The 144,179-nt window shown below is 38.2% G+C and overlaps 5 protein-coding genes and 1 long non-coding RNA gene across 13 annotated transcripts in view; 3 read left to right on the forward strand and 3 right to left on the reverse strand.

Annotated features, from left to right (window-relative positions):
• Positions 1–705: 705 nt before the first annotated feature.
• LOC124131488 (probable maltase-glucoamylase 2) lies at positions 706–6,018 on the reverse strand. Of its 2 annotated transcripts, none has more exons than XM_048397997.1 (2): positions 5,797–6,018; positions 706–4,994 (listed from the first exon to the last, which is right to left on the reverse strand). In XM_048397997.1, the coding sequence occupies exon 2, from the start codon at positions 4,778–4,780 to the stop codon at positions 3,872–3,874; it is 909 nt and encodes a 302-aa protein (XP_048253954.1). In that variant the 5' UTR covers positions 4,781–4,994; positions 5,797–6,018; the 3' UTR covers positions 706–3,871. The 2 variants fall into 2 exon arrangements, with proteins under 2 accessions (XP_048253954.1, XP_048253961.1); XM_048398004.1 differs by lacking the exon at positions 5,797–6,018 and having other exon boundaries at positions 706–4,714; positions 4,915–5,659.
• Positions 6,019–13,605: 7,587 nt separating this feature from the next.
• Positions 13,606–33,094, reverse strand: LOC124131549. 2 transcript variants are annotated; one of them, XM_048398017.1, is made up of 8 exons: positions 32,953–33,094; positions 31,454–31,687; positions 31,163–31,270; positions 30,829–30,956; positions 28,853–28,938; positions 24,865–24,945; positions 22,327–23,610; positions 13,606–13,867 (listed from the first exon to the last, which is right to left on the reverse strand). In XM_048398017.1, the coding sequence occupies exons 2-8, from the start codon at positions 31,656–31,658 to the stop codon at positions 13,837–13,839; spliced, it is 1,923 nt and encodes a 640-aa protein (XP_048253974.1). In that variant the 5' UTR covers positions 31,659–31,687; positions 32,953–33,094; the 3' UTR covers positions 13,606–13,836. The 2 variants fall into 2 exon arrangements, with proteins under 2 accessions (XP_048253974.1, XP_046350828.2); XM_046494872.2 differs by lacking the exon at positions 13,606–13,867 and having other exon boundaries at positions 21,710–23,610.
• LOC125381470 lies at positions 15,366–18,125 on the forward strand. The gene is made up of 3 exons (XR_007221788.1): positions 15,366–15,610; positions 16,437–16,516; positions 17,278–18,125. It is a non-coding gene; the product is annotated as an uncharacterized LOC125381470 (long non-coding RNA).
• A 56-nt stretch (positions 33,095–33,150) lies between the features above and the next one.
• LOC124131548 (DNA-directed RNA polymerase III subunit RPC3-like) lies at positions 33,151–47,586 on the forward strand. Its single transcript, XM_046494868.2, has 15 exons — positions 33,151–33,386; positions 34,170–34,431; positions 36,398–36,568; positions 36,796–36,872; positions 37,348–37,452; positions 38,661–38,753; positions 39,391–39,471; positions 40,362–40,413; positions 41,424–41,484; positions 41,763–41,829; positions 42,423–42,506; positions 43,544–43,645; positions 44,395–44,444; positions 45,592–45,741; positions 47,437–47,586. Exons 1-15 carry the CDS (start codon positions 33,240–33,242, stop codon positions 47,543–47,545), a joined length of 1,611 nt encoding a protein of 536 aa, XP_046350824.1. The 5' UTR covers positions 33,151–33,239; the 3' UTR covers positions 47,546–47,586.
• Positions 47,587–49,784: 2,198 nt separating this feature from the next.
• On the reverse strand, positions 49,785–59,580 carry LOC124131547 (molybdopterin synthase catalytic subunit-like). Of its 2 annotated transcripts, XR_006860670.2 has the most exons (6): positions 59,442–59,580; positions 54,425–54,544; positions 53,741–53,891; positions 52,666–52,789; positions 50,513–50,685; positions 49,785–50,416 (listed from the first exon to the last, which is right to left on the reverse strand). XR_006860670.2 is itself a non-coding variant. In XM_046494867.2 (5 exons), exons 2-5 carry the CDS (start codon positions 54,519–54,521, stop codon positions 50,608–50,610), a joined length of 450 nt encoding a protein of 149 aa, XP_046350823.2. In that variant the 5' UTR covers positions 54,522–54,544; positions 59,442–59,580; the 3' UTR covers positions 49,785–50,607. The 2 variants fall into 2 exon arrangements, 1 of the variants encoding a protein (XP_046350823.2); XM_046494867.2 differs by having other exon boundaries at positions 49,785–50,685.
• Positions 59,581–79,800: 20,220 nt separating this feature from the next.
• LOC124131545 (sodium channel protein 1 brain-like) overlaps positions 79,801–144,179 on the forward strand; it is a 78,302-nt gene continuing 13,923 nt past the window's right edge. The window contains exons 1-22 of one of the 5 annotated variants that reach the window (XM_048398036.1): positions 79,801–80,125; positions 87,488–88,115; positions 113,736–113,950; positions 116,066–116,194; positions 119,020–119,132; positions 119,848–120,057; positions 120,851–120,911; positions 121,674–121,818; positions 122,380–122,514; positions 123,627–124,052; positions 125,302–125,313; positions 130,962–131,058; positions 132,527–132,774; positions 133,410–133,580; positions 134,084–134,274; positions 134,727–134,880; positions 135,624–135,864; positions 136,214–136,323; positions 137,059–137,252; positions 139,488–139,620; positions 140,135–140,308; positions 142,449–142,571. In XM_048398036.1, coding sequence (XP_048253993.1) covers positions 87,645–88,115; positions 113,736–113,950; positions 116,066–116,194; positions 119,020–119,132; positions 119,848–120,057; positions 120,851–120,911; positions 121,674–121,818; positions 122,380–122,514; positions 123,627–124,052; positions 125,302–125,313; positions 130,962–131,058; positions 132,527–132,774; positions 133,410–133,580; positions 134,084–134,274; positions 134,727–134,880; positions 135,624–135,864; positions 136,214–136,323; positions 137,059–137,252; positions 139,488–139,620; positions 140,135–140,308; positions 142,449–142,571 — 3,753 coding nt within the window. In that variant the 5' untranslated portion in view covers positions 79,801–80,125; positions 87,488–87,644. Of the gene's footprint in view, positions 80,126–85,292; positions 85,667–87,487; positions 88,116–113,735; positions 113,951–116,065; positions 116,195–119,019; positions 119,133–119,847; positions 120,058–120,850; positions 120,912–121,673; positions 121,819–122,379; positions 122,515–123,626; positions 124,053–125,301; positions 125,314–130,961; positions 131,059–132,526; positions 132,775–133,409; positions 133,581–134,083; positions 134,275–134,726; positions 134,881–135,623; positions 135,865–136,213; positions 136,324–137,058; positions 137,253–139,487; positions 139,621–140,134; positions 140,309–142,448; positions 142,572–144,179 lie in introns of those variants that run through there. The other 4 variants (XM_048398033.1, XM_046494862.2, XM_048398040.1 and 1 more) reach the window with 4 other exon arrangements.

Genomic DNA, 144,179 nt, shown 5'->3' on the forward strand with positions numbered 1-144,179 from the left:
ATGGGTGATCTCAATATGCAAGGTTGGTATAATGCTTAGCATGTACAGCAAAGGTTTACACTGAAAATAGTTATAATCGGTAACTCAAACTTTTTCATCTAGATTAATCTTTTTGATAGGTTTATGTTCTTGTCAGAAAGGTATGTCATGATGTACTTATTCTCCATTCGTCTGGATGGTCTCTAGTGGACAGCCGTGATTAGCGTAGATCCCCAGCAACCTTTGCACCAGGGGACTTCTTGTATCAGGTGGCCAGCTTCAGTGACTTTATTTTCTTTATTGTGTTTATTGCGTGGCATCGAACTCCAACTATCGTTACTCATAACATCAATCACTCGATTGTCTGTCGCTGACCCAATTATTTACAGGCAACCAAGATATACCTTAACTGATACAGTGGCTATACAACAAACAAACAAACAAACAAACAAACAAACGAGAAACGTCAGTTCTTGTGAATAAATGGTCAAAGAGACCAGTTTCACTCCAGAGCACATGTTTGTGATATGCCACCACATTTCCACTGTCTCATCCCACATCTGCCTTGGATAAGGACAGTGAGGTAGCCTGGTGGGGGAAAGCATTCGCTCTTCATGCCGAGGACTGTGGTTCGATTCCCTACATAGGTACAAAGTGTGAAGCCCATTTCTGGTGTCACCTGCTGGGATATTGCCTTGGGTATGAATGACAACAAAAGACACAGACTTTAGATATTAAGATTTATTTTTCTGAACAGATTATGTTTGTGAAGAGTGAATGAACAAAGGAGAAAGATAAAAGTAAACTTAAGATACTTTGATTTTTTTCTCTGAAACAGATTTATATTTTTAAAGCATAAATCAACAGAAAGACGCAAATATATTTTTATTCAACAATTATGATTCCACCTTTATTGATGTTTTGATTTTATAATCATGTTTCTAATTTATTTGACGCAGTTCATGTTTACCGATCTTCAGCTTCTTTATACACTGTATACAAACTACCAGCCTAACTAAACAGTGGCCTCCACCTCCCCTTCTAGCCACGCCTACACCACCTGTACTAACCCTGACTTTAATATACTATGAACGGATACCTTTACTGGTGTTTTAACAATCATAAGAAAATACATCAAGTAGGCAATTCATATGACACAGTTAATGTTTTAATACCGACCTTCAGCTTATTTACACACTATATACAAACTAACTACTAGCCTAACTAAACAGTGGCCTCCACCTCCTCTTCTAGCCACACCCACACCACATTATATGAAAACTACATCATATAGGCAATTAATGTTTACCGATCTTCAGCTATTTTACACACTGTATACAAACTACTAGCCTAACTAAACAGGGGCCCTGACTATAACATTATATGAATGGATACATTTACTGATGTTTTAACAATCATAAGAAAATACATCATGTAGGCAATTCATCTGAGACAGTTAATGTTTACTGATTTTCAGCTTATTTACACACTATATACAAACTACTAACCTAACTAAACAGTGGCCTCCACCTCCCCTTCTAGCCACGCCCACACCACCTGTACTAGCCCTGACTTTAACATTATATCTTATAAGTGGTTGATAGAAAATATATCAGATGTCAAACAGAATTTAGTCTATGATTTTGAGCCCAAATAAATATTGCCATAGTTTTATCTGCACAGATTATGTTTTAATACAAAGTTTGGACTAATGTCCAGTCAGTTCTGGATAATACATGCACTTCATTTTTTAACACTGACTTATTACTACCTGTCTTACTTTTTCATGTACATAGCTTACCAGATATTCTTTGAGGCAACATTGATTGTACTATTCATATCATTTGGTATCATTAGATCTGAGCTTACATGTATCATTAACCAGGTAATGTTAGCTTGAGCAAGGGTCAGGAATGCAAGTTGCCAGTACCTCTGAAAGGGGCAGGAGTAGGGGATATACGTACTGACAGAACTAAGGACGACAACCACTAGCCAGGCGTGAACCACTGGCTGGAACATCAATAGGAGCTACAACTACTGACAGGGACAGGAATAGGAGTTACAGACACTGACATGGACAGGAATAGGAACTACAACTACTGGCAGGGACAGGAATAGGAGCTACAACTAGTGGCAGGGACAGGAATAGGAGCTACAACTACTGGCAGGGACAAGAATTGGAGCTACAACTACTGGCAGGGACATCAATAGGAGCTACAACTACTGACAGGGACAGGAATAGGAGCTACAACTACTGACAGGGACAGGAATAGGGGCTACAACTACTTACAGGGACAGGAATAGGAGCTACAACTACTGACAGGGACTGGAATAGGAGCTACAGCTACTGACAGGGACAGGAATAGGAGCTACAACTACTGACAGGGACTGGAATAGGAGCTACAGCCACTGACAGGGACAGGAATAGGAGCTACAACTACTGACAGGGACTGGAATAGGAGCTACAGCCACTGACAGGGACAGGAATAGGAGGTACAACTACTGGCAAGGACAGGAATGGGAGCTACAACGTCTGACAGGGACAGGAACAACAGCTACAACCACTGGCACAGACAGGAACAGGAGTTACAACCACTGGCAGGGACAGGAATAGGAGCTACAACTACTGGCAGGGACAGGAATAGGAGCTACAACTACTGGCAGGGGCAGGAATTGGAGCTACAACTACTGGCAGGGACATCAATAGGAGCTACAACTACTGACAGGGACAGGAATAGGGGCTACAACTACTAACAGGGACAGGAATAGGAGCTACAACTACTGACAGGGACTGGAATAGGAGCTACAGCTACTGACAGGGACAGGAATAGGAGCTACAACTACTGACAGGGACTGGAATAGGAGCTACAGCCACTGACAGGGACAGGAATAGGAGCTACAACTACTGACAGGGACTGGAATAGGAGCTATAGCCACTGACAGGGACAGGAATAGGAGGTACAACTACTGGCAAGGACAGGAATGGGAGCTACAACGTCTGACAGGGACAGGAACAACAGCTACAACCACTGGCACAGACAGGAAGAGGAGTTACAACCACTGGCAGGGACAGGAATAGGAGCTACAACTACTGGCAGGGACAGGAATATGAGCTACAACTACTGGCAGGGGCAGGAATTGGAGCTACAACTACTGGCAGGGACATCAATAGGAGCTACAACTACTGACAGGGACAGGAATAGAGGCTACAACTACTTACAGGGACAGGAATAGGAGCTACAACTACTGGCAGGGACTGGAATAGGAGCTACAACTACTGACAGGGACAGGAATAGGAGCTACAACTACTTACAGGGACAGGAATAGGAGCTACAACTACTGACAGGGACAGGAATCGGAGCTACAACTACTGACAGGAACAGGAATAGGAGCTACAACTACTGACAGGGACATGAATTGGAGCTACAACCACTGGCAGGGACCGTCACAAGAGCTGCAACTACTGACAGGGACAGGAGCAGGAGGTACAACCACTAGCAGGGACAGGAATAGGATCTGCAACCACTGGCAGGAATAGGAGCTACAACCACTTGTAGGGACAGGGAAAGGAGACACAACCAAGGAAGGAATTAGAGTAGGGCCCAGAATCAGGCTGGAACACAAGTGGAAAATGTTTAATGACAGTGATAAGGAATAGGGCTATAAGTGATTACAAACTGGTATAGTAACTTACAATGAAGCAATAACAGCGGAAGGACACAACTATTTTAAATATGGATATAATATAGATAGGACAATAAAATATAGTGTGACTAGAATAATAGCAGAATTTAAAAACATTTCTACTCCGAGTAAAACATGAAACAGTGTTGTCTAAAATAGATGCTTCAGACATACATTAACAATGTACATCTGACTATACCTACCATACCTACAGCCTGGCCCTCTTACAAACCTTCACCTCTACCTCATCATCCTCATCTCTCTTTCTCTTCCTGTCCACCATCTTGTTCAGGGGTCCAGGTCTCCTGCTAGGGACTGGACGTGGCACTCCTTGGTGGCTTAGGCTGGTCAGACTGCAGGACACATCACACTGGCTCAGGTTGGTGAAGCTGCTCACTGGGCTGACAGGGAGAGATGTGGTGCTTGAGGTCAGTCTTGGTCCATACTGAACAGGGTCAGAGATGTTACAGAGCCAGAAGTCTTTGTAAACTGTAGCTGAGATGGTGATGCCGTCTGGGAAACCTGACATGACTGATTCCATGGATCTGCTAGGTTTGGGCCCATAGTTCAAGCAGGTGGTGCTGGAAGATGGGGAGGGAAGAAGATCATTGTGGAATTCCTCAGAATTCTTGAAAAGGGTAGAAGAGCTGGGGAAGGGGTCAGTAAGACTGATGGAACTCAGGCTGGTCAGACTGGAGCTGGTGCTGGCTGGGAGAGACTCATCACTTGGACTGACAGGCCAGATATCTGAAGTGGCTGATAGAAATGTTGATGTTAGATCAGGGGTGTCAAAGAATGAAGTAAATCTGGGACATTCTGGATAAAGGAAGGAGTCATGGTTTTCTTGTAACTTGCCGATGGGGCTGTTGGGGGTGTTACTGCAAAACATGGATGATCTAGGGGTAGGGTTAGTGGGGCTGATGGACCTTCTTGTGGCAATGGAGGGGATGACAGCATCAGTCCAAGTTGTGTGGGGGTAGAGACAGGTACAGCGAGGCTGAAAGTCATCCAGGCTCACCCAACTCTCATTGGGACACAACATCTTGTGGTCCTGAAGTGTGTTAATGATTAATTTGATTAATTGTAAGTACATTTTACATGAAAAATCAAGAGACATGTATTTAAAGATAATACGCTTTTAATGTAATTGGTTTATTTTAAAAGAAACTTCAAGTGATGTGTTATTGTCTACACATTTGAAATTTCAAGAAGGGCAATGTCTAATACTAATGCCTAAACCACTTGAATTACCTTCACAGTTGAACTCTCTTGCACCAACTCAAGTTTATACTAGAGTACTCAACTCCAGACTCAAGTCTCACAAGAGAAATCTGTAAAATACATGCATGTATGAACATGTGACTGTGTGAAATAAATTAATGAGTGAATGACTGAATGATTTTTCAGTAACTGTTTTATTCCAACCTCAAACCTTTTAAAAGGGCCTCATTCTCACATTAGGTGTTTGTCACTATAATGCCAAGGTAGCTCCAGCACTGATGCACTAACCGGGCCTTGTGTTAATAAATAGTATTAAATACATGACAAAACATGAGATGGCAGGCTAGATAAAAAGCCATGTGAATGACCAAATTAAAACCCGAATCTAGCCTTTTATTAATTAATTACTGATATGACATAGGACAGTCGGCCAACCAAATGGAATGGGGAAGACATACACTGGTGCTACAAAGATAGATGTAGGGCCAAGTATCGCTGTCAACATTGTTGTAACATGTTACAAAAGAACCGTCAAAATACATGTTATCTAGCTAGAAGCCCTGGGCTTTTCTTATGTGCAGTCGGGATTACTAATTGTCTGTTTTGAATACTGCATGTTTAGCCCCAAGATTCATATTTCTATCATGTAGATTCAAACATCCGGGTATAGGCCTAGAGATGATGTCACCACCCCATTCGGCCTGTTGGCCTGTGTCTTACGGTAAAAATGTATGTAGAAGTTAACAGTACATGGACATTCAGTCATTACAATGTACAGTTCTGGTGGGTCAAGAAAGGACATTTTGGTTGTTGTCAAGGATGACATGTTACGTTTAAATTGACAACAAAAGTAAATCTGGGAGCATTGGAGAAACAGAAAACTATATCTATACAGGAAATACGTTTAATTACCTTACTGTGGTAAGAAGAAAGTACAGGAACTCAAATATATCGACTAAACTTTCAAAATAGCAGAGGTGTGATAGCAATGATACGCTTCGGTAAACGAAGATTCGTAAGAGCCGGGCTTGAACTTGGCAACCGTTACCCTAGCAACACCGGAACTGACATTTATTTTTAAAAATATATATTAAGTGAATGAAGGAAATATTCAGAATAACAACAAAGTGAAATTCCCCGAAAATACAAATGTCAAATATAGAAAACTTACCCTTTCCTAAATATAATTCCTAAAAGGGAGCCTACTCTGAAAGTTATAAAAAGTTATCTCCCTTTGCAAAACCGCTAAAAAATAAATACACGATTAGCTATATAAAACCAAGAAACTATATTTAGAGCTAAATGTTTCGAAAGTCAGTGTTACCAAGAAAATGGGCTCCATTTGGCTTGTCTGTTCTCACACCCCTAAAATGTACTTACATGTAATAGTGGTACTTTATTTTAGGTCACGCAATAATATGATTATTACCTTCCTATGTGTAGATAAGACAAGTATTTATCTCCAAATGAAAAACTTAATAAATACAACAAATACAAATAAATGATCTTTCAAGGGTACACACTACATTGTTATTTGGTTATTACGTCAGATTTTTCTCATGATTGATGAAAATCTGAACATCTTTAATATATTTTCATGAAAGATTGTGCAACATTGCTGATGCATATAAGAGAATAGTTATGTAAGTGACGTTGTGCAAAGACTTGAAATATCTATCTATACGTCTATGGTCTATTGAAAATAGGATGAGATGTACAATGACATCAAATGTGGACTAATTACACAAATAGGACATCGCCCATTATGAGTCCCCTACTTAAAATACATCCCTACTTTTACTTTTTAAGTGCGGGAATTATTTTATATTGCCCCAGCTATGTTTACCTGATTTTTCTCTCGACAAAGGTCTATCTAATGACGTTATAATATGAAAATTGTTATAGGTAACCAAATGTAGCGCAACATTATACACATTTGATGCTTTTAGATTTAAAGATTATGCAAATATTTGAAAATATTTAAAAGTTAATTTCAGACAGTACTGCCATGTGCAAATCAAATAGTGCAGGTTCGAACCCGGCTGGCGACACATGTTTTCCGACAAAAAAAGTAGTTCTGTCTATTCCAAGAGTAAATCAATTGAAACGTTGGTTCATGATAATGTATAATTGACAACCAACTCTCTTTTCCTAAAAAATAATGGAGCGTTTAAACAATAGAATGACGTCACAAGTGTGTTTTAATTAGATTGTAGGACGCGAATAAAAGTGCACTTTAAACTGACACGAAGTTGTAAAAATGATTATAGTTTGTTGTTTAAAGCCGCACTCAGCAATATTACAGCTAAATGACGGCGGTCTGTACATAATCGAGACTGGACCAGAAAATCCAGTAATTGACATCTTGAGCGTCATTCGGCGCAATTGGGATACGATGACATGCATCAACCAAGTCAGGGAGCCTGACCACCCGATCCTGTTAGTCGCTTTTTTAAAACGGCAAGCATGGGTTGCTGAAGAACTATTCTATCCCGGATCTTCACGGGTTTCAAAGTGGTTTTAAACCTCCCTCTCACTCACTCACTGTAACTTAGCCCATGCTTCAGAACGACTTAATTAGACCACAATACCTGACATATTGATTCCCTGGATTTCTTTGGATCAAAAGTAAGTGCGATTGTAACAAAATGAACAAAATAACGCATCGCAGTGTTAAAGGAATTGCAATTACAGTGTAGATACAATTCTTTCGCCAGAGGTAGTTTCGTCAACTCGAGCCAACTATATAGTTCCTCCAAGTCGAGTTCACTAAGAGTTTGCTTTCCGTCAGGTTGCACAGGTTGAGGTGCTCACAGACTCACTCGCATCAAGGTCACAGTTCACACAACTTGACCTTGACCTCCAATACAGCACACCATCCAACAGATCAAGTTGTCAGTCTGGGGTCAGGGATGCCTGGATTTCGCAACAGTCAGGATGACGAGTTTCACCGATGAACAAACATGTTCTGTACTATGGTTTACTCTTATGGTTTATGATTTTCTTTGCAGTAAATCAGTTTGCCCTGCTGTATCCGTTCTTATTTCACAAAGCCATCATAGCACCGTGGCTGTAGTAATCCCTCGGTAATAAAAGTCGAACTGCTATATCCCTTTGTGGACCTTGTAAGACCCTGCAAAAATGGGGATCTGTGGTCAGGCTTTGTGATCCTTGATCATGCTTTCCGAAACTAGTTTGCCTGCTCCAGACTTGTTTTTTGTACATGATATGGCTGGAATATTATGGACTACATGGGCGGATACACATGCACCATGCACCGCCTCCGTGGTCTAGTGGTAGAGCATCCGCCCGGAGAGCGGAAGGTCCGGGTTTCGATCCCCGGCCGCGTCATACCAAAAGACGTTAAAAGATGGTACTTGTTGTTACCCTGTCTGGCGCTCGACATTAAAGGGCTAAAACAAGGACTGGTCGGCTCGGAGTCAGTATACTGTGTCTGAGTGGGTTATTCATGTTAAACTGCGGCATGGTATCTCAGTGTGCTAGCACTATAAATCGGCATCAGTCCGGACTAGTACAAGCAGCCACAAACACACGTGCATGCACGTCGCCATATAAGTGCAATAATCTTGGACGCGACGTTGAACCCAATTTCACCTCACCTCACCTCACCATTCACCATGCTGGTCATGTTTTCGTGCCAGATTCATTCTGGTTATACGGTCAAATCATATCCATGTAGGATATATGTTGTTGGGTGGCCGAGTGTTGTGATATTTCTACACTTTGATATGTATCAAGTTATCTTTATCGATCGAAATTCTTGAAACTTCTAGTGTTATTAATTTTGATGACTTGGAAGATAAAAGAAAAGAATTGGAGGAAATTAGGAAACACAAGATGGCTGGAATTGCCATAAGATCTAGAACTAAGTGGATTATGGATGGTGAAAGAGTTAGCAGCTATTTCTGTAACCTTGAGAACAGGAATTTTGTCAGCAAGTCTATGACTCATTTGGAGTTAAACGATGGCACCACATTGCTAAATTCAAGTGACATTATTGCTGAAGCTGCCAATTTCTATGAGAATTTATACAGTAGCAAAGAACACATGGTGCAAGATTGTGATTTGAATACCCTGTTGGACAGAGATTCTCTCCCCTTTTTAAATAAAAGTGATGTGGACGAGATGGAAGATCTATTAACTCTTGATGAGCTGGCAAAAGCTTTGAAAAATATGCAAAATAACAAAAGCCCAGGCTCAGATGGCTTTCCCACTGAATTTTATAAATTCTTTTGGAAAGATATTGGACAATTTTTATTGCGATCATTGAATTGTGGTTTAATATCTGGTGAACTCTCTGTTACCCAGAAACAAGGGGTTATTGTCTGTATTCCAAAGGGGGACAAGCCTAAACGCTTCATAACTAACTGGAGGCCCATATCACTATTGAATGTTTCATATAAGCTGGCATCTTCATGCATAGCAAATAGAATCAAGTCAAGATTGCCATTTATCATTAATGAAGATCAGACTGGCTTTATGACAGGTCGCTACATTGGTGACAATATTCGCTTAATCTATGATGCCATCTCATGCACAGAAAAATCAAACATTCCTGGTATGCTTCTTCTTATAGGCTTTGAGAAGGCATTTGATTCCATTGCTTGGTCATTTATAGACAAATCTTTATCCTTTTGGGGATTTGGTGAAAATTTAAGAAAATATATATCGGTATTTTACAATGATATAAAAAGCTGTATGTCCATCAATGGTCAGTTGTCATCTTGGTTTAATATCAGACGCGGTTGCCGACAGGGTGACCCATTGTCACCGTATATATTTATTCTCTGTGCAGAAATACTAGCCAATATGATCCGCTCTAATAGAGATGTCAAAGGTATCCTGGTGGACGGTAGTGAGTATCTTCTTAGTCAGTATGCTGATGATATGGAAATATTACTTGATGGTAGTCAGTCCTCCTTTGTATCATGTATTAACTCTCTTGATTGTTTTGCCAAAATATCTGGTCTTAAGATTAACTATAATAAAACTCAAGTTATCTGGCTTGGCTCCAAGAGAGGTTGTAAGGAAAAGTTCAAAGATGATTTGCCTGTTGGTTGGAATCCAGAAGAGTTTAGAATTCTAGGAGTCAAATTTTGCACAAATCTGAAAAAAATGGTTCAGTTGAACTTTAAAGACAAATTATTTGAGTTAAAACAGATTATGAATAGGTGGATGAAACGGATAGTTACACCAATTGGTAGGGTGGCAATCATTAAATCCTTGTTGATTTCAAAACTCAATTATCTATTGTTATCACTGCCTGATCCCCCAAATGATTTTCTTGTAACTTTAAATGCTATGCTTTTTAAATTTCTTTGGAGTGATAAACGAGACAAAGTAAAGAGGATTAAAGTTTGTCAACCTGTTAAGCAAGGGGGCTTAGGTATGGTGAATATCTTTTCATATGTAACATCTCTTAAGGCCACATGGATAAGGAGACTTGTGTCCTCAGGTGATTCAAAATGGAAGCACCTATTTAAATCTACATATCCTTATTTGTGTAAACTTGGTGAGTTTGGTGTGACGTTTTTTGAAAGAAAATTATTTTTGATAAGTAATGAGTTTTGGAAAAGTTGTTTTCAGTCATTTATAGTGCTTGATAAGAAAATCAAGCCAGAATCTTTCAGTAGTTTTTTAACTGAACCAATTTTTTATAACCCTAATATTAAAATTAATAGGAAATCATTTTTCTTGAAATGCTGGTTTGAGAAGGGCATCTCCCAAATTATAGACTTGGTCAAGGCCAATAAGGAGTTTCTGTCATATGAGGAATTTAATGATATGTATGGTATTTGTTCATCCTATTTGGAGTTTTATGGTGTTGTTAGCAGCGTTAAACAATACCTTGGAGCTCTAAAGTTAGTTAGAGTTCCAACTGATTCTGTGGAGGATCAGCGCTGTGTGGTAAAAACTATTTGTAGTTCCAAGTCCGGTTCAAAACATATTTATTTTTCATTGGTTTCTAGAGAAGTGAAAACTAAAGGGCAGGAAAAGTGGGAATTACAATTTGAAAACTTAAATTGGAACAATATTTATAATAAAATTTTCAGTACTAGACAGGATGTCAAACTGCGATGGTTTCAATACAAAATTACCCACAGAATTCTCACCACTAATACTTTTCTGTATTTACGCAATTATGCTCAGAATGATTTGTGCTCCTTCTGTCACAATGAAAAGGAAACAATTACTCACTTGTTTTGGGAATGTGATGTAATAAAACAATTTTGGGATGAAGTGTCATTGTGGATCGACCAGTGCTTTCATGTTTATAATATGACATTTTGTGCAGAATTGATACTTTTTGGAGTTAAAGAGAACATAAAAACAGATAAAGTGTTTGATTTACTTTTACTAATTGCAAAATACTATATTTATAGATGCAAATTCCAAAATACAAAACCTTATTTTCATGTTTATAAAAAGGAAGCTTTTTCACGATACAACATTGAAAAAGATATTGCTTTAAAGACAGGTAATCAACAGAAATTCTATGGTGCTTGGATGCTGTATCATCAACTTTTCGAAAATGAGGAGCAGCTTTCAATTTAATTTTAGTTTTGTACTTAAGATTTTAATGTTTGAGACCATGTACTTTCCTAAACTGCAATATGATATATAAACAAGAGTGAATGTGTGAGTGAGAATTATGTTATTTTCTGTATAAAAAACAACAAAGTAAGATGTACTGATAAGTTGTGCTTTATGTCATGGGCTTTCCGCTACCCTGGGCGGAAGCCCATTTATGTAACAGGTGCGTCTTTCTAAAAACAATAAAAGAAAAAAAAAAAAAAAAAAAAAAAAAGAAGTTATCTTTATCAGACCATCCAATATGTCCAGTTGAGTTTGAAGTGTTTAGTGTGGCTATGTTATCACATAGTGTGGACATCCCATCTGATGCAGCCTAGGGTGGAAACTGGACTTTTATAGTCAGTTAACTCACATGCCTCGGGAAGTTGTTGCTGTACATGCTAAGCAACATTGCATATTGAGATCACCCATTCATACAATTTCTAAAAATTTAATACAATTAAGAAATGTTAGATCGGACTTACATAAGGCGTTTTGCACCCAGAATGCTATCGTTCCATCCTTCTCATATGTAGTGCCTGAATTTGGAAGACGTCCATTATTTGTTTGTTTGTTGTTAATGGCCACGCAATGTTGTATTCCAGCTAAATGACTGTGACCTGTAAATAATTGAGTCTGCACCAGGCAAACCAGTATTTGACATCATGAACAATCTTTATGTTGAGTAATCAGCAGGCTTAGAGGAGAATTCTTTTTTTTGTCTTATTCCACATTTGGCCAGTTCTTGTTTTATCCTCTTAATGCTGAGCAGTAACAACAAGCACCATCGTCCAACAGCCCTTGGTTTGAACGGCCAGGGCATTGAAACGCTAATGAGTGAGTGAGTGAGTGAGTGAGTGCCTGCGTGCTTGGGGAATGTTATTTTATGGTACATTTCACAATATATTACATCATTACGGACTACAAAAGGTTAGCCATATCAGTTATAATTGTATGAAGCAGTAATGGTGATGTGGCTGGAATAATGCTAATAGTGGCTTGAAACCATCGCCACACTCTGGTATGTCTACTCCTAATTCATTTACTTCCAGTGATAAAGTATTATACAGCTTTTAGCAATATTCCTGTCATATCATGGTGGACACTAGGAATGGGCTTCACAGATAGTGAGTGAGTTGTGACTAATGCCGTTTTAACAGTACTCCAGTTATATCAAGTGTCAGCTTAAGGTGGGAGGAAAGCCTGAGGTGATGTAGATCTAAGACGTTTTCCACAAACCTGGAAACATATCATTAGGAGCGAACAATGATTCAAACTCTTTTGATAGGTTCCTCGTGTGCAACTCTGTACAGCGGATTGCGGTGCCATAGATGATTGTGCGAGTCGTGCTCACACATAGTACCCATATGGACAAACAAACCGAATATGGCCTGGGCTACAGTTCATAGCTGCAATCAAATAAATAATAACACTGTGTACGTAGATCACAGTAAAACGTGTACTGTACAAAACATATGAAGTGAATGCTCCATTGTTACAAAAACATACAAATTCATTAAGAATATTTCATTGTTTACCATGTTTACATTAATCATACAATTATGCATTCAGTCCAGATTACAGGATAACGTCTGGTGTGGTATTCCCTTGGCTGCATTATGATTCTAAACACTTCAAACACAACTGGACATATTGGATGGTCTGATAAAGATAACTTCAAACATATTGCAGTGTAGAAATATCCCAACACTCGGCCCCCCAACAACATACATCCTACATGGATATGATTTGACCTTATAACAACCAGAATGAACCGGCACGAAAACATGACCAGCATGGTGAATGAGTGATGTGAGAATAGTTTTACGCCGCTTTTAGCAATATTCCAGCAATATGACAGCGGGGCGGGGCGTGACGAGTGAACGCTTTAGCCACTAGACTACCCGACCGCCCTGACCAGCATGGTTGGACTCCCAGGGCCGCTGCATTACCTCAAGTCGTCTCTAAGCATGCCATGATGACTTCAGTGCTAACCAGCTCACCGATATTGAGTGAATGAATGTTGCTTTGCGCTCGTCTACAATATTCCAGCCATGTCATGTAAAAACTACAAGCCTGGTGCTGGCAAACTAGTTTCTGAAAGCAAGAACAAGGATCACATATCAACGGATACAGCAGGGGAAACTGATTTACCGCAAAGAAAATCCATGTACATTGTAACAAACTGAGGGCCAACAAAACATCTTATTCAACAGTATGTATCAACATTTCCGCAGTGACACAAATCTATATCTCAACAAAGTAAACCATAGTAGATAGCAGTTTAGTATATATGGTACACATGGTGTACTTCAGATCAGTTTGTCATGTGATGTGTGGATCAGAAGGTGCCATCAGCTAGAGGCTGATATAAGTCTTTTCATTCATCCTGCGAGTCATTCATCCTGCAACTGCTGCCTGAAACTAAGCATCCTGACTGTTGTGGAATCCAGGCAACCCTGGCCCCAGACTGACAATTTGATCCAGAGGATGGTGTGCTGTATTGGAGGTCAATGTCAAGTTGTGTGAACTGTGACGATGATGCGACTCAGTCTGTGAGTTGAGCACCTCAACCTGTGCAACCTGATGGAAAGCGAACTCTTAGCGAACTCTACATGGAGGCATTTTTAGGAATGGAGTGAGTGAGTGAGTATGGTTCTACGCCGCTTTTAGCAATATTCCAGCAATATCACGTCGGGGGTCACCAGAAATGGGCTTCACACATTGTACCCATGTCGGGAATCAAACCCGGGTCTTCGGCGTGACGAGCGAACGCTTTAACCACTAGGCTACCCGACCGCCCCTTTTAGGAAAGGAGAGTTGGTTGTCAATTATACATTATCTGGCACCAGCGTTTCAGTTGATTTACACTTGGAATAGACAGAGCTATTTTTTGTCGGAAAACATATGTCGCCAGCTGGGTTCAAACCTGCATTATTTGATTTGAGGACGTCCAATTGTCGTCCTGAGCTGCGGCGACACTGACAGACAGTACGGTCTGAAATTAACTTTTAAATATTTTGAAATATTTGCATAATCCTTAAATCTAAAAAAAACATAATATGTCTATAATGTTGCGTTACAGTGGGTTACCTATAACAATGTTCATATTTAAAGCAATTTGATAAACCTTTGACGAGAGAAAAATCATGTCAACATAGCTGAGGCAATGTAGAATCATTCTAGACTTGAGTTGGACTTTTTAAAATTTATTCTCTAGGGTCTGGGAGACTATGTGAAAGTGTGAAAGTAGGGGATGTGTTTTCCGTAGGGGAATGTTCTCGTAACTCTCCTATAAATAATGAGCGATATCCTGTTTGTGTAAGTTGATGCACATTTGATGTCATTGTGTATCTCATCCTATTTTCAATAGCCCATAGACGTATAGATAGATATTTCACCATCTTTGGAAAACGTCTCTTACTTAACTATTAACTTAGATGCATCAGTATTGTTGCACAATCTTTCATGAGAATATATTAAAGATGTTTACATTTACGTCAATAACGAGACAATCCCTGACGAAATAACTAAATAACACTGTAGTGTGTACCCTTACAAGATCATTTAGTCGTTGTTGTTTTTAATGAGGTTTTTCATTTGGAAAAAGGAATGTAATATTATCATATTATTGCGTGACTTAAAATAAAGTATCACTATTACATCTAAGTGCATCTTATAGGTATGAAAACGGACAAGCCAACTGGAGCCTTTTTTCTTGGTAAAACTGACTTTCGAAACATTCTTAACATATAGTTTCTTGGTTTTATATATCTACGCGTTTATTTTATTTTTTAGCGGATTTTGCAAAGGGAGATAACTTTTTATAACTTTCAGAGTAGGCTCCCTTTTAGGAATTATATTTAGGAAAGGGTAAATTTTCTGTATTTTATATTTGTATTTTCGGGGAATTTCACTTTGTTGTTATCCTAAATATTTCGCTCATTCTCTTGGGTTATACCTAAAAAAATAAATGTCAATTCCGGTGTTGCTAGGGTAACGGTTGCCAAGTTCAAGCCCGGCTCTTACGAATCTTCGTTTACCGAAGCGTATCATTGCTATCACACCTGTGCTCTTTTGAAAGTTTCGTCGATATATTTGAGTTCCTGTACTTTCTTCTTACCACAGTAAGGTAATTAAACATATTTCCTGTATAGATATAGTCTTCTGTTGCTCCAATGTTCCCAGATTTACCTTTGTTGTCAATTTAAACGTAACAAGTCATCCTTGACAACAGCCAAAATGTCCTTTCTAGACCAACCAGAACTCCACATTGTAATGACTAAATGTCCATACATCCTTTACCGTAAGACACAGGCCAACAGGCTGTGTGGGTTTATAACACTATCTGTAGGCCTATAAACCTACCCAGATGTTTGAGTCTACATGATAGACATATGAATGAATCTAGGGGCTAAACATGCAGTAACGAAAAGAGACATTTAGGGGCCTAGTAATCCCGGTTTCCAGTTGGATAAAATGTAGTTTGACAGTCCCTATCTTTGTGTATGGGAGGGAAGAATAAAATGTTATTCTTTTCCAATTGACCTGTTACTACATGTTGACAGCAATACTTGGCCCTACAACTGTGTATGTCTTACCCAATTTCTTTTGGTTGGCGGACAGTCCTATGTTAGTAATTAATTTATTAATGAAAGACTAGATTCGGGTTTAAATTTGATTCATCTAGACCTTCCCTGACCAACGCCTAATGTGAGAATGAGGCCCTTTTTAAAAGGTTTGAGGTTGGAATAAATCAATTACTGAAACATACCCAGTGATGAATATGTCACTTTATCATCTCCTTGTACATTAGTGACAATTTTGCACCAGGATAATTTTGTCCCAAATCTCCTTGTTCTTATTGAACATCCGGTCATTTACTGATTAATTTATTTCACAAATTCATTGGAAATACAAGCATACCATTTCATACATGCATGGATTATATTTTACAGATTTCTCTTGTGAGACTTGGTTCTTGAGTTGACTACTCTAGCATAATCTTGAGTTGGCGCAAGAGAGAAAAACTGTGAAGGTAACTCAAGTCATTTAGGCATTAGTATTCAACATTGTCTTTCTTAAAATTTCAAAGGCCTAGACAATATCACATCACTTGAAGTTTCTTTTCTCTTGATTGTGTCTTGTAAAATTTACTTATAATTTATAAACTTTATCTTCAACACACTTCAGAACCACAAGATGTTGTGTCCCAATGAGAGTTGGGTGAGCCTGGATGACTTTCAGCCTCACTGTACCTGTCTCTACCCCCACACAACTTGGACTGATGCTGCCATCCCCTCCATTGCCACAAGAAGGTCCACTAGCCCCACTACCCCTACCCCTAGATCATCCATGTTTGACAGTAACAGCCCCAACAGCCCCAGCGGCAAGTTTCTAGAAAACCATGACTCCCCGCTTTATCCAGAATGTCCCAGATTTACTTCATTCTTTGACACCCCTGATCTAACATCAACATTTCTATCAGCCACTTCAGATATCTGGCCTGTCAGTCCAAGTGATGAGTCTCTCCCAGCCAGCACCAGCTCCAGCCTGACCAGCCTGAGTTCCATCAGTCTTACTGACCCCTTCCCCAGCTCTTCTACCCTTTTCAAGAATTCTGAGGAATTCCACAATGATCTTCTTCCCTCTCCATCTTCCAGCACCACCTGCTTGAACTATGGGCCCAAACCTAGCAGATCCCTGGAATCAGTCATGTCAGGTTTCCCAGGCGGCATCACCATCTCAGCTACAGTTTACAAAGACTTCTGGCTCTGTAACATCGCTGACCCTTTTCAGTATGGACCAAGACTGACCTCAAGCACCACATCTCTCCCTGTCAGCCCAGTGAGCAGCTTCACCAACCTGAGCCAGTGTGATGTGTCCTGCAGTCTGACCAGCCTAAGCCACCAAGGAGTGCCACTTCCAGTCCCTAGCAGGAGACCTGGACCCCTGAACAAGATGGTGGACAGGAAGAGAAAGAGAGATGAGGATGATGAGGTAGAGGTGAAGGTTTGTAAGAGGGCCAGGCTATAGGTATGGTAGGTATAGTCAGATTTACATTGTTAATGTATGTCTGAAGCATCTATTTCAGTAAAATTAATTGCTATATTTTCAGTTTTTTATATTTAGCTTGCTTTGAATGGAAATAACTTTACTTGCTGCTATTATTCTTGTCATTTTGTGTGATATTGTAATACTTGGTCATGCTACGTTTCATCTTTACTTCACTTTTCAAAATAGGTGCATGCTTCCTCTATAATTGCCAATGTGAATGTCACTACTCTAGTTTGTAATAACTAAAGCCCTATAAACTGTGTTCCAATCAGCAATTGCTTCCTCTCATTGTTATTCTTCAGATCACGTCATTAACAGTCCTGCTGTTTCTCCCACTGTTCACAACATAGTGAACCTACATTGTTGTCACTTTCCCTGCCACTGATTCTAACCCTATTCCTGACCCTGATTCTAGCCCCCCTTCATTTATTCATGCCCCTGCCAGTGGTTGTAGCGCCGGATCCTACCTGCCAGTGGTTCTAGTGCCTGATCCTACCCTGCCAGTGGTTCTACCACCTGATCCTGCCCCTGCCAGTGGTTGTAGCGCCAGATCCTACCCTGCCAGTGGTTCTACCACCTGATCCTCCCCCTGCCAGTGGTTCTACCACCTGATCCTGCCCCTGCCAGTGGTTGTAGCGCCGGATCCTACCCTGCCAGTGGTTCTACCACCTGATCCTGCCCCTATCAGTGGTTCTAGTGCCTGATCCTTCCCCTGTCAGTGGTTCTAGTGCCTGATCCTTCCCCTGCCAGTGGTTCTAGTGCCTGATCCTTCCCCTGTCAGTGGTTCTAGCGCCTGATCCTGCCACTACCAGTGGCTCTAGCAGCTCCTGACCCTAGTTCTAGCTCCTATTACCATGGTTACCTTGTTAATGATACACATGATAAAACATGTACGCTAAATGGTACTAAATGATAAGAATAATACAATCAACAATGCTTAATAATCTCATATCTGGTGAGGTGAATCTGGCATTTGCTTCAGGCCAGAAGATTCGTCCAGTACTATATGTGCAGGTAACAGATAGGTAAATACAGATAGTAATAAATCAGTGTTAAAAAATAAAGTACACAATATGTTGTTCAAAACTGACTGGTTGGAAATAAGTAAAAAAGGCTCAAATAAATAAAAAAAGGCTCACGTTTCATTTGTCTCAAATTCATAGACCAATTTCTGAATCAGATATAATTATCTATCATCCACTTATAAGATATAATGTTAAAGTCAGGGCTAGTACAGGTGGTGTAGGCGTGGCTAGAAGGGGAGGTGGAGGCCACTGTTTAGTAAGGCTAGTGGTTTGTAAACAGTGTGTAAATAAGCTGAAGATCGGTAAACATTAAAATGAATTGCCTACATGATGTATTTTCTTATGATTATTAAAACATCAGTAAAGGTATTTCTTCAAATTATGTTAAAGTCAGGACTAGTACAGGAGGTGTAGGCGTGGCTAGAAGGGGAGGTGGAGGCCACTGTTTAGTTAGGCTAGTAGTTTGTAAACAGTGTGTAAATAAGCTGAAGATCAGTTAACATTAAAATGAATTGCCTCCTCTTATGATTATTAAAACACCACTAAAGGTTAATTCGTATAATGTGGTGTGGGCGTGGCTAGAAGGGGATGTATAGGCCACTGTTTGGCTAGGCTAGTAGTTTGTATACAGTGTATAAAATAGCTGAAAATCGGTAAACATTAACTGTGTCAAATAAATGGAAATTATGATGTATTTTTATTATGAATATCAAAACATCAATAAAGGTGGAATCATAATTGTTGAATAAAAATATAGTTGCATCTTTCTGTTGATTTATTCTTTAAAAATATAAATCTGTTTTAGAGAAATAAATAATAATATCTTAAGTTTATTTATATCTTTCTCCTTTGTTCATTCATGCTTCACAAACGTAATCTGTTCAGGAAAATAAATCTTAATATCTAAAGTCTGTGTTTTTGTTGTCATTCATACCAAAGGCATTAGCATGGCAGGTGACACCAAAAATGGGCTTCAAACTTTGTACCTGTGTAAGGAATCGAACCACGGTCCTCGGCATGACCAAGAAATGCTTTTCCCCCACCAGGCTACCTCACCGCCCTCACCCAAGGCAGATGTTGGCTGAGACAGTGGAAAATGTGGTGGCATATCACAAACATGTGCTCTGGAGTGAAACTGGTCTCTCTGACCATTTATTCACAAAAAATGACGTTTCTCGTTTGTTTGTTTGTTTGTTTATTTGTTTGTTTGTTGTATAACCACTGTATTAGTTAAGGTATATCTTGGTTGCCTGTAAATAATTGGGTCAGGGACGGATAATCGAGTGATTGATGTTATGAGCAACGATAGTTGGAGTACGATGCCATGCAATAAACACAATAAACAAAATAAGGTTACTGAATCTGGCCACCCGATACAAGAAGTCCCCTCGTGCATAGGTCACTGGGGATCTATGCTAACCAGGGCTGTCCACTGGTGTCTGGAGACCATCCAGACAAATGGAGAATAAATACATCATGACATACTTTTCTGACAAGACCATAAACCTATCAAAAAGATTAATCAAGATGAAAAAATTATAGTTACCGAGATTTTTTCAGTGTAAACCTTTGCAGTACATGCTAAGCATTATTCCAACCTCACATATTGATATCACCCATTTTAACAATTTATAGGCGTTTATTATAATTAAATAATGCTAGACTGGACTATGGCGTTAAGCCATTGATGTTTGGGGTCGTTTTTATGCAGTACGCTATTGTTCTATCATTCTCAGAGGTGATGGATTTTGTTCAAGCTATCAACAGTCTATTTGTTTGTTTGTTGTTTACGGCCACACTCAGTAGTATTCCAGCTATATGACTCTGGCTTGTAATTATCGAGTCTTGACCAGGCAAACCAGTAAACCAGTATCCATTTAGTCACATAATACGACAAAGTTATGCTGCTGGGGACCTATTCTGAAGGGTAAGAAGTCCATTTAAACATATCCCGTAATGTCAACAATCTTTATGTTGAGTAATCAGAAGACTCAGAGGAGAGAAACAAATAGTTTTCAAAAATTTGTTTTATTCCACAACTGTGTAATTTAAAGGCCATCAGACCCATAGAGTATCCATAAAAAAAATCATAAAAAGAAAATACGCAAAAACTGTTTCTGTCAAATGAGAGCCAGGTGAGTCGGGCTTTAAAGTTTTTCCCTCTCATAGTGACCGTGTGTGTGTCTGCTTATACTGAGAAACCATGATGCAGTTTAACATGGGATTCCCAACTCACACACATTATACTGACTCCCACCCGGCCAGTTCTTGTTTTATCTTCTTAATGCTGAGCAGTAACAACAAGCACCACCACCGTCCAACATCTCTTGGTATGAAGCAGCCAGGGCGTTGAAACACTAATGAGTGAGTGAGTGTATCAGTGAGTGGGTGCCTGCGTGCGTGGGGAATGTTATTTTTTGGTACATTTCACAATATATTACATCATTACGGACTACAAAAGGTTAGCCATATCAGTTATAATTGTATGAAGCAGTAATGGTGATGTGGCTGGAATAATGCTAATAGTGGCTTGAAACCATCGCCACACTCTGGTATGTCTACTCCTAATTCATTTACTTCCAGTGATAAAGTATTATACAGCTTTTAGCAATATTCCTGTCATATCATGGTGGACACTAGGAATGGGCTTCACAGATAGTGAGTGAGTTGTGACTAATGCCGTTTTAACAGTACTCCAGTTATATCAAGTGTCAGCTTAATGTGGGAGGAAAGCCTGGAGTGATGTAGATCTAAGACGTTTTCCACTTTGGTAAAACCCACGATCATGGGTATGGTGCTGCCAACCTAGAAACATATCATTAGGAGCGAACCATGATTCAAACCCCTTGTGATAAGTTCCTCGTGTGCAACTCTGTACAGCGAATTGCGGCGCCATAGAAGATTAGGCCACTCGTGCTCACACATAGTAAGCATGTGGGCAAACAAACCAACTATGGCCTAGACTACCCCACAGGCCCTCAAATACAAACAGGCTGCCATGATAAATATGCTGTAATATTATTGATTACAGCATAAAGCTACAATCAATTAAATAACAACACTGTGTACGCAGATCACAGTAAAACGTATACTGTACAAAACACATAAAGTCAATGCTCCATGACTACAAAAACAACAAATTCATTGAGAATATTTCCTTGTTTACCATGTTTACAGTAATCATACAATTATGCATTCAGTCCAGATTACAGGATAACATCTGGTGTGGTATTCCCTAGGCTGCATCAGATGGGATGTCCCCACTATGTGATAACATAGCAACACTAAACACTTCAAACTCAACTGGACACATTGGATGGTCTGATAAAGATAACTTGATACTAATCGAAGTGTAGAAATATCACAACACTCGGCCACCAAACATACACCCTACATGGATATGATTTGACAGGCTTGCAAGCTTCTTCAGAGTCCACAAAGGGATATAGCAGTACCGAGGGGTTACTACAGCCATGGTTCTATGATGGCTTTGTGAAATATCAACAGATACAGCAGGGGAAACTGATTTACCGCAAAGAAAATCCATGTACATTGTAACAAACTGAAGGCCAACAAAACATCTTATTCAACAGTATGTATCAACATTTCCTCGGTGACACAAATCTATATCTCAACAAAGTAAACCATAGTAGATAGCAGTTTAGTATATATGGTGCACATGGTGTACTTCAGATCAGTTTGTCATGTGATGTGTGGATCAGAAGGTGCCATCAGCTAGAGGCTGATATAAGTCTTTTCATTCATCCTGCGAGTCTTGGCACTAGGTTCCCCTGCAACTGCTTCCTGAAACTCAGCATCCTGACTGTTGTGGAATCCAGGCAACCCTGACCCCATACTGACAGCTTGATCCAGAGGATGGTGTGCTGTATTGGAGGTCAAGGTCAAGTTGTGTGAACTGTGACCTTGATGTGAGTGAGTCTGTGAGTTGAGCACCTCAACATGTGCAGGCTGCACCTCAGACACTGAGTGTGTCCCGTGCAGCTGTCCCTGACCGCCCTGTGTCTGTACAGCAGGGAGCGACGTGGGAACCTGCATGTGTGTCTGCAGATGGGGCGGCTGTGGTGGCATCTGCAGCTGAGCCTGTTGTGTGGTGTGCACCAGAGGCTGGTGAACTCCCTGTAAGGTTTGTGTGGCCTGCATTGATGGATGGACCGTTGGTACGGTGATGGTACTCTGTCCATAACCCAAAGGCACTGCTTGTTGATACTGTACACTGTCCAGTGGTAACTCTCCAAACCGTTTGTGGGTGTATGTCATTTCAGGTTGAACTGGTGGTGGAGGATTAGTCCAGTTCTGAGTCACAGGAGGGTAAACCACTTGTTGATTGGGTAACGAGTTGGGGCCCTGTTGTAACACCTGTCCTGATTGGTCAACTACAGCTATAGTCTGCTGTGAAGTTCCTTCATCCAATATCTGCTGTTCAATCAGTTTCTGTACAACTCGTTCACGACTGAAATCTTTGAGAGGTTGTGGATCCTGACATGGTTTTGTTGTAGAAGGCTTGGGAGGAGAAATTTCAGGCCGAACAGTTAGTTTAGTAGCTGACGGTTTAAAATCCTTCAGCTCACTGTCCTTGCCAGTCAAATCAGACAGAGTTGATGATTTGGACTCACTTTTCACTGATTTCATATTCTTATTCTCAGCCACCTCTGTTTGTGCCTTGTTTTCAATATCATTCTCTTGTTCTGAACCTTGACTTGACCACCCTTTGATGTAACCTTTGTAATCTGGAAACAATTCTTTGTCCAGTATCACATAGTTTGATATTTTCTTGTTTACCGAGTGTTCTGAACTTATTGTAACCACTGGACGTTCAAAATCTGGAATATCCACATTGAGAATCTTGCACACCCTTGTCATGACTTCATCCACATATGCCCATATTCTTAGTTTTGCATACTTGTCGTGCTTTGTGGGCTGAAGATTGACGATAGCTAGCTTCCCTCCACTACCCACTGTCATCATAGGCAGGTTCCCACTCGGAACAATCTGTAACGATGTGCCTAAACACAAGCTGAGGTCCGCTTTCCTATGATGAAAAACATAATTGACATAAAGGACCGGTCATTTTATTACCAAGAATACTGGGAATGCTCTGGAGATCAGTTCTAAGTTATAAAGCTTGTGATTTTGTGCCAACCCAACATCTGTAATTACTAGACAATTTCTTTCATGACACTTTGATGCATAAGAGTGAGTGTTCGCTTGTTGTCAAATGCAGCTGTCAGCAATATGCCAGCTGTATATGATCTGCTAATAGTTGAGTCTGGAGTAGACAAACCAGTGACCGATATTATGAACAACAAACAATGACATGCAATCATAGCGCCTGACCAGCCGATCCATACAGTCGCCTGTTACAACAAGCATAGATACTGGAGAACTATTCTAACCTGGGGTCCCCAAAGGATGAGTACTTTAGCGAATGATGTTTTATAACTTGCCCGTGAAGAGATCATTCCTTTAATAAACATACAGCTGTATTACACTTTGAGTAATAACAAAGCGTGTACTTATGTACTGCAAGAATTGTTTCTCTGTTGGATCTTGCAACAAAATTCCACATATTACGTCATAGGGTATTGTGACGTGAGTGTAAACGTTGTGATGTAGGGTCCCGTTCCACAAGGTGATTGTAGCGCAATGACAGTCGTAAATCAATGTAAAAGTATGGGAGTCATGAAAACCTTAGCGCTATGATAGCTTTGAAGAAGGGACCCCTGAATTCTAAAGGTAGGCAGCTGTTCGGTATTAAACTGGATTATGATGTGGATCACATAAATGTCTGCCTATTCATACACAAAAGTGAAATATTAAGAAAAATTAATAAATAAAATACAAAACTCGCTCCTGTTGTAATACCGATTTATGAAACTCATGAATAGTTCTGGTATCTGACTTGCTTTGTCTCGTCTGACATCAGAGTTTCATAAAATTGGTATTACATGGGAGCTCATTTAGTATTCTATATTTACACCACACTCAGCCAAAAGCTGCCCCTTATGACAAACATTGGATGCTTGGTACTTATTATTTACCGGACCCCATGCAAAGAATCTGAAGATGATTACTATCGGTATCACACAAGCATTATGATTATATATATGTCGGCTGTAATTGAGTCAGAGAAAATGAGGGAAGAGCAGTTCTGGACATGTTGGAGGGTGTTGAGAACACATGTCATAAAATGTTGGACACCTGTGTACCTTGGAGGAGTGTCGCATACATTAAGGAAGGATATCTAAACATACACAGATATGTGTACAAACTGTTGACAGCTTACTTGGATTCTATCTCTGCCTGTTTGAGGTCCTGTTCAGGAAGTGAATCCTCCCAATCCAAGATGGTGTCCGTCAGCTTACCTCTACACAGAAAAGTGAAATATTGAAAATTTAAAAATATATTATGTATATATATAAACTTCTCCTATCACATACTATGCATTTCTTCCTTCTTCTTTTGATCCTGGTGTGGAAATGTCCTAAAACCAAGTTTCCAGCTTCACAAACCCTACAATCCAATACATCCGAGCATCACCACTTAAACAATGGGTCATGCACCACAGTGTGCGACCTGACCCCAAGCGACCTGATCATCTAACATACCCTGCCACATCATTCTCTTTCTTAGAGTGGACAGGCTGGTGTTACTGTGATGTGGGGATGTTTGGGTGGGCACATAGTGTGGGAAATAGGATGAGAATATAAATATATATACAATTCATTTATAATTTTTTAAAACTTATCCTATCTCACACTATGCATTTATCCCATGGTTGGATGGTGGGGCGCAGAATCCCTAGCCTGTAGAGACTACAACCATGCAATGTACACAAGGAGGCCGGTGCTAAACTCTGTTACAATCAGAAACATTCTTATCAAGTTTAGTGTCGCAAAGACAAGAGCTCGTGAATGGGGGAAACAAACCCCTTTGTGTTACTAGGACACAGTGATCATGATAGTCGGTAACTCATGCGTTATGTGTCTTCAGGCAGGACGTCAACCCATGAGAAAATAGAATGACTGCATAACTCTGAACTAGGGAAACCTATTCAGCTAGGAATTGTAACCACTTCCATCCAGAAAGGTTAAACACAATTTATCTGGCCAATTGGTTCTACAAGACATGCCTCACACGTCATTTCTGACAGACAGTCTTACTTAGGCATGTCCCTGTTGCTAGGGCTGGTAGAAACACTGTCTTGAGTGTGATGTGTTCTAAATCTTTATCTACAAAAAGTTCATTGTCCTCTGAAGTTAAAAGGCGTAGGATGACGAAACCGGGAAGGTTGATCAGCCAGCTTGTAAGATCGAGTGAGACTTGGATTGAGGAAAGGTTGAAGAAGTAGTGGGATTGATGGTCTCCACTTCATGTTGATCACACTAGTGAGAAACGGGGGATGATAATCCACTCTCTAGAGAAGTTCGGGACACATTAAGTGTTGAAATCTCCCCAGTCAACTTCTCTCTAGTTTCCACCGTACGTCGATCCATGGCTGGCAGGGAGGCAGTAACTGGGTGTGGTCACAGAATTGGTGGAAAGATCCTCTGTCAGAAAACTATCTGAGACTAAATCCTCCTCAACAGATAGTGACTAGGGATGGGACGACTCAGGTACTCGTGTCGGGTGGGTACTGAATAGGACCTGGGTACCCACAGGACTACCAGGACCCATGATCAGTCACATGATATATTGTTTATTTGCTAAATTTACCCATAACTCCATGGTTACACTGCAAGTCACTATTCTTTGCATTTCTTTCTGACTATACATGCATTCATTCTGACATTCATATGTTTGAAAAAAGACAAAACTTTAATCAACATCAGTGTATGCATGACCAGAACATTCTATATATAAGTGTATCTAAATACTTTTGCCAGGGCTGCGGGCAAAGAATTCCCATCTGGAAATTTTGTACCAACTCTAGAGACCTACGACGGGTACCTGGGTAGGATCAGGTCATCGGGTGTTTTGTACCCGGGTAGGGTCAGGTCATTGAGTATTTGGTACCGGGGTAGGGTCAGGTTATTGGGTGTTTGGTACCCGGGTAGGGTCAGGCCATTGGGTGTTTGTTACCCGGGTAGGGTCAGGTCATCGTGTGTTTGGTACCGGGGTAGGGGCAGGTTATCGGGTGTTTGGTACCCGGGTAGGGTCAGGCCATCAGGTGTTTGGTACCGGGGTAGGGTCAGGTCATCGGGTGTTTGGTACCGGGGTAGGGTCAGGTTATCGGGTGTTTTGTACCCGGGTAGGGTCAGGTCATCGGGTGTTTGGTACCGGGGTAGGGTCAGGTTATCGGGTGTTTGGTACCGGAGTAGGGTCAGGTCATTGGGTGTTTGTTACCCGGTTAGGGTCAGGTCATCGGGTGTTTGGTACCGGGGTAGGGTCAGGTTATCGGGTGTTTTGTACCCGGGTAGGGTCAGGTCATCAGGTGTTTGGTACCGGGGTAGGGGCAGGTTATCGGGTGTTTGGTACCGGGGTAGGGTCAGGTGATCGGGTGTTTGGTACCGGGGTGGGGTCAGGTCATCGGGTGTTTGGTACCTGGGTAGGGTCAGGTTATCGAGTGTTTGGTACCGGGGTGGGGTCAGGTCATCGGGTGTTTGGTACCTGGGTAGGGTCAGGTTATCGAGTGTTTGGTACCCGGGTAGGGTCAGGTCATCGGGTGTTTGGTACCGGGGTAGGGTCAGGTCATCAGGTGTTTGTTACCGGGGTAGGGGTAGGTTATCAGGGGTTTGGTACCAGGGTAGGGTCAGGTCATCGGGTGTTTGGTACCCGGGTAGTAAATATGGACTCATCCCAGCCTTAATAGTGACATGACAGTTGCTGTTTCGGCAGGCTTGACCTCTGGAACAAATGATCTGACAGTTACTTGAGTGACATGTTTAGGTTTCTTGGCAGTGGAAGGTCCATGCTCCGTGTTCTTCGGTACAGATCATTGATCGTTGGTCAATAATGCGTTTGCGACATTTGCGAATATCACAAAAATCTTTCCACTGTAGTTGTCTGCATTGTGAACATCTGGAAGACAACTGCATTGTCCACGACAATCACAGCAGTTGGAGTGAGGGTCTACTGACAAAAAAATATGATTACTTTTTGCACATGGGCGTTTCTCCATGTTAAACCAATCTCATTAAAATCAGACCTTAGTTCTTGCTACTGCTAGACAAAGATCTGCAGACATCCCATTAGGGGTCATGTCAGAACGAACTTTCATACAACCAATCAGTGCGTCGCTTACCAGATTATGAAAGTGACAGTCGGAATGTGATTTCTAATCATGCAATCTCGAAAACTTTAACATGGGCTATTCCGAACGATAGTTACAAGTTTAACAACTGAATCCTTACAATCTAGACCATCTATTAGTCATTCCAGAATGTTTTTTTCATTCAGGTTTCAAATTTGTAATCAAGAATTTGTCAAAGCATGTTTCGAAGCGTAGTCGCCAATTTGAAATTTGTGCCGTAAAGCACGAGAAAGCTGCCTTCTGATTGGTAATTCCATTGGTTGGTCAAAGTGACCCGTAATGGATGTCCTCAGATCTTTGTTTAGCGGTAGTGAGAACTAAGATCTGATTTTAATGAGATTGATGTTAAACTGATTGATATGTTGCAGCTGTCTGAGGAAGATTCACAAGAAAACAAAAAACCAAATATACTTCTCCATTAATTCAAAACACGTCCCCACACTGTGGCTATAAGAAAGAGAATGATGTGGCAGGGTATGTCAGGTGATTAGGTTGCATGGGGTTGCAGTGGTTGATGACCCATTGTTTAGGTGGTGACAATGGTGATGCTAGGATGTGTTCGGGTGTAGTGTTTTTTTAAGCTGGAATCTCGGTTTTAGGACATTTCCACACCAGGATCAAAAGAAGAAAGAAGAAATGCATTGTGGGAGATAGGAAAGTTTACAAATTTAACATTACCATCAAACATACACATGAAATTCAACAATTTTAATCTAAGTGCCCGAGCTTTGTTAAACTGTTTACTATTTAGAAATCCATGGTACATGGTATTAATAAGAATGTCTCAAGATCCAAAACGAGAACCTTATTCTAGTTCAGACACCTTATCAAGCACAAGCACCTGAAATTGTACACTTGAGTTTACGAAAGAGAATAGATAGAGACTGTTCACCACTTTTAGTAATCAGCAATAATGGGCTGCACACATTGTCCCATATGAGGAAATAAACCCCAGGGCTTTGATGTGATGAGTGACCACTTAGCCTTAGGGGGGACCCCCATGAGAATGTTTCGTGTTTACCTGCAGCGCCCCCTGGATTTAGACTGAGTACAACTCCTCCCAGTCAGCTTCAGACCCATGGTCGGGGTGCAGGTGCTCAGTATGTACTGTAAACAATGGGGGTTAGATATGTCAACATGGTAACATCAATAATAACTTTAAAAGGTGATGTGGTGGAAAGAAAATATCACCAGAATACCAGACATTTTTTCATTCAATCAACACATGTTTTTGTTTGTTGTTTTATGCCAAACTCAGCAATATTCAGCTATATGAAGACCATCTGTAAATAATGGAGTCTGGACCTGACAATATGTGATTGACATCATGTGCATCAATCTAATCAATTGGGATACGATGACATGCATCAACCAAGTCAGCCAGCCTGAACGCACGTTAGTCACCTGTTATGCCAAGCATGGGTTGCTGAGTACCACTTCTAACCCAAATCTTTGGGGAAATTATGTTTACGATGGGGATTATCCCTTGGCCAGCTGCTGGACAAGTAGGAATTCACCGTTTATAGTACCCATACAAGATGATAGTCATACAAAGAACTAGTTACAGATACTAATTGTTATTTTAATTATTCAAAATGCCAGGATCTCATGTTGTTTTGTACACTCAGCAATGTCATCTTTCCAAGGCAAGAGAGTTAACTGACTTTAAAAGTCCAGGCCGAACTAGGCTGGAATTCCTGGGCTCTATCGTAGCGCCTCCAGTGGCTATCGTGAGTTATGCCCTTTCTAAGCATTTCCTATGGACCAATCATATTTCACCTTTCATATCATTTCCATTTGTTTCAAACAAAATGGCGGCGCCCAGTCAAGACAATCTGATCGATAATCAAGATCTATATTGTGATAAAACGGGTCTTACATGCATCAAATCATACGAGCACCTTGATTAAAAACATGAAAGAATTTGGAAAATATTGGTTGACAATGAGTTGGCGGTGCACATGCTTTGCAAATCCTGCAACCGACCAGAATCTGCACAACAACTGGATTTCGATTTCGTTGCGCGTTTTTAATTGGACTATGCATAGACTCGTTAGTCCAGCCAAAATGTAACTCCATTATACCGGCCTAGTTTGGCAAGGGTGGAAACTGGAGTTTTATAGTCAGTTAACTCTCTTGCCTCGGGAAGATGCAGCAATGTATGCAATGTTATTTTTGTAGGATTACCAGAAATAGAACCAGTTAGACTGACCACTTCCTGATGTATCTGTTTAGCTGCTAAGCATTACAAAAAAAAACAGTAAATAGACTCTGCAACCCAGTCTAAATATCAGCCAATGAAAACCTGTGTCATGCACTGCTGCACCATTGCAACAGTGGCTTCAGGCCACACAGAATCCGATCAGTGTGTGATCTTTTCAGCACTTTCATTTGGTCATTTAAATACTTTCTACGAATGTTATGATATTTTTCCTCTCGGAATTGACTTAAGTATCTAGGAAAATTGTTATTTGCAACAAAATCACAATCAATGTTTTCATTTTACTTGCCCTTTAAAGAGCCATATATTTCATGAATCCCTTTCATAGGCTGATGATCACTACCACTAAATCCATGAGAATTGTACTCAACAGAAATAAAATTACTGAATGCTCATTTGGCAATAACAACACCATAACAAAATATTTCGAAGGAAAATGAATTAATTTAAACAATGGTAAACAGGCTGTTTAAAAAAACACAGAGCAAAAGAGCATCTGATAACATGATTTGTTTGCATATTGATTTACGTTGCAGTCAATAATATTCTATGAAAATAAACAATTAATGCAATTTGATCAAGGACACTTGTACTATAACAGTGACAGCAACATCTTTATAGTGAGTGAGTATGGTTTTACGCCGCTTTTAGCAATATTCCAGCAATATCACACCAGAAATGGGCTTCACACATTGTACCCAACATCTTTATATGACAGAGATGTGTGTCGGTGACACAGACTGCAAGAAGGGAAGGATGTTATATTGTATAGTCACCTGGGTGCCACATTTATTACACTCTTCCACAAACATGTTGCCATGGAGTTCGGAGAGTCGACTGACTGGATACCCGGAGCGGATGTGAAGTCCATCCACGTTCTGGCTCACTGTGTACTTCAGCATATCTATAGGAAATATCAACAAAGGAAATAACAACAAAAACAAAACAGGACTTTCTTCAAAAACAAATTATTATTTTTCTCTATTTTTCAGTTTAACATTCATGTATGGCAGGTATAGTAATGTTACAGTATGGATTCTCAGATGTATCTTCTATTGATTTTCTTTCTAAACTTTACTTGTTACTTAAGGGAAAGATGTCTTGTCTCACTCTTTTTCTCCAATCCAACAAGTGCCATATGTGTACTGGTGGGACGAGCTGATTCAAATGTCACATTAAAGTGTGGTTGTTCGCCTTTCTTCTCCAGGGTCCACACACCTGCAATCAAACATAATGATAAGATTAAAATAATTAACTAAACACAAACTGAAACTGAAACTGAAACTGCCCACATGGAAAATCTGGATTATATAAAAGTATAACTGAGCACATGTAGTTGGTTAAATTGGCAAGTCATTCAACATTCATACAGAAGATTTTGAACAAAAAACAAATTCTTACCTTTGGGGCCTCTAAAGTCTGGGATTCCAGCTGAAGTGCTAATACCAGCTCCTGTGTGAACGACAAAATGGCGACTTATCCTAATCATGTCAGCCAACTCTCTGATTTTCGATTCCAAGATGTCCGGCGGGTCATATTTCTCTGGCATCCCACACTTGCCCTTATTGTCGTACGGGGACAAGCCAGCAGCATAGTTTACAGACATTCCTCTCTCGTACTTTTCTCGAAAAAGATCTGCAAGAAATTTTATTCAACATTTGTTCAAAGAGGTCAAATATTGTGGATTTTTGTTTGTTTTATGGTTCAGACAGGAATATTCCAACTATATCATATCATTAAGACTGGACCAGACAAACCAGTGGTTGATATTATGATCAGCTTGCCACACTGTGGGTGTAAGATGACAAGTCATCAAGTGATCAAATTAGCAGCCTCTTACAACAAGAAGTGCTGGCCAGCTATTCAAACCTGGGACCCCTTGGGAGTCATGGCAAAGGAAATAGAGAAATTGGTTCTTAATACTGTACCTTGATCTAGTCAGTCAGTAAGGTTGACAGCATGTGTTGTTGGGGACCAATTCTAACAAGGGATCCCCTCTGGAGAGCTAATAATCATGATAATGGTCAGCAAATTCAGATAAGAAATTACTGAAATTGAAGTTTGATCTATTAACACCCCAAACATTTAATTTGGCACCACCAATGTGAACTGGCATTGTCATGTATAAGTATATTTGTATTCTCAAGATCCCGTTAAACATGTTGAACAATCTTAGAGCTATGAATAGGAGTGCAGTAAGCATGTTAATAATCAAGCATTAAAGAATATAACCAATGGCTGACAGCATGAGCATGGAACATGATGGGCCAAGTCACACATTGATGATTGAGCTGAGGATGTATTCTGACCCTGATTTGGATAAGTACAAATATGAAGCTTAGTTGGCACTTACAACTTGTTAAAAAAAGGAAATAGCACCTGTACCAAAATGTTGCAATGAAAATAAAGAAGTTGAAATCCATGTCAACCTCGTCTTCATTGATACCACAGCTTCTAAAAAGCCACTCATACAAGCGAAAGATTGCGGGGATCCTATTCTGATGTGGCATCTGATCCCTGCTGGGGCTTAGCACCAAGACTATGTTATGTGTTATCAAGTTTAGGAGTTAAACCAGTTGTAGCACCATATCACTTTGTGAAATTGGCAAAGACATTTAAAACAATTCCTTTCTAATGATTGACTTAATCAAATAATCTCTAAATGACTGAGCTCCAAAGGCAATATATGCCTTCATTCAATTCAGTTTATTCGTTGTATGTTATACCATCGTCCAAATAGACATTGTATGAATTTAATGTGTTGGTTGCTAGTATGCCAAGAATGAATGGAATGAGTACCATAGTCAATAGAATCTACACTCAGTCGTTTGTGTACAAAAAGCTTCACCGGATCGCGCGTTGAAACGCCATGGGCAAAGTCAAAATATTAAAATACTTACTGCAAGTGTGATTAATATTATCGTTCAAAGCTTCTTAATTACTGTATAGAGAAACACGCACGAAATAATGCCCATTTAGAACAATACAGTACATTGTCGGAAGTTCCAAGCGTCTAACGCGAGTATCGCAAACTCTTCTTCTATGCACCTTCGTGATGCGGTAGAGAGGGTACGGTATAGGAGGCATCGCTACATAACTGTTAGGAGTTCTATCAAGACGAAAACTTCCGGTTCCAAATTGCACGGTGTGGCGTGAGACAACCGAGACACCGGTGGTAGCTGGCAAAATGTCTCGCAGTAAAAATGATTTATGCGCTCGCATCTTGAAAGACCTTTATGGAGAACTTCCTTACAAAATAGGAAAATATCTTATGGCCAAGGGAGCATGCCCTCTCCGTTTAATAACCACAGACACAAAAATTCCTCATAACAGTGTAAGTGCACGTCATGATCGGTGGTATAGTTACAGGGACATGTGGAGAAGAACGATGTACCTGTTTGTGCTTAAACGAAGCAAATCTAGGTTTTCCACAGGTTCTGAAATTATCATCTCATTGGGGCTTTTAACTTCAACGAAACTGCTTATTTCTATCAAAATTATGGGAGCACGAGTGGCCCAGTCGTCTAAGGCGCCGCGATCCGGTGTGCAGAGTCGCGTCCCTTGGGCATGCCCGAAACCTATGATTGTGGGTTCGAAACCCTGGTTTCTCCCCGATTATGTTTCTGTGTTTGTCAGCACCATACCCGTGCTCGTGGGTTTCACCGAAGTGGTAAACGTCTGAGACCTGCATCACTTTGGGCTTTCCTCCCACATTAAGCTGACACGCCGTGATATAACTTGAATACTGTTAAAAGCGGTGTTAAACCCAACTCACTCACTCATTCACTATCAAAATTACGTATTTTCAGAGGTTGGGCGTTATAAGCAAAACAGTATTTTAAGCACATAGAAAGCGTTGCATTAATCCCGTCTGTCTACTAACAAAAGTCTGGTCATGTGACAAGGCTACGCCCGTGGAGTGATCACTGGAGCAGGACATTCTGTTGCCGAATAAGGCGAGCAGAGCCGAGTTAGATCAGGGGTTATCGGCTAATGTTACCAAATAAAGCTTCAGAACAGTCAACATCCTCTCCTTTTAAGAATTTTTTTTTTTATGAATTTATTAAGAGATACTAATTCAGAGTTGTAGTAATGATTTGTATTGTTTCTACTGCAGGTGAAAAGAGCCCTGTGGGTGCTGAGTCATCAAAATATAGTTCTCTTTGAGCAAAACAAAAAATCTTTCATTGAATATGGGATATCTTGTGATAGAATTTTGTGGCATGTCAGATACCCTAAGTACATATACTGTGCAAAGACTCTGTATGGAGATGCTGCTGAACTCATGGTAGAAGAACTACTTCAGGGAGGTCAAGGTCTCATGAGTGGGGTTGTTTCCAAGGTAACAGAACGTCTCAATGAAGCACTGGAAGCATCAGGTGCGTAGAAACATTTGTCTTATAGAGTATGTTAACATGATCATGTGTAACTACCGTATTGGACGTAACAAGCGCCCCGCTCTAATAAGCGCCCACGGCGATATTTGCTAATATACTGGCAAGTGAACGATCCAAATTAGCATCCCTTCTGATTGATCAATGTACACAAGACATATTTATTCGTGTATAATACGCACTCGTGTGTTATATGCACCCTTAATTAGGGGCAATTAAATTCTGGAAAAATATATCTGTCGTATATAAACAGTTCAGACCGTCAGCATAAACCACAAAATTTATCTTTCAATTCTGTTTTTTCCCACCAAAATAATATTCTAATAGGAGCCCCCTATTTCTAATTTTGAGAGCGCCCTGGGCGCTTATTACATCGCATACGGTATTAGTTTTGTTTGTTTGATGTTTGTTGTTTAGCACAATACTTAGCAATATTCCAGCTCTATAAAAGCAGCTGATAAATAATCAAGTCAGGACCAGAGAATCCAGTGATTGATATTGTGAACAACGATCCATGTCGTCAGGGTACAAACACATGCTATCAAACAAGTCACCGAATCTGACCAACCGATCCATTTGGTCGCCCTTTTATGACCTGTATAACACAGGTTAATTGGAACCTATTCTAACCCGGAATCCCCACAGGGAAATCATTAGTTTAGCAGTATTTCTTTCAGTTTTCTTAATTCATAGACATGTCAGCTTCTAGAGGGAATTCTGGAGGACTAGGATGGGGCAAATGACAGTTCCAGAAAGTACATCTAATTAAAACAACACCATTTTATCTTCTGACTCCAAATGTATGTCTTTCACTTAATAATTACTCTTATCCCTAAAGGAAACTGTTTTACTTTTTTGAATCGCTAGATTAGTGAGTGAGTATGGTTTTACGCCGTTTTTAAGCAATATTCCAGCAATATCACATCGGGGAACAACAGTAATGGGCTTCACACATTGTACCCATGTCGGAAATTGAACCCAGGTCCTTGGCCTGACTAGCAAACGCTTTTACCACTAGGCTTCCCAACTGCCCCGAATCACTAAATTAAACAGTGTAGACCTATACTGAATATGATCAATAGGCAGTGGAGTGTAGTCTCCCTTTCAAGGTGATTCACAATGTAGTTTGAAGAGATTATAGTACTTACAGGCCATCATCATATAGCTGGATTATGGTCGAGTGTATAACAGCAAACACACACACTAGATTGAGAGAGTGAGTGTTACCAGTGAGTCATGTTTAACATGTTTCTGTAATTGTATGATACTGGGTGACTGTATTCATGGTAGTGTGCATGCTGTGATACATAGATACATGATGACACGGACAGCCTCTGTTAAGATCCGGGTTAGAATTATCTTCATCAACCCATGCTCGTCGCCAGAGGCAAATAATGGGATCAGCTGGTCAGGCTCGGTTGATGGATGTTATCACGTCCCACATTGTATCATGGACACTCTATAGGGTACATGATTGTGTAAACAATGCTCGTGATGTCAATCATTGGATCATTTACAGACCATTGTCATATACATGATATAGCTGATATATTACTGATTGCAGCTTTAAACAACAAACAAATGTGGTGAAATACCAAATGCTTCTCTAACCAAAGACATAAGATACAAAATCAATTTAAACTCAAATGATTTGAGCTTTTCAAGTTTCAAGTTGATACAGGTATATCCTGTATTGTATTGTCATGATTGTCAGGTGTGACTTTGTAACATATGCATGATATGAATACATCCGTGAATCTGGACATCACTTGTGGTTAGCATGGTTGGATTTATACTTGTGTCTGTGCACTGTTTCTATGTCAAGGGGTACTCTTGTAATATTGATGCCGTGATGTGACATAATCTTAAAATACTGTTCAAAGCAGAATTTTGTCATGTTTTTGTTGTCTTATTTGTGTTTTTATATTCTCTTTTAAATTCCTCTTGATAGGTCATCCTAAAATCAACATGTCGCTGGTTAAGGACAAGTTTTCGAGTTTGGTGAGAACTCACTTTCTGCATAGAAGCTTGGAGCCTGTGAAAGATGATAATAACAGAGTTATCTCCCTTCAATCACCACAGAACAGAGAGGAGTTGTTCCAAACACCGCTGGAGACGGAGGGTATAAATTGACAAAAAGTTTCATTGTCCTATAATTTATTGAAATGTTAAAACATTGCTAAAAGAAAAACAGTGTGATTAGATACATCTTGTCTTCTCCCTAACAGAAATTTTGAAGACAAATCTTTTAAGAAATATTTATGATGAGCGAATGGTAAGATATCTAAAAACATATGTTACTATTATTTTGACACAGTTGACAAGAACATTAGAAATATGTGCTTACAGGTCCCAAGAGGAAGCGGTCAGTTGATGACCATTCCAACCCGACCAAGAAACTGAAGACTGAAGGAGGAGAAAAAGAGGTTATTTTCTGAGGCATTTTCATTGAAAAATTTTATATGACCATTATTGTTTGAATCAATGTTTGATGCATTTGTTACTTAAAAGTTAAATTTTCCAAATCCTTTTTAAGTATTGAAACCCTATAGAATGCAACTTCATTTTGATTCTGATCAATAAATGTCAGTCAGTTTATGGAACATGGAAGATTTGCTTGAAGACTCATTGCCATAGTTTTACTTATTGTGTATACACTGTAGGGATTTCCAACTAGAATAACTAAGACGTTTTTGTTGTTGACAACTTGTTGCCTGCAAATTTATCAGGTACATTTACCAGTGGGACATTGTTTAACAGAGCATGACATTTGGACCCCTATTTCCATGTTTCGTGTGGGCAATTAACAACCCTATCCAGTTTCCACGACCAATATGTTTCTATGCTTTTTGTCCAGACTTTGTGGATGAATAGTAATATAGAAGCATCCTCTGATTTCAGGTTCCATTTGATGATGGTTTGTACTGGCAGGTGAACTTTGACCGCTTTCACCAGCACTTCCGGGATCAGGCCATCATTGACGCTGTTTGTAACAAGATAGACAAGGTGGGAGATACGTCTACTTTCAATGCAAACTCCGAATTGATAAAATCAATTTAGATCTCTCTTTCCTAAATTCTCTAATCCACAGTTCTTACACCTATTAGATATTAGCAAGGGGGTAAAAGTGGCAGTGAGATCAAACCCCTTACAACTCCCTATGCAGAGTTGTGTCCCTTAGCTGAGCCAGGATTTGCTTGTCTTTGATTCAGATCCCTGATCCTTGGACTGTGTTGGCCTCCATGTTTTTTAAACTGCTGGATTCATGAATGTGGTTGTTTCAAAGACTTGCATCATTTTTTTATCTTATTAAGCCCACATGTCATGATATAACTAAAATACTGTTCAAAGCACCCTCAATTATCCAGTGTATTATCATGATATAATCTCCATCCTATCATCCTATGATGATGAATACTCTGGACTCCTTTGCCACTGTGGTTTAATTTTGGAAGTGATGTCACCATCTCCTTCTGGGTAAGAATTGCTCAAGAACCCATGCTTGTCACAAGACGTGAACACACATACACGTGCAGGCAAGTCGCTATATAAGTGTAATAATCTTGGAAGCAACGTAAAACCCCATTTCTTGATACATGTCATAATATCCAAACTGGGTAGATCGATCATGATATCAATGACTGTATTGTCTGGTCTGGACTAAATTGATTACAGACCGCCATCATATCGCTGGAATATTGTGTGGCATTAAACAGCAAACAAACTCAAAATTTCTCTTGATTCTGTAAATATATTAATTGAACATATATTGTTAGCATTGTGTCTCAGCCTCAAAATGATGCTATTGTAGCAAAATGGTCCAGGGTATTATCAAAATAGAATGTACATATAATACACTGGATAATACATTATTCTCTTAGAGGACTGGTCATATATCTATGGACTACTATATCTACAAAGTACTCCCCAGCAGTTAAGGTCACCATGGTTTCAGTTTTTATATCGTCAGTGGTTTACAATGTTGTTGACAAAAAGGATTACTAAGCTGACTTTTTGTGATTTTGAAAATAGAAATTCAAAGACTTTTATCTTCATGATCATAGAGTATGTGAAATATGTTGGTAATCTGTTCCTAGATAGAGTTTGTAAGATTATTGTTCCATATCATTGATCACAGGCTGCCTTGACACAAGATGTGGTCCCATTATTTAGGGTCACAAGTGTGAAAATGACTTGACTTCTGCCATTTTTAGAAAGCCGGTGAGATAGTACGGACCATGCTTCGTCTCAGTGAAGTGAGGACTGAGCAGACAGCCCCTGTTACCATGCCGATGTCGATCAACGAGGTAAGGATGACCAGAGTGAGCTTCTATATGGGAGCAGGATCCTGTTTCACAAAGTGACCTTTAACTGTGATTGCTGTATTCCTATTGTTAAACGTCATCATTACAGTGCTAATCTTACTGTGTGGAAGTGGGGCCATGATATAACTGGAAAACTGTTCAAAGCAACGCTAAACCCAACTCACTCACTCACTTTGTGGATCTCGGCCCTGTCTGTCTGTGTGTCTGTGACATACAGAAACATGATCCTTGGTAAATGTGGTCATTTTGATTTGTTTCTGTGTGTCTCTTTGTGTGTACCTGTGATCTTTAGTGTACTGTAACATGATCGTTCATAGATGTGATCATATTCCATTTTTTATCTGAGCAATATATATCAGAATAGCAGATGAATGATGATGATGATGATGTTTGATGATGATGATGATGTTTGATGATGATGATGATGGCGATGATGATGATGATTGGTATTTGATGATGGTGATGATGAGTTGGGAGATCACAAGATTTGACTGTTTCTAAGAAAATGAGGAATGGGTTTGGTGAAGAAACAACAGTGGATGTAATGGACGAGTTCATAGTCAAAGTTTCTCTGTATCCTGTAGTGTAAAGTCTTAAACCATGCTCCTCTATATTTCAGATTTCCCAATCTCTACCCAAGGACCAGGGAATGACTCTGAGGGTGGTTGAACAGTATCTCTCCATTATTGCCGATGATTCGGTATGTACATTCACTTGAATAGATGCAGTATTGTTCGAAGAATATTTAAAATTGTGCTCTCTTCTCCCCCACCTGCCATTTGCCTGTGACACTCAATGGTGGGGAGGCCATGCTGCTTTGTTGAGAGTGAAACCCCATCAGTCCAGACCCTGTTAGAATGGTTAAGCTGGGCCGTGTTGTATAGTCGCCTTGATGCATAGTGCTGCACTTCTATTTACTAAACAACGCTTCGCTCCATGCAGTGCTGCGATTACCACTCACTGCGACTGAGAGGGGGTGCTCACGGCAGTGAGCAAAATTAAAAATATCGTCACAGTATGTACCGGTACTTCTAGAAGTCGCCAAAGGTAACTTGTCCTTACTGGTGACCGAAGAGCAAGGGAAACGGACGGATGCTATGTTTGCAATGTTTGTGTTTTGTTATTCACCAATTATAGTGTATTTACAGTTCTGATCTGACTCTTGTGGCAAAAGTGTGGCTAGTATCGGTGATACGTTTACTCAAAGAAATAAGCGACACCGTTTTGAATGAAGTGCTCTAATCCACTTAGTTGCACAGGTGTGTGAGCAGCGTTGTGCAGCCAAGCTTGTAACTTTTTGCTGAACAACACGCATAAGAATAGCTTGCTCTCTGGACAGTTATTGTTGGAAACCTCAGCATATGATCAAAGAGAACTCAGACGATTTCATTGGGTACCATCTGTATTAACAGGGTTTCACTATCAATATGTTGGATCATTGTGCCAATGATGTTTGAGACCTGTGTTTGTATTATTATGTTTTTTTTTATTGATGATATAAATTGTGATTTTGAGCAGAAAATGGTTTGTTGACACATAGTCGATTGTACCTCTGAAGAACGGTAATTTTGACTTCCATGTCTGTTCCAGTGTGATTTTGTCAGCAAAGTGGGAGACAGTGGAGGGGGAATGTATGTCGTCAGTATCCTTCACTTGTTGCCATGGTTACAGATCTTTTGATCGTAACCATGGTTACAGAATGTCATAATTACTTAATATTAATCATTGGATTGTCTGGTCCAGACTCGATTATTTACAGACAGCGGTCATACAGATGGAATATTGCTTAGTTTTGCTTAGTTTTGTTCAACAACAAACAAACAAATTATTATTCATGATAAATGAGTAAATAATGATCCAAACAAAGCATAATAGAATAAAAATGACATGCCCTCATAGATTTGTCGATGTTGATGCTCAACTAATGGTTATTGTCACAGTTTTTAGGATAGAATACCCTGTTCTTTACTTTCTTTTCCTAATGCTAAAAAAATAATATTCTTGGTTCTCAGGCACCGCCCACTTCAATATACCGTCTGCCTCACGTTTCATTTTTATTTCCATTAAAACAAAATCAAACAAAATCCTAATAACAATGTGATCCAATATAGCATGCAGTTACTTCCCTTTACATGCGCTCTGCCTACTGTGCCTCTCATGTTGTGGTCAAGGCCACAATAGAAGTTTGTTTGCTTCTTTATGTAGGGAGGCCCTTTCTCATGCTGATGGTGCACAACTGTGTATTTGGTTACATACCAGTTTGAACAAGCCCAAAAAGACCAAAAAACACCGCCCACCTGCACTATGTTTTAAAAAGTCATTGCCTGAGAACCAGTTCTTTTTTTTTTTAAAGCCTAAAGTGTGAATACTGTATTCACCATAATAAGCACCCTGAAAGCTTAGAAAATTGACGAAAGTTGGCGCTTATTAAACCATACACCCTTATTATTATTCTGCGCTGCTGGTTTCAGTGATAAATATATAATATGAACAACAAATTTGGACTGTCATGTAAATTGTACTTAAAATATTACTTACAGATTGATCAGTTAAGAATTCTGATGCTCACTTAATAAAATTTGCACATTTATGTAATGATCTCGACTACAAATGCCCCAGCATTGATGTATGCAGTCCTTACCTCATTGCTAGACATCTTCAAGTCTCTCACAGCACTCTGCAAGGCACACATTGAATCTGTGGTGCAGGAAAGGTGAGAAGTGTAGCTGTGTTCTGTTGTATGTTAATATGTCATCCTCTGCCTTCATCAATAACTAGGTCTACCAGATGGATTAAAGATTCATTGAGTACAGCCGTTCAGTTGAAGGAAAAGAATGTAATTGGTTACAACTAATCCTCAGCTTGATATGATCTATGTGAATCATAAAGTGTATTATTTGTAAAAAGATGTGTTCAGCAGAGAAATATGACTATAAGGTACATCATATGCAGATATTCTATCCTCAATACATTGCTCCCATCCATCTGCAGGTTCGGCTCCAAGTGTGTGAGACTGTTCCGAGTCCTCCTCCTCAAGAAACACGTGGAACAGAAGCAGGTGAGACAAACCTTCAACTGATGTACATACATCTATTTCTGAGAATGCTTATCGCCTTCACCTTTATCATGGCGCTTTGTGGCCAAATGATCACCATTAATGCCAGTGATGACAAGTGTCGATTACTGGTTCGGATTTCCAGGATTCACGAAGGACAGATATTCCTTTATTCTGAGTTTTGAGTCAGCTATTGTTTATATTACACATTATCAATTTAAGAAAGTAAATAAAGAAAGAAGTTGGAAACTTCACTGAAGTCAGCTTATTGTTCACGTGATGATGGATGATGACATCATGAACAGTTGATGACATGAACAGTGGATGACATGAACAGTTGATGACATGAACAATGGATGATGCCATCATGAACAGTTGATGACATGAACAATGGATGACATGAACAGTGGATGACATGAACAATGGATGACATCATGAACAATGGATTATGTCACATCGTCATATCGCTTAAACTGACCAAACAGCACTGAGACTCATTAAAATGCCCATTTGCAATAATGGATAGTTATGACACTTTGTTCCCTTATGGGTAGTCTTTGAGGATGTTGTTCAAGTTAAACACATTTTGACTTCAGATAGAGGAGTGTGCCATGATCCCTGCAAAGGAGGCCAAGGATCTTCTGTACACCATGTTTGCTGAGAACTTTGTGTCCATCACTGTAAGTGTTGCCCTCAGTACACGTGTTTGCCATACACCACACACATGATGCACACACAAACTGACACAAGCTTGAATCTAGAGGGGTTTTTATAAAAAAAAGGAGAAAATACTGATTAACTCTCTGAATTGTTTTATTCTTCAAGCTTTGATAGATACAAGACTTGGAGCTCATGATACAACAACAAATCACTTTTTGCTCTATGACTAAAAGACTGGTGATCTATAGCCTCAATCTCATTTAAATCAGATCTTAGTTCTCGCTACCACTAAACAAAGATCTGAAGACATCCCATTGCGGGTCATGTCAGAACGACCTTCCATCCGACCAATCAGAGCATCGCTTATCAGATCATGAAGGTGACAGTTGGAATGTGATTTTTGATCGTGCAACCTTGAAAAGAAACACACAGGGTATTCCGCACGACAGTAATGGGCTTTATGTCTGTATTCATACAATCTAGACCATCAATTAGCCATTCCAGCATGGTCGCCAGTTTGAAACTCGTGCCGAAGAGCTCGATTAAGCTGCCTTCTGATTGGCTATTGTTAGTCATTCCATTGGTCGGTCAAAGTTCGTGAAAGGTCAGTCTGACATGACCCATACTGGGATGTCCTCTGATCTTTGTTTAGCAGTAGCGAGAACTAATTTCTGATTTTAATGAGATTGTCTATAGCCTATATGTTACTGGTATTAAATGTTAATAATGATGTATAAGATTGGTAGGTTGTTACTTTAAGACTAGTTAGCTTTTACTCGTAAATAAGTGATCATTTTCTAATTGTTTATTCTCCTTTGATGACAACTTTTAAAATAAATGTGTAATTTGCTCTCATCGCTCTATGGCTGAGGTGATGCCGGTGTGATGTTAAACTTTTACCTCACTCAGCCTGTGACAAAAGCTCTAAAAAGTGAAACCTAAGAAGCACTTTTTTCACATGTAAACAAAAGAGTTTACTTACCAATTGGAATACAAATGTTCGCATTTTATTGTGAGAGAAAGGTGACTTTTCAGCAAATGTTTATTTATATATTAGGAGATATCCAAGACCCCAGACCATGCCCCCTCCCGGACATTCTACCTGTTCAAGGTAGACATCGACCAGGTGGCTCGCATGTTGCTGGAGAGATGCTACAAGGTTTGTACAAGATGAATAGTGGGGAAGACAGGGACCACAAGATGAATAGTGGGGAAGACAGGGACCACAAGATGAATAGTGGGGTAGACATGGACCACAAGATGAATAGTGGGGAAGACAGGGACCACAAGATGAATAGTGGGGTAGACATGGGCCACAAGATGAATAGTTGGGTAGACAGGGACAACAAGATTAATAGTGGGGTAGACAGGGACCACAAGATGAATAGTGGGGTAGACATGGGCCACAACATGAATAGTGGGGAAGACAGGGACCACAACATGAATAGTGGGGTAGACATGGGCCACAAGATGAATAGTTGGGTAGACAGGGACAAGAAGATTAATAGTGGGGTAGACAGGGACCACAAAATGAATAGTGGGGTAGACATGGACCACAAGATGAATAGTGGGGTAGACATGGACCACAAGATGAACAGTAGGGTAGACAGGGACCACAAGATGAATAGTGGGGAAGACATGGACCACGAGATGGAGAGTTGGGTAGACATGGACCACAAGATGAACAGTTGGGTATGTGGGGCTATACACTATTGGCTGAAGTTTGTATTTTTGTCAAGTCAACATAACCTAGCCAAACACTCAGTAATGTTAATAGAGTATAACTTCTTAGTAGATCAAAGTGAAACACTTTAATTAGTATTGGTGTTTTGTTACTGGTTGAGAGAGATTATGTTGTCTTCAGATGAGAAATGTCCTTACAGCCACATGCTGCGACTCTGATTTCAGGCCCTCGCAAATTCAATGATGAGAAGAGAAATGGAGGTTGCAGATCACAAGTAAGCAGACATTTCCCAGTGTTTGGGGTCATCATAATATTTTTACTTTGATAACAGATTTCCTGTTCAGCGTGCAGGTTTTACTGATACCCAGACATGTGGTTTGTCAGTTGTCATTGTTTAAGCACTTTCACCGCTGTGTCTGGTGTGTATCTGTTGTGAGGATGCAGCGATGGCTCGTCGTAAGAGGCAACTACGGCATTGTGTCATTGAAGTTGCTCGGATCAGCTACTGATTTGTCTGGTTCAGACTTGATTGTGTACTGGCCACCGTAATTTTGGTTAATTGCATTATCAATCAACCACTGTTGTGCACCACCCACCCACTGTTGTGCACCACCCATCCTCTGTTGTGCACCACCCACCCACTGTTGTGCACCACCCACCCTCTGTTGTGCACCACCCATCCTCTGTTGTGCACCACCCACCCACTGTTGTGCACCACCCACCCTCTGTTGTGCACCACCCGCCCACTGTTGTGCACCACCCACCCACTGTTGTGCACCACCCATCCTCTGTTGTGCACCACCCATCCACTGTTGTGCACCACCCACCCTCTGTTGTGCACCACCCACCCACTGTTGTGCACCACCCATCCTCTGTTGTGCACCACCCACCCACTGTTGTGCACCACCCACCCTCTGTTGTGCACCACCCATCCACTGTTGTGCACCACCCACCCACTGTTGTGCACCACCCACCCTCTGTTGTGCACCACCCGCCCACTGTTGTGCACCACCCGCCCACTGTTGTGCACCACCCGCCCACTGTTGTGCACCACCCGTCCACTGTTGTGCACCACCCACCCACTGTTGTGCACCACCCGCCCACTGTTGTGCACCACCCGTCCACTGTTGTGCACCACCCGCCCACTGTTGTGCACCACCCGTCCACTGTTGTGCACCACTGCCCACTGTTGTGCACCATCCTCCAACTGATGTGCACCACCCACCCACTGTTGTGTAACACCCACCCGCTGTTGAGCAGTACCCAGCACTGTTGTGTACTATCCATCCACTGTTGTGCATCACCCATTCACTGTTGTGCACCACCCACTGTTGTGCACCACCAACACACTGTTGTGCATACCCCCTAGTGTTGTGCATCACCCACCCACTGTTGTGCATCACCCAGTCTCTGTTGTGCAGACGTCTGCTGGACAAGCAGGAGCGAGTGGAGGCAATCATCGCGTCGCTGGAGCAGGAGGGTGGGGAGGCAGCTCAGAAGGAAGAAATTGAACAGATGATCACACCACCGGAGAGGGCACAGCTCGATAAAGTCAAGAAAACTGTCAATATGTATGTAAAGGAGAAACCACTTCTCCTCAGGATTACTTGAGATTGTAAACCTAGACAGTCCATATTATTCCGCAGGCCCCCTAGGTATGTTCCCTCCTGTCAGGGTTTCAATCTCAAGTAACCCCCAGGAGAAGTGGTTTATCCAACTTATAAAGCAACCATCACACAGATAATAAAAAAACATTGAAATAGCTTATAGTGAAACAATACAATGTGTCATGGTATGAAAGGAATTCGATCAAAGCTTGCGAGAGAAAAACCATGTGCAGCATGGACCACAGGATTCATGACATGTCAATCTGAACAACTTTTCATCATCTACGCCGGTGGCTCATTTGGAAAACAGAAGGTTACAAAACTAAACACGATATGTGAGGTTGCAGGTTCGATTCCTGTCATTCATAATGAAAACCTTTATTTCTTGTCTTTGATTATAGAACATTGGACGGTTAAAACAGCAAGTACAAATTTACAAGTCTTAGTAACTCCTAATAGGAGGGTTTACATTGATCGTAGCCCCTGGAGGAGGGTGTAGAATCAATCATTGTAAGCCCTCATAGGAGGCCTTTCAATCATTGTGAACCAGACTGCAAGGCATTACATAAAAACTAATGCGTTCTATTACATGACAGGGTTACACAAACACAGAGGAGGTTTATAAGTACCATATTCGACCCAATAAGCGCCCAGGGCGCTTAAAATAAAGACAGAAGGGGTAGGCGCTTATTGGGACCAATTCAATTCAAATTGGCGTAAATTCATCAGTAAGCCTTAAGTCACAAATATCTAAAATAAACAGAATACAGTCATGCCCCGCTTATACAGACTTCAAATATCCAGAAACCTCGGAAATGATTCTTGACCGTATGTAAGAAACAGGTGAGTAAATCTTACTTGGGCATCCAGGAAAAGGGGGGGCGCTTATTGGGACATGGGCGCTTATTGGGTCGAATACAGTATATGGTATCCGTTACCTTATGAACATGTCCCTTAGAGTTCATGAAGTACACACACTTACTGTTGGTGTAGAAATCTACAGATGATGAAGCAAAGGAGAAGGAGATTTGTAGCTTCTGCTGTTTTTCTATCCAAAAATATTCCCATTTTGAAAACAAGTTCATATTGGCATGAAAAGGACTTGAATCAGATGCTCTATCTTAAAAGGCTTTGAGATTAAAGAGTACCTTTAGAAAGGGCTTGAGTTTTTTATTTTAACGCTTTACAAAGAAGTTCATCTGTAAGATCGTCAATATGTATTATTCAGTCGGATTCCTGGTCAGATTTGTTCCCCATCAACATATGCTTGTCATAAGAGGTGACTTCATAGATTGGATGGTTCACTGTGGTTTGTAACCCCAAAATTCGCAGCTGCAAGATCTATGGTAACTACCATGTCATAGTACTGTGTACAAGGAAAGGAAGGTAACAGTGTATAGTTTTATGGGGTATGTACAGTGAACATTGTTGAACTCGTGCTAGAACAAACTTAGTGTGTTGACCTTGATATTTAGTGCCATGCACGGTATAATATGCTCTGATAACTTTTCCGTTACAAGCCCCTGTACAAGGCACACATATCATGAATATGCTCTAGACCATAAAACCTTGTCTACATGTTAATGAATCCTGCAATAATGAATTGTATGAGTCGGCTGGAGGGTCACTGTGAGGTCATAGTGTTGATGTTTGTTTCAGGTTGGACAGCTGCGAGGTTCAGTTGGACAACACGATATTTCTCCTGGAGACCTATCTGGAATACACCAAGATCCCACTACCTGTCTTGAAGAAAAAACAAACCTTCTAGGACCCACTGTAACTAAATCTAGTAAATGTATTGTATTATTCCGGGATGTGTGGTTTATCTAAGTCAGCATTGCTGCACCATGGTGGACAGTGTATGCATCTGTGTCACTGGTCAGGAGCACATCTAGCGTGGGATATTAGCACATGTGGCTACCATGAGGGATATTAGCACATGTGGCTACCATGAGGGATATTAGCACATGTGGCGACCATGAGGGATATTAGCACATGTGGCTACCATGAGGGATATTAGCACATGTGGCTACTATGAGGGATATTAGCACATGTGGCTACCATGAGAGATATTAGCACATGTGGCGTAATTGTGTTCACACCTTGTTTTCCTCATTGGACCTCCGTGACAGTGGATATTTGAGTGACTGAGTTTGGTATAGTGCAGCTTTGAACCTATACTACTCAAAAACAACTAAGGACCACCCGATTCTTTCATATTACCAAAGGTAATGTGTCATATCATGACAGTAACTACAGTAATATGAAAGAATCTGCTTGAGTATTATACTTCAGTTGAATCATGTCATGTCATGTCATGTCATGTGACTGTCACTTCCTGATGTTACAACTGTACAACAAATTCAGATCAGGTGCAAATCCACTTTTATTGCCAAGTGTCATACATATTTAAATCTAATTATAAAAATATGATTAAATGCATCAAGTTAAACATACCAGTCCCAGAAGGCAGACCGCCCTCCTTCATCCAGGATCAAGGTCCAGACTATACATGTAACAACCTGAGAAACAACAAATGATGTTAACTCTGTGCCCCAGTGAAAACCGCTAGTAAGGCACTGGAGTCGATTTTCCTAACAGAATCTCTTTTGTATATCGTGGCAGTCTGTATTCAGCAGATAGATTTCAGTGTTTGAAGTAAACGTAGATGATAAAAGTTGACATGTGACCATGATGACTAGGGGTATGCTTAATAACCATGGCAACAAATTATCAATACTTGATGTTGAAGTATTCTAATCATTATTATGGCTGGTATTTTACTAAAATATCCCTTTTATATGTTGAATACATGGGTAGACCTGTTTTCATGAGGGAATAATATCATGTGACAGACAAGGGATGGTACCCAAGCCTGCCAGTTAAATATTGAGGAGTAGATTTGAATGTATATAGCAAAAACCTCTCTCCTTTACAATGTATCATGCAATTTAAAGCATTAACATGTACTTTATATATAAATGACTGTTGCAGTGATTATATTTGGAACATTTACCAAAGCTTACAAAAAGATCTCAAATAAATTCTGATGTTCCAAAATGAGCCAGAAAATCCTAATATCTAAAATCAGATGTAACAAATGTTATATTTGGGATAACACTTTCTTTGTAAAGTACAGATTCTCATACTTTTTTGGGTTGAGTCCTGATCGGGATTCGAACCCACACTGCCAGAGTGAGGCATCTAATCGCCAGCACACAAAGTCAGCGATCTAACCCACTCAGCCACCGAGGCCTCCACAAAATGAAAGTTCGAAAACTGGTAGTCTAGATCACGTACTTTGTGTACCCCTCTGACAAGTGTAAATTGGCACAGCTCCCGTGGCCGAAAGCTATGAACACGCAATGCCATTTAGAAAGTGGTAAAATGTAACAAATATTATATTTGGGATGACACTTTCTTTGTGTGCTGGCGATTAGGTGCCTCACTCTGGCAGTGTGGGTTCGAATCCCTACATTTTACCACTTTCTAAATGGCATTGTATGTTCATCTAAAATCAGAGTACCAACACAAATTTAAGTTTAAAAATCTATCTTCCCTAGCTCTATCAATATCTACAAATATACCATACCTTTCATAAGAAACAACAGTCAACTGTAAAACATGGTGTGGAAATAAATATAACATGAAAATAATATACTGGATTTCTAAACCTATCTGAACTGAATAGATACACCATCATCATCATCTGGGAGTATCATCAACCGTAAAATATTTTATTTTAGCGAGGTGACAAGTGAGAAAGCAAGGACCCTAGACCCTGCCCCTGTGGTGGTCTCACTGGACAGATCTCACTGGACAGATCTCACTGGACAGATGCCACAGGCTGAGGTCCGGCCAGACCACCAAAGGTGTCAGGTCTGAGGGGCATTGTTTTCACATTATTACCTCTCCAAAAGTAATTAATTGTTTTGTTATATCAAAATTCATATATGAAATATGAAATACTTGATTTCATCTGTTTTGTCCTTGTTATTAAGCATTTGAACGAGATCTTTTTCAGAAAGATCAGCGAACCATATATTACCACTTACCAATAAGTTGTTTTCTTGAAAAAAATAATCAATATTGATCACGTGACAGGTCAATAGTAAACATTTTTGGGTCAGTTTTCTATTGTTAGCCAACTTAGGTCAGCATTGAAATATATTGTTTCATCATGTGATGTGGATTAACCAATGAAATTCACAGATTCTTAATAGAGGTATAACAATTCGGTATACACAACAAATGTGGGTGAATAATCTGATTTCTTATCACTGTGCAAAACCTTGCCATCAGATTAAATACACCAGTAAATGGCTTCACTAGCTGTCAACAAACAAAACTTACATTAAATATGAGACACATCCATACCAGTACATATAATGAGACATCCTGTTTTCAAACCTCAGGAGTATTCCCAGTGAGAATTAATCAAAGTAATTTTTGTTTGCCTAATATGTATACTGAGTTAGTGAGCTGGACTTAATGCCGCTTTTAGCAGTATTCATGTGATATCATGGCGTGTCACCTTAATGTGGGAGGAAAGCAGACTGGTATTATAAAATATTTTGCATAAAAACATAACATTACAGTTGTGTGATCATTTCACACAACAGTTTACCCATCAGTGATAGTCAGGGTTTTAGATCAGTTCATTTTCTAGGACACTGACTGATTGTCAGCCAAAATATCCTAATTTAAAAAAGAAAAAATAATGATATAGAAGAATGTCATAAAGATTTGATAAAATCATAAAAATGTTCTAATGCCATTTGTCTCCAGCAAAGTCCCTGGGTATTGTTATAATATTATAGTGATCTGATATTATAATTGTTTGTTTGGTGTAGCCCATGCACACTCCTTGTTAGCTTTCCAGTCCGAACTGTGGTCATCATAGATTTCCTGAAACAACGAGAGAATTGGGTAGGTCACTAGTTACCATGAACAAACCAAGTTCTTACAAAGGAATTGGGATAACACTGGCAGTGACCATGACATTGGAGTGAGTGATGGAGTAAGTTGGGTTTAATGTCACTTTCAACAGTATTTCAGTTATATCACAGATGTGATAACAAGCTTCTGTTCGACAAGAGAAACTGGAAGTTTTATACCAATAAAACAGTATTTCCTTGTCTGATGACTACTTAAACATGTTGAATCTGACAATACCTGGTTATTATGATTAAACAAAACATAGTGTCTACCCAAAAGACATTCTTCCCAAACCTGGTCAAGGAGGTGAATGAGTTTACATTTTGAAATTTGAAAGAAACTGCTATGCAAATGGATACTCATCCAAACACAGGCACAAAACTTAATACAGAAGAGTACTTGAAAAACAGAACCAGTCCCTTCACTGCCATTTCGGGGTGGTGGGGCAGCCTAGCGGTTAAAGCAATTGGGCGATTCCCTATTGAGTAGCAAAACATCATTGCTATGCTATGATTTAGTATAGACGGAAAGGTTTGACCTGTACTGTCTCAAATTGCATATGGCTGAAGTGGTCAATATTTTGACAGTTATTAATTGACATCTTAAAGTTGGTCTAAACTAGAATCCCAAGGGTTTATTTTGTTTGTTTGTTGTTAACGCCGCACACAGCAATATTCCAGCAATATGTCAGCAGTCTGTAAATAATCGAGTCTGGACCAGACAATCCAGTGATTGATGTCATGAGCATCGATCCACGCAATTTGGATACGATGACAAGCATAACCAAGTCAGCGAGCCTGACCACCCGATCCGTTAGTCGCCTCTTACGACAAGCATAAATGCCTTTTATGTCAAACATAGGTTGCTGAAGATCTATTCTAAGGGTTAGATAAATTTGAACATATAAACCTCATGCTAAAGGTTATGTCAATCAAGCAATCTGTCATCAGGAAAACAATCAGACAACCAATCAGAAGTTTAAAAAATGTATCTCCAACTGCAGATGTGCCAAAATATCCTGCTATGCATATCTCCTGTGGGACCAGTATTGGATAATATACAGGTACATGTGACACTCACAGCTTCTTGAAGGACACCATTGCAGTTAGGAGGGAGGAGGAAAGGACCAGAGAAGTAGGATAGGTAAGCCGTTATATAAACCAACTGGAAACTTATTAAGAAATCATTATCCTGGGACTTCTATACAATACATTGGGATATTTTCTTACAATGATGTTTACAACACACACAAATGAAATATCACCAGCCACCTCAACTCTATAAATACTGTTCAACGTTTGATAGATTTACTTCTTATTCCATGAAACATGAAACTGATTACTTTTAAGGGTCTGCAACTGAAGTTACTAGTCTGAACCCCAAGTCTTTTAGAATTGATTCTGACTTATAGGCTCAGCTAATAATAGTCCATATGTTACAATGAGCTTTTACTGAAAGTCTCTGAAGGGCAGGTTTGGATTGGCTGATGAAATGTTTTTGGTATACTTGAAATTAACATAAGTCTGCTTGTCCGAGGCTAGTCAAATTCAGGAAGGTCCAGTGACATTTTTCCTTGTGGACTACCACCTTTACCATTTGGTAAGTGGCAATTATGTAGGAGTTCATTTCCGTGGACAAGTGAAAATAGAAATGAATTTACAAACCCAGATACTACTGTATGTGAATTAGCTTTCAATACTTCAGTAACCCTATCAAACATTGTACAGCATAAAGTAAACTATCAATCCATAATCCACATATTGCAGAACGTGTTGGTAAACAAAATGAGAATAATGCATTCTTATATCAAAAAGAAACGTCTGTTGAGTCGAGGAGCCAGAGATGATGATGATGATGAGTGAGTGAGTGAGTGAGTGTGAGTGAGTGAGTGAGTGTGAGTGAGTGAGTGAGTGAGTGAGTGAGTGAGTGAGTGAGTGAGTGAGTGCCTACCTTCTTCCAGATGGGCACAGTGGCCTTGAGGGTATCAATGGCATAGGAGACGGCAGTCAGCGACTCCTTCCGATGTGGGGAGGAGACCGCGATGATGATGCTGGACTCGGTGACAGGAACAACACTACAGAACACAGGACAATGGTAAAGGGAGGGGAGAAAACTAAGTCTGGACAGTCAATCTATCAGAAAGCTGCATTCAGCAGTATTCATGGTCCTATATCATGGTGGCCTGTACATATCTAAATACGGGACAAACCAGTGGTTGATATTATGAGCATTGTCCAATGTCGCTGACGTATGATGACACGCAAGTCTCAGAGTCTGACCAACCGATGCCTCACTTGCCCTCTTATGACAATCAATAGAGTGCTGAGACCTTTTCTTACCCGACTTCTCGTGAGTGCATGTGGACATTGTATGTCAAATAGTTATTGGCCTACTAGTTATAGGAAATTGTACAAATAACATGGGTCATTATAAAATACTGAGTCAGTGTTGCCTCTAGAATGAGTGAATGTTGTTTTTAAATAACCAGGTCACACAATGGAGACAGGAATGTAGGGTAGTGGGGCTCTCTTCTGCCCACTTGAAACCCATGAGGAAACAAGTGATGGTTAATGGGACCCGTTCTGCTCTAAATCCCAAAGAGGACACAAACATTGAATACTTGGGGCCATTCTGTCCTTGGAATTCTTTCGTAAACAAAAGGATGGGATACTGGGGATCTATTCTGCTCTAACTCCCTGTTGAGCATCAATATTGGAGTACTGCCCTTCTGCCCTTGACAATCTAACTTGCCTTCAAGAAAAACGGAAACCTTGTTTGGATTGTTTGAATTTTAACTAGGCCCCAAAGCAGTTCAGTCTAATATAAAATATTTGCGCTCAATCTAACCATGAAAAGACAATGCCTTTTAAATCTAACCAATGCTGCACACTTTGCCTTCGAAACACCATGGTTGAAACGGGATCATTAGCTTACACATCCAGTAAGCTCCTATTCTATTCAGTACTTTACTCGATCATACTGTAGAAACAAGGGCATCATTTGACCAACCGCCATCTGGACCTACCCAAGTCTGTGGACAATGGCGATGTGTTCAACCTGCCACTGAGCTCGGATCTGGTCACAAACTTCCACCATTTTCTTCTTTGCCATGGGAACGTAGGCCTCATACTCCAGTTTTACAACACGCTTGTTGTCAAAGTTGTCCCGCGTTGTTCCTGTGTGGAGACACAAGCTACATAACAGAAGGGGTCTTATGAAACATCGCCACAAATGTAATGACACAAGTGACGCGATCCTGAACCAACTTGCCCTCCCTTTAGTCACCACAGCTCCAGTCCATGTAGTGTATAACATAATTATTCCACAAAGCAAGCACAGAGCTGAGGTGATCGTAACTCCCATACTTTATTATAGACTTTTACCAGTCATAGCGCTAAGATTGCTTTGTGAACGGCGTCCAGTCCATGACATTGATTGCATGTTATGAGCAAGGATAGAATCAGGAAGTTTGAAACGACAGTGAGTCATAATTTTTATTTTGGAATACAGTGAAACCTTGGAGGACTTGTTAATCTGAAAGCCCTGCTTTTCTGATGATTACTCTTATAATAGGAATGTCTACATACATACAGACATTGGTCCCAATGAGTCTAGAGTCTTAAATTTGAAATGGTGCTGTTTGTAATTAACAAAGTTTTAGATTTAGAAACATGAGGTATTTAGAACATATTCTGCCCTCAAAACTGACCCATGAAGACTGATACCGCTCCACACGAGGGCGCAGTGACCAGGGCTGTGATACGATCCAAGTTGAGCTTTTCCTCTGTGATATCTATGTGATTCATCTTCTCAAGTTTCCGTGGATTATCTGTGGGTGAAAATAGCATTTGATTTTTAAAACTTTGCTACACTTTCTACAATAGCATTTCTATGAAGAGAGTGAGCTCAACTGGTTTTACATCATGACAGAACATCTGTGAGGTTACAGCCAATACCGTGACACAGACATCAATCTCTGTAATCTATACAGGGTTATTTTGGGGTTGAATGTTACAAAGTAAGAACTTGATAAACAGTTAGGATGGCCTCTTCCCCGCGCGGCAATTCAATTCCCATAACTCTGTGTAGAAATTCAGTTTGGCCTGTTTTTACATTTTTTCCCCCTTTTTCGTATCAAAAGAGTATTAATTTGCATGAAGAAAGACACAAATAGTAACATACATTCATTATGATAAAGTGTTTGTTTGCTGTGTAATGCTCCAGCCATATGACGGTGGTCTGTAAATAATCGAGTCTGGATCAGGTAATCCAGTGATTGAGCATCGATTTACGCAATTGTGATATGATGACATGAATCAACCAAACCAGCAAGTATGACCACCCAATCTCGTTAGTTGCCTCTCACGACAAGCATAGTCGTCAAGCATGGGTTGCTGGAGGCCTATTCTAACCCGGATCTTGAGTGAGTGAGTGAGTGAGTGAGTGAGTGAGTGAGTGAGTGAGTGAGTGAGTGAGTGAGTGAGTGAGTGAGTGAGTGAGTGAGTGAGTGAGTGAGTGAGTGAGTGAGTGAGTGACTGACTGACTGACTGCAATCCATGAACACAGGTATGGTCCTGACAAAGCTAGAAACATAATCAGAACGAACTGAGATTTGATTGCACAATCATAATTTTCCAGGATGCATTTGGAATGGAAATCTGCAACGGTAGATATTATAGATAGAACAAGATTACATTTTTAAAAAATAATCTAAAGCTATTTTGGGGGCAAACTTTTATTTGTTCTGCAAGGGCACATTTTATTTTGTTCCACCGTTCTGATGTTCTGGCAGCTGTTAGGTTCCTTCACTATTGTAACAAAGCCATGCTTAACTGTGACATCAATACAGTAGGCAGGGCCACACTTTACATATATCAACCATAGTCCAGGTATTAGATTAATACCAAACATATGAAAAGAGCCCTATGTTCATCATCACGCCACGATTGTAACTGCCTAAGTTTAATTATAGTGATTACCATAACCAATCCGCCTGAGATGAATGCCCACACAGTGATAAAATAAAAAGATCATCTCCCTGCACTGCAGCTGTTGCCAGATTCATGTTGGTACAATGTGGATATGAACTTATGACCACCTTAACCATTACAATATCCAAAACAAATATATATCATGAAATGTGAGGCAATAGCTGTTTTATTAATTTTATTCAGATTTATCAAATCTATCAACATCTTCCAAAATTATCAGTATAATAATATTTACTATTATTATTATCATTATTATTATTATTATTATGATGATGATGATCATCATCATCATCATCCACTTTAGACAAAGTATCGTAGGATAAGTATACAAATATAAAAAAACATCTAGATTTTGCTCAATTGTTAACTTATCCTGCATTACTTCTTAATGCATCTTTATAAACTCCAGTAGTTCACGGCAGTTGTTGAGCAAATCACTTGCGGCGTTCTGTAACTACTTCGACCAATCATGTCTGCGGACGGTACGAGAGTATGAGGACGTCACAGCGCTTAAGTCTAGAAACTGATTTACCAAGCCAATTTGCTGGTTAGCAGCAGCATGAGTCGGGTAAGGTTGGCTCTGGACAGGAGGAGCTTCTTAATGGCAGCGAGGATTGGTGACCTGCTGGGCTACGACCAGAGGGCCAAAACTACAAATGCCTCCAACATCTTCCAAGTCCATGATCCTCAGGTAGTGGCTTGCGAAGACAATGTCGGACCTCCAAAAGTACCCTTCTATGATGGTTCTAACAGAGCAATCACTGTGTAGATCCATCGTAGAGGCTACCCCCCGGATCTCGTGATAGTTGTTAGTTCTTGGTGGATCCAAGATGGCGATCTCATATGCCTGAAGGATGATAGCACGCAACCATAATGATACGGTGATCATGCTGACTTCATTCAGGGAGGTCTGGAGACGATAATAAACAGGTGTTTCCTAGCACCATGCAGAGTCTTGGAGCAAGGGATGTAAACTGTGCGTGCACAGGGCACAATGGGAGTTCTTCATCATCTTCAGTTCCCACAATTGATGGTAAATGTAGGATGGAGAAGGACCAGTTGGACTGTCCTGGTAGTTGATTCTTGGCAATGAAATCCCAGCACAGCCCTAGGTGAAAAGGTCTGTGCGTACCACGCACAAAGCATATGCGGTTAATGTCGAAAGTATGAAGCTCACTTACCCTTGCCGCTGTGGCCAGTGCCAATAAGAAGATCTGCTTGGTGAGGTTATAAAACAATGTAGCATGGAGAGGCTTGAATGGCAGAGCATGCAAACACCGAAGTACGACATTCAAATCCCATGCGGGAAGGAGAAACTTAGCCCTCTGATCTTCAAGACGCAATGAGCGTCATAGCGCCTGTAGTTCTAGGATCTTTGTAATTTTTGATCTTCTGGAATTTCCATCACCAAATTGAGAGCCACCAAAATAGGTAGTAATGGTGCTGCCTTTCAGGTGTTGCTTGGTATGCAGATAAGGGAGGTATTCAGCCAAGAATTGAGGCGAGGTAGTAGTGGGGTCCTGACCCTTTCCTTTACAAAAGGTTCTGTTGGATCGCCACCTATCAATCATAAAGGTCTCGGATTGAAGGTCAGTGTGCCATAGCAATGGTCTTAACTGCCCGTACTGAATAGCCTTTTGTGCCTAGATCTCTCTCAAGATCAGTCAGATGTGCAGATGAAACCTGCTTGGCGTTGGGTGTGGTAACCTGCTGTGCAGATGGATGGGTAGGTTGGACCACCCCAGTAGAGGTAAGGGATGGCTTTCTGCAAGACTTCTGAGGTCTACGAGCCAACCTCTTGCTGGTCACCAAGGCACGATAACAATGAGAGTGAGGCTCTTGGTTGCTGTGATCTTCCTTATCAAAATTCACTATGATGTCATTCCCAAAGAAATAAAAAAAAGTCTAAACTTTACTACATTTGGGGTTAGAGGGTAGATTTCAAGATGCAATGCTAAAGATCATATGTAAGGCTGAAAAAAATATATTCTTGGTTCATAGGCACCGCCACATCATCACAAAGTCTTTATTTCCATTTAAAAAACACACCCAAAAAACCCTTAAATATTCCGCGTCTCGAATACACGACCCCAAAAGTGAAATGCTACAATACTTAAAAACAATACGATCCAATATAGCAGTTACTTTCCCTTTTCATGCGCACTGCTTTACTGCACATCTCGTGTATTATCATGGTTATGGTCATGGCAGAAATAGGAGTTTGTGTGCTTGCTTTGCTGTTTGCAAATTTGGTCAATGAAAATATTAAATTTGCGATAGTGAGTAAGTGAGTGAAATTTAACGTCACATCGGCAATATTTCAACCATATTGTGACGAAACAGTTATAATAATTATATTTTGATTTAATTAAAAAGCTGTCAACGATGGACAGTAAGATAACTAGAGTATCACAGTTTCGATTTTAAAACTAGTTGAGAACAGTTAAAAGAATACATTTTCATTCAACAAAATACAATATAAAAAAGGCCTATAGATCACCAGCAACCAAAGTGAGGCCACCTCACTAGGGACCGTGGGGACTTACACTACTTTTGCTACCTGCACGGCTCCCCAGCAGGATTTACACCAACACTTCAGCTGCTGGTGATGGGATGCAATTTAGCCAACAATTAAAATAAACAAATATACTACGTTTAAAACCGATGTAAGAATAAATGTTCTTGGAATGATGTGGTCTTACATTAAATTTGCGATAAAACATCCCCAGACATGATGATTTACAAATTCAATGGTATTTGTGTACTGTATGCGGGACAATGTTTCATTCACAGAGGTTAAGATTTACAATTACATGTGTATTTGTCTCGTAAAATAAGCGGGAAATGCTAATTTATATACCCCGTCTGTAAAGCGAATCGGAGTGAAGCACCTCACCAGTGCATACAAAGCCCCAACATTTGCAATAAAAATGTGTTTGTCTTCCGCAGAATAAAATTACATCGTATCCCTTCAGCGAATTCAGGAAAACGAACAGATTATAACAATTAAACTTGGCCAATACAAATTTGAGATAAAACATCACTAGACATAATGATTTACCGATTAAATTGTATTTCCTGTTCTGATTGGCATTGTTTTATATGCAGAGATTAAGATTTCCGTGTGTCTTGTCTCGTAAACTAAGCAGGAAGTAGCAATCAACTGTATGAAAAACTCGCCTTATACACAGCGATATACGGATTTGGATATTTGTATTCTTACTAGTTTGTACACAACCAAAAAAAAAAAAAAAGCGGCCCGCCTGCACGATATTTCCAAAACCTATTGCCTGGGAACCAATTCTTTTTTTTTTCAGCCTAATATATGAAAACCATAGGAAGGATATAATCACATTAAACAATAGTGTTGCAAAGGATTGTAATGGGTAAAGCTGAGAGCTCAAAACAGGTGACTGTTCTCTCTGAGTGACAGCAGTAATGTTATGATATGTGACGTCATCACTTCCGTGGTCACGTGGGAGCTGTGTGATGGGATTAGCCACACAAGCAGTTGGAACAACTTCTTCTTCAGCAAGACCTCACACAGCTCTTCTTTCTGTCAAGAACCATCAGTAAATGCATTAAGGAGTAAAAAAATATAAAAAACATGAATAACAAATAGACAACCATTCTGATAACCATGATTGCCAGGGATAAAATTGCTGTGGGCACAGAGATCACCTTGGGACCCCTATTTCAATGACTGGGACCCCTAAAAGTTATTTTAAGCCTCACCTGTGTGTGCATTGGTTTATCCTCCACTGATTGGTGGGATGACTGCCAGTTCGTCCCCGTTATGAAGTTCTAACTCGTTGTCATTTGGGTCAATATAATCTTCATTCAATGACAATACAATGTTTTCTGAGATAGGGGAAATGCTGAAAATATATGAAAAGGTTGCTCAATTTTCAACAGCAGTCATATGTCACTGTCAACTAGCTATTGGAAAGTGATGCTTACGGATTGAACCCTATTTCCTATTACTTCTAATTCTGTAACAAATGCAGGTAGAGTTTAGTATTAGATTTAAAGGGGCACTGATCTAACGGACTGGTTGTTGCCTTTGTTATTGTTTTTCCCCCGTGAGTACCCGGATGATACGCAACGCAACTGAGCGTGACCAGAGACTGGGCTACCGTCTGCAAGGACAGCTAAATAAACTTGGAGGCTGGAGGCAATATTTGTTTTACGCATTTTTGAACACTGATTGGTTAACTGTGATCTATAAAGATTTCGACAAAGGGCGCATGTTAATTCATTTCTTCAGCCTAAACAAACAGACAAAAAGAACAAGGGAGCTCATCGGATGTCGTCATTTGGAAATACCCCAGATGGTTATAGTTTAATACTAAAAACAGTATCCATGCAGTGAAAGCATTTTCGGATTTCGGCTTGCGTTGATAATACGATTACTACTCCCTTGTTGTCATTCACGTTTTCTCGTATAACCCTACACTTGTGTATTTGTCGTCATTCACTTGATGCTCAGTTAATGAATTTATTACAGGTACAATTAGTGGTAGCACCACTTATATTACCTGACAAAGGTTCCCATTTGGCATTTATTGTGTCTGGGGTAATTATTCAATCTAAATCCAGGTTTGAAGTGAGGTGAAATGTGTGTTATGTAATATGCACGTGGCAGCCCAGCAAGAGATGAATGATCAGTTGATTTACTTTTTTTTGTAAATCAACGGATCGTTCCTAGTCATCAAAGGATTAACAGAAAATATGTTGATTGATTAATCACTGTTATCTTGCACAGTGGATATGTCAAGAGTGAGTGTTTACATGTCTAGGTTTACTAAAACAAAGGGAATACACTCATATCATGGCGCGAAGTGCCGATGTAAAAACAACATACTTTGTTCAAAGGGTTAACTGATAATACGTTGATTGATTGATCATTGTTATCTATCACTCAATGGAATTTTTAGGAACCGTGGACGCTATGAAAATAGTTGTCACGTGGGCTTTCTCAGCCGACCATTGAGACTTGACACCTATGTAAAACACCTGAAACAATCCAAGCGATCAGTTGAGAAACGAACACGGGTTATAATATCCCGAAACGATATATATCTTTTAAAATATTTGATTGTTACTGAGACACGTGACATCAAATAAGTTTCTTTGTACAGCTGCAGACGAGTGGGATATTGTTCCTTTGTGTGGATATTCACGGATACATTCCTCGAACAAGGAAGCTGCCTAAAACTTATACACATAAATTTGGTAGGTTGTAATTATGATATCTGCATTTTGTTTTCCTTCATTTGAACCGATTCGTTCTTGTTTCTCTACGTCTTGGTTGGGAAATTCTTCAATGCGCGATAGTCGTTGTTGTCACAGGTCTTTTCCTTTGTAAGCGTGTATATATTACCGTCAATTTGTAAAATGTGATTCTCTCAGGCAATTTATAAAATGTGTAAATATTGCAGTCATTTTGACTAAAAAATCTGTCCAGATTGATCAAGACGATCAAAAGGGCCTACAAACATCACAACAGATTATTATGTAGGATTAAAAGCCAAACAACTTAGAAATGTACTTTTCAACGTTACATTTTCAGTCTCTTGGTGATGACATTAAACATCAAAATGTTTGGAATTCGTTGTCATAATAATACAGATGGAAATGTTTTTCAGTCACTTTGTAAAATAACTGAATATTTAGACGTTTAATAAATTTGTTACACATTTGACAGTAAAAAAATATACACACTATAAAAAAAGCATATGCTCAGGTGAAATATATACTTTGTGTTGCAAGTCAAAATAGTGTATACGAAAATCGCAAAATTACCAAGCAAGTGACTTATCAAAACTTCGGAATTGCATTAGATCAGTGCCCCTTTAAGAATAGGACTTATATTTTCACAAATTTTGTCAAAAAGCACAACTCAAGCACGGGTAAAGTTCACTGTCATGATAATTGGTATTCAAGCCCATGATCAGTTAATTCTGTTGTTACTCAGCAAATTCCAGCACCTTACAAAGATGTAAGAGTAAATGATACTTAAAGAGACACAATATCCATGACAAGCAAACCTTGGAAACTTGTTCAACAGTAGCTGCAACAGCTGTTGTGCTGACAAAGATGGTGGAGCATCCACAAGTGATTCCTTCTGCCCAACTAAATCACGACTTTTGGCAAAAAATAAGACTTTAATCTGAAACAAACAAACCTGGTTTCATTAATCACAAAATAATGTTGTATACAGTGTATATTTTATCATAATTTAATAATCGTGTGAAGTATCCTGATCCATATGCTGAATACGGAAATAGTGTTCTATTTCACTGTTCAATCATGTAATTCACAGTTTGCCATAACCATTAGAAATTATAGAATGCTCAAACATTGTCTGTGTTAGCACTGTACGGACGTTATGTAAATACGATAGACAGGACAATTTATCGTAATCGATGATTATCTGACTTTAACACGTTTGAATAATCTTTATCTAGTGGTCACTGTTGTTGTTGAAATGATAAAAAGAAATCGCATTGATTGACAATCACGTTCGTTGTGAGAATGCAGATCCTACCTGAATATTGTCTGTCATGTTCGTCCCTGCTCCATCTCACTGAAGCACTAGAAACAACAGTAATCTCCCCTTGATCGCTCAATTGAGACTGGGCACTGTCTACTAATTTTGTTGATGCGTCCAGGCATATTAACAAGGAAACCGATTCCTGCCATCATTGCTCATGCAGACGCAAACAAAATTATTGACACAAAAAATACAGTAGCAGTCTAAAACCAGCACGTGAGTACAAATGAATTGTAACATATGAATTTGTATAAATTCCCGTCGACCGAAATGAATAGCCTAATCAAACAGGTCGCAAGAGTTTATCGTTCAATCAGTAAGGACGGCGGGAAATACAAATTAATGCCCATCACAACACTGAATATTGGACATTCAAAAGTTACAACTAGGCCCTATAGGTACAAAACTATTATCTCATTATACGTATATTTGATGGTCACATATCAGAGTTTAAACAGGTTTTAATTACTGAGGTATTTCAAGTATACTATTGTTTGCCAAAACTAAAGCCTACTAGGCCTACAAGTTGCCCATGGGAACAAGTCAAAAGGGTAACAGACACACTAGCAAAGTCTAGAAGGGCCACACCAAAAACTCAAAAGGGCCACAAATCTTAGTCAAAACGGCAACTTGAAAAAGTATAAATATAAAGCATAGTGTTTGTTTTTATTTGTTTGCTATATTTATTTCATTAATCCAAAGGATTTAGTATAAACTTTGATCTATAGTGAAACCTGTGTGTGTGGTCTTTACTAAGCTTTTGTAATACATACTTTGATACTGTGTGTGATGGACCTTTGATCATCTGTGAATCCTGTGTGTGTATTGTCTTTACTAAAATTTTGCAACAGAGTGGGAAAATGATCGAAAGTGCCGGTGCTTAGATTGTATACCTCTAGTGCCTGTGGACCAAAAACATTTACAGAACTATAAAGTGTTGTCACTTCCCCTAGTGTACAGTGCATTCACCCTGTGCACACTCATACCATGGTAGATGGATGACCAGATTGTGGAAACATGAATATGTTCATACACCCAAAAGGCGAAGCACAAAGTGTCAAAACGTGTGGTGTCACCCTGGGCAAGTGACTTAGTTTAAATGTGCCTGTTCACCTCGCAGGGAATGGAACCTGATATTTGGATGCCCTTAGGCAGCTTGGGTTGTATACTCCCCAGGGAATTGAGAATGATTACTGAAATGCATATGGATCCACTGGTTGAGGAACAAATAAACCTCCTTTTTGCATATACTAGTATCTGGATAAGTGTGGTAGATAAATGTATCAAATAATAACATACTGTGTTGATTGTCCACTGTGATTGGATTGACTTAGTGTCAGAGTGATTGGTATATACATGGGGTGAAGTGGATCACTTGCATTACCTACCACTCAATAAGCCTGCTAAATGTGTACATTTTACCAAAACTGTTCTGAAGAATCAGCAAGCTCTTGATAGTGACTCCTGCAAGCACTGGACTCATGGGGCACAGGGATGAGCAATGTTTAGCCAGTTGAGCCAGAAGAGGTGCTTTATAGTGCTGATGTATGCCTACTGTAAAGATCTTTGTTTAATGGAATGAATAAAGAAATAAAACATACAAAATGTATACTTTCATATGTAAAATGTCACCACTTTGGGTTTGTTGACCTTTGGACTTTTTAGGGTGTCTCTTTTGACTTTTTTGTGTGGCCGTTTTAACTAGGGGTTTGAGGTATTTTTTACTCTTTCGTGGCCATTTTGACCAAAACATTGTGGCCGTTTTGACTATAACCGTAGCCAATTAAGGCATTCAGTCAACACTTTGACTTTCTGCTGACTCAAGTTAATGATCTGGATTTATTTTCCAAAAATAATGTTATATCAAGCGTGGACATAGCTTTTGGAAAATAGGGATTCATTTTTGTTAATAACATCACTTGATCACTGAGTTATAGTGTTGTTCAAATTGAATTTATATAACCTTAGTAAACTGTTCACATATTTGCATAAATGATATTCTTATGACAAACCTGATACAGCCAACCAATGTTGCATGAATTTGAAGTATGAACAACAGAACAGGTAATAAGGACATGCTCAGAACAGTGTGAAATATGAACACTTGCCTGATACCCCAAGACCAGAAAGGTATTCAAAGGACTACTTGATTGCTGGAGCAACTAAACTCACGGGCAAAAGAAACGCTGGCTTCTAATATTCGCATCTAATAAAGACATATGAAAAATTATGTCAACAGATATCATTTTATTTTACAGAAACAACAATAGACATCAGGTTTACGAACTCTGACAGCCACGTGATGATATGTTCAGGAATTATGAGCATTTTTGGAAGAGGTGTTTGAATGTCCATAATTCGATCATGTTCTTTTTCTTGTTGTCAAACAATAACACACCTGAAAATCACAATTAATCATCAATATCGAGTGTGTCCACCTCTAGCACATATGCACTCCCTGACACGACGTCATACTGATGTTACTAGTCTCCTCACAATAGCTTGAGTGATGAGACGCCACTCTTCTTGCAGTGCCTGCGTCCAGGTCTGTCTGTCATGTGGGGGATGCTGACGTTGCCGAATACGTCTCCCAAGATGGTCCAAGAGGTGTTCTATTGGATTCATGTCAGGGGATCGGGCTGGCCACGGGAGAACTTTTTGTTGTTTGCATTCAAAAGGTCTCTTGTAACACGTGCAGAGTGTGGAGTGTCGTTATCCTGTTGCAACAGCGTTCTGGGATCATTCTGCAGGATTGGAAGTACGGCTGGTGTAAGGACCTGGTTGATATAGCCGTTAGTGTTGAGGTTACCATTTATAACTACCAGGTCGGTCTTGGTGTCACCGCAAATACCGCCCCAGATCATCACACTGCCAACGCCATGGGGGTGCACTTCCTGAACGCAGCAACGTGTCGTACGTTCGCCTCTACACCGGTAAACTCGCAATCGGCCGTCAGCAGTGAAAACCTGGAACCTACTCTCATCGGTAAACAGCACTCTGTCCCAATGTCGTCTTTGCCAGCGTTGCACTGTACGAGCCCACCTCAATCTGTTGAGTCTATGTTGTTGGGTCAAGGTCATTCCCCTCAAAGGTCGATAAGCTCTCAAACCAAAATGGCGGAGACGTCGGGCTACAGTCCTTCTGCTGAGGGTGTGTTGGAAAGCATTTTGTGCTGATGACGTCACAGTGAGGAATCTGTTACGTAGGTGCAACATACGCAAATAGCGGTCTTCGTTGAGTGTGGTTACTCGTGGTCTTCCACTTCGTGGTTTGTCTGATGTCCGGCCAGTTTCACCAGTCTCTCGATGGTGGTTTTGTGACAGTTCATGATTTCTGCAACTCTGGTCTGAGTTTCACCCATCTGCAACATTCCTATTGCTCTCTCTCGCTGCTCAGACGTCAAGCGTGGCATTCTTGTAGGTGAAATCTAAACGATTCAATGCTACAGAAGGTTTCTGTGAACAATTTATACCTAAATCTTGCACGAAATTTTCCTTATGCATTTTTTACAAAAAGAGGGAAAAAACGTATTTCTCCGAAAATCACGTGCTGCAGATTCGCCACGACCCCTGTAAAATAATTGGCGCGTTTGGGAGAATGTTTTTATATGGTATTGAATCATGGTTTTAGGTTTTGATCAAAACTGTGTCAAAGTTTATAAAACCAGCGTTTCTTTTGCCCGTGAGTTTACATGGTAATGAGGAAGAGAATATCTGGATGTCAACTTCTTTATTATGAGGAACACAACGTTTCGGAGTATATGCTTACTCCTTCATCAGGTGAATGAATGCCATCTCTAGAATTTGTTGTTAATTATATACTCACATGCAAAAGAAACGCAAGTCGAGTATGCAGAATACATGTTATTTATTTTCAACAGTAAAGACAAGAAATACTAAAAGGGCAAGATTGACAAAAATTTGACTGAAGACAGTTTAATGGATTAAAAGGCAGATGACATAATTGGTTTTTTTCAAATGTTAAGGGCTTACACAGTTTCAGGTCAATACCCATAATGTCAGTCAATACCTGGTGTGACCACCATTAGCATTGATCACTGCCACACATCTCCTGTACATTGAGTGGATCAGACAATTTGTGAAGGCCCTAGGGATCCTCCTGCACACATCCAGAGCAGCTGTGCTTAGTTCATCGGCAGTTGTAGGGACGGGGCGCACATTGTGCAGACGCCTTTGAACCTCATCCCACAAGTGTTCGATGGGGTTCAGATCAGGACTGAGGGCTGGCCACGGTAGAACACGGATGTTGTGTTGTTGCAAAAAGGCCATGGTAGCTCTGGCAACATGGTGACGAGCGTTGTCCTGCTGGAAAATGTGTTGTTGATGTTGTGCAAAAAATGGAACAACGTGGGGTCTGATCACTTGGTCAATATATACCACTGAGCAGTGATGCCGTGTCCCCGACCTTGACCAACATTCAGAAAGCACATGGGTCCAAGTCTCGCATTAAGTCCAATCCCTGCCCATATCATGACACTAGGTCTACCCCATGGATCCCTTTCTACAACGTTTCTGTCAGCGAAACGATCACATCGACGACGCCTTTTCCGTCTGCATGGGAGACAAAAGCGACTTTCATCAGAGAAGATGACACGCCTCCACTCACAATGACCCCAATTGTGATGACCCTGTGCCCACTGAAGTCGTGCTTGTCGATGCCATGGTTGGAGAACAGGACGACCTGCTGGTCGGCGACATCTGAGGTTGTTGGAATGGAGACGTCAGATCACAGTGTCCCGACTAATGTGTCGATTATGGGTTCCTGTGGTCTGTTGAACACTTTCACTTGCAGTTAGGTAATCTGTGGTCTGTGTAGCATTGTATCGATGCAGGAGACGGTAAATTGTGGTTATGTTAACGTTGAAATGACGGGCAACATCTTGGACAGACTCTCCAGCTTCCAAGTTTCTCTGACCAAGGAGTGGTAGGTCCAAGAATCGGCCACAGTTTTATACCCACTACAGTTCGTGACAGTTTCGTGCATTTTCGATTTCGCGAGAAATCGGTGAATGATACCCACATATTCATTGAAATGGTGCATTTTGGCGATTTGTTTTTTATGTTGCGTTTTTACTCAGGGCTTCCAAAATGCAACCAAAAATATTGACAACACCATCAGGCTTCACTACATGCTAAAACTCGTATCAATTTATGGTTCCGTGTTTGTTACCTATTTGCTTAAAACCACTTGCGTTTCTTTTGCGTGTGAGTATACATAGTAATGGACCGGATATAATGACATGTGCACATATTCTAGGCCCACAATATTGTACCTTTATTGTTTCCAGATAGTTTGTTAATGGAATTTGACTGTCTTCTGTTCATAAAGAAATTAATGAAATCTCTAGTATTTGTTTTTAATTATGCAGTGAATCATTTCTTTTTATGAAATAATTGGAAAATCTTCATTTTTAGTTTCATAGACATGATAAATAATTTAACATTTTAAATAGGCAGGTTTTCAATCACCAAAGGCTCTGTTGACACAAAAAGTCTTCTCACATCACCTGTGCACCTGTACAACCACATTTTCTAAACAAATGGTCATACTATCGATGTATGGTGACCAGCCTTTTAGATCGCTTGATGACAAAATGCTCTCCAGGATATTAGCAGCTGTAGTTTTACATATATCAAACTTTAAGGACACAGTCAAAGCCACGTTCACTTAATTTGTTTTGTAACATTAATTCATAAAAATACTGACATTATATTTGGGAAATTTAATATTAGCAGCACATTTGGATGTCTGGAATGTAATGTTATTTTACATACAGGCAGAGACCATACACCACCAATATATCGGTACATGTATATGGTATCTGGTACAGGCAACTCTTGAAAACAATATATCCGGTTTCAGTTGTAGATATCCCAACTTAAATGCCAGAGCTGTTATTGTCATGTGAATTGTGAACAAACAGATTTCACCATGTTTCAGGTACAACTGCGCTTTAACAAAAGCATAGCAAAAATTTAACATCAGGCCACTAAATGCATCCAGTTTTCTCTTCCTAATGAGATAATCTTATCTGTTTTTGAAGTGAACGAAATTGACTGGTTCAGAAGTGGACGTTAAACCCATAAATGACTGTCTATTACAATGGAGTTCTTAAATCTGCCATAACTGAGACAATCCACCACAGAATAGAGGTGAGGTCAAGTGAAATGGAGTATAACGATGTGTACAGAATAGAGTCCTAACATACATCTGACTCCGACCTATATACTTCAGATATACCTATTTGTAGTCTAATAATGTCTGATGAAATCATTTCTTAACACAAATAATTCCATAAAGTTGTGCATATTTATTATTTACTCACCAACTTCTAGAATGCCAATCACACAGTTACAAATAATTTTGTTCAAATAATTTCAGTTAAATGAGAGAGAAAAAATGTAAGAAAAGTATTTTTATTTTGTGTTAATTTATAGCAACCTTACCATAACTATTTTTCACAGATTGAATATGTACATCAAGAAAAACTAAAAGTCAAGTGTGGCCATAATGATATGTTCTGTGTTGGGAAGATTCAATGAATGAATGAATGAATCATTTGACAACATAATATGTCAACACAAGGAAAGTTAATGTTCCTTGTCACACAAGGAGAAGTGGGCATTATGCCAATGTTAAGCTTAGCCAGAACTCCAGTGTTCTGTGTTTCTAATTCTATACAAGCCCACAGGGCATGTTTAACTAGGAGTTTACAATACCTCCAATACCACCCAAGGTGAAAGAGAATATGGATGTATTTATATGTATCATGATAATCAACATGTATCCATTGTCTCACACACATGATGATGAAACTCAAATGTGTTACTTTCTTTGCTAGGTGCTGGGTATGACACAGCACAATATGAACACAATCTTTACACCTGGGGATCCGCCTCCAATTCCTAACATATGTGCACACATGGGTACAGCTCTTTTTTTAAAAGCTGGGGTCCATTTTGTGATATGACTATTCACTTTTAGTAATCGTGTAATTTTGTTGAAATTACATCACCAAATGAGTTAGTCATAGTGTTGTTATACATTTATATTAAGTATATTGCCTGATTGCCTAAAAATATCTGAATCTATAGATATTGATAGAGACCATATATTGGTGTATAGTCTCTAAAATTGAGTTTGCTTATCAAATGACAAGGGTGCACACCCCTGTATCCCCATCCCTTTCTGGATCAACATGTATGGTGGCAACATTGTGAGTAATGGAAACATGACAATGGATGTTTGCTCTGAGCACCTGAAGTATAGGAGGTTGTTTAAAATATTTGTCTTAAAATTAATAAAAGTGCCACTGTCAGATCTGTCTGATTCTTGAACTCCTTTAAGTCAATACTATCATATGCTGAAGGATTAGATAAACCTTAGTCAGTCATGGTTAAGGATGTCCGCTGCTCTGTATATGAGTATTTAACTTGAACTAATATTGATATTTTTATCCTCTGCCACGAACTGGGGCTGGGGATATAGGAGCGGAATTCATCTGTTGTCTGTCTGTCTTCCATCCGTCCATCCGCTTCCCACAGACGAATTTTCTCAAAAACTATTTAAGTTAGAGAAATGAAATGTTACACAGTGGTATTACTGGTCATGATCTTAAATTAGTTATAGCCCTTGCTCCATGCTTTTCAACTTAGTGCATACTGCTGTGAAATGGGGACACGTCTTCTCAGAAACTACTGATGTCACATGAATGAAACTTTACAAGCTTATCTAAGAGATATTGTCAAGACTGAGTTTGAACAATGGTGCCGTAAGTTATTTGTTTACAGAGTTATGGCCCTTGCTCCGTGCTTTTCAATTTACTGCATAATGTGAGCAATGGGTACAGCTTTTCTCAAACTACTGATGTTACATGGATGAAACTATGCATGCCTATCTATGAGATACAAGTTTGTTAGACTGTATTCGAAAATTGGTCCCTTAAATTATTACAGAGTTACTACCCTTAGTACATTTTTTTAGAGGGGCGGTCAGGTAGCCTAGTGGTTAAAGCGTTCACTCGTCACGCCAAAGACCCGGGTCCGATTCCCGACATGGGTACAATGTGTGAAGCCCATTTCTAGTGACCCCCGCCGTGATATTGCTGGAATATTGCTAAAAGCGGCGTAAAAACATACTCACTCACTCACTCACTCACATGTTTTTAGATTTTGAGCATACACAGTTATGGCCCTTGATCCATGTTACTTTTCAAAGTGCATAGTGTCTGCAATGGGGACAAGTTTTCTCAGAAACTACTGAAGTTAGCTTATCTAAGAGATATTTATCAAAACTGAGTTTGAGAATTGGTGCCATAAATTATATTTTCCAGAGAAGGAGCCTTTTGTGTGTATTAATTTAACATTTGATCCTTTTTTCTGATAACATAAAGCGAGCATATCTCTTCTTAAGGCTTTATTTTTTCATCGTTTATATTCACTACTATATGAACAATTATAATTGTAATGTGGCAGGGGATAGTGATGATGCTGTTTTACAGAGGTAGAAACTAACATTTTTAGTCGACTAGTCCTTATAACAATATTATATCAAAACCCTTAAAAATGGCAAATTTCTACTAGTCCTTATGATACCTTACCCCAGTAACTATTCGGCAGTTTGGTAAGGGCTACAGGGCTAGTGCCAATTTCTAATGCTGTTTTATTGTTGATTAATTATCTGTCAAAATATAGAGTCCTATAAGGAAATCATTCATGCTCTTTAAACAGTTTTGTATAAAGGTATAATTATTAGTATTTAACTTATTAAAATATCTAACCATTTCAGTATGAAACATTTGTCCATAAGAAAACATCAAAATATATTCACAAATTTACAAAAACAATGTCATGGTGTCATTCAAATACAGCGTTAGAAATTGGCACTAGTCCTGTAGTCCTTACCAAACTGCCCAATAGTAAAGGTATCCTAAGGACTAGTAGAAATTGGCCCATTTAAGGGGTTTGCTATATGCTATCATTATAAGGACTAGTGGACAAAAACTGTTAGTTTCTAACCCTGAAATATGTTACAATGTAGTGATGTGATAGTTGAAAGAGTGTTCTGCTTTTGCTGTAAACATAATGGAAAGTAATTCACTTTCTGACTGATACATAATCATGATAAATTTGTAGCTTTGAATATTTGACTTTTAATCAATGATTCTCTGCTGTATTGCTTTAAAAATTTATGATTCTTTGAAAAAAATATGTCGTAAAAAGGATTCCCAATTGACACTTTGAGTGAACACAACATCTTATCTACTGACATCCTTAACAAGTTTAGCACCGCTTAATTTTCAATTACATTTTACCTTACATGAAAAGTTAAACGATAAACCAGCAAATACTCAGGAGATGATAAGATCTAATCACAGGTTTAAACTAGGAAGCAAGTATTTCAAAGCAGAAAGTTACAAAAGTTGCCCTCAATATATTTTAACTTTTTCTCCAGTTGATGTAATGATTATAGTTTATTTCAGTTCACTTGAAAAGTGAAGACTTCATTTCTCTCGAAAATGTGTTCTAAAGGAACTTGGTTATTGAAAAGGTTCACAAAAAAAGGTCACCACATGTTATGACTACCCTGTAACTAATTGGTAATGAAAATGTTAATTGACACTAATGCGTCATGAAGACCACCCATAGGGAACAATTGCCACAAATATGTTACACACCACATTTCAAAACCAAGATGCTTTCACCATGTGCTTCTGAGACAACCATAGCAGTATTGAAAGTTCGTGTCACAGCAAAATAAGATGCAGCAATGAGCTGTTATCATATCATAAGCATCTTAATTCAAACCTTCTATGTACCGATACCATCCAGTTCATCAAAAGGGACTGTGAAAATATTGATGAAGTCATTGTGTGTTGTTATTAATGCAATTAAGTTGGTTTATGTTAAGAACATTCTTAAACTTTGATATTATGTCTTGAGGACCAGGGATGCTAAAACATATTTTACAGATATGCAATTTGGCACTTGCCTGCCAGCCCAAGTCAGTTTATCTAATGTTGAAGGCATCCTGAGAGCTAGTAGAATTTCAGGCTTTTGACATGTTTTTTGCGGAGTTCTTATATGTTATCACCATACTGGCTTGTGAATGTTTCTGGTTAAGCTGCATCACTGTTTGTTATTACAAACGGACCCAATGGCATCAACAATTTTGGAAATTGACAACACAGTATTGACCAATTATATGATTATGTGGAATAGTAATTAAGTAACAACCACCTACTGGTAGGGAAATGGTACTGAAGATATTTTTTTATGGCAATAATGGTGCATGTTTATGACAAGGTTGCTTGCCACCCTTTCATCCAGCAGTGTAATAAGTGTGAGAATAATTTGTCCAGGCAGCCAACAGCATGCCAGGCATACTGATCCCACACAATTGATCTCTGTCACTGACAATCTCCCAATACATGACCCAGTGAATGGTGGCAGCATTAGGCTGACATCGACATTTGTTTGGTTGAGATGTAGGTTATGGAAGATTATTAAATCTGGCTTGGCACTTTCAACATGAATGAACTGAAATTCATGAAACAGTTCACTGAATGTACCAGAATAAAGGTACATGGATTTGTATGAGACCACACTTCGTTGCACCTTTGGCCAATTTTTAAATTAAAACATGTTTTAAATCTTGTATTATCCCGTTTAAGACATTTGTGAAGGTAAGCATGTCCTGCCCCACCGGTTGTACCCACCACTCACGCAATTTGCTTAAAAAAGTATATGCTTGTTGCTGTCAGGAACTGTTCGAACAATTATCAATACTGGAAATTACCCTTGAAGCAGAATAAAGGTTTTTGTTAGTGAAACCCTAGTGCAGGTAGTTCAACATGTAATGGTGACTACAACCTCTGGTGGAGGAACATAGTGTGTACAAGTATTGATTATGTGCCTAAACACAACATAAGAAAAACTATTGGATGTTATTCAGTTCCAAATATGAAACTTTTTTTCATGTAAACATGAATGTGTATACTTATTTCCTTAGGGGAATGTATATTTGGACAAACTGTGTCGATGTCACCTACAAATAGAACATGAAAATAATCATCCTAACCCTGTGATAACTTTGGGAAAACATCCATCAGATCAATTTGTTTCTTGAGAAGATTTTTTGTTAACAACCAAGCATCATTGTTCCTGGTGATTGAATGTCAACAAAGCTGTTTCTTTCCTTCTGACAGGACAAAACAAGTTGATGCTTGATGCATGTATAATTATCAGTGCTCTCTGGAAACAGGTTATACATGAATTGAGTATTGATTTCTTTCCAATGGTAAAACATATACTTTACAAGAGACGCGATTGTCAATTTGGTGAGTATAAAAACACTAACCATTCAGTCATAAAAGATGTACAATCACAATATGTTTGCAAGGATAGTACCTTCCTCTTGTGAATTATTTATCTAAATATGCACACAAAAAATCAACTTGTGTTTATTTATTCCTTTGCTGTATAGCTACGTATGTTCAAGTTTGTTAGCTGTAGTGTGTTGTAATGCATTTACGAGATGTAATGCATTTACGTATGACTCACGATCCACTTGAGACTAATAACATCCAACTTTGTAGGGAAAAGAAGGTTTCTTAATGCTTCTAGTTATCCATGGTTCGACACAACCGAAAATGATGAATAAAGAAGGAATATGCAGGGACCGAGCTTTTCCTTCGAGACAACCATAAGTTCGACACATCAAAGTTAAAAGTTAGACATAACAGTGTTTGACTGTAGTTATATGATGAACCTTCGTCTTTAAACGTGCCAACAGCTTTGTATTCCTAAGTCAATCAATATGTTCAATATGCCAACTGTCTCATAAAGGAGTTCCTATGACACTATATAAATAATCCTATAAACACTGATGAGTTGGTATTATGTGCTGGCTGTGTAGCAGACAGTGGTACAGGATGTACTTTAAGAGTTTATTGACTTCATCATCTATATTTGGATGGTCTGTGCATATAGGAAAAGATTATGTTAACAGAAACTTGTATCAGATTATTGTTGAGTATTTCAGGCTTTAAGATCAGTTCATATTTTAGGGCACTGACTGTTGCTCATCCAACAATACTTTTGACTTTTGGCAATGGTGTAGTAGAATCAATGCTTGCTAATATCACAAAAATGTCCTGGTGACATTTGTCTTGCTGGTATCCATACACACTGTGCTTAAAACATTTGAGACGGCTAGCCTGAACTCGTTTCTTAGCATCGTTTCAGTAGATTGTATTGTTATAATATGTATTGCATTTATGAGAATTAAAATTTGCTTGACTCAGGCTTTGGACTATCACAAAATGTTCATATTGACATGACAATACTGGCAATAATTAAGACATGATGTATTGTTTGAATTACAGGATCTCGGATATCTAGAATAGTGACAAGGAGCAGTTAACTAGAGCAATTTGTGTTTGAAGTAGTGCCTTTGTGATGGTAATCACATGGGACCTTTCACTGGCATACAAGATTAGTGGAGGTTTTACCTGTTGATTCTCAATGTGGGTTCTAATGTTTAGAGCTCATTTTTTGTGTTCCCTGCTGTGATAATGATAAAACCAATGTAAACTCAACTCACTCACTCAAACAGAAACGAGAAAATAAAGTTATGCATCCACACCCACATAGAATTGTTTATGTCAGTGAGGTAAGTGTAAAGGTAACAAGACATCTGTTTTCACACACTCTAAATTGAACAGATCTCATCAAGACACATTTCTAGAAGATGAGCATCTGTGATGAAAAAAATATGTTCCAGACAGATTGAAACCTCTTCATCTCTTTAAAATCTTCTGAAGTATGAAGGTTGATTGATAAGTTCTGAGCCTCGCATAGAAGGAATTGTGTAATAGTGAAATCCTTTGCTGTGGACATTACATGATGCCACAGAGGTATATCCCAAAATACTCCATTGAGCAACTTATATCACTGTGACAAGACAGTAGAATAAGCAAGGGTCTAAAACCTGACAACGATTTGTGACTTTGGATGAAATGTGGGTTCACCACTTCCAGCCAGTCAAAACAACAATCTAAAAGTACTTGATCACTGCTTGCTCCTCAAATTTGTCCATTTTCCAAAGGTTACAGATCCTTGCTTATTTTGCTGACTTGTCACATAGAAATCAATTTCATAAAAATCAGATCCTCGCTTCCGCTTAGCAAACGATAGCGAGAACTAAGATCTGATTTTAATGAGATTTCAGTGAAATCACTATGAAATAGTGATGATACCAGGTGTTTGAGAAACACCACTTCACACACACACACTCAAACAATACAATGTGAATTTATCTTTGCCTTGATAACAATGTTCTCCAAGATCAGTGTATCTGGGAGCTTTGAAAAGATGATAAGAACACTGATCTGTCTTCTGATCCATTATCCACTTTCAACTGAGACCAAGACAACGATAATCAGTAATTCAGAAATTGAATTTCTTTGTTGAAACGTAGTCTCTTGTGGTTTTACAGACCCCAGAGCAATATTTAACAAAAAAACATCCACCCCAATCTCCTCTCATTCCCTTCTCAGGTCTAGGAAGTTATGAGTCTTAGGGGTTCCTAAATACTCAAGGGTTCTTTTATGGAAGTATTCTTGTTTAACCTTCTACATAACTTTATTTATGTTGGTCTAGGTTGAAATTGTTCCACTAGAAATATTTATTAAAAATGCATTTTGGAATTCTTCGAACATCCAAATGATGATGACAACTATTTTCATGTTTGATTACAAAACAAGCTAAAACAAACCTAAGTTATTTTCTGAGTAGAGCCTATACTGCATTTAGAAATTTACAATAACGACTACATTTATTCATGTATTGTAATCTATGATTTAGTCCATCGTTACCATAATTCCGATTGTTTCATCCACATCTGCCTATATTGCTAAATTACCAGTCATAATCACAGATGTTTCATGTTCTCATCTATACCAAAATGTATCAACCACTCAACATTTTCAGCAATGGTTATCTCATTCGCTGAATTTCCCAGTAACTAGAGTCTGAGAGTAATTGTTATTGAGCTTCCAACACTATTTCTTCTGGAGTGTATGATGGGTTTTTTAAGGTGTCCAGCTTATTGAATTCAAACAGGGAGTCTATATGAGATTAGTGAATATAGCATTATATAGACTGACTGTTTCAAATTACATTTCTGGTACCAGTCATCATATGTAAAAGCAGTATGGATTTTGAATTAGAGCTTCTTTAATCTCGACTTTAATCTATTATTTAAGGTCTTGTCAAAGGCAATGAGGTCTGGCCTGATTAGCCTGAGTCAAGACTTTTCTGCCCCCCTGAAAACATGATCGGATAGCTTTCCCTCAGCCATGAGATAATTTCCTGGAAATGAAATAATTAATGAGTATATTGACTTTTGGCTTGCATGACAAATTAGTGTTTTAAACAATGAGATTGTGGAATTCTATACCTAGCCACATGTTAACATTTCACAAGATTTAGTGTAGACTGGACAACAAAGCAGCTCAAGACCATGATAATCAGCTTACAGTTCATTTGTGGTAAATTCCCTCTACCATGTTATAAAAGGCTGGTGATATTCATGTAATTGGGAATGTATCATTATTTAGTGGTAACCTATACACCTGAGGTAAAAGATAACAGAAAATGACATTCCAAAAACATCATTATGGGTTTAAAGCACATAAAAAGCATTATATTGCAGTCTGTGTCAAAATGTTTCGGTCTACCAGCCTGAACCTGTGTTTTGACATCATTGTCGGTAGATATTAGTGTTACTGTATGGACTTTTATTGCAAAGCTTACTGGACTGAAAGACATTTTACTAGACTCGGGCTATGGACTAGTGGCTTAAGTCGTAGACTTATGTTGGTAACAGATTCCATTATGATAGCTTGACACATATTGGAATAATACATAATGTCTCCCATATTTCACCAGGAATAAGTGTTTTATTCAACCTATTTCAACAAGCCACAGCTGCCATAAGCAACAGCCATGTGAACTTGTGACAGATTGTCTTATCCTAAGCACTTGATGATACACCTATATCATGCAGTGCTCAGATGTTGGATCAATATCATTGTATCGAGTGAACAGTAGCTTCTAACCCTATCCTGACGTGCGTATGCATCACTTGTGTACAGTGCATTTCTAGAATGCTGATTTACACAGGCGTATTGAACAAGGCTATCTGATTAGGCCCAATCTCAATAAAGACTGTTCGTGCTCAAAGATCTGTTCCCAAACTACTGTAAGTTAGGGACATCGTCAAATCCTCCTGGCATTTCTTTCTACCAAAGCTGCAGCAGCTCAGTGCTCAGCTGAGTATGTATGACAGGATGAAGATTGTGTTCCCTGTGATTTATTTTCATTCCAGCCATTGCAAAATAGGAGAGATGATAATTTCTACCTGGATGCATGCATGTTGCAAACATAAGGCAAGGGATTTCGTCATATTTCAGTATAGTGTTACAAAGCATGCAAACCCTTGTCAACCAAACAAGTATAGTTTGCCATAAAACTGCCATTCTGTTTTCCAAAACATATTTGGTGGAAACCAAGTGAATGCATCAAATCCATCATTGGTTGCATTAGATTTGTAGCTGTTGCTACTACTTGGTGTTTAGGCTAGTATGGAGGTCCTATCTGTTACCCTTAACTATTCAGAATAATATAATACTTCTTTTGGTCGTAGGTAGCTGAATCAAACGGTGCCAAATATTAGCGCATATTGCTGCTTCTCTGGTACCAAACGTTTCCATATTTATCTCCACCACGACAGTTGTAAATAGCGAGTAGGGGGTAATAGGTTCATATCAATAAGGTCTTCCTATCTATACCACATATATAAAACATGAGGTGAAGAGTCTAATATTGTGACAGCAGGCGACTATTAGCCAGAACGTGACACGTCACACCTGTGTGGTTGTGCTTCTTATGAAATTCAACACGCAACAGCGCACTTGTATTGGACGTGACATATTCATCATTTAGGTTACACATTTTGCTTCAACGATTTCCTTTCATATTGATATAGATTGTGAAGGGTTCATGATTCTGTAATTATAACTTTGCTTATAAACATTGTTTCTTATGTTCTGCAACGTTTGCAAATACAGAAAGAAAAATGGAAACGAATCAGTTAAGAATTTAATAGGCAAGTGAGGACTAATTATTTTGTTTAGTATTTCTTTCATTTTTTTTATAATAACAATGTCATCTCCAGAGAATAACCAGTCTGCAAATGCCTAGATGCCCATCTAGACCTAAATGGTTAAAAAAACCCAACGATTGGAGATCACATTGTATATTATACATTATGATTATTCTTTAAAGCAATTACTATCGGACTTGAGGTGGAGACGCTTAGCACAAGGCTAAAACCTTCCTCACTCGAGTCTATAATGCTATACTTGTGATTATTCCCTCTGTGGGCATTGTTCGACAGAGAGAAGAAAGTAATTACACGGTAGGATTTCAGTTCTGTAAGCACTTAGGTTCTTATCTCCCATGGGTCTTTATTTCCATCTAAGAAAGTGTGTTCGCTTGGTGAGCTACCATAGTCTTATTACTTTACATTTACAATATAATGAAGAAGCATTAACTATGTATTCCACAGATTTGCAAGGTTCTTTCTCCATAGATTTTGTAAAGAAAGTCTAAAGAACAATTGGGCATTCATGAAAGCAAATTACAGATGGTTTCATCGCGATTGTCATTTCAAGAACAAAGCATTTGTGTTCCACTTCTTAGATCCGACTGAAGAGGTACTTTTTCACTGGTCATTGTAATATTTTCTACCAGGAAACGTATACATTGTATACATAGTTACATGATTTGAAATGGCTAATGATTTGATGACATGTATTTATAGTGAAACAAAATTTGCCCAGTTTATGGATGTGGTATGGTATTGGTTAAGTAATGCATTCCACTTCCATAAGTGGTTATAAAATCAGTAGTGCGTCATTAAATAATATGTCTACACTGCAATTCTAGTTCAATTGAAGATGTCTCCCACATAGTATTTCATTGTACACCATATATCTTATTATGAACAAAATACATGACGGACGTATAACAAGTGTAAATTTTGTTGAAAATGTAAAATAAATACCTGCAAACCTACACTGGTTTGCATATATTATTTAATTTGACTTTATGAAGACCTAAATGAACACCGTGTTTACTTTGTAATTACTGTCCTTACAGTTGCACGTGACTAGGTAGGACTTCCGCCCGTATCCCGCCGTAAATAAATATATAATCGAAAGGATTGAGCGACAATGCATACATATATAACTTTTGACTCACTGTACGGTCAATACAATCGTACTCTCGGGAACAATTTCAACTACTACTTGACACTCTTCAAAATCAATAAACAAAACGTTTAGTCATTTAGATTTCAGCTGTGACAAACACATGCTATTGACACCATTACTCAATACCCGATGCTGAAACACTGATCTCTATATGTCGTTAGATGGTTACCCAATTCCTATTCACAGGTTATATTCGTATCGACAGGCAATACGTAAATCCCCAATCGAAGCTATACCCGTAAATGCCTCTTTGTGCATTTTGCTTTATGCTTATTGAAAGAACTGTTCCGTCTCAAGCGCGCTTACATAATGTAAACCCTTTGTGACAAATCTGCCTAATGCTGAACCATTGCTACAGACTATCAGAGAGGTAAAGCTATGCTGAAGTATGCTTGTATGAATTCCCGTGTAGAAAGAGGACGGCGTTTGAAAGCCAGGATACTTAATGCTGACAAGCTTTGTATATTTGTCGACAGAATCATCCTTGTTTCATAGAAAAACTGGGTAAGTCGATAATTCTTTAAAACATGCCAGTTTATATACACAGTACCATTACTGTAGATTTGTTATCGCCAAGGCTACATTGACCTCATCGGCAATTTTAAGGAAGTCTCAGGCATCCATAAGATTTCCGTCACTTTAAGAAGAAATCGGGATCAATCTACGTGGTTAGTCGGCAAAGAAGAAGTAAATATTAAATCGAAAGTGCCACTACGTGTGATTAAAGGAGCTGAGTTGGGGAAATTCAGTCTTCCAATTTGTACCGTGTCACTCGAGGTTGATTGGTGAATCATTCCTTTGATGGATCGCATACAATGGTAATCGACAAATGACCTTGGGACGAGTGTTACTTACTCCACCTCTCAGTCTCCAGGGTAGAATTGGTCCCGGTATAAAACCTGAGCTTGCCGTAAGAGTCGACTAAAATGAATCGGTGGACTTTGACTTGGGTGGTTGCATCTCGTGGTGCCACTATGACGTGGTTCGATGTTCATGCTCTCACTCATTGGTTTACTTGGTCTAGATGCGTTCATATACAGGCTGCAGTGATATGGCTGGAATGTTGCTGACTGTGGTGTTTTGGACATTCACTAACTTATAGCATTGCCACATACGAACCAATTAAAATATGTAATATATATACCTATATGATGTATATGATACGATACCAGTTCTTCCTTTCAATTACATAAACTTGCGACAAAAGTTGTGTGCCTATGCATGTACTGTGCCTATTATGGGTGAGTCACTCATTTACAATCGAAATAATCAGTTAAATACTGAAGAGTGAGTGGCGGGTAGGTTTGGTTTAAGCTGCTTTGAACAGCATATTAGTTATGTCACGGCTTGACAGCTTGATGTTGAAAGAAATCCCATTACAACGTATAATGCTTGCCTTAGACGTTTACCACTTTGGTGAAACCAACAAACAAGGGTACGTTGCTTACAAACCTCGAATATGGAATTCGAATTCTCAATCATACGTTTCGGGCACACCAAAGGGACAGCGAATTGTGGCGCCTTAGATGACTGTACCATCCGTGCCCCCATGTATGTTTAGACAACCCCCTATGCATTATCAGTATAACCAAACGTCTTGGAGTCAACATCGGTTCTTGACCTTTCTGATTGAATATACGTAACCTTTTAAACGGTTAGGATACGTTTCAGTCTATAAACTGCCTATGAAGCAAGACGTTTGCAAGTTTAACTTCCCCGGCGGGAAATCATGAGCAGAAAGACGATTAGGTTTCATAATTGAGGTTATGTATATGTATAGAGCACATGTATTTGTAGGACCCGGAATACCGACTTTCCGCTGGCATTGTATACCGGTGTATATCGGTGCAGTCTAACGGTGCCTGGTGGGACTAAACGTGGCATGGCGGCTATGAAAGCAGCGTCAGAAATTTGTACTGGTCCTGTAGTCCTTGCCAAACTGCCAAATAGTTAAGATATCATGAAGACTAGTAGAAATGTACTCCTTTTAAGGGTTTTGCTATATGCTATATCATTATAAGGACTAGTGGACGAAAACAGTTAAATTCTACCGCTGAGACTCTAACATATGTTATATCTCTCTTACAACTTAATCATATTACAGATGTAGTCCCCAGTATCCAATACTTGCAGTAAGAATGAGTAAGTTGGGATTAACCCCGCGTTTAACAGTGTTTCAGTTATATCACGGCGTGTCAGCTTAATGCGGAAGTCCGAAGTGATGACGTTTACCACTTAAGTGAAACCCACATGCACGGACATGGTGCTGACAAACCAAGAAACATAATCGGGGCGAACCGGGATTCGAACACACAAGCAAAGGTCTCTGGTGTTCCCAAGGGATGCAACTCTGCAAAGCGAATTGCGGCGCCTTAGACGACTGAACCACCCGGGCCTCTGCTCGTAGACAAGTTGTCAAGGGTTCGATTATTTGCATGCATTCGTGATATAGCTGGAATAACGTATTTACTCTATAAACTGCGTCCTTAAACATTCATTCGCTTTACATTACAGATTGAACTTTCTTCATCTACCGACAGTTTCCAAAACTGATAGTTTAATCAAATTTCTTTGTTTGCATATTGAAGAAACAAGTATGTGGGTAATGTGTTTACCGCATGGGAAGCTGAATGACGCGTACAATTCTCATCCGTTAACATCTTGGTTTTGCATGCACGTGAATAACTAATCAAGGGCGAAAAGCGTAGTAGTTAAACCTGTGTGTTATATCTCCATGCTTTTGTGATAAACACACGCGGGACTCATTTGCTATCATATCCTCGTGCAGGAAGTCTCGAGGCGGTGGGGTAGTCTTTCGTCACATCGAAGACCCTGATTCTATTCTCCACATGGCTACAATGTATGAAGCCCATTCTTGGTGTCCCCCGCCGTGGTAGTGCTTGAATATTGCTAAAAGCTGTGTAAAACCATACTCATTCATTCACTTTAGGAAGTGTCGCCATCCTTGTCTGTCCAAACAGTAACATCGCACAGATTTTCTCTCGCTCGTTAGTCTTATGTAATTGGTTGGCTATTTTAGCGTCAAAACGAATGTATGGTTAATTGCAAACGCGTCACGGGTATTTTGTCCTAACAGAATGACGATATTATCCACTGCACGGATTATCGAGGATGGTGAAATGTGGATATTAAATAAAAAGCGACCAAAATAATCCATAATCATAAGTAATCCCTTCTAAACGCAGAGGCCATTGTAGGATTCCGACTAAATCAATAGAATGTGTGTATGAATCACTGTGAAGTGATACTACAAGGTGTTCGCAAAAAGGGATGTGAGGCACCGGCAGAATGGACCCGGGATTCGAACCCGGGTTTCCTCTTTAACCACCGCCCCTGCTCTTTGTGGAGAAAACGGGTCACAATAAGACCTCAAACCACACGCCTGTCGTAAGAACGGACTAAAATATGGATTGGGTGGTGTTATCGCACTTCTGATTAAGTAATGAAATTGTATGCCATTTTACTATCAAACACGTGTTTCTAAACATAGAGATGGGTGTTAGTAAAAATGCGTAGAATTTAACTATTTTGTTCAGAACTTCGGCTTTCAATGGTGTGACTTGGATGATTGCTGACATCTTGTCCCGATGGTGATCGTTGCTCATGCAACGGGAACCATGATTCACAAATATTTATTATGTAGTCGGAATCGTAAAATGGACTCGGCTTTTAGCACAGATTTCTTATGATTATGGAAAGGGTTTTGTAGCTTTTATTTAATAATATACCCACTGGTTTGCTTGGTCCAGAATCGATTATTTACTGGCCGCCGTGCATGATGGTTGGAACATTGCTGACTGCGGTGTTCAACTACATTCACTCACATTTCTTGTCAGAGCGTACTTTGACATTAAAGGCTGTATTCCAGACACTGCAAGGCCGTGCGAGTCTAGTGGTTAGGGTCATGCTACATAGGTCCTGCTGTTCGTGTTGTCAACGTTACAGTACTTTAGATGAAGATGGTGATCTTGTTACACTATGATTATTACTACATGACTATGTTGATATCTGCGTCATCTAGTTACCAAGTGTATGTAAACAATAAAAAATGACTCCGGCATTCCAATTAAAAAACCCACATTTAATACATTCCTGCTAAGGTTCAGTAAACCCGCGTTTCCTTGATTGACGGCAACAATTATCGTTGACAGTGTTCTCTAAGTGCGTAAGTTCTCTTCATCATTGATTTGTGCCGGTGAGTGATGATATATTCAAAGCCATAATGAAACTGTTTACTCATTATAAGACGTTGAACAAACACCATGCCAGGTGAAAGTAATGACATCGACTGTCGCCGACACTTTAAACAACACATATAGTTACCAGTGAACAGATAGAATAGAAACGTTTCCGTTGTCAACAGTTATTATAGAACTGTACACCTAAATGACTGGCCATTAACAGGAAGCAACACTAACGCGCCGCATGTCCAACACAACGGCTATATACCAGTCGATGGTTCCATTCAATCGGCTTTGTTTAAATGCCGAGTGGTCGGGGTATAAATTTGTCACATTCAAGACAGAACCATATCTTAGAGTTTGAATAAATCGATGTTATGATGCTTCAAAATGATTTTCACCATAGGTGTAGTCACGTGTAACGAAGCAAGGTTTCTGACGTGATCGTCTCCAACAGTTTATCAAACGATGACGTCATTGCCTCAAGGATATGTTTTTCCTTCATGCTCTTTAATGCTGTAAAGCTTGTTTTGTATACGCAAATAGATACAATTGCTTTATAAGGATTTCGTGGTCTTGTTGCTTTGATAGGAAATCTAGGAGTATACTCGGGAGTGTCTGAGGATTGGCGAGTTATGAGATTGGTATCTAGTAATGTATATCCGTATTGTTGTTCGGCGTATCTATTGCCAGGACGTATGACCTGTGTGAATGTGTCTCTGAATCTATATTAAAATCTCAGACAGACACGTACAAAATGTATGGACTTTTACAGTGTTGGAATACTTAAGTCAGGGTTGTGGCCTGCGATCTAAGCCGTCACCTTTCACCCGGGCGTCACAGCTACAATTGACAAACTGTAGACGTTGCCTTGCCACTGCAAAGCCCTATTCAATCTTCAATAATTGGGGCTTGTCAATAAAAGGATTTGGGTGTTCCGACCGACCGCCCAACACTAATACACCACTGCATTCTACAAGAGTGCGGCTAGATGCCTGTATACAATAGGCGTTTGATTAAGTGGATTTCGGAAATATAGTTACGAGTAATTTGCTGCTTGTTACGCTCTAACGATCACTTACTAAGCCGAAGTCCCAGCTACTGTATTGTTCTCGAAAAACTCGCTCAGTTTTAACAGATTACCAGTTCGATTAGCACCGGTAACGTTTGGAATACTTGTGTCCTACAAACTCGGACAGGTATGTTAACGGATATTTTCTTCATATTTGAATATCTAAGATTAACGGAATGTAGTGTTCACTATGACGTTACCACTGTCTGGTAACTGCGTTTGTTCCGCGGTCAACGAAGCTGTATAATTAAAGTTCACAGGACATCGACGCAGGGGATAAGTTACACATGTTAGTAAGCAATCGCCGGTTACCATCAATAACACTCGGACTCAATCGATGTAACCTGGTATATAACTTCTCAAAACAAACACTGTGTGTGGGGGGACTGGCATCACCCAAGCGTTTATCCTTATCAATTAGTTATTACTATTGAGAACAAAAGAAAGTCATTCTGCTTATTGGACCTTGTCAAGCTAGACAAAATCATCGTGGTGAATACTCGCATCTTGTCAAATGATTCTGTATTAACTGAGGAAAGAAACAGGTGACTTATATCGCCGTCAAACGAACAGTATGCCCGTGCTGGCTATAGCTGGCCAATACCTGCAGATCAGTCACATGGTTAAGGAATCCCATACACCTGAGTGACGTCGTGGACTTAGAGCAGTCGATGCCTGGCGAGCTGGCGTTTATTGCCTCGGCGTGGCTGGCGTTATGTGATCTTTAAACTTGGATTAATAACGTGACATAGAGACTGGCTTAATAACAAGGTAGGTTTGGATGATACACACCAGTGATAAGGGTAGAGTTGAAGACGTTTTCGTCTTCTTTTTAACAGTTAGAATTCCCATTCTAAAGACCTTTGCGTGTATACAAACTTTGCCGACTTCACCCACAATCTTTGGTAGTCTTTAGAACGCCATGTTTGTGGGTATTATTGTGTAACGGCCGTCACGAGTGTCGCAAGGTGTTCGTTGTTGGGGACGAAATATGCAAAGCGTGAACATGGGTTGCTTACAGCTGTGTACCTACTGGGAACAAACGTAGTGTTTGTGAAGACGCATTAATAGTGAAACGACTTTCTCTGGAATTCTACTGACAGTGGGACACTGACAGTGGAATTAAACACCGAATTGAAGAGCGATGAAGGATGTATGAATTATATGTATGTTATCAGATGAGTTATTATGTTTATCTGATGGTAATCTCTTGAGGTAGGTGTATCAACCAGATCATAAACACATCTTGTTTGGCAATGAGGTTCTCAGTTCATATTCTTAGTACTTCAATAATGACACAGCATGAATTATCGTTGTTAAGTTGAACGTTTTAAAACTAAAGTAACTTTAATTACTTATGGACTCTGCTTTTTGTAGATATTCCTTGATATGATTTTTTTTAATTTATGAACAGATGGATATGAAATAATATGTTTCAGGGCTGGAGACATATTTTCCGTTGCTTTCTTCAAAACACCAACAGCTTGAATATACATGTATATATTAATATTATTTTATCATACTAGATAACATTTTAGATGAATACAGTGATTATCTACTAGCCACTTTGCTTTGAGGTATTACAATGTAACAGTCTACTAGTCCTGCTGACAAGTTCAGTAACTATATAATAGTTTAGGGTGTGACAAGACTTCCTGGAATTCATCACTTCAGTTAGTGGATGCAGTTAATACTGATTGGCCCACTATGTTGAATCAGACCAGGAAAGACTGAAAGATTTTAACAGTTGCTTGCAAACAACATATTTACAGCAACATGGGACTAGTGAATGTTCAGGAAGGATTGTGAATTTTTGTGTTTACTAGCCTGCGGGGTAATTTAAAGTTTGAATTCTTTACTATTATGTCATACATGGACATATTGTGTCAGAATTGTCTTGCTTACTTTCTGCAAAGGAAATTACTTGATACACTTTTGTATCTTACTCAGCATATTGTATCGCAAACCTTAAATTATACATATATTCTTCAAACAAATGGCTATTAATTTCCAAACAGCTGTTTAAGAGTATCAGCAGTTGGGTAAAGTTAAAATCTTTCATTCAAGGGAATAGCTAAAAGTATCAAACAGTTTCAAACATTTTTCAATGCACCAGTTTTTGTTCTGACAAATGACAAGTCACTGACTTGGTTAAACACATTTGTGTACCTTTAACAAAGTTGGTTGTATACATTGAGTATACACCCATGTTTGAGCACTGTTGAGGGTAAAAATAAAACAAATAAGAAATTATTTATTTGATGGTGCTGTATTTGATTTATGTTTGCAGTGTTTCCGCCACTAAACTATTTTCAGCCTAGTTACGTTTTTGTAATTTTATTTGTCAAATCTCATTTTGAAGTGTATCCTTTTGGCTGGAAGATAAATACAGTGAAGTGCAATGAATTCATATTTGAGAATATTAGACCTAAATACATTCAAATGATGTTTTCCTCAAAGTGAAAATAACTAAAAGAAAACTGCAATAACTGGAATATGGTATTAAACTTGAAAAGACTGGATATTCAGTTGAAAGTGGTAATTAGAAACACGTTATTTCAGAAATTAATCACTGTGTATGTACAATTGCAGGAAGCATGAGACATAAAGAAGATGGTATATGTGGAAGTTAGTACTGATGGGACCTAACTTCAATAGACTCTAAAACACCATAAGAACTTCAGCTGCAGGGACACAGGCCCGTGCCCCACCAAACTGAAGTAGCACCTGATGTTTGCATGTGTAAATCATGAAAACTGAAGATGAAGACATTGCAAAGACTACAGCCACCACCATTCCTGAAGATGGTGAAGTCCCACCTGTGGACGAGGAGGTTTCGTCACCAGCAGATGACATGCCTCCTAAAGTTCCTCTTGAAATCAAGGACCCTGGTCAAGAACAGAAGAAATCTGAGGAGGAGAAACCTAAACCATTCAGCAAGATGTGTCATTTCAGGAAGTTTACAGAGAAGACATATGAGGAACTTGTGATTCGAGAAAAGTCAGATAAGTTGAAAGCACAACAACGGCTTGTCAAAGGGCAAACAGCACGTCTGGTAGATGGTGACCTTAGGTTTGGAGATGAGGATGAAGAAGACCACATTTTGGAACCAGATCCTCTTCTCCATGAAGGAAATACGCTCACAGAAAACTATGGAGTTTTTCCTACACCGTACTGTGGTTGGCCAATTGAAGAGATTGACCAAGGGATTAAAGACAAGGTGGGTCACACAGCAGAATATTAATCACAACCTTTACTATCTTTTCTCACAGTCTTTCATTGCATACAATATACTCCTTTTTCCACACATCTTATGTTAAGTTAAGTACCGGTATCCTCATCTTCTGTTGCAAAGATTTGTGTGATGGTATTTGATTATGTCACATTTGTCGCTGGATGCAATAGCTAATATTCATACATGTAACTGATTATGAGTATCCATCATGTCTGGAGCCTTTAAATCTTATATAAACATGTGTACACCACAAGTTGTATCACATATTCGAGGTACATTAACTGATAAAATGACTGCTTGCAAGCAGAGGCATGTGAGGGTTAGAAGCTAGAGGCAGACACAACTGTTCTCAAGCTACATGTAATTGCAACATTCATCAGCTGCTGCTGAATGATATGTTTCTTCAATGCTGATGTGGAGGCACGATTTGCATAGAAGTCGCTTCATAGAACTAAATCCCAAGGCAGTGCGAGGATCTGTTGATCATGGGTTATGATTATGGAAAGGGCTTTTTCACATTTATTCAAATTCTAGATTCACCATTGATCAGTGGTCTGTCAAAATCTTACCAGTTTTTTGTGGGTGGTAAAGATCTACAACCTGCTCCACTTTGTGCTTTACTGAAATACTAAAATTCCCCGCAGCATTTAAACCAACTAACTCACTCATTATGAATGTCACAACAGGGTGAGCCCTTTCCCACAGATGTTCCTGTTGCTCAAATAGTAATAACACTTAGGAGAATATGGCTGTCACTGATGTTCTTGTTGTACCCATTATGTTCAGTAGGTCAGTCATTCTACACAGTAGCAACAGTAAGAGGCTTTCCCCCAGATGTTCCTGTAGCTCAAATAGTAATAACACTCAGGAGAATACAGATGTCACTGATGTTCTTACTGTGCCCATTATGATCTGTGGGTCAGAGGTAGCATTGCTCCAAGGCTGTACTGAAAGAAAAGTCTATGGATGTGAAGTAATTCTATCCTCCTAATAAGCAAGTCTAGATATGTGGACAGTATGGACAACTTGTTATTATTTACATTATCTAAGACAATAATTATTAGTTCAAATTAAAAGTTCTATATACTTGTGCAAGTCTAGGCTAGAGGCATACACATTAGCAACAAGAGGCTTTTCCCTAGTCTGTCATACAGACCCTGAAACAAATATATCCAATACAGCCCATGCAAGTCTATAATGTTTGGCAAGTCTACCGGTAGATTACTGCAGTGTCTGAAAATGAAAACAGTCTCTGGGCTTCTTTTTATTATATTTTATAACTATAATTTAACAACTGTTTTTTCTGTAAAATATGTTCATTTCAGAGACTAGATGTTAGTCTAGGTTTTCCCCGATGTTCCTGAAGCTCAACTAGTAATAACACACAGGAGAATACATATGTCACTGATGTTCTTACTGTGCCCATTATGTCAGTGGGTCAGAGTAATCCTACACAAAAAGTCATACCAGCATCCCCTTAGTACGTAGTCCTCTTATTATTCGGATAATTACATCAATAAGAGATATATCTAAATGATACTTAATGGTGTGGGTTGTAAATATGCACTCTCTGCTATGCTTAGTGCATTTATGTGTAACATTAACACTGCTATCATTGAAGATGATAGACATATGGTGCACTGAATGCACTAACTGTATATTTATTCTTAATGATTACTGATTGTAATTGTTATGGAGGGTCTTGGTTACATATCTAAGACGTGTTAGAAGGTGGTAATGTAGTTACAACACAGTCAACATACTTTGATCCACAGAACACAGACATCTATGTAAATAATGAGAAGATGGTTCATCTTGAATGAAAGGATGCTGCAAATTCTGAATTTTTACATGACACATCTTTATATATGTTTTAATATGATGAATAATTCCACTCATTATTGTTTCCCTGGGTTCATGACATCTGTTTTGATATGATGAATAATTCCACTCATTATTGTTTCCCTGGGTTCATGACATCTGTTTTAATATGATGAATAATTCCACTCTTTATTGTTTCCCTGGGTTCATGACAACTGTTTTAATATGATGAATAATTCCACTCATTATTGTTTCCCTGGGTTCATGACAACTGTTTTAATATGATGAATAATTCCACTCATTATTGTTTCCCTGGGTTCATGACATCTGTTTTAATATGATGAATAATTCCACTCATTATTGTTTCCCTGGGTTCATGGCATCTGTTTTAATATGATGAATAATTCCACTCATTATTGTTTCCCTGGGTTCATGACAACTGTTTTAATATGATGAATAATTCCACTCATTATCGTATCCCTGGGTTCATGACAACTGTTTTAATATGATGAATAATTCCACTCATTATTGTTTTCCTGGGTTTATGTTTCCGCTTTCAGCTTTTATTCCGTAAAATCATATGTAGATTTATGCTAGTCTGTACTGCCTGCTATGACAACCAGGATTAACTTGCATTAGCTGCAATTATCTTTCAGTATATATTTCTTCTTTCTTTTGGGCATGTTATTGTATTGCACTTTCATTGATTTCTTGCCCTGATGTTGATTTCCGCTTCAATTCATGAATAATTAAGTGATGAAATGCTGTCACTTAGCATCTCTGACTTGATGGTTTAGCCTGTAGGGGAATCTCAGTGCTGTAGTGATGGCCACAAACTATCAGAGACATGATAACTATTCATGTATTGTAACAAGAGGAACTAATCTGGAACAAAAGGCCTTTGGTGTATGTATTGCTTTCAAGCTGGAAAATAATATATATTTCTTAAAGTAAGATTAGTTTTCTGCTCAGTTCTCATTTCAGTTATATATTATAATAATATATTCATAAATTTCATATTTTTGTGTCTCATGAAAATCCAGCTGTGAAACAAAAGATCATCAAGATTGCAGTATTCTGGCTAGCATTTTAGGTACGGGTATGCACTATTTTGTGTGTGAAAATTGATAAATTGCGTAAATTACAAATTGAGTAGGAGAGAATTATAATCATTGACAGAAAAGTTAATACTATGTTTTCTTATACTCTAACAAGCAATACTGTAAAGGACTTCATCACAAGCTGTTTACGAGTTCTTGGTATACTCAGACAAGATAGATGTTTTATTTAAGCTCATTACATAAACGACATATAAAACATAAATGACAGAGATAAGATGTTATTCGCCATTCTTTTCAGAATTATGAGAGTTTTTTAATGGATAAGAGTATTTAAAACACATTATAATATATATAACATTGAAAATACTTTGTAAAACTATACAAAAAGTATGTAAAAAGACCAATGAATTTCAAGGACACATAAATTAGAAACTCCTGCTTTTATATCATATTGTGGACACTTCAGCAACACATGGCATTCTCCTTCAACAAATGTAGGGCAGTTAAAGCAACCCATCTCCTCCAGTGGTGTGGGTGTCAGTAAAGCAGCCTGTCAGCATTCAAAGGGTTTAAGAATGTTTAACTGGAGACTATGGATGTATAGTAGTTTAAGACACGTTAGACCCCTGCTCTTGATGATTTGCTCTTTAAAATTTGCCTTGACAGTAAAATGTATCTTTGGAGTGTTATCTTATATTTTGTTTCTGTCATGATATTAAATTAATTTCTGACTAACAGAAAAAAATGTTCTAGCCAATTGGTCTGGCACATCCTATTCTATGAGAGACTGACTCAAATTACTGGCTATTTGTCGACACCTAATACCACACAGAGTTTGTAAAAACTGAACAGGAGACAGTGCTGTATGTACTGATTCCAATTTCATCTCTAATGTTTTAAATTCCACCAGGTGCCACATTATTATTACCCCGGGCAGTGGAACAGTTTGCACTCAATTTTCATTCTCAGCTCTCTGGAGAGTATACAGTTTTAATGGAGTAAGGACTGGCATGTTTATGTAAGAAATTGAAGCTGAACTTTCCAGCACAAAAATATGTTCTAAGGCAGAACTTCTTCAATTGAATTCCTTATTTTTTAAATTAATTTATTAATTCTTTGATTATTTCTGTGAGGGTGAATACTTTGAGGCTAGAAATATTAATAGGGAAGAAGAGATATATCCACCAGTCACCTATGGTTAACACAATTGCTTAATTTACTGTTTTGTTTTGATCATATTGCATGTGTATACCAATGATTTGTGAACTGCAAGAAGTAGCACTATTCTTGAAATGTAGTCACATGCTAAATCGCAATGATATTTTGTGTTGAGATGCATTGTGGCTTAAAATGTATGCTAATAAAATTCCAGGTCATGTCATTCGTTTAGTCAACAGAAAAATCATTGGGGGCATTTGTATGCAATATTGTGCAGGTAACAGTCAGGAGTGATCTCTCCAGTAATCATCTCGAGTGTCAATAGAAATATTTCAATTTCTCTTTCATTGAAATATACTTCAAATCCCTATGACGAGTGCTCAAAGATTGAACAATGGACTGTTGATAATTGTCGGAATTAAATGCCAACACCGCACTATGGTGACTGACAACTTGGAATATTGATCATATTTATCAACAATAAGGTGATTGTTCACACAAATGGAATCCCCAGTCACTGGTCTCCAAGGACAAAACGTATATATGATTTCCAATCCATCGGGAACTAAGAATAATAGGTTTTTCATGAAAAAAAAAAGACATCGGGTGATGAGTATTGATTTTCATCAATGAGTCGTGTAGTCAGAAGTGGTCAAAGCACTCTTATTGCAGTTTGTACATCTATAGCTAATCCACTTACCTAAAGATGACACAAGGTAGCCATCACCTCATTATCATGGAATTAATTCAATTAATCGCAGTACTCAAACAAATTGGTTCTTTGCTATTATTTTAAAAAATGTGTTTGATGAACTTTTTAAGCCATGTCATCTGATGTGCTTCTGACTTATACTCAAAGGATATACATGTATCATTAAGCAGAAAATTAGATTGACTAATGCAAGCATCAGGATTGTTTTTGAGAGTTTCGGTATTTACTCACATGTTATCATACACATTAGGTATTGACATTTCTCTTAAGTTATTTAATACATTTTTACTCCCATGGATTCAGTCTATTGGGTATTTATAAACCAACAAGTAAACCTGTGAAAATATTTCTGCTTAAAATTCTATTCCAGGTGACTCCTAGTGTGCACCTGTGATGCCCAGGTGTGTCACATATCACAGATGCTCACAACAGCAGATACACATCAACGTAATAATATCAAGAAGTACACATTTAGTATTATCCACTTCACTCAAGTTCATTGTAAGATGCCAGTATTCAATTAGTAGATATAGATCTGTAAAAAAATAAACACATGTATGCAAGCTGAAAAAGCAGAAAGGTAATTAAGCATGATGCTGTTAAAGATGGTTTTGAAATTGTTTTTGCATGTTTGTACGCAAATAACTCAAAATAATATGTTGCGTATTTCATTCCTCAGTATTTTACGCAAATAGACAGCTTATCTGAAACTCTGATAGTGTGATTTGGGTATGTTAACATTGAACTTTTTCAATCATAAATGAAGTTAAATATATAGCCACACATATTAGATGAAGTTAGCAGCGGTAGAAATTGGCACTAGTCCTGTAGTCCTTGCCAAACTGCCCAATAGTTAAGGTATCATAAGGACAAGTAGAAATTTGTCCTTTTTAATGGTTTTGCTATATGTTATCATTATAAGGACTAGCGGACAAAAACTGTTTGTTTCTAACGCTGAGTAAGGTTTAAACATAGCCACACAAACAAGATGAAAATGCACTTACATATAGAATATGATAAGTAGTTATCATTAGAGGATCCTAGTCTGAATGTACTGAATGTGCTACTAGGGTACTGTGTTGAGGTTGCTCTGATGGGATTAAAAGTGAACTGGTATCTCACTCTCAAAATTGATTTGGTACCCCTAGGGTACTACTGATGCTACTTTGTGCTATGATTTCATAGAATTATGCATAAGTTAGGTTCCATGTCGTAATCATAAACCTGACCCAGTAATAGAAATTGACTTGCTAGCCGGGACCAGGTTTGTTAAGGTTACAGTTTAGCTAGTAGAATTTCAAACATTTTAGGGGCTATTGCCTTATGTTATCACTATTTTGGTGTGTAGATTTTCTTGGTTAATTTTGTATCCCTGTGACCTCTTCTAGTTTCACATAGCAACATTTTCAGTGCCATTACTGAATTACACAAAATGAACTAGCAGTGTTCAAAATTAACATTGTCGGCTAGTCTGAGACAAGTAAAATTCAGGACTACCACTTTTACCATTAGGGAGATGGCAACTCTGTAGGACTGACGGTGGACTAGGGAAATTACGTTCTAACCCTAACAAGTCTGAACAATTTATTATTAGTGTTTAGAATTTGTTGAAGTCTATACAAGTTATGATATTATCACTACCAATAGATCAAAATTGGTGTAGCATCGATCCAATAGAAGAAATATAATTGTATTATTCACCTTATTTCGGAATGATTCAATATCCCAATATAGTAACATGAATTTGATTTTGTAGGTCCATGTACCCAAGTACTGGTACCCTCAAATCACAAATCCTATCCCTTCTGGATATGTTAAACTTGTTTTATGATCTTTTGTTTGTATTTTAATGTGGTTAATTGTTTCTGATTGCTTTGTCGTGTGATTCGCCAAACCAATCTATGATTATTTCCATTAATTGTCACACCACCAGTCTGTAGACAGCATTGATTAGAGAGGTGTTATTATCACAGGACAAGCAGACTGGCAATGACTTCAAACTCTGCCAACTGGTGATTGAGTGGGGTGTAAGACCAACCTGAGATGCCAATCGTCACCTCCTCTTCTCACACCTAACTTCAAAGGACAAGAGATTTTTTTATCGATCTGTAATAAGACATGGATATACTGCACTGATCGTCGTGGCCATTTTGACAGGATTGATTAGTGCTGGTCAATATTTTGCATGATTATTGAGGAAGGACAAGATTCCTGACTTCATCACATTGTGTGCTTGATGGATGATGGGCTCAATACACAAAGTAAATACACAGACAAAGCTTTTTCATGTAGAGATGAAAGCAGTGTCACCTACAACACAGCACACTAACTGTCACGACATTCTGATTCGGGCATTAATTTCATGAACTTAGTTGCCCAAGAATAACATGAAAAGACAGTACATGGTAGATGCAAGTTTATGCAATGTTGCTTGCACAAGGATCAGAAGAAAACATAGTGTCCAATAGAGGCAATAACTGTTTGTTGCACAAAGAATGCATGAAAACATGGCACATGGTAGATGTCATAAAATGTTTGTTGTACAATCATGAAACTGTTGAAACATCAAAGCCAGAGAACAATCTGTCTTGATTATCTGCTGAAACAGATTCCACTGGGTGTAAAAGGCAAAATAGTTGTGGTAATTATATGAATGGATCACTAGAAATCAATGATGACACCAGGTGATGGTAAAGAGGGCGAGCACGTCCTCCCCTGACTGTAGCACCTACTACCACTCAGACAATTTGTGCAAAAAAGTAAGTGATTGGTTTTTTTTGCCCAATGCTGCACACTCCTGCCATAAGAAGGTGGCCTGAAAACAATTTTGTTGTAACTAAAATTGATATGTTAACTTTAAATTACTTCTGCTACTTACAAGTAAAATGAAACACTTCAGAAACATGTTCATTTTGCAACACAGCAGGCGGCAGTCTTAATGTCTTGGCCCGAACATTTTATTTTTGTATGAAAACATAGTACATACTAGATGTAATAATAATATTTGTTGCACAAAGAATGCATGCTGACTTATTACACAAATTAAAAGAAATGTTTGTTTGGTACAAGTTTAGAAATACAGCTTTGAAAACTATTTGCTGTTAGCTGAATTTCTCCACTTTGTTTAAATAAAAGCGACTATTAAACTATTAAAATATTCCCTTCAGTGGTTCTTGTTATGCTTGAATATGAGTTGTAATTTTTTCTAATATTTGAATTAATGTAATAAAGTCATCATCAAATAGCTGTCTGTTAGCTGTATGACCTCCATTCTCTCCTGATTAGGCTTACACATTTGGCCTCAACCTTTAACATTTATTGATGCTTCTCTTACTGCAGCTTTCTGTTCCAAGGTATAAATGCTTCATGTTGTCATTGCTAAACCTCATTAATGTACAATTAGAACATTAAAAGAGTTTAGTATTCTGCATCACACAATGGTGAAAATGTCATCAGTTAAGATTTCAAAAAGGCTTTGGTGCACCTGATAGACCCTGAATATGATTTGTGTTGTGATTGTCACGCATTCAGAAAAAGAGGAGGAGGATGGATGTTTTTGCAGTATTGGTTGTTAAAATAATACTTTCTCAGAGCCCTATAGAAATGAAGGGAGATGTTACAAATAGAAATGTTGTAGCTTTGCCCCAGGTAACCTTCATGTCACTGTTGCGATAAACTGGAAGGAATGCTGTATGAAACTGAAAACATAATGCATCTGTTTCATTGAAGTCAAATATACTTTTCATGAAGAGACGAGAATTTATCTGCTTGGAATTTGTTTATATTCATAATACACATTTGATGCTAAGAATGGTAGGACATTTTGCCTTCATGACACTTTCAGATAAACTGGAGGGGTTATTTGAAAGCACTTCAAGAATATATATGCATACTGTATTCGACATAATAAGCGCCAAGGGCGCTCTCAAAATTAGAAATATTCTCTGATTAGAATATTATTTTGGTGAGAAAAAAACAGAGTTGAAAGATAAATTTCGTGGTTTATGCAGACAGCCTGAAATGTTTATATACGACAGATATATTTTTTCAGAATTTAATTGCCCATAATTAAGGGTGCATATAACACATGACTGCGTATTATACGTGAATAAATAAGTCGTTTGTACATTGATCAATCGGAAGGGGTGCTAATTGGGATTGTTCACTAGCCAATATATTAGCAAATATCGCCGTGGGCACTTATTACGTCGAATACGGTATTAATGAATTCAAATATATGTGAGAAGAGATGACGAAAGTTAATAATGAACTGCTTGAGGTTAGTTCATTTCATCTTCATTCACTCCAAAAACATAAGTGGGCAGGGGTGTGCAAGTCCTCTAAGGTGCCGCGATTCGCTGCGCAGAGTTGCGTCGCTTGGGCATGCCATAAACCTATGATTGTGGGGTTTGAATCCCGGTTTGCCCAGATTATGATTCTAGGTTTGTCAGCACCATACCCATGCTCAAACTAAAAACTAAAGAATAAATGGTAGTTCATTCGGGAGCTAGCTATTCATAGTTAACAATGACAGTCATAAAATCGGCATTAAACAAGTAATCAAGACAGACATATTTGTGTAGTATATGACTTCCTACTGTTGTTGGTTAATGTCAAAAAGTGATTGATGTTTATTTCTTATGACTGTGATATATCTAATTATATATCATAAGATGTATATCATGGTATATCATACTACTACTGCCATGTTAACTAACCTATGTTAGACAATGAAGGACAGATAATATTACAGGCCATTGACATCACCAGCAGTTTGTTTTTAGACCTGCCCTGAAATATGAGTTGCATTTGCTTAAAATACTATCAGATAATATCAGACCTTTTTTTGTGTAAATTATCAAGGTGACTACCAAACTTGTTAGTAGGAAAAGGAATACAAAGTATCTTTTCATTTAACAGGTTGTGAATTTGGGTACTTGAAATGTCACTTTTGTAAAGACCCTGTTGCTTTTACTTGTATGTTACAAACTATATGATGATTTTGGGTAGGGAATGTGATTCCTTAACATTACATGTGTCAAGTTCCCTTTCTGGTATCATTTTTGGTATCACTATTGAAATAGGTACCATATTTCAACAAACTATCAATACCAACACTATGACTCTTGGTTTGTGGTATCACTATTGAAATAGGTACCATATTTCAACAAACTATCAATACCAACACCATGACTCTTGGTTTGTGGTATCACTATTGAAATAGGTACCATATTTCAACAAACTATCAATACCAACACTATGACTCTTGGTTTGTGGTATCACTATTGAAATAGGTACCATATTTCAACAAACTATCAATACCAACACTATGACTCTTGGTTTGTGGTATCACTATTGAAATAGGTACCATATTTCAACAAACTATCAATACCAACACTATGATTCTTGGTTTGTGGTATCACTATTGAAATAGGTACCATATTTCAACAAACTATCAATACCAACACTAAGACTCTTGGTGTTTGAACCGTCTGAAGTGACAAAGTATGTATAGAGGAACTTAAATAAATTTGGATTTGCCATTAGGCAGCGATAGAAACTAACATTTTTTAGTAGTAGTAGTATAATAATAAAATAGCAAAACCCTTAATAATGCTGGAACTATTGGACATTTTGGCAATGACTACAGGACTAGTGCCAATTTCTACTACTGTAAGGGATGCCCACATAAAACACATTTGTATTGATAACTAAACAAAAATACATACACACAGTTGATAGAAAATTTAATTATGCCATGAAAATAATACAGATGTAAACTATTTTTACAAAAATGCAATCATGACATATATCTTATATAGTTGATCTTTCTTATAAGCAAGTAAAAAATATGTTTATACCTTTTCTTTCAAAGTAAATGGTATGGCAAGATCTTTTAATGTTTAATTTGATATTTTAATACTCATCTGAAATAGGAAAATAGATTCAGATTTGACGATTTACAGCTCACCATCCATAGCTGTTATACTGCTGAGTGCACCATTAAACTTCAAACAAACAAATATAATTGAAAGATCTCATCTTCATTTATGATGACTGACATTTTATTTCTAAAAGTATTGTCTACTGAGTAATCAGTCCACAGTTTTTACTTTGATACCAGACTGCTAAATGCCCTTAGAAACCTATCATATATCCATCTCAAGTGCACGAACAGGTAAATCAGTCTATACACCATGGGCAAACAGGCTCATATCGCCAATATCAAGCTATCAATTATCACAATATTTAGTTGGAACTCAAGAATGTTTAGGTTTTTGTTAAATTATCTGCAGTGTGGTAGATTCTTGAGTTGTTCAATAAATAATGCTTTATCTTGAGACATGGTTCACTCATTGAGCTGGGTGTCAGGTAGGGAAGTTAGATCAATTCTGTGGCTACTAGGCAGGTAGAAGATAATGGAGAATTATTGATTGTTTCCCTACATGCTACCCAGCACGTTGCCCCTAGTTCAAGCCAACACCATCTGAGCCACAATTTCCCAATACCATACCTTTCAAACTGGTTTACCTGTAAAAGGTACATATTTGTTTTGTGTTTGGACATTGTTAACACGTTATCCAATGTCTGTATTAGTCGGCCAAGTGAAAGATGAAACAGTTAATTTATGCATGGTCGATCCGTTGCTGTTTATTATCTATAAATACTAGTCAAAAGTAATTTGAGGATGTAAATTGAATTTGATTGGTAAAAAAGATCAGGGTTGTTTGGTTCATGTAGCCATCTTAAGTTTCCTTGATAACACTTAGTTGAAAAGATCTAATAGTTGATACATAGATCACTGAGGTAGAGAACTATACTTGGTCATTACAGAGCTAGAGGTAAGCAGCGTATTTGCGTAAAATACCCCCCCCCCCCCCCCCCATATTCAAAACCCAATTACTTTCAATTAACTTGCGTACAGAAACACATGCATTAAATGAATAACTCAAATGTATAAAAACAGCATGCGTAAATACCCAATGAAGCTTTTTCAGCATGTGTACAAAGGAACTTATTTTCTAAACACAATTACGAGCTAATTTACTTTCCGAGTCAAGCCTATATATTTAGAACAGTTATATACATCTAAAACATTATTTCATTTTTTTTTAAATCTTAAAATGTTCACTAATTTTGGAAAAAACGCAATCGAGTGATGAATAGATGAGTGAAAAAATATTGGTTACCTAATGAAAAATGTCATAACCCAATTAAAATAGAAACCCTAGAGTTAAAATTCAATTGGTCAAAAAGTATCTGGAGCTCTGTCTTTAGATGTGTCAAGGGACGGTGGTTAAAGCATTCCTTACACTGAAGACCCGGGTTTTATTCCCCAAATTGGTACAATGTGTGAAGCCCATTTCTACTGTCCACTGCTGTGATATTGCTGAAATGTTGCTAAAAGCGGCGTTAAATCATACTCACTCACTTGTCAGATGTCCTTTAGACTATATGATCATTGTCTCAGCATCGCCCTGATTAAAGCTTCATTCCTCCAAATAAAACCAATCATTTCTATTCTTCCATGAATGATGGTATTTATGTGGTATTTTGTCAGTCCTGTGTAAATGTATAACTGTTGGTATGTTTTAATATGGTCTTTTTATGCAAATTGTGTGAGTGGCAGGTGCTACCAGTAGCGCAAGATTTAAGATATGTGTTCAAATGTTCTATGACAGGTCTGGTATAACTGGTAATTTTTAGAGCTGGAAGTTTCAAAAGCCAGTGGGAACACTGCTGGTAGAGACAAGCCACAAATGTGTTATAGTGAAATCACTGTTGCTGTATAATGCATTATAGACAGGAACAGAACCTGGAATAAAGGTTTCACTTGAATGTATGGAGACATCCCCTTCACACATACATCTATAGTTCAAGTCTCACAAGTCAGTGGATGCGCGGGAGGATCTCATTATAAAATCATTACGACCCTTTGGGTATTTTGAAATCAATTAGTTTCACTTCCTATCACCTTTGGGATCAATATGTCATGGTGTCTTGGTCATGCTTCCAAGCAGATAATGAAGAGTTGAAGGATGCTGTTGATCAGTCCAGTTGTCCTCAGATGCATGTTTATTAGCAATTTTGTTTTACAATTATTAGGTTGTGCAGTGTAGTATGAGTGAGTATTGTTTTACGCTGCCTTTTGCAATATTCCAGTAATATCATGGTGAGGAACACCAGAAATGGGCTTCTCACATTGTACCCATGTGGGGAATCGAACCCGGTTGTTTGGCATGTTGAGTGAACGCTTTAACCACCTCCCCGTGGTATGAAATACAGAAACGATATATTGTCATAGAAGGCATGCTTATTCTTTTACGTTGTCATATAGATAGATGTGTCTATTTGATGCAAATAGGCAAAGTTATGCTTAGATAATGACATCATGATATCTTTATCTCAACTATTCATTGACCTGAAGACTGCCCCCATGGTCTAGTAGATAGAGAGTCTGCTGGGTGAGTGGAAGGTCAGTGTTTCGACCCTTGGCCGTCTCATGCCAAAGATGTAAAAGATGGTACTTGTTGTTACCCTGTCTGGTGTTTGGGATTAAAGGGATAAAACAAGAACTGTTTGACTTGGAGCCAGTGTATTGTGTCAGAGTGGGGGATAGTATGTCAGTGGTCTAGTACTACAAAGTCAGCATAGTTCAGACTGGTACATGCAGCCACACATGCATGCATGCACGTCGCAATAGTTGTGCAGTAATCTTGAATGTGACATTAAACCTCATTTCACCTGACTTCACTTATTGACCAGTACATCTCCTGAAAGGGCACAATGTCTGGCATCCTGGCATCCTGTTAATATCTTTGTGTCTGATGTTATTTCAAACAAATATTGATAGATAATAAATAAATTTGGTTTTTGGACATTTCAGAGGTCAAGTTTGATAACCAACTCAAATTGGTTGATATTAAGTAGGTCACATGGCAGTTAATAACTGGTGTGTTTGGTTTCTGGGAGGTCATTTGTAAATGTAAGATCTTTTTCCTTATGTATTGGGAATGAAGAAATGGATATTGGTTCCGTATTTGCCGTTCTTTCCAAATGTCAAGTATAGATCTTATGTTGTCCAGCAATAAACATGACATAAAACAGTCACCAGCATCCATTAATGTATTTGATGCTTTTACAAACAATAGGTTTTTGTACCCTCTTACAAGTAATGACATTGCAGTGAATATTGGCATCTGTAAACTATAAGCCCTAGAAAAGAAGTTTTTATTTTTGTTGTTGGTTCAAGATAGATTGATGCAGTGGTATGGCTTTTGGGAAACTGTTGTAGCTCATGCAGCCAGGCATTGCTTGATGAATATCAGCCTGTGAAAGTTAATTGGACTCCAAATCTCAAGTCTGTTTTTTAGTTGAAATGTTTTAATTGTTTGTGTAACTTATGACATTGAATACATAAGTGGCATGGTATAAATGGGTGCCTAAATGAAATCAGAGCTGTATATTCATGTCTTTGCTGTGAATTTGTTTCCTGTGATTCTAGTTGCAGTTAAACAGAGTGCATTTAAGAAATTCATTTAAACTTCCCAGGAAAGGATCACCAACACATTTGGTTCAGCCATATGTTCTCAAATGTCAATTATTCTAGTTAAAAAAGTCAGAAAAATGTCCATACTAATATTTTGATCACAATAGTTTTTTTGTTTGCATTTTACATGTTGAAAATTACAAACCAAAATTGGGCATTAAATGTCCTTGAAAGGAAATTTCTAAACCTTTTGGTAAGTTTGGAAAGATTGTCTGTGGATTTTAATTATTTTGGGACCAAAAGTAAATTCAAATTCCCAATCTTTCTTGTAGCATATTTGACTGCCATTTAATTTTCCGAGAAATGCATAAGTTGTTGCACAAGCTTCAAGATAAATTGCCTTGATAAATCTCTAATGTTTTGGGCAATGATTCACAGCTTCATTTTACCATTTAGGCAAAAAGATTGACATTAATATAGCATTAAAGGATTACTGATACATGACAGATCAAGTTGTGCAGTGCACCCAAAATCATTCTAGCAGACATCCTTAAGATTATAAAACCTTCCATTTCATGAGTAATTTGGAACACTGAATGTACATTTGGTTGCTTTGGTATCATTTATGACATAGTAAAGCAGAGCTGAAAAATATTAAAAGTGCTTTTTTTTAAGGTGTTGCTTGCAGTAGGTGAATGTTCAATGACTCAATATATATTTCAAACACACCTAGCACTGTGGTAACTACCCTTACGTATAAGGCGTATATGACTTTATTGTCAGCTGATGGTGTGACAAGCAACACTTTGAGACAACATCATCACAATGTCATGTCATTCATTCTAGATGCCATTTACATGTAATGTTGGTCTTCTTTATAGGCGAGAACTGACGGTGGTCGTATTTTTGTTGTTGTTAGATACGATCAAATACTGTTGATTTGAATGTGTCCCATTGACCATGTAGATCCCACTATGGAGGGATTTCAATACCTGGCTCAGTGCCACTGGCTTTATACATACCAAATACAATGCGTCGCCAAATTAAATATATAATGTAAGGAAAGTACACTTATGGGCCTGCATAAGCAGGATTGAGCATTAATATAATTAGGGCTTTAGAAGGGCTGCAAGAATTGCTTAACTTCCCATGTTGAAAGAGGACTTTGGCACTGTGTTTTGGTGACCTCGCTATGTGTATTCATCCGTTACTGCTATGGTTATTTGTATGGAGAAACATTCATGTCTACAGAATGAAAGAATCATGTATTCTTCTCATGTTGGTCGATGACATGCTGCTTGTGAAATGTGTAGGTGATTGGCAGTATGGGTACTGAAATAAATTACCAGATATTCTGGTTAACAGCTTGTCTGTAACCATTTCAAAAGGTGTTTAAATATCTTCATCCCAGACTAAGTCACAAGGATTTTGAATAAAGAAACTCTGTTTTTGTGCAATCAAATTATGGATAGGGCCAGAGTGAATCAATTATTTGATTTTTCCTCTTGCATGTCTCACTACCAAACAGATGAAGAAAATATCTAAGACTATTTGTGTTTTCTTTTCTTGATAAAATACACTATCTATGTAATGCTACCATTACATATATGCTTCATTTGATCATATCCGTTGTACACAGATACCTTGAACAGTTTGTTAATATATAATAGATATAATACAAAAATGTTAAAAAATTATAACTGGATAGTAAGTTAATTTTGAATTAATTTATTGTGCAGAGCTAGCTTGAGTTTGTCTTGTGTTAGAGGTATGCTGGTGGCGAGTAAAATTTCAGGTTTTTAGGGGCTGACCTTATGTTATGACTATTCAGGATAGTTTAGGATTTCTTTACTCTCACTGGAAATATAAACGCTCCTTTAACACCATGAACACTTTGTCTTTGTCTTCAATATTCAGATGCAGTTACGTCTTTAGAAAGTGAAATATTCCATATCAATATATAGATATTTAATATGCACTATGTGACATTTTCAAACCCTCTCAAATGACAAATTATTGAGCATATATGATGTTGATGGATTATGATACATGTATTGGCAATTTTTTCAAAATACCATTCTCATTTAGAAGAATTGAACTGTGAGTGAATGCAGTTCAATATAACACATGCACATCTCAGAACCTCATGCTTGAGGTCTAAACACTGGTACAATGAAGGCAAAGGGTCTTACATACCCTAGTAATCCAATATATCAATGTTTCCCACATTGATATTATTCCTTTTGTTCTTTATATGTTTTATTTTCTTTCCCTTAAATGCTGAATGAATTATTGTTGATATAAACTGCCAGGCAAAGGAAGGTATACACTTGAAAATAATATTTGACCACATCACCATCGAATAACCATTTCCTGTTTGTTTCATTTATGACTGGGGGCACGTGTGGCCCAGTCATCTAAGGCGCCGCGATTCGCTATGCAGAGTTGTGTCCCTTGGACACGCCAGAAACCTATGATTGTGGGTTAGAATCCCGGTTCCCCCCGGTTATGTTTCTAGGTTTGTCAGCACCATACCAGTGCTCGTGGGTTTCACCGAAGTGGTAAACGTCTGAGACCTGCATCACTTCCTCCCACTTTAAGCTAATACGCCTTGATATAACTGGAATACTGTTAAACCCAACTCACTCACTCACTCATTTATAATCACCATCAAACATGGGTGTATACTGACTCTTGCCCGGCAGTTTATACATCTATTTCTGACCATTCTAACTTTCGGAAGTAGAAATAGAAAGTGGACCAATATTTGTTTTGAATTATCTTTAACAGGGATTATTCTTTGCTTGCATACACCAAAATTATGTCATTCACAACAAAGACAGATTCTCCAGTAGTGAAATGGTCCTAGGGACGTATCCCTGGAGGGCTTAGGTTTTAGAATACAAAGCATATCAAACAAAATATTTTGTCGGGGTTGTTGCTGAAAGTCTTGGTGGCCTTTTAAAATGTTAAGTGCTCGGAGAAATCCTTGGCTTTCACCCTGAATGTATTACTCACAAATCTTGCAGCCCTCAAGCAACAACGTGGAAAAACGTGACAGGATTAATGATGTGGATGCTGCAGAATGTAAATCTTAAATCAGCAGTCAGCGACTACTCTACTCAGCTGTGAGATCAGGTTATACAATAAGTCTAATCTGTTCTGAAAATAAATTGTGGGCGAGGTTGTAGCGGTAGAAACTAACATTTTTAGTCCACTAGTCCTTATAATGAAAATGATAACATACACATGGTAATCTTAATCTCTGCATATAAAACAATGCCTATCCGAACAGGGAATACAATTTAATTGGTAAATGATCATGTCAAGTGGTTTCTTTATCCCAACTTTTAAATTTGTATTGACCAAGTTTAATTGTTATGATCTACACCACTGTATATTTTTTTTCTGCGTAAGACAAACACGTTTTTATTGCAAATGTAGGGATTGTGTATGCGCTGGTGAGGGGCTTCATTCCGATTCGCTTTGTAGATGGGGTATATAAATTAGCATTCATTTTATAGGCTTGTACAGGAGGCTCGTCTTATACGTGGGGTCACTTTATAGACAGCGATATATGGTATAGCAAAACCCTTAAAAATGGCAAATTTTTACTGGCCCTTATGATACCTTAAGTATTGGGCAGTTTGGCAAGGACTACAGGACTAGTGCCAATTTCTAATGCTGGGTTGTCAACTGCCCCTCAAACTATCAAACAGTGAGTTTATTTTAATAATATTAGGGTCCTACCAGGACTTTATAATGGTTCATGTTCTGTATAACACAATATTAACACACAGTTAAAAGCAAGTTTCAGCAAAATGGTATCTTGACTTGCTAAGTTTTATAAGACATCAAAAGTTTTAAAGATAACTGACATCAGAAATAAGAATCAGTATATATTGATGAGGAACAAAAATAACTTAGTAACAAAATTATTTTTATTATTATAAAATTACTGATGCAGCTTTTATACTAAATTACTATATGAAAGTAATGTAACATTTTGAGTTTAAGTAGCTTAGGAACCATATGTAGGTATTGAAATTTGAGAGTTAAATCATCTGTGGTTCAACTTTTCTCCCCAAAAGCATTTATTCTTCAAGCCAATTTATTCTTCAACAACTTCTATGACTAACCCATTCCCACTGAAGTATTTTTTCAAATGTAGATTTGGAAATTGATCCATTAGTGCCCGTCAACTGAAAGAAGCTTGTGTAGATGGTATACAAATTTCTATTACATACACAATATTTAGGCCCCCACAAAATGCCTTTTTTAGGTTACATAATGTACAGTTTGCACAGAACAAATGATCAAATTCAAGTCTTGGAAAAAACATATACATATATCTTCAGTATATCCAGAGTATATTTCATTTAGGGTCTTTTGATAAAAAAGTGTCTCATTTCCGAGAAAGCCATAAGAGAAGTTGAGCACAGCAGCAAGGCTGTGTTCATTGCTTGGAGAGAAACACTATTCTGTATCCCATCATCAGCTTGCCTATGGGAGATTCGCAAACACCTTTCAATGATTAACTGCACTGGAGCAATCATTTTTATGCAAAAAAAGAAAGTAGGTCATATATATCCTGAATTAGTGAGTAATTCAGTTAAAGCAATCTGTAGGAATCATGGCAGAAATGAAATGTCCTTGGGTTCTGTAGCTTACCTTGTATGGTTGAGTGAGGGAAGATTACCCAGATTAGGTTACAGAAGACACCAGTGGTTCAAAAGGCCACAATGAATTAATTATTGTTTTTCAGTTAAATAATCAAGACTGGTTATGCTCTGACATTGATTTTTATATTTGATATGCAGGTAAAAAGGGCACCTTATCATACCTTGTCATTTAAATTTATGTGTGTTATTGTACTGACAGTGTTAGCCGGAGTTTTCAAATGTTTTAATGTCCAGGCATCAACTACTCAATAACATCTGCTAATCTGAAACCACACTGTATTTATCAAAAGTGTAAAATACAGAGGTTATTAGTAATTGTCCGCACGACACTCTTTCTATGTGAATTCTCGCAGTTGTGAGACAGACATGACGTCACTCTGGAATGGTAAAATGTCATCATACAATGGATGACATCATATGCTTCTGTAATAACTGAATCAATTGGGTTATTGGAAAAAATGGTTTTGTTTTGACTTGTTGCTAAAACTTTAAATTACTTTAAAGAGGAATCCACTCAGCCAAGCTGAACTGCACATTTTTTCAAATTTGGATTAAGAAAAGATACTAATAGAGAAAAGTATGAAAGATTTCTGGTATCCATTCGCATTTAAGAAAGATTTTCAACCAATCAGTTTGGAGCAAACATTCATTTTACAATGGCGATTCTATGTCAAAAGAATTTGTATACACAAAACATACAGATGTTATATGGGGTAAAAAATATATAACATCATAAGGTTTCAGTTTGTCTTTGTTGTGTGAAGTATCTAAGGTAGGGAATACCATTAAGAGGACAGATCAACCTTAAAGACTCTTCAGTTCACACAGTCAAGATTAATCATACCTTACTGTTAAAAAACACTCTTGTAACTATATTATGGAGACATAAGATATTTAATTCTGATTATTAAGAACCAACAACACAGGCATTTTAGCTTGAAGCATAACAAGAGGCTTGCAATGATATCAATCTTTTTTTCTAAATGCAGAATTTGAAGTCATTAGTTTTCCTCCTGAGAATGAAACTTAATGTCTGTGACATTTGTAATTCAAGACAGGAATATCTTTGACATTCATTTCCCAAGTCTGGTGAGGAATTTCAAGATATTTCCATAGCAACTAGAATAATTCGAAACATAGTGTTATTACAAGACACTGCTAGTGTAATCTAGATTTTGTCTATTATAGAATACCTCTGATTATGTTTTATCAGTTGAAATTGTGAATGGTTATATGACATTTAATATTGGTTGAGTGTTTGCAGTTTAAATCTGTAGGATTAAACTTCTTCTATTGCATGTAGTTAGTGGGCTGTTCTACATAGTGTGTGAGATCTGCTGCCTCTCTCTCTCTCTACCACAATCCTGATTAATATTAAATGAACATTCTGCATGGGCGTCAAGGCTGCACCTTCAACTACTAGAATAAACATTGTACATTTTCGGTTACTAGTGTAGCAGTCTGTGACTTAGAGATAGTCATCAAGTCATACTAAAAGGCTGGAAGGCCAAAAGCATCACATCGCCTGAATGTGTCACAATTCAATTCCCTTTCTTGACAAGCCAGCAACACAACATCTTGATTAAACGCATCTTGCAAAACAGACAATTAATTGAAAAAACATTGTACAATGCCTGTTCTTGTTAATCAAAACCTGGTGGCCCAGTCATCCTTAAGGCACCGCAATTCGCTGTGCAGAGTTGTGTCCCTTGGGCATGCCTGAAACCTAAATCGTTAGTTTGAATCCCAGTTTGCCCCGATTGTGTTTCTTGTTTTGTCAGCACCATACCCGTGCTCGTTGGTTTCACTAGAATGGTAGACATTTAAAACTTGCATCACTTCGGGCTTTCCTCCCACATCAAGATGACAGCTGTGATATACTGTATTTGACGTAATAAGTGCCCCGCTCTAATAAGCGATATTTGCTAATATGTTGGCAAGTGAACAATCCAAATTAGAACCCATTCCAATTGATCAATGTACACAAGACTTATCTATTCTCGTATAATACACACTCGTGTGTTATATGCACCCTTAATTATGGGCAATTAAATTCTGGAAAAATATATCTGTCGTATATAAACTTTTCAGGCTGTCAGCATAAACCACAAAATTTATCTTTCAACTCTGTTTTTTTCCCACCAAAATAATATTCTAATAAGAGTCCCCTATTTCTAATTTTGAGAGCGCCCTGGGCGCTTATTACGTCGAATACGGTAACTTGAATACTGTTCAAAGTGGTGTTAAACCCAACTCACTGTACACAGCCTACACTGAAGCTGTTTGTGAAATGACCACTTAATAGGCTATCTTTAAGATATATGTTTGAAGCAAAGGTTTGTTAAACATTTTTTGGCCAAGCAAGCATGCTCAGCAAACAAGTCCATATAGTAACACTACAATCTAATGAAAATGAAGCAAACAGCTTTGTCACACACTGATGTAAATTGAGTGAACATAGTTGCAAACAAATCTATATTTGTGAGTAAAATTAGTTACAAATCTTTCAGGTTAACTAGTTAGAGAAATGTCTTTAGCTAAGAAAAGATCATTATTGAAAATCTTATTACATCTTTCTGCAAAGTCATAAATTGTCTAATGCTTATGAGAGTATTAGTACCTGACCTATGACATAGCAGAACAATGGAATCTTTTTTAAATTGTCCATGAAAACTCTTTAGACATATGAAAATAGAACTAAAATATTTCACCCCAAAAGTTTTCTATTAGCTTTCAAATTAATCTGTTTATTCAGCTGGCAGTAGAAACGTTCACAACAGTTACGTGAGTTGGTATAATAAGGCGTACCATTCCTCAGCTATGTTTTATATATACTTGAAGGCAGTTATAAGATTTAGATGACCATGGTTTGTGAGATTTGTAGGAAAATGTATAAAGAACAGTAATTACAGCACCAGCATCTCAGGCAGTCTCATCAGTGTGTTGTGTAACTTGAGAGTCCGTGGGGGGTGGCAGCTGCCCCGCTCCAACACTTGCAGCCCCCCAAGTCAGTCTTACCCTACAGGAGAAAATAGCTCCATGCTCACTCACATTCAAAATGGATGAAGCTAGGAGACTGGAAACTGCACTTTCAGAGGCAAAGGGTGGCACGAAAAACAAAAGTTAATTACTGACATAAATACATGATGAACACACAGCTCCCCTGTGAAGCAGTGATTTGAGGATTGTGAGTGCGGCAAACTGGGATGGATGGATGTGTGCGACTTGACAATTTCTGGTAAATGTTTAGTTCAGGTGTCAGAGACCTACCTGTAATAATATCGATGGGATTATAATCCACTACAAACAAAATCCACCGAAATGCGAAACAGTTGCAGGAGAAAAAGCTGGTGAATGCTAAATGCAAGATCTGGATGTGATTCCACTTTGAGTCTTTGGAATTGCAGGATACAGCGGATATTAAATTTCACACCCACCGGGTGGCACCTGACTTATTCATGAAAGACTGTCAGTGGAGACGGCAGCGAAAACACTACACATAAGGATTAATTGCTTGTGTAATTACTGTGAGGGGAATGCCCCTTGGTTGGCTCTCTGTGCAAACCTGGAAGGATTGGTGTATACCCGAGTTCCATCTCAACTATCCTGCTAATGTACCTGATGCTGTTATAGAAATTAACAAGGCTTCACATGATGATTCCAACTCTGCACCGGTAAAGATGCCACGTCAGCCATTGCTTCTTTTCTAGTTACAAGTCCAAATTTATCCTATTTCTTTACGTTGCTTTGGGTTATTTTTGTATTATTTGTGTATTATTTTTAAGAGATATGTTACATAAGCTTGTTGTGAGGTTTTAAGATGCTAAAAGGGGTATGATGTATTATTGTTGAGGCGCTCTTGACACAAGGTTACAGTGTGATAAACGTTACTGGTTACATTGTCAGAACCATGTCATTATATACTGTTAGATATCTTAATACATGCAAGAGATTCCAAGGCATTGACAACATAATGAGAATGATTGAACTGGAAGAGTTATGATGATCATACATTTATGCCAACAGTTATCAATTAGGAGGATGATGTTCTTGTTTTGATGAGAAGTACCGAAATATTGATGTATGTTGCTCCCAGAAGAGTAAATTGTTGCTAATCATTAAGATTTATTTACCTCTTTAAGTCCCATCATGCCATGCACATCAAAACAAATCACAATAATGAGGAAACTCATCAGCAGCTTACTGCAACTTCTGCTTCTTTACCCCTGTTATTTCATTACTGAGGTGATATTATGCACTGACCTTCTCATCCATTAAAATATTGATAATCTCTTCTGAAGAATTATTAGTGCTGATTAAGAAACTTCAAGCTACCTGTGAATCATGGACAACAGATGCACAGTGGAAATGCAATATTTTTATAAGTATCATCAAAAAAAGTTAAGAAGTAACTGTAAGGAAGTAGATTTGGTTGAAGAAAATGTACCTGTCGTAAGAACTCTAGAAATTAGTTTTCAGATTAACTCTGTTGAATTTCTTTTGAGTATATCTGATTTTGTAATTATAAAGGCTCAATTCTTGTCAGCAGGAATGTATATTTCTGGAAGCTAGAAAAAATATTGTTAACTAAATAGCTAAATATAGAGAAATCACTACTCAAAATAGATTAAGTTTGTCGATATGTGAAAAGAAAGCGACTATTCTGAAGAACAAGTAAGTTAATTGGTGAGGCTCCTAGCCTAATGGTTAAAGCATGAGCATTCCATGCCGAAGACCCGAGTTTGGTGTCCCTTGCTGTGATATCGCTGAAATATTGCTAAAATCAACATACAGCCATACTCACCCACTGACTCACAGACACCAAAGTAAGATTACTACTCTTGAGTAGCGTGGTATTATATAGTTTCAACAAAGCTCTTCTCATATAGCATGGCTTCTTACTGTGTTTGCATTGCATCACCAGATTCTCATGAACTATATTCTCATTAATCTATTTTAGTCAACTGTCCTGTTGGGTTTGCCCTTTTCATCATGCTCAAATGTTATTCATGATTATAAGTGAATGTCATTTTTTTAGATTTACATTCTCATTTCAAATTCAAACCAGATTTAATTTTTTTATAAAAGTATTGAAAATCTGATCCGGAACCTTAGTAAAGTACAAGGTGGAGAATAGGTCGGTGATTTAACGCCACTTAATTTGACCAGTATTTTGGTTATATACCCATTACCCTGGGGCAACAGTGTGTCAGCTTGATGTGGGAGGAAAGCCCAAAGTGATAGAGGTCTTAGGTTCAAGAAACCTAAACAGACGAATCTGGGATTTAAACCCATGAACACTGTTTCTAGCTTGCCAAGGAGACTCAATTTTGCATGACAAATTGCATCACCTTAGCTAAAACCTTGCCGACCATGCCCCTACAAGATGGATACTTGAGGAGATCTGGTCCTGCGAGTATGAAATGAACATACACACACATTTTGTGATGACATTAGTGTTCAATCAGGGAAGCCGTGAGACCATCAGCTGAGTATTACCTTTGATTGATGACCGTAGCATCATGGTGTGACCTGTTATTGTAGGGGAAATCACACCATTAGAGAGAACTCCATAAACTGTGTTTCAGAATTGTGCAGTAATTGTTCTTAAGAGTAGGTTTGAATTATGAATGTTAGGAGGTTAAGAAACCATGTGAATGAGAAGCGAGTTTGCTTAGGCGGTGTTGTTTTTAACACTTGGTCTTCGGATCTGCCGACCTTAACAATTAGACATGTGAATAAAAATTCCAATTAAAAGTTTTTTTCACGAATTGTTTCACTGTCTGACCGAGATAAGGAATATATACTCAACAACCTGTCAATGTACTTCAAACACCAGTGATGATAAATACTATTCATAGCTTCACTAGAACTCCATCATTGTGTGGCACTGTTCCTGTAAATGCTATGAAATGTCTGACATTCCTGCCACGTTTCTTAACAATTACAAAAACAATAGAATAGAATTTGAAATGTTATTTCTTTCTCATCCTACCAACCCAAATTTTGTCTAATTATATTTTTTATTTTGTTTCAAGTACCAACTGAAGGTTTAGAGAGAAAAAGTCTGTTAACCAACTAGGGCTGGTTATCGATATAGATTATAGAGATTGTTAATTGCTAATTAAATATTGATCAATTATCAATTGATATCGGAGAAGTAAATTAAATCAACATATTTCACGCCTCTTTGTGGAGATTTGAGATATAACAAAAACAGTTGCTTTCTGTCTTTGACAATTGACCTAATTGACAATAACAAATCTGTTTCGGTAAATCTAAACTTTGTTTCATCACGGTAGTTTATGTAAGTTATGATCGATGACAACAATTTCACATTGATAATCGTTAATATTTCTTCCCATCGATGATAAATCTGATTATCGATCTGTTTAGCCAGCTCTAAAACCACCTAATGAAAAAATGCAGTTTTTTGCAATATTCAAAGCAATATGGGAACACCAAAAAAGGGTTTCAATCATTGTACCCCTTTAGAAAATTAAACCTGGGTCATGTGTGATGATGAACCAACCACTTGGCAACCTGACTATTACTCATCACTTTAGAAATGCTGCTTTACACAAACAATAATCTGTTGGATACTTGAATGAAACATTAATTTCCTGTGAGAAGTATAAAATTGATATCCAATACTAAGTCCTTTTTTTTTATCTATTTCAGTCATTTGTGGTCATTTCCAGACGGGTCACAAAGAAGACTATATACCGGTTTTCAGCAACTCGATCTTTCTACATTTTCCCCCCATGGAACCCTATACGAAAGATGGCTGTGTTTGTCTCCACCAATCAATTCTTTGACTATTTTGTCATCCTTACCATCCTCACAAACTGTGTCTTTCTTGCTTTACCAACCATGACATTCACAGAATCCTCCGAGTAAGTACAAATCTCATCTTATGTGTAAGTTTAGCACTTCTTTTAGCAATATTCCAGTGTCAGTCAGGGACACCAAGAATGGACTCCACACATAGTCCTTGGAATCCATATTGGGAAGTGAACCCAGATCATCAGCATGACAAGCCATGGCTTTGACCACTTGGCTCCCTTTTGCCCTTATCCAACATGGTGTTGTTTCTAGTTTCATGACAAATAAATGTGTACCCTATTTATTGGGAAATTATCCTTTTCTTTTAATTTACATTATTTGATTTGAATTTCATAAAATGAACATCATAAATACCAGCATGTAAGAAAATATGTAAGTTTTTGGTATGCAGATATTATGACCATGTAGATCATTAAATACAGGTTCATGAGTTGGTTAAATAACCAAGGAAAACAAGTAGCAATTTACAGACAACATCATGATAAAGTTTCTGTGTTATGAATGTGTGTACATTGTCATTAGGGTACACAAACTTATCTGACTCGTATCAAAAGTAAATGTATGATCAAAGTATTGGTTCATTAATGACGAATTTGTCATGAGAAACTCAGTCAGCATGATGAGGATTCAATAGCAGTGTTGGTAAATGAAGGGGGTCCTGGGGTTCTAGGGATCTTCTATGGTATTTCAATCTGGGGACCCCCCTAAATCTTCATTTTTAAAATTTGGATTATAAGGCCTATTTGACTTTCATGCTTAATTTTGAACTGTGCATTTACGGAGCTCCGGAGCAGACTGAAATGAGGGTTCTGGTAGATATGAAGTGTAATCTTGCATGTATCATTATACCCTGATGAAATTGATCATTTTATACAGAGAAGATTGTTTACAGGCAGCTATAGTTGAGCTAGAATATTGCTTGCATTGGCATAAAACAACATTACTGACTAAATATCACAGATGTGTAATATTTGACAGTTTATATTGTTAGAATTTGCACTTTGTGCATAGGTTTGGGGGATAATTATCTCTTTATGTTTGCATAGTCAGCATCGTAATTAGGTAATTGTATGTAACAGAATGTATCAACTCTTATGTGTTACACTTTGGCAGAAAGAATTTTAATTTACTGTTAGTTGACATTTGGTTCAGGGATAATTAATAAATCATGATTACAATGATACCTAATCACATTCTGAGTTACTGATTACAGTTAAAGAGACCAAAGGATAGACTTAACCAGGCTATAGTAAAACCACAATGAATGACAACCCTGTAATTAGCACAGTTTCTTTCACTGGTTTAAACTTTAAATAATACAAACTATATTTTGATTAAATACTAACTACACTTGGTTTCGTCTGGGGATCAGATAATGAGTGAAATACAATAAATGTCTGGAAATGGTTTGGGGAAATAAAACATAAAATCAGTTTTCCCCGCAATGTTAAAATCTCCAGTGTGTGTATTTTGGTGCATTGTGCCTATTATAGATGTGAGGGCTATTTACATCTCGGCAGTTGCCTTTCATTATCTGGCTGATGGCACAGGATCAAAACATTTGTTCACTTGTTTCAATCTGAAATATGGCTTCTGAATGCCATTTCTTGGAATGGGAAGTTGGGATTTGAACCAAATAATACACCCTTGGGAAAACTTTAAAAGACGATTTCCCTCCACTGATAGATAGTAGGAACCCAAATTGTATCACTGATAGGTATTTATTGGTGTTGAAAAGGAAAGACATACAAGTTATTGTTTAAAGCAAAAGTTCCACCCCACTCAATATGTCACCATCGAAGAACCATTTCTTGTTTGTTATATTTTTAGCAGCCATCATACATGGGTGTATACTTTCTTTTGCCCTGCAGTTTATAGGAAATTTCCCAACAATATTCTGGACTAACAGGATTTCAACATACTTCATTTGGAAAAGTTAGATATTTGAGTTCATCATGTCCATGTAGTTTTTCTCGAAGGTTTCTGTCATGTAGCCTTCACAGTTACGAGACATGCATTAGGAAGTAATAACCATTACCGGTAGCTTTTTACACTGTGATGATTTTTGACACATTATTGTATGACCTGCGATGGTAATATCTCTTTTATCACATTTTACTTATCACATTTGGTATCAGTCATGTCTTGTAACTCTTTTGTTGCAGGTATGTGTTCTTAGGAATATACACATTAGAGATGTTTATCAAGTTAATAGCCAGAGGATTTTTTATCAACAACTACACCTATTTGAGAGATCCGTGGAACTGGCTGGATTTTGTTGTCATAGTAATAGCGTAAGTATGTTTAATTTAAGTTTTGAATGTGTTCTACATGTCATCATTTAGTTGTGTGTCATTATTTACATAATTTGCCAAGCCCAACAGGAAAGACACTGAAAAGGCGTATTTCAATACTTTCATATCTTCACTCACTGTCCCATTTTCAAAACATTTGTCTAACGTTTCTTAAATAAAGATGGCTATCTGTCCATAAAATGAATTTTTCTCTACACATGTCATTATATTATGCAAATGAAAATATGGAAATACAAGTGAAAATTTAAATAGATTTATTTGGCTTCTTGTGATGTCAAACATTACTGACAACTGATGAGTTGGTAATTGTTCATATTTTGTTCAGTTTTTATGTGTAAACACAGCTTATCAAACCATTATGGTCAGATAAGAATAAAAAATATCCGGTTGATATAATTGATTATTTGTTTATTTTTTATGCACCACACACCATACAAGTTACGTCAAACTGGCATGTGCCTAATATTTATGATTAATAGTATATATGCAGCTGTCATTGACTAATACCTGGGTAATTGTTCTATTCACACCTTTGGCAGCTCTAACAGTTTTGAAATGATCTTTATCTTGTGCATGATGCATACAAAAACACATATAACAGAAAATCAATAGGATCAAGGATAATGATTATGTACTTAATTGATTGTTGCTGGCAACTTTTCTAAATTGCCTCTGAATTGAATCCTTGACATTGTTGTGCTAAAAATGAGGCATTAGTATCTCTTTTATGATGCACAATAGGAGAACATCTTGACCTGATTACAGGGTTTTGCTTGTGAGTTGTTTGGTATTGTAAGAAGAAAAACTGTTGTAGATTTAATGGCGAGTATTCAGGTTATGAGGATGTGTGCAATTCAACACTGATGGAGGCCTGGTTCAAATCTTGTTGTGGTACTTTAGCTCTCCGACAGTCCACACACATTTGCAACCATTTCCCCTTGAATCAGTGTTTGTATAGAGAATCTCACACGAGAGTCTTTTGATATCAAATATATCAGCATAAGGGTAGCAAAGCTCTGAGGCTTGCTAACAAGGCTTTCTACTTTATCAGCAAGTGCTGATATATTTGATATAAAAAGATATGATATGAGTGTGACATTTTATTTAGAATCCAATCTTTGCGTACAACAACCATATATTTGAGACCATGTTTCCGGCCATCTTGAAATCATAAAAGCACATCACCTTGAAAAGAAATATCACAATGTAATTCTTGAATTCAGCTGAAACTTTTGCAGCCGATATATTTTCTGTACTGGTACGATATCTGTAAGACTTCACAACCTAAATATTGTATTGCATTGTTTTTAAATTTATCATGCAAAGTTGAATGCTATGCCTTTCTTTTGTTAAAATAGCAAAGTGGTCAAGAGTTTAAGCTGTTGAGAAATACCTCCATTCTAGAGATGTGCCACCATTACCTTACGATGTCAGTGTGTAAAGATTTATGTAACGTTACTATGCTGTGAGACCACAGTTAGGAAACAGTAGGGTCTGGCGCTCAGTCACATCTTCTTTATTCTAAAATAGAATCACTTGTGTTTGATATGAACACTTAAGCCTAGGGAATGCGATATCTCCAAGGAGATATATTATTTTTATCTTACACAAGCAATATTTACAGCTGAAGCCGGTCTTGGATAATAAATGTTGACTCAGTCAATAAACCTTTCGATAAATATTTGATAATTATCAATAAATATAGAGAACAGTGTTTGAAATTAAGTTGGAAGTCAAGTGGTCGCTAGAATAAGGATGTACCTATATTCAAATGCCATAGAAGCAGTGCAAAAAAACTTTTGAGTCTACTAGCCAGGACCTTTCATTATTTTCAGTAGATCTTAGTGTTAGTATTTGAACTTCAGTTAACAAATCTCACTAGGCATCATTATGACAGTTCAGGCAAATTGTTGGTGTGTTTTCAAGATAGTAACTGGTCAATCAGCCAGCTAGATGCTATACGCTTCTATGTCAATACGTTTGTTGCTCTTACAGTCATTTTGTGGGAACAAATGACAATGATGATATTTCTATGTTTAAAGAATTGTTACTGCTTGAGTAATTTGCAGTAGTAAGAACATAGTGTTTGAAGTGTAGGTGGAGATTCACACATTCACATTTTCTCCATTTTCGAACAATGCTTGACACATATTATATGACAATGAAAATCCACCTAAGTGTTGACAGAAAACAGGCACTTCCTCCACTGTTGTCACATGAATAAATCACCAACCTTTTGTATCCCTGCTAATTTTTTTATGGATAACAGCTTCTGCAACCTTTGTAACATCATTTCAGAGCTACTTCTTGACCCTTCATCAAATTATTCACTGATGAAAGGACAAGAAGTAGCCCTGAAACGTTCAAAGAATAAAAAAAATTGTTATAAATTAAAAAAGTGTCATGTATTCAGACAGTAGAAGTGTTTTTGTGTTACGAAGCAAAATATATCCAAAATGTGATAATAAATTTGATAATAAAAATTATTCTTGCTGATCTGAAATAACAGAAAGTCAGACGAGTTCTTTGGATGAACAACTTCTTTATTACAATTACACATTTCGGTGTAGATCCTAACACCTTTATCAAGCAAGTGATCACTTGCTTGATAAAGGTGTTAGGATCTACACCGAAACGTCGCACTAATTGTAATAAAGTAGTTGTTCATCCATAGAACTCGTCTTACTTCATCACACCAACTTCTAAATGCCACTGAAAGAAGTAACAGAAAGTCAATGGGAATTGAGATGAGGTTCACACATTTATGCTACAGTAGTGCAGTCAGCAATAATATTTGTTCCCAGGTATGTCACAACTATCATCCAAGCTGCAGCTCCAGGCTTTTCTGTTGGCAATCTCACAAGTTTGAGGACATTCAGGGTATTCCGAGCATTAAAAACAGTGTCCATTATACCAGGTAAGCCTCTTGTTGCTATCCATAATAGTTGGTACTTCCTTCTTGGTCTGATTTACTATTGATGAAGAATAATAGCCTACTGTACACACTAGTGGTAGCAATAGTAACCCTTGTCATATTGATAAATATCTTGGACCCATATATTGGATCCATTGGCCAGCAGAGCTTCCTTTAGAAAGTGTAGTCACCACCTCCATCACTTCGCTCATATAAATAACTTCACACAGAATTTCTCTCATTCACATCATGCCATTTGAATCAGGCTCAAAATGAAGCTATGGCAGCGATTAGGTTGAGGGTGTTTATAATAATAAAATGGGTGAGTGAGATGGATTTTACATGGCTTTTAGCAATATTCCAGCAATATCACGGTGGGGGACAACAGAAAAGAGTTTCACACATTGTACCCATGAGGGGAATCGAACCCGTGCCTTCAGTGTGACGAGCGAACGCTTTCTACACTAAGCTTCCCAACCACCCAACATAATAAAATGGAAAAGTAATTCACTGGATAAGCAAGAATGAGCAGAAGAAGACATGTATTTGATTGATAATGTGCATCATGGAATAAGTGTTTGCGTTTATTCAAATTTCAAATCTGCATCATGTTAATTTTATGCTACTTTGTCTAATGTACCTGTAACCATGGTAACAGATGGCAAACATTGCTTATAGACGTGTTGTCCAATCTTGATTTTATTTTGCCATGTTTCAGGTCTAAAGACTATAGTTGGTGCCCTGCTTCGAGCTTTCAAGATGCTGATTGAAGTGATAATGTTGACAGTGTTTTGTTTGATGGTGTTTGCTCTGTTTGCTCTGCAAGTGTACATGGGAGGACTCCGACAGAAATGTGTTTTGAACTATAACATCACACAGTCTGATTCTATGTATGTTACACACTACAGTGAACATATACGGAACTCAAGTAAGTAACTCTTAAACTGCTACTACCATGCTGATCAGACACTCATAGTTTACCAGGATATTTTACAATTCTGCATTCTGATTGGTCTGTCAGTGGTATCAAATCTATGTAATACCATCATTTTCAGGATGACCACATCAGTGCAGAGGAGAATATCATTTGAAAGCACTTCTTTTTCAAAGACTTATTGGAAATTTATAATTAGTTTTGCCTCTTGGTTGTGTCAGGATCTGCTGATCATTAGTCATGAAACCAGATTCTCCCTGATTATGATGCTTGGTTTTACCAAAGTGATAAATGTCTCTGTCTGGCATCACTTTGAGATATTATCTGAAGCTGACAGGTTGTGATATAGTGAAATACTCTAAAAAAATATTAATTCCAACTCACTCACTTGGTAATATTATTACAGAATTGACTTCAGGTTTTTCTGCGTTTATGTAGGTATACGTAAAATCTGCAAAGTGTGCACAACAATTTTATGTTTATATATAAAATATAAATATATATAAATAACTTTGCATACTGTTTAATTAATCATATTCAAAATGTAGACCGTAGTAAAAAATCAGTGACATCATTCAGCAAAATGATAATAAAAAAAGTCCCACTAATTCTATTATCAGCCGATCAGGAAACAGTAGTCCGTCAGTGGGTATGGCCTTATTTTTTCAGTTTAGTGTTAAAAGATTGCTTGGTAAGCCAATCAAATGCCAGGGAATGACTTGCAATGTATTTATTCATGCTTTTCTTGATCATGTCAAGTTTAACTGACTGTTCTATGACATTGAAGGCAACTGGTTCACTGATGGTGATGGAGGGTATTTGCTGTGCGGAAACATCACAGGATCAGGGTCAGTGTAGTAGATGTTTTATTCCATCTTAAAGATCCCCTATGAGGATTCTGGGGATTCCAGTACCCAGTGCTTGTCCTGTCGTATTTTACCTTGCTGATTATGTGTCATTGTCACCTAATTACTTGGATTGTTGCTCATGCCAACACTGGTTTAGCCTGGCGAAGACCTGTTTTTTTTCAAAAGCTAGATCATTCCTGAAAGTGGTGTAAAATTACATTCTCTCAATCACCCATTTCAAGCTTCGTAATGGTGTTCAAATCTGCACTGAAACCTCACTGCAATTGCGATGATGAAGTTGATCATCCATACTATCTTGTAATTTGTTACACCTATCAAACTTCTTATGCCGCTCAGAAGCTGTAGAAACTGGCACTAGTCCTCTAGTCCTTGCCAAACTGCCCAATAGTTGAGGTATCTTAAGGGCCAGTAGAAATTTGCCATTTTTAAGGGTTTTGCTATATGTTGTCATTACAAATACTAGTGGACAAAAATTGTTAGTTTTCGTAGCTGCTCAGGGTGGTGGGATAGTTTCGTGTGTACATCGTTAGCTCATTCAATTCAGCACACATGTTTTACTTCTGAAGCCGATTTCTGTACCACCTGTGGTATTGCTTAAATCAGCATATGACCTTACTCACTCACTCACTGTAAGTACCACTCAAAGATATTGCTTTTATTTCAACTAAATTATTTATTTATTTATTAATTCCACCGACAATGATCTAGGTTATGCTGACACACATAGTCTGTCTTCTACAGAGGATGCCCAAGTAACTACACCTGTTTACCTGACATTGGAGAGAACCCCAATTCTGGCTATACAAACTTTGACCACTTTGGCTGGGCCATGCTGAATGCCTTCCAACTCATCACCCTGGACTTCTGGGAGGATACTTATAATAAGGTAGGAACTTTATATCTTCTCACTCTGCGAGGGACCAAGATCAGACAATTATTGTTGTTGCTCCACAAGCATGATGAGGCTGAATTATTATTTTTTTATTGTGATGAAACAATATACTGTCCTTCCTGACAGTTAAAAACTCTACCTCATACATTTGTCATGCATTCTCCTGTTGTCTTTATTTTTCCCTAATGCATTCTTCTGTTGTTCTGAAGGGGCTTGGGTGGTTCTGTTGTCTAACGCGCTGCAATTTGCTGTGCAGAGTTGTGTCCATTGAGCACGCCAGAAATCTGTGATTGTGGGTTAGAATCTTGGTTAGCCATGATTATATTTCTAGGTTTGTCAGCAAGATACCCCTGCTCATTGGTTTCACCAAAGTGGTAAACGTCTGAGACCTGCATCACTTCGGGTTTTCCTCCCACATTAAGCTGACACCCTGTGATATCACTGGAATACTGTTAATAGCAACGTTAAACCCAACTCACTCACTCACTCTGTTGTTCCAAAATTCTCGCTCATACATTATTTTGATGAATGATGATATTTTGATTGTCCATGAAGGTGATCCGAGCTAGTGGTCCCTGGAATCTGGTGTTCTTCATTGTGGTGATATTCTTCGGCTCCTTCTACCTCATTAACCTCATGCTGGCTGTCGTGGCCATGTCCTACGAGGAGGAAGCAGTGCGTGCTGGGAAGGTAAGAACCATTCAAATTTGTTGAAGGATCTCTGCTGAATGAGGGATTAGGGAGCAATCATTGCCTCAGGAAGCTACCTGAGAGCTGATTGTTCTGTGTGATGGTTGGTCATTTATGTTATTGCCACCTTAATGACATTCTGTCTGTTACATGATGATTTCATGCTTTAAAACAAAATCTTTAATAGAAGCATGATGTTCAAAAATATGCAATGCTTACTTTTATCTTGAAAATTATATTTTTCAGAAAATAATGGTTATTGTGAGATTATTTTTTATGCTTGTGATAAATTTGGTTAGAGTTACAAACAAAAAAGTTTATTGAAAAATTTTGTTTTGAAAAAATATGTTAACTTTTATCTTAAACTTTAAAATTTTGAAAATATTATATATAGAGATTTTTTGCTAATAGTAATTTAGTATATAACCATTTGAAGTCACTGATAGCGCACCTTGAAGAATTATGTTTTTACAGGTTAATCTAATTTGCACATCGTGTAATCATTTTCACTTGAATGTTGCATGGTAAATGTGTCTGACATGGCTTGTTCAGTGCATGTGATGTGGTAAATATGCAGCATGGCCATCATCTAATTGTCTTGAAAAATTAGTTCACATACCGTAATCAACATAATACGTGGGAAGCCAAAGTAAATTGGTATACCATCAAGCATATGGGGTCTTTTGAAGATTTATTATTAAGTTCATTGTAGATAGAGATATACATATCTATCCCCCAAGAAGTACTTTATTTAGTGCATGAAAAATTATTAACAGTAACAACTGAATTGATCTTTTGTCACACTATTGCTGGATAAATGGAAATATTTCGGACGTTCAAGTTTTGTTGTGAGTGAAAGGCTCTGTTTGTTTTGTTTGTTCTTTAACGCCGCACTCAGCAATATTCCAGCTATATGACGGTAAAAGATTCTGAAGAGCATGGAGGCAAAGCTAAAAGAATTAGGGCTGGGGAAACACATGATGACGCTTTTGAACATTAGGGGTGCTCATTGTGTTGATTACGGTACACACAAGATAATTGTAGCTTGGTATGAATAATGCCTGAACAAATGAAGAAAATACACAGGAGACATTGCATGTTACCATTCACAGGAGAGAGAACGAGAAAAAGCTAGCCAAAGGAAAAAAATGAATAAAAATCCAATATACGACTTAACAAAAATATCCATAGCAAGCAAGAAACTAAAACTTGATGAAAAAAAGAACCCTAAAGATAAGAAGTCTGGATTGAAAAAAATGGAAATACAAGGAGCAGAAGGATTAAAGCAGCCAGAGAAGACGCCTAGACCTCCCGTGAACCCTAAAAAGCCTATGGTCAAGATTCCAAGCAAGGACAGTGGCTATTCATCCAGAAGTCAGAACAGTAGTCGTTCTGTGGGGAGCAAGGTTCTCAAACATAGGGACAGTAGAGAGAGGCTGAAGAACCCAGAAGATGCTGAAACAGACAGTGAAGCTAGCAGCAGCGTGAACTATGCCTTTAAGTCGGGTATGCTGATCAAGCAGAATAGCCGTGGTAATGTAAGTAAACCTAGAGATTTCAGTCTGACAAGGGATATGTTGTCAGGAAAAATAGTTGTTTTATTTAATGGTAAGAACCTGTGTTATGGAATAGAAAAGATAGTTGAAATCTTGAATGGCTACTACAATGTATATGTATATGTGTACTAACTTTGGATACCATCATTTGTAGGATTAACACATTTAGAGGAATTTGTATTCGTTCATTTGCCCTAATAGAATAGAAATAGTTTAATACTTCATCATAAGGTCTTAATACTTCATCATAAGGTCTTAATACTGCATCATAAGGTCTGAATACTTCATCATAAGGTCAGAATACTTCATCATAAGGTCTTAATACTTCATCATAAGGTCTTAATACTGCATCATGAACTGTTTGAACTCATTCTCCTAATCTAAAAAAAAGTATTAGTGAAAAGAATTTAACATTTAAATTTCTAAATGGAAACTAAAAGAGAAAATCCTATTTAATTTAGTATTGCAATATCTATACTAAATGATAGTTTGTTATTCAGATCCATATAAGACGTTTTTAGCAATCTAATTATGTATGGTGGTAATTCTATCTTTGTTCATAAATATGTAAGAAGGTGAAACATTGATGCCTTACACCTCTTTCGCTGTTTCGTTTTGTCATGACAGTGACAACCCAGTAGTCTTAATATCACGGCAGGGTCACCAGAAATGGGTTTCACACATTGTTCCCATGTCGGGAATCGAACCCAGGTCTTTGTTGTGACGAGCGTAAACCATAAGGAAGATATATATAGAATAACAAAAGCTAATAAATGACTTTTGAGGTCTAATGTCAAATGAATGCAGCACCAATAAATAGTCAAACTTAACATTTTTAAACCATCTGATGACAGATAATTAAATCAATTTGTCAAGCAATATGTATCAACACAGAATGAACATTTCCATGTTTTTAAAAGTTTCACAGATTTAACAAAATTTAGGCATTTTTTAATATATAGTTACACACAATTGATACAAATATATATAGGAGAAGATCTTATAGATATAATGGTACACTGCAGATATCACAATGATATACAATGATGTATGCTCAGGAAAGCTAACTGGTGATTGGATTTTGAACGTGGTGGCTGCATGCCTGAAGTCAATGAATGTGTTCTAGAAAGCATGGACAGTAGCTGTATTCATGATAAAATACATGCAAATGAGGAAGAAACATAGTCATTTAGTAGACTAATTAACCGAAAGAGTTTTGTGCAAATTGCAGGGATTTTTGAAAGTGAGTACACCTCTGTGTTGCTTTGTTGGTTGTGTTGGTTGTGTTCATTGTGTGTCATTTGGCATGTAGCATAGTCTCCACTATATCTGTTGCACTACACAACATCCAACTCTCATTTCTCATTTTCACAGAACATTATTATTTAAATGCAGTCAATACAGTCAATTGTCAATTTTGAAACTCTTTCTTTTTCAACTTGACAAAGCCTTAATGCACACAGTAATATGTTAATTCATATTTTCAGTATAATAAATCTACTGGGCATATATACAGCTCAAAAGAAGTTAAAGAACACCCAATTCTTTCATATTTAGTAATATAAAAGAATCAGGTGTTCTTTACCTTCTTTTGAGTAATATATATTTTTTTTAATTATCTGAGCTATGTTTTCATCGTATAAACAGATATTGTTGTGAGCATATGCACAAAAACATTCCCATGCATTAATGTTACTATTTTTTGTAGTGAGATGTGTTTCAAACTTTATACTAAATAGCAACATATATATGACATAAAACACAATTGATTTCTTTGACAACCATATATTTATACATGGCTGTGTCTTACCAAAAATATGTATTTTATATCTTGTCAGTGCTGTATTTAGTAACCATGCATGCATCTTCTTTCCCTCTATCTATTTTCTTCTATAATATTTTTGAATATATTAACTGCATATAAACTAACAAGTTTGAGTTTCCAGTTACCATGATTATGTAGCTGTTGTGTTGGAAGGTTGTGTCTATAACATTCTCCTTTCAGAGTTTTTGGGGGTGCACATGGGCTAGTTGTCTCAGGCACTAACTGCAATATGTGTGGAGAGTAGTGTCCCTTTGCCATACCAGGAACAGCTGATAATGGATTTGAAATCATTGATGCAGCCTAGTGATGATACTTGGTTTTTCAGCAACATATCAGGGATTTATCTAGGATTCCAAACCCTTGGCAGGCAAATTGAGGGAAAATGTAATATTGCTGACACTTTGGATTATAAAAACAAGTTCTTATTTTGTTAATTTCAGAGTTATTTTAACATTGCAGTCAATAATACATTAATCTGACGAGCCATGATACAACTGATATAGACAGTTTAAGGGGGTATTTTACACTCACTCACTTACAGTTTGGTCATAGTTCAAAGCTCTACATCATCTATATCTATAGGGTTCACATTTCAGTGAACCTACACTGTCTTTTCCTGTGGATCAACAATCTCAAGTTACCCGCCCTTGATTTTCATTAGCCAATCTGATTTGCTACGGTACTCAGTGTAACGGACCAATCAAAATGTGAGTTACAAACCAGCCTTAACATTGGGTTGGCGATATAAAAAACATGGCAGTCAGTCCCATTGATTATGATAGAATTGATTGACATACAAAAGGAAGCCTTAAAAAATCTGTTTGATGGAAAGGATGCCTTTATGTCCATTAAAACTAGCGGTGGCAAGTTCTAGTTCCTTTTTCCTTACCTCAACGTTTCATTGGTTGGTAAAATGTTGATGAAAATCAAAGGCGGGTATTTTGAGATCACGAGAACCAAGGGAATGGATCCAGGAGGAGTGTAGGTCCACCGAACTAAGCCCCCAGGAGATAGAGAGGATGAAAGCTATAAGGTCAAAATGAATATGTTGTTAGATTTTTATCAAATTCCTCATAGGCTCATTAAAGTTTTTTTAAATTTCTTTCTGTGAAATTGAGCCTACTATTTCTGAACAAGCCATCTTTAGGTTACAGAGGCAGGGCTGACAGGGCTATCAGGATTCATTAAGACAATGGAGACATGAGGGAGTTAAGATCTCATTATCAATTTATCATGGCTTACGTTACACATAGTCAACTTCTGAGGCAACGAACACCAAGGGACCTGTTCATTGTATCCAAAGTTGGTGGTTCATCTGGGCACTGGCACCAAGGGTAGAGAATAGCTAGGCCACAATACATTAGTTATTAGTTTAAGGTGGGCAGGAGGCATTATATTAGTTATAGTTTTGAGCAAACTGTTCAAGGCATCTGTGTACATCAACTAGAAATACTAGTAATCTAGATTTGCTAACCATCAAAAGCTTGCATGGGCTGTATTGGATATATTTTTTTCAGTGTCTGTATGACAGTAATCTAGACTTGCTAACTGTCATAGACTTGCATGGGCTGTATAGGATATATTTCTTTCAGGGCCTAAATGACAGACTAAGCAATATATCTGGAGTTGAAGAAGTAGGGGTGTAATCAGTGTTCATAATAAAGACAAAGAGTGTAATGGGGTCCTTGTCATAACCCTACTGATAAAACTGAAAAATTGGGGGCACTCCTAGATTCAACTACTGTTGCAGGAAAACCTTCAAAGACCTTTAATTTAATTTCGAACACTGTGTAATGGTTGTTGAATTATCAATGCATCACAATTGTCCCATGTCTCAATGGCAATACATAGTACATGCATGACAAGTTAAAATATCAATAGTTGACAATACAAGCTACACTATCCATAGTGTTGATGAATGTAACACAATCAATGGAATACTGTTAATCATTCATTTACATTTGTTTTGATTCTAACTATGCCTTGCTCAAAGATACATGTGGATGTATTCATTCATAAATCAATATCAGACTACGTGGTACATCCTAAAGTCCCCAATTTAACTTCCCAAGAAATATGCTGAATGTAGGATGGATGTGTTGGTGTTTCATGTTAAATACCGTATTCAACGTAATATGCACCCCGCTCTAATAAGCACCCACGGTGATATTGCTAATATATTGGCAAGTGAACAATCCCAATTAGCACCCCTTCCGATTGATCAATGTACACAAGACTTAAATTTATTCCTGTATAATACGCACTTGTGTGTTATATGCACCCTTAATTATGGGCAATTCAATTCTGGAAAAATATATCTGTCGTATATAAACATTTCGGGCTGTCAGCAAAAACCAAGAAATTAACAATCTTTCAACTCGTGTTTTTTGTCAAAATAATATTCTAATAAGAGCCCCCTATTTCTTATTTTGAGAGCGCCCTGGGCGCTTATTATGTAGAATACGGTAATGCAGATATGTCAACCATTTTTAAACATTGTTTGCAAACAATAGCCGATAACCCACAAGGTTACTTGTCTCTTCTTATGTTGTTCCGAGAGCAATGCAAACAAAGGATAAATAAGCAAATGGAAATAGTTTTTCACACTTTAGGATATTTACTGACTGAAAGTTATAAATTTCATGACATATGTTTATCTGAAAGTGTAGACTCGTCAAAAATAGATGAAAACATATGCACTGTTTATTGGCCAGTGTAAATTGTAGTGACGAGGTACAAGGTTGGCTGCAAGGAATTCTGGGTAAGGTAGTGTTCTGCAACGTGATTGGCTTCATATGACCAATTGCTTTTATTTTTGTGATTTTTGAACACGAGTATTTGGGGATCTGAATCCACAATCAAAAGTTTCTGGTGTGGCACAGTGAATTTACAACTTGGACACACACATGCACACGCACGCACGCACACACACACACACACCCACGCATGCACGCACGCACGCACACGCACACACACACACACACACACTTGGCAAAGTACAACAGACAGCTATTTAAATATTTTTCAAGGAATTCAAGTTTTTGATACATCACTAAGGAATGAAAAGCTGCTGGTCATTAGGAAGTGATAATTCTGATAGCCAATACAAGTTATCACATTCCTTGGCGTAGGAAGCATCAGTGTTTATAAGTATTTGTTTTCTCAACTGTTGCAGATCAATAATGGTATTCCCTAGATAGGCATTGTTCCGTGGGAGGGATTAGTAGTGTAAACTCACTCTTTGGAACGGGCAAATTTACACTCATATGATCTCTGTGATGTCTTTGTGAGTATTTGAACTACACCCTCAACAAACAGGCATCGGTCACACCATGTACATATATGGGCCAGGTGGATTCAATTAGATACTGAATTATGAAGACTTGCTGTCCTTGCCATTTTATGTACACACACACAATCAATACTCAGTCTGATACCGAGTACCAGAGTGCAATATGCTTTAGTAGATAAAGTGTCTCCTGGGGGTTGATGGGCACAAGGTGCAAACTATGCGTTCATTTATTCATTTTTAAAGATTCAATATTGAAATACAACTAGGGTGTGTATATTGCATGTAGTTATGTAGGTGTGTTTTTTGTAAAGAAATAATATTTTATCGGTATTAGTATAGCTGTGTTGCTGTGTCAGCTAAAATGACATGACAAACATAACATACAACCTATGATGTTGTAAGTCGGGTTCTGGGTCGGGATGTTCTATAGCTTCATTAATATTTCATTTACTTCTTAAAATATTTTTAATCGAACAATGCTATTGGTTAACCAGTATTGTTGAAATTTTGTAAAAAAAATTTTATAGTAAGTCTACATCCTTGGAATCATTTGAATGACTTCATTTGAAGTGAAGTTAAGTAGACCAAATAATTTCTTGTTTTACGCATTATGTAGGTCAGTAATGGAGTTATGGCACTACTCCCAATCGACTTTGATGAATTAATTATTTTTGACTGATGAATAATGCTGTATCTTTGATGATTTGACTTTTAGTCTCCAAGGTCTTAAGCAATGGGATAGTGTAGCCTTTAGACATAGGGAAATCCTAATGCCACACATTGGACTAACTGATACTGATGAGGCCATTGTTGGCACAGGAAGTGTTCGCAATAAGCACTGGCCTGTAGGCCTGTTTCAGGGAGATCTTGTGTCTGGCTGTAGTTTCAAATTTGAATGGGTCCTTATGGCCTGCAGTACATTTACATGTCTATTTATTTGTCACACTAAAGTAAAGCGGGGCCTGCAACTTCTGAAGTGTGTGGGTTCTGATGGCAGCCTGGCAATTTTTTATGTTTCAAACACTGGGAACAGGTACAACGAAACTTTAACTCAGTTTCATACAATGCATCTTATATATTAGGTCCCATTATTCCCTCACAAAACTTGACAAAAATATGGATTTACTTTGGAGTTCTTAGGACTTCCTTTTGAAACATTTGTTAAAGACAAATGTCCCCAATAGACTTATTGATGTCCCTCCTTGAAATGGAAGAGCCTCAGAATGGTTTACAAGTAGAAGAACCCTGTGGAATTCTGGGTTAAAATAGAGGCCTATGTTGTAAGAGGCAGCCATATGGATTGGGTGGTCAGGCTTGGTGACTTGGTTGATAGAGTGTCATCATACCCTGATGGAGTGGATCGTTGCTCAAAATAACAATCACTGGATAGTCTGGTCCAGATTTGGTTATTTACAGGCCATTGTCACACAGCTGGAATATTGCTGAATGTGGCATTGAACAAATACAAACAAAACAAGTAGAAGATAAAGAGAGCTTTGGATATCAGTTAACTGATAAAAGTCATACTGGATAGGATAAGGGGTAAATATTTCACATTTGTTAATACTTTATATGCATTAAGTGAGGATGATACACTGACATATTATGGAAATGCAATTTATATGACATTATTTCAGTAATAATTTGGATGTGTATGATGTCCAAGTTCTGAAATATGTATTCCACTTCTTTTCAGAGTGAATAGTGAATTGAGATCGGATATTGTACAGATACCTGCCTGTTTCTGTTGTAACAGTATTGTTTTGTTATCTAGGTGTCTTCATCAGGTGTGATTTTGGAGAGAGAGTCCACAATCAGTGAGCTAAACAGCCTTGAAGAGAACAACGAGACAAGTGTTGTTATCATCAAAGGTACTTATTCCCAATAATAATAATAATAACCTATATAAAAATTAAAACAAAACACAACACTGAATACTTTCTCTAAAATGTGGTGGTGCATGGTCCTGTGCACAGGTGACAAGTCAGGTGAACTTAACCATCATCATCAAGGATTCATGACAATAAGTGAATCTTTATTCTCCCTGATTATAAGAATGTTACATGGAGAAAGTATTCAGTGTTGTGTTTTGTTTCAAATTGTATAATACTTGTGTTAGGTAACATGGGTGTGGTAGACTGGTACAGATACAACATAGAGTATGTGGTCTCTGAAATATATAAACAACTGCAAAATAAGCCAGTAAGAAGGAAGAAAAGCAAAATGTAAATTTAAGCTGTCATGAGCTCTAGAGTAATCTAGAGTATTTTACTGCCAGTTTGTTGAAGTATGTCAACCTTTTAAATATCCACATTGAAATTAATGCCTCAACTGTCAGCAAGCATTGTCACATATGTGAAATAATGTCCTCCTCACTACCCTGTAAAGGAGCTTCATGTAACTGAATACCCGTAATTGAGGTGTTCAAATTGTGGTTGTATTTTTTTCTGGAACCTGATGCACATGTTAATGAGGACCTGGAGTTTTGGAACGTGAGTAGGAGGATTTTGAGACCAACACAGATTGTTCAAATTACCAGACAGATTATTATCTCAAGTGCCCAAATGACAAATTATGTCAGCATAATATATGTAGCTGAAAAAAAATGAACACCTGTTTGGATGGTCTTTAAGATCGAAGAACATATAGATCTACAGTTTATCAGCATTGTTAGTTAACTTCTTGTGACTGGTTGCTTCTTTTGAGAAGCTATACAGGTAACACAACAAAGGTGTAATATAAAACTGGAATACACATGTCAAGTAGCTGTGTAGTAGAGCATGAGCAATGACCAACGTCGGCTCGATATGACACACCTGCCAGGTCATGCATTGAGAACCTGGTCCCCATTTCAATCAGCTGTGTGGGGTAGTTAAAAAGAGGAAAACAATCTTATAGAGTTCTGCTCTTCCAATTTTTTTATTTAAAATCCCTGTTGATCCGGTACCCATTATTACTAAAACCCTACAGCCTGGAAGGTTGCTATGAGGAATGCTTATGTACATGCACATAAAACAGACGTAACTCAGTAATCAGGATTCATTAATCTGGAAATTGTTAATCCTGACAATTTCACTTTGAACAGTAATCATCGGATTAAAAAAGGTTCCAAGTCAGTGTACAACAAACTTCTTGTTAACTGTCACTTTCATTATCTGGAATTCTCTATAAACAAGCATGAGATATTGGTTGAAAGAGAGAGCAGAAATAGTATGTTTCTCTCAATAGTACTGCAATATTTTCAGTGATATATGCTTAGAATGCAGTGTATAGTTTCAGGTTAAGTGAAATCATTGTTACAGTCTTTAGGTATTTAGTTTTCCCTTGGTTAACTTTCAGCGGATGAAGACCCTGACATTGTTCCCGGCCCAAACGAACTTGTGGACAGAAACTGTAAATGTTGCCATAGCTGCTGCAAGTGTTTCATCCCCCTGCTCCGCGCGGAGGGCATGGTCTACGCCTTCATCAGTGACCCTCTCTTTGACCTGTTCATCACCCTCAGTATCGTCCTCAACACTATCATCATGGCCCTGGAACAGCATGGGCAGTCAGAACAGATGAACGTCCTTATCAAAGTTGCAAACTATGTGAGTCTTTTTTAACTATTTGTATGATTACTTATTTTCAATGGGCCGATGACTCGATGTTGCAAGAATGTTTGTGTTCTGTTCAAATACCCTGTGGGGATACTGGGTTAGAACTGGTCGTCAGCAAGCTCTGCTTGTTGTACAAGGCGATTTTATGGATTAGGTTCACACCATTGCAAGTCTCACCCCCTACCAGAACAGGTGAGACAGGACACATTGTTACCTGCACTACATCACTGGGCCATGAAGAGCATAGATATGGTCTTCATCAACCCATGCATGTCACAAGTGGCAACTAACTGGATTGGCTTGTCAGGCTTGCTGACTAGGTTGATGCATGCCATTGTATCCCAATCCAAAGGCTGTGCACTTAAACTTGCACTGTCTGGATCATGGACCTCAAACAACTAATTCCTATTTAGTTGATGTTTTTAATTGTATCCTGACATAGTGTGACATTGTTCATGATATCAGTCCCTGGTTTGTCTGGTCCAGATTTGATTTTTTACAGCTGGAAGATAGTTGAGTTTGGCATTATACTGCAAACAAACAAACAATCAATTATTTTGTCCAGAACATGAATAAGAGGCTATCTGTGTTTGCGGTCCAATATAAGTAAGTATTTGTCGTTTCAGGTGTTTACTGCAGTCTTCATTTTTGAGGCAGTTTTGAAACTGTTTGCTCTCAACAAGTATTACTTCAAGAGTGGCTGGAATATCTTTGATCTGATCATTGTGATCGCCAGTATCATAGATTTAGGATTTGAAGAAGTAGATGGTCTCTCTGTCTTTAGGACCTTCAGATTGGTAAGTTTTACAAATGCTTGTTAATTATATTTAGTAAGACAGATAGGGCTGTGTGCGATACATATTGTGATATATTGGGAGCTAAAGTGTTTGACACTGATTGACACTGATTGTACATGCAGATCCTATTTTCTACATACTGAAGTGAATATCATTCAGCATGGTCAGTCGCCAACATTTTGCCAAGATGCATACAGGGCGAATACAAATGTGAGAGAAAAATCAGTTCTGCATTTCCACAATTTGTGAATGAATTTCTGTGTAGATTTTTGGTTAAACGATACAAATAATGACAAAACTTGTTTCGTTTGCTTTACCCAATATTACAAATATATTGCAATACGTATCATATGACAAGCATCTTGAAGTATACTGGTAATACTGTGCAATCCTAAAGACAAACATTTACAAGTTTTATACAATAATTCGTTGTATAAGAGCCAGACAAATTATCATATTTTGGTATTTCTGTTAAATTTGTGTGTGCTTTTGTATTTCTACAGCTCAGGGTGTTCAAGCTTGCACAGTCCTGGCCAACAATGCGAATATTGCTGTCAATCATCTTGAGCACTCTGGGTGCCCTTGGAAACCTAACCATTGTGCTGGCTATCATTATCTACATCTTTGCTGTAACTGGACTGCAGCTGTTTATGTCAACCTACACACCAGAAAAGTTTGCCCCAGACCCTCCACCGTGAGACATGTTATAACTTTACTGCATGAACGTTCCAGGGCAGAATAGGTCCTTGTACTCCATGCTTGGATCAACTGTGTGACCTGTATGGGTCATCACCTATGTGGATAGTTGCTCATGCTATCAATCACTTGGATGTCTGATTCAGACTCTATGGTTGATGTGAATACACTGGTTTTTAGTTAATTGGTGTAATTATCTAGTGTAAATAAAACATTTATTCACTCGCTCAGCCACTCAGACTATGTAGACTTTGAGATCACTCAACTGTGAATGTGCCTTAAACACAGCTGTCAAATGGTCTATTTCAATCAGAGGTTATTGTGATTTGCTACCTCTGATTGACCAATCAGAATCAAGTAATTTCAAAATTGATTGTAGAATGTGTTTGATGCATTTGATCAGTAAAAGAGTAGTGTGTATGCAGTATCTAAAGCATGTTTCTTTTCTAGGAGATGGAATTTTAACAACATTCAACATGCTCTGATGATGATATTCCGAGTGCTGTGTGGAGAATGGATTGAGCCGCTGTGGGCCTGCATGAAAGCCAACAATGAACTCTGCATGGTTGTCTTCCTGCCTGCTCTCGTGCTCGGCTACTTCATCGTAAGTTAGAAAGGGGAGAAATGCCTGTACAGCACAATACTGAATACATTGTACCATATTACCTCTCAATGCAACGTAAACAATAGGAAGATTGTCTCCAGGTTGTAGCCACACATCAAATCCATGCTGAACACTTGAATTCTCACAGGGCAAATAACCTAATGCGGAACGCTTAAACCCCCATGTACCCCGAGTTTTATGTTTAATGTTTGACATTGTAAAAGAATTCAAACAAATTCAAAATTGGAAGAAAACAGCTGTTCGATTGAGCTGCAGTTAGCTTGCGCTATGTCACGTGACTTCCATTGACTCGGAAAAAGTGTGCCGCTATTTGCTTGGAAGCAGGGCATAAGGGATTTATTCTACCCCTTGAATCCATGTGCAGCCTGACTTGCTCGTGGCGGGGTATAAGAAATTCGCTGAGAAATTTATTCCCCTCCAAGGTGGGATACACAGGTTTTTTTTATCAAGATCACGTGGACCAATCAGATCTCATCATTCTGACATGGAGGTATGATAAGACCCTTAGCTTGTAAAATTCAGTACACTCTGCTAGTGACACATGTAACAAATTTTATTCTAGCCCCTAGATTTAGTTATGTAAGTGTGAACAAGGTCAGTTGTGATGTGACATGCAAGTGATGTTATGTGTAGCATATGACATCATGATATTCCTATGGGATGGTCACCTGGCCAGTCAGATAGATAGATTCTTTGACATGTAATCATACTTGATCTTTCAGGTCCTGAATCTGTTTTTGGCTCTGTTACTGAATGCGTTTGCTACTGACTCAATTCGCAAACACAAAGAAACAAACCAGGAGGAATCCCGGCTGAAGCTGGCTTGGGAAAGAATCCGAGGTCTTTGTTGTTGCTGCCTGGGAAAGAATATAAATGCCATAGAACCCAAGAAGAATGGCAAGGCATCAGGGGAAGATTCCACGAATGTAATAGACATTGATGAAAATGGAAAGGAGATTAAAAGTAAGTGCTAGTTTATCATTCTGTATGCTGGAGTACACTAAAACTAGTAGCATGAATTCACTTTATGACAGGAAATAAAAACATTTTCAGGAAAGGTGTGTTCTGTGCCAAAAACATTTGAATCTCCTTGACTAAACTTGTCTTTTGGCATCAATTTCAGTCGATTTTAGTGTTCATATATATTGAGCATGATTAGCTGACCTTACTAGACCAAACCACATCTTACCAGACCAGACTTCGAACAAGTGGCTATAGTCACAGACTATGATCTTAATGCACAGGTGAGTGAAAGCCAAGGATATTCTTTTTTGTACTTTCTGGTGATCATTAGACCCTTGTTATTTTTCAGATGCTGATGCTGATGCTGATGCCAAACCTTCTACCAATGGAGTTAGTACTAAATCTGAAGATACAAAGAAAACCCAGTCAAATGGTTCTGTCAAAAGCCAACATGTAAAGGTATAAGATTCTTGATATAACAAACAGACACATATACAACAAATATGCTTGGAGGTGAGGTGAGGTGAAATGGGGTTTAACGTCGCGTCCAACATTTTTGCACTTATATAGCGACGTGCATGTACGTGTGTGTGTGACTGCTTGTGCTAGTCCGGACTGATGCCGATTTATAGTGCTAGCTCACTGAGATACCATGCCGCAGTTTAACATGAATACCCCACTCAGACACAGTATACTGACTCCAAGCCGACCAGTCCTTGTTTAACCCCTTAATGCCGAGCGCCAGACCGGGTAACAACAAGTACCATCTTTAAACGTCTTTTGGTATGACGCGGCCGGGGATCGAAACCCCGGACCTTCCGCTCTCCGGGCGGACGCTCTGCTACTAGACCACGGAGGCGGTAATAAATATGCTTGGAAAGTGCTATGTTGTGTTATCTGGTGAATCAGTGCAAGTAGAAGCTTCCTATTTGGTCTTGAGTATGGTTTTAAGCCACTTTTAGCAATATCCCAGCAATGTCAAATCAGGGCACACAGAAATTGATTTCACACATTGAACCTAGGCCTTCGGTGTTAGGAGTGAATGCGTTACCCACAAGGCTACTCTACTCCCACTTATTTCTTTTAACTGTTTAGCTATGTATTTACAGTACATTGTAATCCTAACATAAAAACCTTAACATTACAGCTGAGTGAAAGTTGATAATTCCATGGTGCCTGTGTCTTATTTGTCAGGAGGCCCAGGAAGCATTTGATACCTCGCAAAAGAGGGCTCAGTTTTCAAGCTTTGAGGAGGCTCGCCAAGCAGAGGCTGCAAGGAAGAAGAATGGTGTAGATGAAGATGGCCTTGCTCTTGGAGATACTGCATCCTCACTTAAGAAGAATGAAGTTGTAGTGTTCAACTGCATGCCCAAAATCCTTGCAAAAAGGTGGGTTAATAAGGAATAGGGCCTTTACACTTACATGTTCATTATACTTATGAGAAGTATTTATAGATTATTATTTTAATCTATACATGAAACAATTAAATTTCAACCAAAATGGGGTGAAGTTAGGATAAGATATATGGATGAACAATTTCTTTATTGCAATTAGAAGCGACATTTTGGTGTAGGTTCTTACACCATTATCAAGGAAGTGATGAACAGAGTATGGTCACAAGCATATATACAGGTATGAGCTGGTGTTATACAGTTGAGTAGATTGGCATGTAGTTACAATGATGTGGACAAGCCTGTTATGTACACAAACTGGTGATATAAGGTAAACATCGTAACAGGTGAAGTCAGTAGTATGAACAATAGGATAATGACTGATCGGAGTCTTTGATGAGTTGATGGTACGCAGGGGCTATGTAATAGCATTGATCACCATTGATTTATGGTGTGTGTCTTTGATGCTGATGACTTCTTGGAGTATTCTGATTTTGAAGTCTTTGAGTTTGGCTCTAAGGGCTTTGATTTTGTCCCTCTGGATGCTGTGGGTTGTCATGGATATGGTCTGATAGAATCAATTTTGGAAACTGAGATTGATGTTCTGTAATTTCGGGTTTTGAGGGGCCTTGAAGTTTTGCCAATGTAAGTTTGTCCACAATTACACGGAATGTGGTACACTGCTCCTGATGGTTCTTGCTGTTGGCTCGATGGTGGTCTTCCTGTGGCTTCCTGGAGCTTGTTGTTATTGTCTTTCTGTACAAGTACATCAAGGAAGGGTAGAAGGCAATTGGATTCTTCTTCCATGGTGAACTGCATTTGTGGGTTTGGGGAGTTTGGTGGTCCAGTAGGGCTCTGTTGGGATGTAGGATGACAAAGGTGTCATCTACTTTGTGGAACCAGCAGAGGGGTGTTATGGGGGATGTTTCCAGGGCTTTTTCTTCTAGGTTGGTCATAAAAATCTCTGTAATTATGGTTGCTAGTGGGGATCCATAACAGTGTAAGAACTTACACCCAAACATCAGGGATCGCTCCGAGTTGTAATAAAGAAGTTGTTCATCCATATATCTTATCCTTACTTGATACTCCAACTTGTAAATTCCTTTCAAAGAAGTTACAAAATGGGGTTGTTTCTGATGAGTTCTGTATGAATAGTTGTTTAGGGTAAAAATGAGTTTAGGATGAAAGTAAAAATGTGAGTTATTCAATTGCTACTTATAGTCAAAATGCACTTGTGCTATCACGTATCACCTATTATGTTTCCTAGTTGTCCAATACTGTTCCCAGACCAAATGTTTTTCTTATGAAGGGTATGGAAGAAGAAAGTTTGGATTAATATATATTTTGTTACTTTTCAGCAATAGTACATTTTTTATAAGCATGAACGAATGAACAGTTAGAAATATATACTGTGTACTAAATGGTTAGCTTGTGGCTCGTGAAGGTTTGGAGGACTAGTGAAATGAATAAGGACACTAGCTCTCAGAAATCTAGATTTTATCCCCCTTGTTTTCCAAACTGTTCTCAGCTAGCTGTTCAGTTATGAGTTGTTAAGTCAGTATTTCTGTAGCTGAGGATATTGGTCAAATGCAAGATACAAGAAGCTTTCTTTAACATCAGATATTTTAGTACAAACAACATTCGCTAAGAAGTTATATTTACGACCAAACAGTTTGAAAAATATACAAAACAGAAATAAAACATGGAAGAGAATGTACACACAGAGCATGAATTAATGGAAAGATGAGGAGAAAGGTAACTGAAGATGGATAGCAGTGGTAGAAACTAACATTTTTTGTCCACTAATCCTTATAATGATAACATATAGCAAAACCCTTAAAAATGGCTAATTTCTACTATTCCTTATGATACCTTAACTATTGGGCAGTTTGGCAAGGACTACAGGACTAGTGCCAATTTCTAACCCTGGATAGGAGATACAAATACAAAATAAATACATGAACTGATGGGTTCAAAGCTGAGTCATCGGCATACTGATCAAGTGCATGTGGGACCGTCTGCAGAACTCTACATAAGATAGTCTTACAGAATTTATTAGGCTGTTCCAGACCTGAGCAGCCTCATATGCAAAAGAGTTAAGAATTTTGTTGTATTAACCTTGGGTAATTCAGCCAGGAACTCTTGCCTGAGGGATAAGGGGATGTTTTAATTTTAATTAAATATTTTATGAATATATGAAAGAAGCTTACACAAATTGTTTCCTCCCTGCAGGATGCCGTGGTTGTCAAAGTACGATCAGCCATCACGGTGGTACAGCATGAGGAGGTTTTTAGTAAAGGTGGCCGACAACAAGATATTTGAGACAGCTGTTCTGCTCGTCATCTTTGCAAGTAGCGTTACTCTGGTGAGTGTCCAATGTGGTTAAAACTGGTGCATCTTTATCAATACATCAATATTTCATATCATTTCCTAGACTCACTTCAGTATTTAGTGCTAAATTTGCTCTCTTTATAGAAAGTGTTAATTATTCAGCATCCAATGTCATGTCATAAATTTAGTGTCTAAATATTGATGATGGGTATTCTGAAAGTCTTGTAGTAACCATCCATATAGTATTTTGGGGGGAGTTTTTGTTGTTGTTAGATATACTTTTTATTTTATTATTTCAAAACATGCAGTTTTTTATCTGTCTGGAGAAGCCAAATAGTGAGTGAGTTAAAATTTAACGTCACATCAGCATTTTTTCATCCCTAAACCGATGAGAAGCCAAATAATGTTGTTTTTACAAACATTATTTTTCATGACATCCAACGTGTCCACACAACAGTTCTTGTTCTTTCTGCAAGACCTGAGGCAATTGATCTGTCCCTCAGTATCATTTGGACTCATTTGTCAACGTGGGTTTGATCTTATTTCAGGCGTTTGAGGATGTGACTCTTGATGAAAAACCTTCATTGAAGTTGGCGCTGTATTACTTGAACATCATCTTCTGTATTCTCTTCACGGCGGAAATGTTGATAAAGATGTTCGGCTACGGCTTGCACAAGTATTTCACAAGTTTTTGGACCATATTGGACTTCTGCATTGTGCTGGTAAGGGTGTGCTTATATAGTCATAGCATTAGTGGTGTGTTGTTGTATCATGATGTAAAAGCATGGTGGATATCTATCTGCAGTCGTATTTGTTATCAAATCTGGATCATCAGCGGTAGAAACTAACATTTTTGGTCCACTAGTCCTTATAATGATAATATATAGCAAAACCCCTAAAAATGACAAATATCTACTAGTCCTTATGATACCTTAACTATTGGGCAGATTTGCAAGGACTAAAGGACTTGTGCCAATTTCTAACCCTCATCATCATCATCATCATCATCATCATAATACCATGCTTGTGGTTTTGACATAGGTCCATCCATGGTAAGACCCAGAATATGTAGAGGGTGTCCTGGAAAATGATAAATACAAAATTCTTTGGAATAGGCCCATTTACAGCCTCAGACGTATACAGGCCAACAAACCTGATCTTGTCTTTTTGGATAAATCCAATAAAATCATTTATATCATTGAATTTTCTGTCCCTTTTGACTCTAATGTGATTGACAAGATTGAGGAAAAACATGGCAAATATGCGGACCTCGCTTTCGAAATATCATGCTTGCATCCCGAGTACCAAGTTGTCCGACTCCCCATTGTTCTTGGTGGCTTAGGTTTGGTACCTCCCAATCTGTTGACTGACATCGGGAGAGTACCCGGGTTTGCTACCAGGAATACAGCCCTTCTGACAATCTGGGTAATGCAAAAGGCTGCAGTGTTGGGGAGTCTTCACATTCTCCGAAAAGTTCTTGGTGGGTTCAACTAGGCAACTCTTCCTGGGAGAAGTCCCATTTGCTGTCTGGGCTGCGTGTTGAGGGGGCAAGGATCCTGAGCTGATGATGAGCCTAACCAGCCTGACTTTGCCAGGATCACCTGTTGTAATACTCATTTATCGCTCATAGCGCATCAATGTTAGCGAATCAGAATTACGTAACCAGTTATGTAATTAGTCTATGCGTATGATTATCTTCCCGTGCTTGCACTTCTACCTGTAACATCATGAAGTCATCCAAGTAAACCAAGTCGCCCTAAAAGGTGTTTGTCTGCTATTACTTGAAGTCCGGATTCAACAGTATGTGTAGCATGGTTCTACAACATCACCCAAACCCTCTTTGCTGCATTTTTTATTTTAATCTGTACTTAATAGTAACAATAACAAGTCCATGTATAATGCGCCAGATTCCATTCACCAATGTTTATGGCGCTACATACGTTGAAGCAGATTATACTACAGCAAGGAAAAAGTCATGGTTTGGGGTGAGGGGTGTTGAATTTAGACTAAATATTACTGTTTGAAAAGGTAGGTCAAAAGATGTGCCTTGAATGATGGGAGTGATGGTGAGAGCTTAAGTTCTGTTAGTAGACTGATTGATTGATTACTTGTCAATGAAACCCAATGGCATGGGATATTGCTCCTAATATTAATCACGTTTTTTTCTGGTTCAGACTCGATTAGTTACATGCCATCATGATATTGCTGGAATACTGCGAGTGTGGTGTTGAATGAAAATAACAAACAACAAAAAATAAAATTAACCTTGTGAACTTTTATTTTGCCGTCTCCTGCATATTTGCAAATTCTTCAAAACCAAATGTATACAAGAAATTAATTATGTCTCGCCTTATTAGATTATTTTGCAACATGCTGGCCTATTATTAACTCACGAGTGGCCCAGTCGTCTAAGGTGCCGCTATTTGCTGTGCAGAGTTGCGTCTCTTGGGCACGCCAGAAACCTATGATTATGGGTTTGAATCCCGGTTCACCCCAATTTTTCTAGGTTTGTCAGCACCATACCCGTGCTCATGGGTTTCACCGAAGTGGTAAAGATCTAAGACCTGCATCACTTCGGGCTTTCTCCCACATTAAGCTGACACGCCGCGATATAACTGGAATACTGTTAAAAGCGGTGTTAAACCCAACACACTCACTCACTCACTCACTCATCAAGTTATTATTATTACTTTTTCATGATGATTGCTACTTGTAAATGACTTCAAAATGATATTGTCTGATAAATCTTCTTGTATTTAGGAAAATTCCACACCACCTTTGTATATGATTTCTATCATGTACCACTGTTATTGTGTTGAAATGTCATTTTATCTTCTATCCTAAATATGTTTCTCCTTTCAGATATCAATCGTCAGCTTGATAGCCGAGTCTCTGGGAGTATCAAATATTGCAGCTTTTAGATCACTGAGAACCTTACGAGCCATCCGACCTCTCCGAGCCATCTCTCGCTGGCAGGGAATGAAGGTAGCTTTAGTCCCATCAGCTGACAATATTCCTTCATTATTCATTTATATCTTCTTTATCCCCTCGTCTTTGTTTTATTACTTGTTCTACAGTTATTTTTCTCAAAAACCATAGGGTTTGTGTTTGAAATACAAGAAAGACAAGTAGTATTTGCAAAACATTTTAGAATGATTTCTTTTAAAATATGGTTGGTAGAGTGGAATGACAAAACATAACATAAAAGAAACATACTGCTTGGAGTGTCATGCATTAAATATGGGAAAAGGTTTCATTTTCATATCAATCTAATTTAACTTGAAAAAAATCAACTTGCAGATAAAAAGCTTTTCTTAAAATTCTGTTTCATATTTGGGATGTTTTGAATTGGTATATCCGCAAATGAAGTAATAAAACTGGAATAAAAAGAATTGACACGACAGTGTATATTGTGTATATCACAGATATTTAAAAAAAGAAAACAGCAATTAGAAAGGATATATAATTGCCAAGTAACTATTATAAAAGAAGAAGTTTAGTTTCATCACATCTTCCCGAGGCAAGAGAGTTAACTGACTTTAAAAGTCCAGTTTCCACCCTTGTCGAACTAGGCTGGAATTACTTGGCTCGATCATAGCGCCACCAGTGACTATTACCAGTTATGTCCCTTCTAAGCCTCTCCTATGGACCATTCAGATTCCACGTACCTCTTGTATCACTTGCGTTTGCTTCACACAAAATGGTGGCACCCAGTCAGGACGATCTGATCGATAATCAAGATCTATATTGTGATAAAACGGGTCTTACATCGCGAAATGCATCAAATCACGTGAGCACCTTGATTAAAAACATGACAAAGATACGGAAAATATCTGCTGATGAGTTGGCGGTGCACATGTTTTGCAAATCCTGCAATCGACCGAAATCTGCACGACAGTTTACGAACCGTATTTCGATTTCGGTGCGCGATTTTGATTGGACTATGCATAGACTTGTTAGTCCAGCCAAAATGTAACTCCATAATACAGCCTATTACAGCCTAGTTCGGTAAGGGTGGAAACTGGACGTTTATAGTCAGTTACTCTCTTGCCTCGGGAAGATGGTTTCATCAATGTTTGAACTAACCTTTTTTCACTGCTGCTTGATCTCTCATGGCGTATGGTTTTAATAAGCAGCCCCCTTTGTCAATTTTCTTGGTGTACAGGGCACTTATTACGGGAAATTATGGTATATGTCATATATGTGTCAAATACATTTACCCACCTTGGACATGTGTGTAAGCTTGGACATTACTGATGTGAAATCAGATTAATTATTACACACACATGTGGGGATTCCAGGTATGAATATAGGTCCTCAGCATCTTATGCTTGTTGTAAGCGGCAACTAAATGGATTGGGTGGTCAGGCTCATAGACTTGGTTGATTGCATGTCACCGTATCCTTATATTGCTTAGATCGATGCTCATGATGTCAGTCGCTGTTTTGTCTGGTTCAGACTTGATTATCTACAGACTGCCATCACACAGCTGGAATATTGCTGAGCGCAGCACTAAACAACAAACAAACAAACCAACGATGTCATGTAAATCTTTAAGTGGGATTAAGACACTGTAGTAAGAATGAAGACAGG

This window comes from Haliotis rufescens, unplaced genomic scaffold (assembly GCF_023055435.1).
Source record: "Haliotis rufescens isolate VD_foot unplaced genomic scaffold, xgHalRufe1.0.p SCAF_1, whole genome shotgun sequence".
Lineage (NCBI taxonomy): Eukaryota > Metazoa > Mollusca > Gastropoda > Lepetellida > Haliotidae > Haliotis > Haliotis rufescens.

What these genes read in the sequence shown, in the direction of transcription:
- LOC124131488 (XM_048397997.1), bottom strand. Translation starts at nt 4,780, where the DNA reads ATGTCTCTTGATTTTTCATGTAAAATGTACTTACAATTAATCAAATTA.
- LOC124131548 (XM_046494868.2), top strand. Translation starts at nt 33,240, where the DNA reads ATGTCTCGCAGTAAAAATGATTTATGCGCTCGCATCTTGAAAGACCTT. An exon ending in CTGAAGGAGGAGAAAAAGAG is followed by an intron (nt 36,873 to 37,347) that starts GTTATTTTCTGA and finishes CTCTGATTTCAG; the next exon opens with GTTCCATTTGATGATGGTTT. An exon ending in AGAACTTTGTGTCCATCACT is followed by an intron (nt 42,507 to 43,543) that starts GTAAGTGTTGCC and finishes TTTATATATTAG; the next exon opens with GAGATATCCAAGACCCCAGA.
- LOC124131549 (XM_048398017.1), bottom strand. Translation starts at nt 31,658, where the DNA reads ATGTCTGTAAACTATGCTGCTGGCTTGTCCCCGTACGACAATAAGGGC. An exon ending in GTAATAAATGTGGCACCCAG is followed by an intron (nt 28,939 to 30,828) that starts GTGACTATACAA and finishes CATTGTTTACAG; the next exon opens with TACATACTGAGCACCTGCAC. An exon ending in CAGGCAGAGATAGAATCCAA is followed by an intron (nt 23,611 to 24,864) that starts GTAAGCTGTCAA and finishes TTTTCATCATAG; the next exon opens with GAAAGCGGACCTCAGCTTGT.
- LOC124131547 (XM_046494867.2), bottom strand. Translation starts at nt 54,521, where the DNA reads ATGAATCACATAGATATCACAGAGGAAAAGCTCAACTTGGATCGTATC. An exon ending in GCCATTGTCCACAGACTTGG is followed by an intron (nt 52,790 to 53,740) that starts GTAGGTCCAGAT and finishes TGTGTTCTGTAG; the next exon opens with TGTTGTTCCTGTCACCGAGT. An exon ending in CTGTGCCCATCTGGAAGAAG is followed by an intron (nt 50,686 to 52,665) that starts GTAGGCACTCAC and finishes TCGTTGTTTCAG; the next exon opens with GAAATCTATGATGACCACAG.